The sequence below is a fragment of the Arvicanthis niloticus genome, chromosome 10 (assembly GCF_011762505.2).
Source record: "Arvicanthis niloticus isolate mArvNil1 chromosome 10, mArvNil1.pat.X, whole genome shotgun sequence".
Classification (NCBI taxonomy): Eukaryota; Metazoa; Chordata; class Mammalia; order Rodentia; family Muridae; genus Arvicanthis; species Arvicanthis niloticus.
Window position 1 is genome coordinate 40894313 of NC_047667.1, and position 130519 is coordinate 41024831.

At 43.7% G+C, this 130519-nt stretch overlaps 4 protein-coding genes across 8 annotated transcripts; 2 read left to right on the forward strand and 2 right to left on the reverse strand.

Annotated features, from left to right (window-relative positions):
• The first annotated feature begins 9389 nt into the window (after positions 1–9389).
• Rgs16 (regulator of G protein signaling 16) lies at positions 9390–13996 on the forward strand. The gene is made up of 5 exons (XM_034513541.2): positions 9390–9572; positions 9833–9943; positions 10618–10679; positions 10971–11137; positions 12213–13996. Exons 1-5 carry the CDS (start codon positions 9529–9531, stop codon positions 12432–12434), a joined length of 606 nt encoding a protein of 201 aa, XP_034369432.1. The 5' UTR covers positions 9390–9528; the 3' UTR covers positions 12435–13996.
• A 3304-nt stretch (positions 13997–17300) lies between these two features.
• Rnasel (ribonuclease L) lies at positions 17301–33325 on the forward strand. Of its 3 annotated transcripts, none has more exons than XM_076941356.1 (8): positions 17301–17395; positions 21335–21512; positions 22148–23734; positions 24439–24524; positions 26506–26711; positions 27459–27591; positions 30251–30384; positions 31530–33325. In XM_076941356.1, the coding sequence occupies exons 3-8, from the start codon at positions 22252–22254 to the stop codon at positions 31693–31695; spliced, it is 2208 nt and encodes a 735-aa protein (XP_076797471.1). In that variant the 5' UTR covers positions 17301–17395; positions 21335–21512; positions 22148–22251; the 3' UTR covers positions 31696–33325. The 3 variants fall into 3 exon arrangements, with proteins under 3 accessions (XP_076797471.1, XP_034369241.1, XP_076797469.1); XM_034513350.2 differs by lacking the exon at positions 17301–17395 and adding an exon at positions 19968–20559; XM_076941354.1 differs by lacking the exon at positions 17301–17395 and adding an exon at positions 19968–20139.
• A 12658-nt stretch (positions 33326–45983) lies between these two features.
• On the reverse strand, positions 45984–105732 carry Rgsl1 (regulator of G protein signaling like 1). Of its 3 annotated transcripts, none has more exons than XR_013112876.1 (22): positions 105633–105732; positions 103226–103308; positions 99948–100022; positions 97855–97984; positions 93511–93615; positions 92312–92473; positions 89960–90927; positions 87587–87649; positions 86693–86915; positions 82883–82990; positions 77233–77335; positions 72425–72618; positions 69465–69582; positions 68870–68984; positions 67088–67217; positions 64698–64872; positions 60605–60743; positions 60268–60392; positions 56441–56550; positions 51617–51712; positions 48001–48192; positions 45984–46279 (listed from the first exon to the last, which is right to left on the reverse strand). XR_013112876.1 is itself a non-coding variant. In XM_034513482.2 (21 exons), the coding sequence occupies exons 1-21, from the start codon at positions 105730–105732 to the stop codon at positions 48101–48103; spliced, it is 3414 nt and encodes a 1137-aa protein (XP_034369373.2). In that variant the 3' UTR covers positions 47974–48100. The 3 variants fall into 3 exon arrangements, 1 of the variants encoding a protein (XP_034369373.2); XR_013112877.1 differs by lacking the exon at positions 105633–105732 and adding an exon at positions 105026–105106; XM_034513482.2 differs by lacking the exon at positions 45984–46279 and having other exon boundaries at positions 47974–48192.
• A 5732-nt stretch (positions 105733–111464) lies between these two features.
• On the reverse strand, positions 111465–112818 carry LOC117716163 (transmembrane epididymal protein 1A-like). Its single transcript, XM_034513103.2, has one exon. The coding sequence runs from the start codon at positions 112550–112552 to the stop codon at positions 111770–111772; it is 783 nt and encodes a 260-aa protein (XP_034368994.1). The 5' UTR covers positions 112553–112818; the 3' UTR covers positions 111465–111769.
• Between the last annotated feature and the right edge of the window lie 17701 nt (positions 112819–130519).

The following is a 130519-nucleotide window of genomic DNA, read 5'->3' on the forward strand; positions in this document are numbered from 1 at the left end:
CCTTTCTTGTGCCCATGAATGAAGCAAGGAAGGGCTGACTATGGGTAGCCCTGGTGGAGTCCCTGTCCTCTGGCCTGTTTCTCCTCAAGTACAGTCTCATGAGAGGAAATGATCTGTAGAAGGTTTCTAAGCACTTAATTAATATACTATTAGGGGAAAGAGAGAAAGGTAGATTGCATTGCCGGGGGCAGTTCGGAAGGAAGTGTTTCTATTAGAGAGAGTTTCAAGCATGCAGAGAAGTAGAGAAATAATTATAAACGTCCATTACTTAGGCTCAACAACTCCCTCCCCCAGCATTTGCATATTGGTCCTTTTTTCCTTGAACGATATAGTAAAACAGATATAGACTTATACCAATGTATACATATACATAGACATAGAGCTGAAGCATTTGGAAAGAAGTAAGATATTATAAAATTCACCTCTGGGCTTGGGAGGTAGATCAGCTGATAAAATGCTTATTGTACAAGCTGGAGACTCAAGTTCGAATCCTACCAGGCATGGTCATACACATCTACACTCCCTTTGTTCCTACAAAGACACTGAAAGCCGAAATGGGGACCCCTGTGAACCTGTAGGGGTCACTAGCTTGGTGGACACAGTGGCAAATAACAAAGAGAGACTGCCTCAAACAAGGTGGCAATCGAGAAGCAACACCTGAGGTTGACCTCTGACCTCTATACATGCACCATGGCACATGCTCTTGAGTGTATTTCTACACACACACACACACACACACACACACACACGTGCACACGCACGCGCGCATCTTCTAAGAATGAAAGCATTCAAATTTGAGGTAGGATCTGGTCAGACAAATGGGAGTTTATTGGAAAAGCGAGGGTCACTCCAGGTAGGGACATGACTTTGTGCAAGAGCAAATAGGTGAATTACCTCAATGGGCACCTGGTGGGAGGGCAGCTGGAAAATGATCCTGGTGGGAGTGACTGATGGGCCAGATTGGGAAGGAATTGCTTGTCCTGATAATGGAGTTTCAGTGTGACCCTAGAGAGGATGGAAGAACCTGGAGACCTTGAAAAAGAGGTCAAAATGTGGGTGACAGAGTAGGTTTGGATGGAGAGATGGTGGGGGGAGAGGGGGCCGGGTGGGGAGGGTGAGTGATGGTGGTAGTGGAAGGGTGGGTGGGGTAGGAGAGGAACTGTAAATAAGACTCATCCCTTCCTGCTTTCTTCTCTTTCTTCTTCTCTCCCTCTTTCTTCCTCTTTCTTCTCCCTTTTTCCTTTCTTTCATCATTTTGAGATAGGCTCTCATGTCTCATGTAGCTCAGGCTGTCCCTGAACTCACTATACTGCCAAGAATGACCTCAAGCATCTCCTGTTCCCACCTTCAGACCACTGGGTTTACAAGCATGCCATATATATATGGGTTGTAAAGGCAGCCAAACAGAAGCACTGATGTCTTGATTAATGCCACAGATCCAGGGAAGTTGGATGTGGGAAGATACATATAAGACAAGGAATCGACTTTGGATAGTTACAGATGAAGACATCTACATTTCAGGTGGGAAGATGGGTCCTGAACTCTAGTAGAGACCAGCATAGGTGTGGGATTCATCAGCATATGGGCTGTGCTTGAAACAACAGCCATCGACTCTGGTAATGGCCAGAGTAGGAGCAGAGATGAGGGTCCAGGTCACAGTCCTGAGCTGTATCCATAAAGTACGCAGATGGGGAATAGAGGACCAGCCGTAGTGGGCAGGTCCTAAGGAGCATTCAACGAGCCCTTGCGTGTGAAATTCCAGACTCCCAAGTGAGGACTTCAAAGTGGTTGGACAAGTGAGGTATGTTTAGAGTGATGGATGTTCTAAGTGAGGAACAGGGCTGCCCCCAGGCCACACGCTCCTGGGAGTGACAGCATTAGTTCTCCGTATACTGCACTTAGGAAGCTGAAAGTGGTTTTCTTCAGCTCCCTCTGATCCCTTCTGAGAAGTGAAGACCAGCTATAAGTACATGTGAAAGAAAACATTGACTGCTGGAACCCTCCCGGACACAACTTTCTGGAACAGTAAGATACGGGGCTGAACAGTCTACAGAGTGGATAGCTGACTGAGACAATCCTGAAATTAGATGGCCTGGGATCAACCATAGCTTGGTCCTTCTGTCTGTTCCTCAATTAACCTCTCTGTGCCTTAGTTTCCCCGACCTGAAAACCACAATCCCTGTGCCTTCTTCAGAGGCTGGGGGAGGATTCAGTGGGACACTGTGAAGCAGTCATGGAGAACCCAGATGTAACACTCACTCACTAAATGTTCACAGTCACCATTGTTAATACTGTAGCCAGGCAGTTTAAGAAGCCTGGGGATTTGGATCCAGAAGGTTCCCTGGTGGCCTTGGAGCAGCTGAGCCAGCTGCATGCTGGTGGGTGGGGAGGAGAGGCTCAGTCACACAGCTCCCCGCGTGTTGCCCCTGCTCGGATGTGTGGAGCCCATTATAGAAGGCTCATTTCTTTCTCTGCAAAACATCATGGGCCCCCTGCCGTGCTCCTCCCTCTGTCCACCTGGGCCTGTTTCTGGGACAGCTGCTGTGTCAGGGGCGGATGGCCTGGGAGCTGGTGAAAGGCCCACCTGTTCCTGTTGCTCACTTCTGCCCCCCCGCCCCCCCCCCGCACCCCCTCTCCCGCGGCTGCCAGACCCAGCCTCCCAGCTGCTCACACATCAATCCACGTTTTTTCTCCTTCTGTTCAGGTGGTGTGGGCGCATCGAGAGAGGCACGTTTGCTTACAACTGGTCCCAGCATCATGGCTAGTACAGGGGCTGTGTGGAGCCTCTGCTTTCCTATGAAGCCTGTGTCGCCGTATGCCAGCCCTCCTTATTTCTCGTCCCACTTTCCCTGTCATGGAGGATGGCTCAAACATGGAGGGGGTGTTGTATAAGGGTCCCGAACTCTCAGGGCATGGCAGGGCCCTCTAGTGCCTCTGGCATTATGTCTGAAGATGCCATCGATATTCATATGCTGGTGTTTGCCGTTCTCCTGACCCAGCTGTGGCCTAGGAGTACTTTAGGATAAGGTGGAGACATAACCACGTGATCGGGTCACATCCAGAGCCTAGACTCAAGCTGCTCTGAGGTCAGCCTTGAGTAGTTATGGGTTTGGATCTTTTGGACACCTCTGGGGCCCAGTTTTGGCATCCCTGTAGCCTGGGTGTGTCACTATAGGCAGGTCTCTTACCCTTAACATCTCTCCATCTTTAGCAGGGTGTCTCTAAAGCATGGAGTTAAGTGGTGGGTAATGGAGGTCGCTAAGAACAGTAGTTTTCCTTATGCCAAGGGAAGTCTGGAGCACTGATAGACTGGTAGCGCCATGGAAATCTTCCTAGCAGGTTGCCTGGGATCCTGATATAGGCATCTTAGGAATGCACCCCACCCACCCCCAGGGGACATAAAGGAGGTGAGATGTTTGGAGAGTTTTATACTAGGGGACAGAGAGAATTTGTGCAGGTCCCAGGTGTGCTTCCTGTCTTGTTTTTAGCCCCAGCCTTGCTCTCTGCTCCTCCCCCTTCAGACTTGGCTCCTTTTGCCAAGTCCTTCATGAACCTCCAGAAGCTACAGTGGCTGCCCATGTTCAGGGCATGCATAGCACTGAGTTACACTGCATAATCTAGCTCTTCTGGGACCCATTTCCAGAAAATTGCCTGGAATGAATTCAGCAGAGAAGAACTTGAAACCCAAAGACCCTTGGGAGGCAGAGTTGACAGAGACTCTCCAAGGGTGTTAATGTCCTCTGTGTCTGTTGGACTTGTTCCTTTGTTTATTCATAGATTTGGTGTTTAGTGGATATGTATACTGTGTTGGATATTGTGCAGGGCATTAAGATTTCGGGTTTAAAGCATCCTTGTGGTTATCTTAGTCCTGCCTAAGCAAGCACCTATATCTCAAAGGCAGCTTCCGACCAAGAAGAGGACCTGAGTGTCCTTCAAACCACGGATGATGGTCTAACTTGCTCTGAGCTGGGACATAAACAGCTAGCTGATCATGGGAAGTTCCTCTGTGGGCATCTTTGAGTCCTGCCATCCTGAATTTGAGATTTGAACAGTACTCCCTCCTTATCTGTCCTGGATCTCCACTGTGCCACATGCACAGCTGTGGGCTGTTTGTCACACCCTGCTTGAAGTTCCTGTTGGTGGGTAGGTGACAGTCGGGTGGGGGATGGTTAGAACACCTTCTCTACTCCAGTTCCAGGGCGGCAGGTGTTAGGCTCCTGCCTGATGATGGAGCACAGTCTCACCCAGAACCTGCAGGACTGTGCAGCTCTGTGCCCAGTCTTGAGAGAACTGGAGATCTAACCCCTGCTTTTCAGTCGCTTGTAAATGGTAGGCCTCAGTCTTTCCTTCTTCCAAAGTCTTTTATGCTAAATGATTTCTAAGGGCCTTGGGAAATGCCTAGGGAAAATCTAGCGTTCATTGAAACTTGTTTCTGAGTGGTAGTGAACTGAAGAGAGGTGCTCTCGGAGCCTCGAGGAAAGGGATGGGGAGTCACTTCGAGGAAGAGGTAGACCTTTAGAAACCCCTTAGGTAATTCTCCAAGTTTGGAAATGGCAATATTAGGATTAAGTGGGTTCATGGATGCCACTCACTGACTTGATCTCCAGGGAATGCATCACTATGACGACAGGGCAGTGGGCAGGTGTGTTTACAGATGTGACCTGAGACACCATGGGGTAGAAAAGCATGGGGTGGGGGGTGTTAGGAAACTGAGGCACCAGAACATAAACAGCATGCTTGTTGCTTATGAGGATTCAGACCAACATGTCAGAACCCAGGAAGCATGAGCACAGAGAGCCAGGCTCCATCTAGCTGTGACCAGGGCCCTGGAGGACAAGGAGGAGCAAGGGCCTTCAGGACTCAATGGATCACTGTCCCTGAGACATAGGGAGTTCTGAAGCTCTGAAGCTCTGAAGCTCTGACTGCAGGACACTGGTCTCCTTCCCAAGTGGGAATCGGGATCTCTCAAGAGCAAAAGGGGGATGGAGAAGCATGGGCTGGGAAAGGTTGCAGGGGGCTGAAGACTCCAGAGAGTAACTGGAGGACAGCAGAGGAAGGGGCTTTCCATAGCCATTCAAAGGAACTGTAGACACAAGGGACCAGGAAGCAAAGAAGCAGAAAAGTCCAGAGGCAGTGACGACACCACAGCTAAGGGCAAGGACTGGAGAGTGGAAAATGTGAGTGGGGAGAGAGGAATGGAGCGAGCAAATGAGAGGGTGGGGCGAGAGAGGAGCCGGGAGACAGGACTGTGTGACGGAAGGGTGAGTTCAGCATCCTGCTATTTCCTCCAGGGATGAACCAAGTCTGAGCTGGAGAACACACAGAAAAGCCGACGAGGCAAATGCTCAGAAAAGTGCAAAGATCAAACCCCAAACCCCAGCATCCCAGCATTTGATTATAAAGTCTGTTCTCTCTCTCTCTCTCTCTCTCTCTCTCTCTCTCTCTCTCTCTCTCTGTGTGTGTGTGTGCCTCTCTGTCTGTCTGTCTGTATAGTCTCCACCTTAGTTTTTAGACACTCCCCAACTTAGTTTTTGAGTTAGGGTGTTTCACTGAACCTGTGTTTTAGCTAGACTGACCAGCAAGCTTCAGGGATCCACCTGGCTCTGTCAATCCCACCCCATCGTATCTCCCATGCCCCTCCCTTGCCAGCCTTGTGATTATAGACATGTGGCCACCACCTGGCTTTTTAGGTAGGCATTGGGGACCCAAACTCAAGTCCTCATATTTGAGCGGCAGGCACTTTACCCACCAAGCCATCTACCTGGCTCCTACTAAATTATAAGATCCCGAAAGAAAGGGGGGTCTAACAAGTGTGTTCCCAATGACTTGGGAACACAGTAAATTTTAAATGAATATTTATGGGGAGATTGATGGTTGAATTTGGAGGATCCAGAGCACAGGATTTGTATTTGTGTGTGCGTGTGCGTGTGCGTGTGTGTGTGTGTGTGTGTGTGTGTGTGTGTGGTGTTTTAATAGGTTACAGCCATTTACCACCAAACCATTTACATTAAACAAAGCTCCAGTCTGGACTTCTACTACCACAGAAAGGGTAATGTGGGCTACCACAGGGGCTAAAAGAGATGAAAGATAGCAAGGCAGAGACACTATGGGATATTTAATCCTGACCTCAGCTTTGCCCAGATTGCTGATCCCAGATAACCCAGGCCACAAAGCTGTTGTCCCCTCACCCTCCATTAAAGAGATGGCAGCTGTGCCGCTGGGCAAAAATGAGGTCAGGTTTTGTCAAAGGCAGTGTAATTCACAAGCATATTCAGCCGGCTAGATTCACTGCAACTGTGGAGTCAATCACATTTCTGAAATCGCAGATAGGAACTGACCTGCTGGGAAGAGAATTCAGGATACATTGTGAACTTCAAAAAGTTTCTGTCTGGAAACCGGAGAGGTAACCATGGCAACTGGGAGGCAAGTTGAACTCAGAGGAGGGCTCTTCATCCTCAGCAGGGAGCTGTGTGCGCTCAGATCTGCCTGTCTGTGGGGTTGTGTATCAATCCCTTTGTCTCCGCTTGCTTTGTCAAATAGAACATACTAGCCCAGGAATCTGGAGACAGCCCTGGCTTCAGCCTGGATGAACTTAATGAAGAACACCTTGGACACTGTTACTTTGTTGCTTGCAAAATGGAAATTTAAAACCTCCTTTAAAATCTCACAAGGATGCAGAATGGACAGGGAGGTTTGAGAGGGTCCTCTGCAGAAATCAGTATTGTTGTCACGTGGCTATGTCTGGGTTGATTCCAATATGGGCAAAAGTGCCAGTGAGACTAGAGTTTAATCCATCCGTGTCACATGGAGAAGGGCTGTGCCATGGGTAACACCCACATCTATGCCTGGCAGCCCTGTGATAAAAGTGTGTCTGTGGGTATGAGGAGCACCAGGCAAAGCAAAGCCTTCGCATCAGCTGAGCACCTCTCAGATCCGGAAGGTACTCCTGGTGGGCTGGATGGTTGCCTGCTGCATCTGGATGAAGACTTGAAGTGCACAGCTGCTCAACAAGGCATCCACCCACCGATTGCCTACCCACCACTGCCCAACACCAGTCTAGCCCTGGGGCTGTGAGGCAGGAAGCCCTCAAGAGCCAAGCTTGGCAAAATGGGCATGTGGATTTGGGTTTTGCTGCATCTGAGGTAGAAGTGTACCCTGGAATGTGCTGTGTCCTCTCTGCCTTGGTTCTTCGATGAGAACATGGGAGTTTGGGACCGGTTTCAAATGGTTCTTTAGAGCATATCAGGTTGACTAACTGGCTCACCCTTCATAGGGCCTGGCTCCGTGAGGGGAATCTACCTGAACAATTGTCCCAGATGTTTGGTTTCGGACTGGACTGGACAGGTACAAAGGACTGAGGTGCATATTTTACATATCAAAGCCAACCTGGCCTCCAGGTTCTCCCAGCATCCCTCAGTCCCTACCTGGCATACCTTGTCCCCAACCCTGAACTTTCCAGCCCAAGGGCTGGGCGCCCTTCCCCCCCTCCCCCAATGGCTCTTCCCTATATAGTCCAAGTATTGGTCTCTTCTTCTTTCTCTTCTTCCTCTTCTTTCTCCTCCTCTTCCTCCTCCTTCTCTCTGTGCATACACATTCTTAAGTGCGCTTTCTCTAGACAAGCATTCTACCACTTCGCTGCATCTCCAGCCTCCTCTCTCCCCTCCCTCTTTCCTTCCATCCCTAGACCTCCCTTTTTCCTTTCCTTCCTCCCCTCTTCCCCCCTCTCTTCCTTTTTTCCCTCTTTCCTTCCCTCCCTTCTTCCTTCCTCCCTTTCCCAACCTTTTACCTCACAGAGCAAAGAGCAGACCTTACAGCTAGAGAGGTCCCCTATGGGATGGAACTCTGTATTGAAAAAGTCACAAAACATTGTTTGCCTTGCTGTTGAAGAATCCCAGTCTACCTGTTAAGTGGAGCTGAAAAACAATACAGAATGCCAATTGCACGCCAAGTCTTGTTCCAAGCACCTTGTATATAGATGCGGGTCCTTTGGCATGCCACCCAGGTCCACCTTTTCTGGCTACCATCAGTGGTATGGTCTCTGGTAGAGGCTCTGGGAGTTGCTCTTGACAGAGTCATCACTTGGAGCCAGGTCAGGCATCTCAGCACAGCAGAGTCCAATAAACGGTTAATGCTAAGGCCTGCTCAGCTTTAGAATTAGACATTTGTAAAGGTCCAACACAACACCCTTAAAGACCCTCTGGGAGTGGGGTCTCTCCTGAAATGGGGAGACATCACTCCTCTCTGTGTACAGCATAACTGCTTTTCTTCCCTCCCACTTTGCTTCTGAGAACTCCCCTTAGCATGCACGATACCTCTACAGAAGGTTCCCTGGGGAAGTCCAGCCAACCGAAAACCTCTTTAGCCCTCCACCCCCACCCCTCCCAACACCTTGTGGAATAAGTATAGTGCTGTCTAACCCTAGACACAAAGAAATGGAAGCATTTGGAAAGATGAAGTCTCTAAGGCCTCTCATAATTATACAGGCGAGACATGATTTGAAACTCCATAAATATCTACCCTTCGCCTCGCCCGCTGCTTCTTAGTAGCAATCTCAAAGAGAACTGCCGAGGGCCAGCAGGGAAGACAAAGGCGGCTTTAAGGCAGGGCAAGGAGCTGAACTGCCAGATGCTTGGACTCAGGATCACTTACCAGATACAGAGCTGTATCTGTTGCTTTCCAGTGGGAGCAACATGGTAAATTCAAAGCTGAATTGAAGCGCCAAGACTTACCCTATCTATAACTATAGAGCGTAGAGCAATAAAGCTTTTTTTTTTTTTTTTTTTTTTTTTTTTTTTTTTTTTTTTTTTGCATGGTTGCAAAGATTTCTGCTATAATTATGTTAAGTAAATGTTTCCTCCCATGCCTGCTGATCTTGGCCAAGTCTCCCGTTTTCGGATCCTCTGATCTTTCATCTCAAAGTGGAGGTAATGACCGTGGGGGGTGAATAGCTCACTTGGCCCTCACCTTCGGAGCCCATGGCATGGTACCTGTTCTGACCTGAGAGAGTGAGGGATAATGGTGATGTACTTTTTCTTGAATGCACCCTGTGCGCCTGTCCTCCGTGAACTCTCCGCCCCTACAAAACCTCTCCTGTCACTTTTGAATTGTTTTCCTGCTTTTACTAGAGGTCGGCGGTTTTCTTTTCTTTTCCTGGCAAGCTGTGGGCGTATGTCTGGTCTTCGAGCTTTCCTCCTCTCCTGGCACCCCCAAGTCTCCGACTTCGGGGGTGGGGACAGGCCCGTGCACTCGAAAGGAGGCCCTGGGGGCTGCCAGTCGCGCCCCACCCCATCTGTGCTCCTTGCCACGCCTCCTCCCTCTCAACGCTCAGCCCCACTCTCTCATTGGTCGGCGACGCTCGGCCCCGCCCCGCCCCACGGGGATAAAAGCCTTAGCAGCCACAAGCCCGGCGCGTGCAGTTCCCCGACCCCCATCTCCGCGGTCAGGTCCTTGCAACAGCATCGCTTTTCCCTCTTCGCTCTCCGGTCCGCCACCATCCTCCCCAGGACGTGCTGCCCTGTGCCTGCAACCATGTGCCGCACCCTGGCCACTTTCCCCAACACCTGCCTGGAGAGGTAAGAGAATTTTTTATCAGTCAAGTCTCAAATCCACCAACCCTCAGCCTTGGGAACGCGGGGAAATGGGGACAGCGGGGCGGGACTGCAGTGCCATAAAGACCCCAAAGTATTAAGAGTGTCCTCAGGTTTCTTGGGACTGAACTTCGGGTGGTGGAGTTAGTTCTTGTGGGACACCCCCCCTCCCCGACCCCGCCTCAAACTTCTCTGTGCTGACAGAGCAAACAGAATCCTCACATGCTGACGTTTTTTTCTTTCAGAGCCAAAGAGTTCAAGACACGTCTGGGGATCTTTCTTCATAAATCAGAACTGAGCTCCGATACTGGGGGTATTAGCAAATTCGAGTGGGCCAGTAAGCATAGCAAAGAGAGGTAAGTCTCATTGTCTGTCCAGCCCAGGGGCTCTAGAGGGGAGGAGGCCTGAGGGGGAACACAGGAGCAGACAAGCTAGGTGGCTCTCAGCCTCTCTCTGAATATTTGAGTGGGACTTTACTGCTGGGCTGGGGCTTTGGAGCCCGAATAAGGAGGTGGCAGAGTCCAGGTTTTGCCAACCCCAGCAGATGCCCACGTGCAGGACATGAACTCCCGTTTATCTGAGGATATCATAACTCGAATACAAGGCTAGGACAGGGTCTGCATCTGTTTAGTGGGCACCTTGCTTAGAAGTCTATTTTTGTTGAACGCCAGGTGTTATGCTAGGCTTTGGGGTCTTTAGGTAGATAGATATCTTTAGGTAGATAGATAGGACTCTCCCAGCCTCCCGATTCATTGGAAAGGTGTGCAAACCAAAGTTGAGAGTCTTAGGAATAGAATCAATTTGGTTACAGAAGAGGGGGCGTTAGGGATACTGGCTGAGGTCTGAGGGGTTCCTGACAACGGTTGCTGGATGCCCAGGTGTCCCTTATATAACTCACAGCTTGGTTCACGGGAGTTGGAGGAGCTAGTTTTGACAGTCATCAACTTCAGCCTAGGATGTGTGCTATGCTTTTGTTGGTTTAAAAAAAATTAATTAAAAAAAAAAATCTCTGCTTCCCCCTCCCCCACAGAAGCTTCTCAGAGGATGTGTTGGGATGGAGAGACTCTTTTGATTTGCTGCTGAACAGTAAAAGTAAGTAGGACCCAGTTGTCTGTCTGTGAAAGGCACGTGTGTGCTCATGTGCTTGGAGCGTGTCCCAGAGAGGCTGAAAAAACACGGGGCTAAATAATAGTAGTAGCAATAATAACCCCAGTCCCCCAGAGTGCCAGCCTCTGTTTGGAACACAAAGGCAGAGCCTTGTTCAGGAAAAAAAAAAAAATTACATTCTAAAAATAGAGCCATTAACGCCAATTGCTGTCTTTTCGTCTTTTCTTCCCAGCTGTCCCCTAGTCTGACCTGTCTCCTTTCTCCCCTTACCACCAGATGGAGTGGCTGCCTTCCATGCCTTCCTAAAGACGGAGTTCAGTGAGGAGAACCTGGAGTTCTGGCTGGCCTGTGAGGAGTTCAAGAAGATCCGATCAGCCACCAAACTGGCCTCCAGGGCTCACCACATCTTTGATGAATACATTCGCAGTGAAGCCCCTAAAGAGGTCAGTGTCCCTGCACTGTGACTCCTCCAGACCCTGTCTGCCTCTTCCCAACTGAGAACTGGGGTCAGTGAGGGAAGGGTTAGGTTTGCAGTGCAGCAGTCTTCATGGTCAGAGAAGGCTTAGGGTGTCAGTGGCCGGACACTAACTTTGCAATGCAAGATATTTTTGTCTTCTACCCACATTTGTAAATTAGTTATTTTTTTTAAAAAACCTTGGCACATTAACTGGAGGAACAAAAGACTTTGAATAACCTGACTCTGACCTGTGTTCATCCTTTGAGAACTTTTGTTTGTTTTGTTTTTTTGTTTTTGCAATTCAGTCTTCCCTTCTGGAAGGATAGTCACCATATCAGTGACGCCACCTGGTGGACACACCTGAGCAATGCTGTGTGTTTATATCTTGTTTCTGGCTGCTTCTGTTTATTTCACATTACTCTGTAATGATTTAATAAGTATCACTTACATGCAAGGAAGTTTTTTTTTTTTTTTTAGAAGCAAAAAAAAAATTCTAATGGAACTATATTTCAAAGGGAGAACCGATTCAGGGATGTGAACGAAGCACACAGTGGGATTTAGGGGGTGGGTGAAAGCACACAAGGCCGAGAGTTGGAAGGATGGAGAGAGGGAAGGACATCCTGCCACAGAACAGGAGGACAGATGAGGTCATACACACATATGGCTGAAGGCCAGATGCGGTCATTCTAGTTTTTCTTTTGAATGACATGGAGAGGAAACTAAGGTGTTTCCAGACAGTGGGCTGCCACGCTGGTGATGCAATATTGGAGTTCTGGACGTATAGTATGGGGTGACCTGTGTCCTCAAAAAGAGCAGCAAGTGCTCTTAACCACTGAGCCATCTCTCCAGCCTCACTTGCCAGCCTTTCAGCTCTGGGGCCGTTTCGTGTCAGACCCAGGGGTTGGTCCGGTTGGTTCTCTGAGCTCTCGAGATTTAACATGAGGCTTATTACACAAAGACAGAAGCATAGTACTCCTCTGCTGGTTCCAGTCACTGCCAAGCCCACGCCCCGCCACGACACTCCACACCACTCACCTTTGTGGTTGCCCTGCTTCCCACAGGTGAACATAGATCACGAGACCCGAGAACTGACCAAGACAAACCTCCAGGCCGTCACTACCAGTTGCTTCGACGTGGCTCAGGGGAAGACCCGCACGTTGATGGAGAAGGACTCCTATCCGCGCTTCCTCAAGTCACCTGCTTACCGCGACCTGGCTGCCCAAGCCGCGGCCACCTCCACTTCTGCATCCAACAGCAGCCCAGCTGAGCCGTCACACACTTGAGCCTCTGCAGCAACTAAGAAGCCGGCAGGAAGAGAGGTGGAGTCGCCCATCCCTGAAGCAGCTGCCCTGTGTGGGAGGCAGGTCCTGCGCAGCAAGTGCGAGAGGATAGTGGAGGGACAGACGGACATCCCCGCAGCTTGAGTGTGAAGAACTTCCCTTTCCTCCAAACACTGTGGTGGGCCCAGTGTCGGAGAGACTCATTTCCAGGACCTGTGGCTGGGGACTGACAACGAGGCTGAGTGGGGTGCTCAGGAGAAGGGTGGCCCAGAACTTCCGTTCTTTCTACCAGGGCACACACAAAGAATGCTGGGGTGGTTGGGAACATTGAGAGCAGAAGCCAGAGAGCATAGCAACTATGTATGTGCCAGACTTTTGTCCCTTATTCCTAGACTGGGTTTAGAAAAGGCTATGTGTGTGGAACCTTCCTCTCCTGTCCTTGCCTTCCCAGGGACACCCAGGGCCCCGTAGCTTAGGCTTCTTAACATTGCTGTGCTCATTCTTGCAGTCTCACGGAAGTCAATGAGTCAGTAGGATTCTTGCCCCAGATGAGATTTCTATACCTCAGAAACTGGCCCTCGAGCCCCTTACCGGGTCAGTAATGAGCCCTGCAAAAGAAGCCATTTTGCTCATGTGACCCTAGGCTGGGTGCTCTCCGTGGCCCCCTGACCTCACATTTGCAGCAGGGGTCTGCTTGTGAATAGGGCTAACTGAGAAGCCTCACTGGACCCTGCGCTCCTTGGAAGGGGTCTAGGGATGGAGGGGGAGGAAGGAGGCTTCAAGTACTGGGGCCAGCACTCATCCAGCAACTGAGCAAGGGAGAGAAGTCACTGGAAAATCCATCTGTAGGAGGAGCCCAAAAGACTAACTGAAGTCAGATCAGTTCTCTTTATGGGTCTGAAAATGGGAAAAAGATGCCCCCCCCCCTCCTGGTGGAAGGGGAGCCTTGTGCCTCTTTCCTGTTGACATGAGATGAGATGCCCACTGTAGTTAGGGGAGAAGTCGGTCAGGGATCAAGAAAGCTCTGGAACAGAAGTTAGTGCAGCCAAGGGAGTATTGCCGCTGTGGGAGGTGCCTGGAAGGTTGGAGCTGGGGGAAACCAACCTGCCTATCACCTCTGAGTCTTACGAACAAACATTCCAAGGTGGGACGTCCAGCACCAGAGACCAAGATGGCTGTGGAGACCCAGGTTGCCAGCATTGTTCTCTCTGCACTTGAGTCTTCTCCGGGAGAAAATTCTTTTAAATATAATATATTGTTCTGTTGTGTTGTACTGATTGTCTCAGCTGCTATTGTTATTTATTGTGATTTGTTTGCCTGTACTGAAGAAACTCAGCGGGAGCTGCTGCCTGATCGCGCCTCCTCCCTACCAGACTCTACCTCTGCAAGCCTTGGGAACCACTGAGGGCTGTTGGGGAATTCCCCACTGTGTTAGTATTTATTTATTGTTAACAAAGGGAGCTGGGTTCTTTTATCAGCGGTGTACGCGATCCCTGTTTTTCTGTTTGAGCATGTTATATTCTTGTAAAAAAAAAATGAAAATAAAACTCAAAAATAATATCCCATTTCCAAGGACCATGTGGTTGATCTGAGGATCCAGGGGGAGTATGGGGAGCCTGTGGTGTCACAGAGCTCTGGCAATTCTTTGGGGTTGGGGTATGGGATGGGGTGGGTGGCTGAAGGGTTGAGCTGGCTTTGATAGGCTTTGCAGGGTAGTCCTCGAGGAGGAGCAGGGTGTCTCCTCTTCCCATTGCCTTCTGGGTCACCTCAGTCCTGAAATCCTACTCTTTGAGATTTTACTACCTGAAAAGAACCTGGCCCAGACACACAGTAGTGAATGCCTGCAATCCTAGCTTTTAGGAGTGAGGCAGGAGGATTTTGAGTTTGAGAATAACCTACATTACATAGTGAGGTCTTGATTCAAAAGAAAAGAATTGTACGTGGTGTTACAGATACCTGCTTATTCACACACAGGTCTGACATACTGACACACAGATCTGACACGCCAACACACAGGTCTGACATGCGGTTGGGTTTCAGTTCTTCCCTAAGTCCCCAGTGTGATCAGAGTTCAGGTACTTGGTTGTAGAGACCCTTAGAATTGTACCCTATACCTAGATCCAGGGTTCTCAGGTGATAACAGGAGGGGGTCTGACATTGAGGGCTTAAGTAAGAATATGGGAACAAACAGGCAGGTTTTGCCTGTCCAGACAACAGTTCCACAAGTTCCTGAAGGGAAGAGAGCATGTGTGCTGCAGCTGGTGCCAGAGGTCATCCGAGCTGTTACACTGTGGGGCGTTTGTCTTGTGTGAGACGAGTAAAGAGGACCATGACCAGGGACAGAAGGGAGGCAGGAGTGCCCAGATACAAAGAAACACTGTGGTGGGTGTGTTTGCCCTGCATTCATGCGTGCCTTGCCATGCATGTGGGGGTCAGAGGACAATTTACAGGAGTTCGTTCGTTCTTGGCTTCTACCTTTTGGGTTCTGGGGGTTGAACTCAGGTGGTCAGCCTTGGCAGCAGGTACCTTTTCCTGCTGATCCGGCTTGCTAGCCATGAGGCCCTGTGTCCCTATTTTTTCACTGCTGTAGATGTTTGTACACATAAAAACACGATGACTCCTTAATGTCACAAGGGTCATCACCTCCTTTTGCCAGACTAAAGACTCCCACGTTACCCATGTTCTTGTCCCCAGTTTTCTATATATTTTATCTGCGGCTTGGAGCATTCCAGAACCCCAGATGAAAATATAAGATGGGGTGGGGGATGGGCATCAGTTAAGCCAGTATGTCACGGAGAACACAAACCAAACATCAACCAAACCTAGGCCAGAACAGTGTTTACATAACACCTTATGTTCTGCTGCCCTCCTGTGGTCATAACTATGTATTGCCTTAGGCTTGTCCCACTTCTATATCTATGTTTAATTATGTGTACGGGAAGATGCTGCACATTCAAGGGGAGGGGTTTCAGCATTCGGTTAAACCTCCCAGGAAATACTCTCAGAAACTCACTCAGGGGCTTTTCTCTTTGCTAATATCCTACCCAATCAGGTGACAGCTGAGACTAACTGGCACAGTCACACGCTCAGACACTGACTTAGACTTTGAATAAAGCAAGAAAGTGTAGATTTATTTATTTATTTATTTATTTTTGCATCAAGCTCCTGTTTAAGGGAGAGTTCTCCTTTTAGCCATCCACAGGACAGCTCACAGGAAGCACCAGGCAATGTTTAGAGCTTTGCAACTGACTTTAATCTCATGTCTGCTTATCAGTAAATTTCTCAACTTCTCAGACTCTAGCTTTGTATTATAAAATGTGACTATAAATAGTATTGGCTTCAGAGAGCTTTTGTGATGACAGAAAATATGTGAAAAGTGTGTGTCAGACAGCTTGGTGACATGCTCAAAGCCAGCAAATACTTGTCGGTGGCAGACTCTGCTCTAAATACTTCACATATGTTAATTCCTGTAATCCTTGTAAGAATCCTATAACATTAAAGACATAGACGCCAGAAAGTTTAAGTGAATCACTTAAATGTAAAGAGGTTCCAGTCAGCTGGTGCTGCAGAGCAAGCCGGCCCAGACCATTCACACGTTGCAGATAGGAGAAGGTCAACGTCCTGGAACTCACTCTGTAGACCAGGCTGGCCTCGAACTCAGAAATCCGCCTGCCTCTGGCTCCCAAGTGCTGGGATTAGAGGCGTTCGCCACCACTGCCCAGTGAAGGTCAACATTCTATTGAATCAATGTTACCAGCATTGGCTTCTACCCAAGATCCTAGAAGGTTTTTGGTAAGCTACATGCATGCTTGGAAGTGAGCTCCAAGTCAAGCCCCGAAGTCTGATGTTCTTTTTGGTCAGACGAAGGATTGACAGTTTTTTTTTTTTTTTTTTTTTTTTAAAGATTTATTTATTTAATGAATGTGAGTACACTGTTGCTCCCTTTAGACACACCAGAAGAGGGCACTGCATCCATTACAGATGGTTGTGAGCCACCATGTGGTTGCTGGAAATTGAACTCAGAACCTCTGGAAGAGCAGTCAGTGCTGAGCCATCTCTCCAACCCAGGATTGACAGTTCTAACATCCCATGCTCATGTGCTGTGACAGTTAAAGAATTCCTGGGTTTTCTTCACAAGGGGGACTTGTACTTCCTGCCCTGGCCTTGATCCTGAGTTGAGTTTTCTAGTGGAATCTGATGGTTCCCTTCCTCTGTTACTCACTGGGTCTTATTCTTGTGTTCCTAATTTAGGATTTTATTATATGCACGTTTTCTATTATAAGTGGCCTCAAATTTTTAGAATTGGGGTTTGGAAATCATAAAAAAAAAATAGATAGAAAGTAACAAGCCAGTGCTCCAGCCTTCCATGTTACAAATCGGTTAGATCTACAACTACCCTGGGGTCTGATCTGGGTTGTTTACAGCTCTTCTCTGGAGAGAAGGTTCCAGGATGTGGGAAATGATACTTAGCTTTTCAAAATGACCCATTCAGACTAGTTGGCTTCTTTTGTAAGCAGAACTTATTCTCCAACATATCAACTGTGGCTCAACTCTAAATATGAGAGAACACACACACACACACACACACACACACACACACACGTGAACAAAACGGCCCTGGCAGCTCTCTGCTCAGCGGCTCTATAAATTAGTTCCCTCAGACACAAACAGCCACACAGATGTCAGCAACAATTGGAGTAGCCATCCCATGACCGAGGGGGGACAAGATTCAAACAAGAGGACTGAATGACGACCAAAATAGCTGAAGGTCGCCCTCTGCTGGCTAACCTGAGTGACTGCTGCTTTCTGGGACAGTCTAGCTCCCCTTTGTTTGGTCTCTGGTTCCTAGAAAACAATAGTGAAAGAGGCCATTTCTCTTGCTCCCAAACAGCATTCAGTTGCCCGTGGATGTTTGTTTCCTTGCACCTCAGATCATCCGAACAGCCCAAGCCTGTCAGGATCATGTATGTAATCCGGATTTTCTCTAAGGTACTCAGTGGTTTCTGGGCGGAGGTCTTCCTATTTGTAGGAAGAACTTCTTACACTGTTTTTGACAGGCAAGCTTCCTGGGCTTCCCCACAAGCTGCTCTGGGTGGGGCGGAGAGCCAGTATTCTCTAGGAATCTTTATCATTTTGTCTGCTCAGGACAAACTAACATCACCTGCTCTGGGCTGACACTGGCTACCTAATTCTAACAGTCTTCGGTAAAGAAAACATTTTTAGGCACTCCATTTAGCAAGCCTCGGCTGAATCATAAGCGATTTGTGGCACTCAGGTGGAAGTCAAGACCAGACCAGTTTGAGAGTGCCAGCTCAGAGCCGTGGTCAGACAGCTGGTTAGTTTTTGTCAGTTAGATACAAACTGGAAGTCACCTGCAAGAGGGAACCTTAACTGGGGGGTTCCCCTATCAGCTCAGCCTGTTAGCATGTTCGTGGGGGGCATTTTCTTGATTAATGATCAATGTGGGTCACCTCTGAGCAGGTGGTCTTATGTTATAGAAGGAAAACAAGCATGGGGAAAGTCAGTTAACACCTTCCTCCATGGTCTCTGCTTCAGTTCCTGGCTTGATTTCTGTTCTGGCTTCCCTTGATGCTGGAGTATATAACTTGCAAGCCAAATAGGCCCTTTCTCTCCAACGTGCTTTTAATCAGTGACTTACCACAGCAGCAGAGGGAACTGGGGCTGGCGTCTATAGCAGATACATGGAAATGGAGCATAGTGTCGGTGTGCTTGCTTGCCTATAGCTTGGCCTGTCCACTCAGCCACCTGAAACCGGCTGAAGCTTGGCTGCAGCTGTTGGCTGAGACTCAGCTCTCTCTTACAAGAGCCCGCTCATAAGCTTTCCGTAGTTACGAGTTAACTTTGGTTGTGGTTTATTACTTGAGGATGGAGGCACCCCAAGACCAAACAGAGTTTAACATCTTCCCACTTCCCAATTTTGGTGGCCATCTTGCTCAGAAAGGAATTCAAAGTCCTTACAAGGGTCCCTAAAGTCTGACATGACTTGCACACCCACTTCCCACTCCTCTTCCTCGATTGTACCAGAACCTGTTTGGCCTCAGGCCCTTTTTACCCACAGCCCCTACTGAGGCATCTGTGCAGTGTGCTTCCGAGCCTTCCTCTAGACTTTGCTCAAATGCCATCTTCTAAACAAAGACTACCCAACCTGTCATCCTATGGGAAGTCTCCATTCTGGTACTTAAGTGTGTGTGTGTGTGTGTGTGTGTGTGTGTGTGTGTGTGTGTAGGCCAGTGGATAACCTCAAGTGCCATTCTTTAGGCACTGGTCACCTCTCATTGGCTTAGAACCTACCAAGTAGACCAGGCTGACTGGTTGAAAGCCCCGAGGGTATGCCAGTCTCTGACTCCCCCAGCAATGGGATTACAATTTACCACCATGACCTGTCCTTTATGAGCTAGTTCTGGGGATTGTGCCTCCGAGTCTCCTTCCTTTTTTAGTGTGGGTTCTAAGATTGAATTCAGGCCCTGTGCTCACAGGGCAAGCACTTTGCTGGATGCTGGTGTCGCTGGAACTCCTGTTCCAGTACTCTAACACCCCCCGCCCCACGTCTACTCTTCCCTGTTGGGTTTTCATCATAAGACACAGTACAAGATGGAGTTGATTTTGTCTCCTGGCTGGCTTCAATGAAGGTAGGTGTGTCCTTCTCTGTGATGTAGCCCAGTTTCCAAAGCACAGCAAGCTGCTTGCCCACTTTATTCCCCTGGTTTTCTTAGCTGTAAAGTGGGGTGAAAAATGGTAGCTGTCACAAGGTTTGCTTCCCTGGGTTGGCATTTGTGAGGTGCTCAGAGCAGTTCCTGAAGTACACTCAAGAGCTATGCCAATGTTTTTGTTACTAGCATAATTGCTGCTGCCACCACCAGCCGCAGCAGCACCATAATCCTTGTTACTGTTATCTGTTGAGGTTCCAAAATAGCCCACATGAAGACAGGTCGGAAACAGCAGGATATAGCAGGGCACTAGAAGACAGCACCCATGAAGCCCATAGGAATAGGGACTGCCAGGGACCACTTCATACCTGGAAATCTAATTATATGCTTTTTTTTTTTTTTTTTTTTTTTTTTTTTTTTAGTGTACTTATGGGGCTAGATAGAGACTCAGCCAGACAAGCCTGGTGACCTGAGTTTGGGCTCTGGAAGGATGTAAGGGCCAAAGCAGAGAACTGATACCCAATGGTTGTCCTCTGACATCCATCAGCCTGCCCAAACACACACACAGCATGTACACACACACACACACACACACACACACACACACACACACACACACAGAGTATTCCTCCTCTGCATCAAGGAGCAAGCTCAGCACAGAGCTTCGGGATTGTGTCATAAGCTGGTGTATCCCAAGCACTGACAATCATCACTGGCAGCAGACTCTCTGTCTGCCTTTTTTTAAAAAATTGCGTGATGGTTGGAATATGCTTAGCCCAGGGAGTGGCACTATTAGGAGGTGAGGCTTTGTTGGAGTGGGTGTGTCACTGTGGGCGTGGGCTTAAGACCTTTACCCTAGCTGCCTGGAAGCCAGTATTCTACCACTTTACCCCTGGTTTCCCTAGCTGTAAAGTGGGGTGAAAAACACAAGATTTGCTTCCCTGGGTCTTTGTCTATGAAGACTCTCAGCTCTGCCTGCACCATGCCTGCCTGGATGCTGCCATGCTCCCACCTTGATAATGGACTGAACCTCTGAACCTGTAAGCCAGCCCCAATTAAAGACTTGCCTTGGTCGTGGTGTCTGTTCCCAGCAGTACAAACCCTAAGACAGGATGACTACATAGTGCTCATTTCCTTGTTTCCCTCCAAGAACACAGGGGGCTCGAGATAACAGAGAAGACACAGAGTGTTGGGTGAAGTTGGTTCTTATAACCTGAAAAGCGAGCGAAGTGATGCCTATCAAATCTGTCCTCAGGGGACAGCCCTTGTCTTCCTCCAGGGGTCAAAGATTGCTCAGGCTGTGCCTGGACTGACCCTGCACTCATGGCTTCTGTTCTTCCGCTTTCTCACTCTTTCTTGGCTCCGCCCTGATGGCTCAGCGACGTGCCTCAAGGAAATGCTTCCTCTAGGGGCTGGTCTTAAGGGGTTGTTGCTGCCAAAGGAATGCCTGCTGAGAAGAGGTGGGTAAGGTAGGCTGAAGGAGAGCTGGCAGAGGAGTCGTTTCTTGACTAATCTCTCCTGGGTGGGGGCGGGGATGAAGAGGTCTGGAGGACTGGGGAGCTGGGACTGCCGGCAGCTGGACAGCAGCCCTGTGCTCGTGAGCCCTTCCTCCTAAGATGCTGACAGGGTTCATACGCTGTTTATTTACGTCCTCTGCTTCTGGGGCAGCTCTGGAACGAGGAAGGAGAAAACGAAAGTGAACCGCAGACTTTGCTGCGGGGCTCCATTCTGGACTGGGCTTTTTCTTCCCAGCATCCCCTGATTGTCTTTCCTCCTCTGCTCCTTACTTTACACCAACCCACCTCACAGCCAGTGGCAGTTAGGGCCCATTACGCAAATGCTTTGGACAGCAACTTCGGTGCTTGATATTCAGTATATACTGCAGGTGTAGATCTCAAAGAAAGGGGTTTTGTACATTTTGTAGCAGATACAGCTAATTAGGTGTTCAGATTAACAAGGAGTGCCTGATGAGTGAACGGGTAAACCTGGAGCTACATGAGGCTCCTGGGCTAAATGATACTCCCTGTAGGATCCGTGGGTGAGTGGGTGTGGGGCGAGTATTTGCTCCACTCCCTAAGATACAGTCTGCAATGGCCCTGCTTACTGTTGTCCTCTGTGGAGGAAATAAAATTGTGAGTCAGCCGTTTAAGAACGTGCAAGCAGGAAGGAACAGTCCAAAGTCGCACACCCAGAAACTCAAAGCTGAGTTCATACTTCATATTTTTTCAACTGTAGTACTTCAATAAAAACGGGCAGGAGTACGGAAAGAAGGAACAGAAAGAACACTGAGTGTGGGGTGACCAGCCACACCTGGGATAAGGAACGGCAGATGGGCAAGACAAAGAAATCCACTTTTCTTCTTAAAGGAGCTTGCAAGCATTCCTCACTATCCCTGGAAGCTGCCACTTACTAGGTAAGTGCGTTCATAGAATATTGGAGAAAAAAAGGAGTTGGTTTTCATGACTAGTCATAAAATTTTAGGACGTCTATCATAAGAAACCTGTAATAGGGAAACTAGATAAAAATGAGCTAAATTTCCCACAACATCATTCAGAACCGTTTTAATTCTTAAAATATCATTTCAAACATTAAAATATTTAAGATTAGAAAATTGAAATAAGCACGTAATTGTGTCACTCAGCCTGAGCCCAGCCTGGAAAGAAATCTGTACACGTACTAACTATACCACAGTATGGCATTAACATGGATGGCAGAGCCAGCAAGGGCAAGACAGCTCTGCTAACTGCTGTCCAACTCAAACTGAAGGAAATCGGCCAGTTGCTGTGTTAAGAGGGAGCCGATACCAAGTGTGAGATCCTGTTGGGATACACATATGCTAAACATGTAGCGGTGGCTTTGGGGGTGTGGGTCTGTGGAGCAATCATTTCCTCATTTTAAATTTACCTCTATTCATAATCTAAATTTTGTACATCTTATACATCTAATAAATTATTAATTAAGCAAGTAAGTGTGTTTAGAAAGACTCCATAGCCAGGTGAGTTTTTTCCTGTCTGAAATGACAAAGGTCCCCTCTTCATTCATGCACAGACAGAGATGTCAGAAGACAGAACATATCAGCACAATTCCTACCCCAACACTTTCATTGAGTCCCAGAGAAACATACCTGTTCATTTCTCAAGGCATTGACTACCATGGAAACCACGAATCATAACACACCTGAGGATGGATCCGCATCAGCAGGTGGTCAGAGGACCGCTGGCAAAGATGGTCTTTTGTTACTCAATGCTGTTAAAAAGGGAGATGTTGATAGGGTCCAGCAACTGTTAGAACAAGGGGCTGATGTCAATGTCTGTGACGAGTATTGGGGCTGGACACCTTTGCACAATGCAGTGCAGATCGGCAGGGTAGATATTGTGAATCTCCTGCTTGGTCATGGTGCTGACCCTCGTCGGAGGAAGAAGAATGGGGCCACCCCCTTCATCATTGCTGGGATCCATGGAGATGTGCGCCTGCTCCAGATTCTCCTCTCTCAAGGTGCGGACATCAATGAGTGTGACGAGAATGGATTCACGGCTTTCATGGAAGCTGCCGAGCGTGGTAACGTGGAAGCCTTAAGATTCCTTTTTGCTAACGGAGCTGATGTGAATTTGAGACGGGAGACAACGGAGGACAAAAAGCGAATGAAGAAAGGAGGCGCCACAGCTCTCATGAGCGCTGCCGAGAAGGGGCACTTGGAAGTCGTGAAAATTCTCATCAGCGACATGAAGGCGGAAGTCGATGCTCGGGACAACATGGGCAGAAATGCCTTGATCCATGCTCTGCTAAACTTCAACTGTGAAAATGTAAGTAAACATGTGGAGGAGATTACTTCAATTCTGATTGAACATGGGGCTGATGTTAACGCGAGAGGCGATGGAGGGAAGACACCCCTGATCTCAGCAGTGGAGAGGAAGCACACAGGTTTGGTGCAGATGCTCCTGCGTCAGGAGGGAATAAACATCGATGACAGGGATAGCACGGGCAAGACAGCTCTGCTAATTGCTGTTGAACAACAACTGAAGGAAATCACCCAGTTGCTTCTTGAAAAGGGAGCCGATACCAAGTGTGGCGATCTTGTTGGGATAGCCAGGAGGAATTACGACCATTGCCTTCTAAAGCTTCTTTATAAATTTATTCATGACACCGACCCTCCTGCTGTGGACTGGTTACCTCACAGTTCACGTTGGGGGGAAGCCTTGAAAAGACTTCACGGGATGCCTCGACCCAGGATTGGCAAGCTCAAGATCTTCATGCATGAAGACTATAAAATTGCTAACACCTCCGAGGGGGCCGTCTACCTAGGGATCTATGACAATGGAGAGGTGGCTGTGAAGGTCTTCTATGAGAATAGCACACGTGGATGTAAGGAAGTCTCTTGTCTGCGGGACTGCCGTGGCCACAGTAACTTAGTGGCTTTCTATGGAAGAGAGTACTACAAGGGCTGTTTATATGTGTGTATGTCCCTGTGTGAGTGGACGCTGGAAGAGTTCCTGAAGGCACCCAGAGAGGAACCTGTGGAGAATGGGGAAGATAAGTTTGCCCACAGTGTCCTGTTGTCTATATTTGAGGGTGTTCAAAAACTACACTTGCATGGATACTCCCATGAGGACCTGCAACCACAAAACATCTTAATAGGTGAGCCCCTGTGGCAGTCTTGTATGTGTGACTGCGATAGAACATCACAGACTAAGAGATTTGTAATGTGTGCAGATTTATTTCTGGTAGCCATAGAGATTAGCAGAGGTCACCTCTCGCAGGCTAAATTCCTGACTTCAACACACCTTTAGCTCTTATTCCCAACTTCTATCCTTCCTTCATTCTTCTTTCTGGGGACTCAGTAGCTTCTTTAAGAAGGAAGAAGGTCCTGAAGGGGGCTGAAGAGTGGCTCAGAACATCTCTGACTCATGATGGTGGCCTAACTTAGAATAGCTTGGGGCTTGTAGGCTTAACTGAACGAAAGTCAAGGCCAAGACATCCTTAAACTCAGAACCTTGTTGGTTGGCTGTTAGTTAGCCATAGCATATAACCTGAACTATGGCCATCAGCCCCTTTTCAGTGCCCCAGGAGCTGTGGGAGTAGAGAGCCGGTTAAGTCACCCTCATATTTTCTTACTGTCTTTCCTATAAAAACAAAATGTGTGTCCTGCTCTTGACAGATGCCTATTTGATCAAATGAGGCTGGATATGAGCAAATAGCATTATTATTGCTCTTCAGAGAGGATAGATAGATTGTATAACATGTTACATATTTAAGTGATTTGACAATCACTCCTTTTTTTTTTTTTTTTTTTTTTTTTTTTTTTTTTTTTTTTTGCACCTCTCTCTGAAACTGTCCCTTAGATTCCGAGAAAGCTGTTCGGCTGGCAGATTTTGATCAGAGCATCCAATGGCCGGGAGAGTCACCAATAATCAAGAGAGACTTGGAGGTAATTTCTGTGTTCTTTCCTTTTCTCTGCTTCCTTGTTTGTTCATTACCTCACTTCCCATGACCAGATAGAGAACTTATTTTAACCCGGAAGAAATGACTTGCCAAGGCTTCCTCCACCTTGTCTGCTGTCCTCTTTCCCTTGCATACAGTGGCGAGAACTTTCATGGGGCAGAGAAGTAGGTATAATAACCAGGCTAGTGTGGAGTCACCTTTCACTGTGGCCCCTTTCTTTATCTCTAACTTTCCCTTCTCCCTCCACTAGCTGGATAAGTAACTAAACAGAGGATGCCTCTTCCAAGACTTCCAGGAGGCATATTTGAACCCCTCAAAGGTTCCCTCTGCAAACGGTTTTCTACCTAAGGACAAAGCAAATGAGATTTCCTCCCAACTCTATTCAAACTCACCCACTGAGCACCAAAGAAAATCTAGAGACCGAGGCTTCAGACAATTCCTGGGAGAGATGAGGTCAGCCTTCAGGCTTGAAGGAGATAGAGCTCAGCAGAAGTGTAAAGACTGTAACCGTAAAGTGCTCCTGAGAGGACACAGAGCTAGGTCCTGTGTATGGAAGCTTCCAGGCTTGTTCAGGAACAGCTGGGCCACTCTATCCTGGATAGTAACCAATGGACAATAGCTTTGGTTCTGGGTTTGGTTTGGTGGCTTCTAACTTGGTATCTAGTTCTTCCCCCTTGGTATCTAGTGTAGCTGCCTCTTGTGCTGATCACTGCCTATTTCTCTGCCCTAACGAAGCCTTGTTGGGGTCCACACTAGCCCCATGTTGGGGCGGCCAAAAAATGTCGAGGCTCGAGCAAAATGTTGAGGCCCGGGCTGACCCACGTTTGGGCGGCCACTGTATCCCGGCCCAAGCTGCTGCTCCGGTCCGAGGGTCGGGGTTCAGCAAGAGCGAGGGTGAGGGCAGACTCGAAGAATGGAGACCAGACAGGGTGTGATTCAATCCCGTTTATTCTTCAGTCTCTCTTCCTCTAAGTGTCTCCTTCTCTGTCTCCTCTGTCTGCTATGTCTGATTCTCTGATCTCAGTCTGATTCTGATCTGTTCTGTCTCTGCCTTTTATATGTCTCACTTCTAAGCCACGCCTCTAAGTTACACCTTTAATCATGCCCTTAGGTCTTGTCTCTAACTCTGATCTCTATACTTCTAAGTCATACTCTTAAGTCACACACCTTTAATCTCACATACCTTTAATCTCACGCACCTTTAATCTCAAGGTATCTAAACCAAGATTATCGGAGTGTGCTCAGCTGTTGTAGGTTATTGTAATCCAAATCTCATGTCAGGGTATATGGCTCAAGATGGCTGCAAAGCTGATAGCCGCTTTCTGCTAAAAGTCGGCCCCCAACAAAGCCTAGTTCCCTTGGCTAGTGCTGCGTTCCACCTCCATTATCTGCCACCTCACATAATGCTGGATCCAGTTCCTCGCTTGTCCCAAAGCTGTCCCCTTTGTTTAAAGCAGCCTCCCTTTCTTGACTGTATTCTATCAGAACATTCAAGATCCAGATAGAATCTTCTGCTGTCAACAAGTCTATCCCATTGACTCTGGACCAGGATTATCTTTCAGGAAGCCTAAGCTGTGTGGGTTTCATGTTGCCCTGACTAGATCTTTGTGCACAGAGCTTGGCCTTTCTCCCCCAGAATGTTACAGATTTGGAGTTCAGGGTGTTAACTATGACACCATGGGACCACAGGAATACAGCCCATGGGTTGCTTGAAATATTCCATCTTCCACTTCCACACTGCCTGTACTGACTACTTTTGTGTCACTCTGAGAAGAAGCTAAATGAGGAAGGGTTTGTTCAGATTATAGACTCAGAGGTTTCATCTCAGGCTGAAAATGAGGGCTTGATAGAGCAGACCTCTGTCCAATGAAGTTGACAATTGGGATATCCACTCTCGAATCTTCCAAGGTTACCCAAATAGAGAGGTAACACATTGACATTTTGGCTCGATCATGGCTTCTATGCAGGACCTTGGACGGCTGGTTCTCTATGTGGTAAAGAAAGGTGAGATCCCCTTTGAGACACTAAAGGCTCAGAATAATGAAGAGTTGCTTACAAAATCTCCAGATGAGGAGACTAAAGACCTCATTCACTGCCTGTTTTCTCCTGGAGAAAATGTGAAGAACTGTCTGAAGAACCTGCTTGGCCACCCTTTCTTTTGGACTTGGGAGGAGTAAGTAGAACTTGGATGTGTGTTATAGCAGTGGTCCTCAACCTTTCCCAATGCTGCCACCCTTGAATGTAGTTCCTCGTGGTGTGGTGAGCCTCAGCCATAAAATTATTTTCGTTGATACTTCATAACTGTAGATTTGCTGCTGTTATGAATTGCAGTGTAAACATCTGATATGCATGATACTGGATATGGGGTCCCTGTGGAGTCTTTCAACTCCAGAGGGGTCACAGCCCACAGGTTGAGAATCACTGTGCTACAGGCTTTTCTATGGCGAGGGAGATGTGATGTGGGCTACTGTCAGGGTTGGGAATCATCAGGCCCAGGCTTTTCTCTCACCTCAGCATTTTTGAAGGTGTGTCCTTGGGAGGGGTGACAACCTGTGGGTTTCTGTGTTTTTAAAAAATATTTATTTATTTATTTATTTATTTATTTATTTATTGTATATGAGTACACTGTAGCTGTCTTTAGATATACCAGAAGAGGGCATCAGATCTTATTACAGATGGTTGTGAGCCACCATGTGGTTGCTGGGAATTGAACTCAGGACTTCTGGAAGAGCAGTCAGTGCTCTTAACCACTGAAACATTGCTCCAGCCCCTGGGTTTCTGGTTTTAACTACTGAAGAATAAGTGGAAAGTAACAGGGAGGCCTCTCCCAATATGTAGACATTTTATTAAAAATCAAAGCATATCAGTTTTCTCCTTTTTGGAAAATATAGAATGAGCATGATAGTTCTATCATTCTCAGCCGCTATAGAACACTTCGGAATGTGGGAAATGAATCTGACATCAAGGTTCGAAAGAATGAAAGTGAGCTTCTCAGACTGCTGCAGCCTCAGACACTTGAGCCTCCCAGAAGCTTTGATCAGTGGACATCTAAGGTAGGAACACTTACCTGCTGTGGTCTAAGAAGAAGAATGTGTGTAATAGTATATGTTGCCTTTTCTAACTTGTTGTATATACCAGCCTGTTGCTCCCAGGAAGTGAATGAGGTAATTTTCTTCTCTCCAAATGAGCCCTCTTGACTCTTTTGGGTCTTTGCTTCTTCCTTCAGAGTTCAGGGCCCTGAAGACACTGTCATTCAGGTTCTGCCTTAGGATGGCCTTGACCCAGCCCATTCCCCATTCCCTGAAGTCTGGTCAAAAGTCCTATTGTGATAAGAACAACTGACTAAGTGAGCCTAAGCCAAGGAGGTTCTCCTCCACGAGGCCGTAGCCTAGGACAGACTGGACACCTCTGCTGTCTGTGAGCAGCCTCAGCTCTGGGAACTCACATTGTGTTGTGACAACATGTCATGAAGAAAAGATGACCTTTCAAATATTTCCTCTTCAGGACAAATTCAGCCAAATTTGAATTTAGGGGAGCTCTATAAAATAAATCACCATCGCAATCTAGTCTTTATTATAAAACATTCATTATTGTAGATTTACAAACATTTCTCAAATTTTATTATGGTTTAAGTTAGCATCAGGGTCTGGGAACCATAAAGCAGAATACTCACGTTCCCTGTGGGGCTGAGATATCTCCAGAGATGATGCAGTGTGGTGCATGGTGGGTGTCCCACAGACACAGTTAAAGCATCCTGGGAGAATCCATGATCTTCAGGTCTCTGAGATCAGCAGCTTCTCTATCTTAGGCCACTTATAATTGCTGGCTTAATATATGCTTTTTTACTGTTAGTCTGCAAGTTCCATTGGGGTCAGAGACAGCCACTGTCTTGCTAGTTCTTGGTATGGAGTATATGTGCCATGACTCTTTGCTGAATGCATGTGTATGAGACTTGTTGTGTGTAACGTTTGCCACCCTACCTTAACTACAATAACCAACTGAGTTACCAACTCCCACCCAGAGAATATTGGATCCACAGATGAAACACACACACACACACACACACACACACACACACACACACACACACAGAGTTGTTTAATTTCAACTTGCCTTTTTGGCACAATTGCTGGGCACTACCTATCTTCTGCCTGGAGAAGCATGCCCTTATCAATACTCTTAGCTCTGTACCTCTCCACCTGCCCTCAACTTTAGTTGCTCAGTTACATTTAGTCACTGCTCAACAGCCCGACTGCCCACATATAGAAGTGGCCTATGGCCACTCTGCCCAAGATCTCACATGGCTGCTTGGCTTTTCTCTCTTCAAGGCATGGTGAACTCCCCTTCTCTGTCCTGCATCTGTCACTTGCCTGTAGGGACCCAGAAGTCCCACCTATTCCTTCTGTTCAGCAATTGGCCCATGGCTTCTTTATTACTAGATCAAGGACCAATTGGGGAACAGGACCTTAGCATCAGAACTGCCCCTACAAGACTTTAGCTCAAACTTTGAATTTTTAGAAATGACAGAACTAGAAAAAAAAAGACATTTTTATATGAGTATATTGTCTTAGTTAGGGTTTTATTGCTGTGAAGATACACCATGACCAAAGCAACTCTTATAAAGGAAAACATTTAATTGTGGCTGGCTTACAGTTTCAGGGGTTTAGTACACTATCATCATGGCAGGAAGCATGGCAGTGTGCAGGCAGGTATGATGCTATAGAAGGAGCTGAGAGTTCTACATCTTGATCCTCAGGCAGCAGAAAGGGACTGGGTTTATTTCACACTGGACAGAGCTTGAGCATTTAAGATCTCAAAGTTCTACCTCCACAGTGACAAACTTTTTCTAACAAGGCCACACCTCCTCCAATAAGGCCACATCTGCTAACAATGCCACTCCTTATGGGCCAAGCATTCAAACACATGTGTCTATGAGGCCAAACCTATTCAAACCACCACATAGGTGATATACCTTGAACATATTGCCCTATGACCTTCTACCCTCCCTCACAGCCTCCTCCTTAATCCCTGTTGTCTAGAGATAGTTTTGCTTTAATTTTCATGTCAAATATACATACACGGTCTTATGTATCTAAGCAAAATCTCATATGACTTAATTTGCTTCTTATGACAATCTTCATTTTTTGTCAATTCTTATGCAAATGACATAACTTTTTTCTTTTTATGGTTGAAAAGATTCCATCATGTGCACAAACCACATTTTCTTTAACCATTTCGTGATTGAGATACACTTAGGTTGGCTCCATGTCCTGGCTACTGTGAGCAGTTCTTCAATATCCCCGTGACATGTTTACTGAGAGTCCTCTGGGTAAATACTCAGCAGAATTATAGCTGTCCTTATGGTAGGTGTAGTTTTAGATTTTTGAAGAATGTCAATATTGATTTTTATAGTGGTTAGACTAGTTAACATTCCCACAAAGGTTTTTAATAGGCACAATTTCTTGGAAACTTTGTAAGTACAGACAAAAGGGAAATTAGTAACTTATAATAATGCATTCAGATGCAGCACAACCGCACGGGGTTGTATAGCATGCTCTGTGTATCATATACTTTCATTTATTTTTGTCTGTTTGCTTTGTTCCTTGGTTGAGGGCATTTGTTCAAATTTGTATTTGGCCTGCTGTTATTAATATACCATCAGGATTTGTTTTATGTTGTCATCATATCTTGGACTAACATTTTGTTTTTTAGATCGACAAAGATGTTATGTGTCAAATGAATCATTTCTATAAAACCAGCCAAAACCCTTATCGGGATACTGTAGGTGATCTACTGAAGTTTATTCGAAATATAGGAGAACACATCAATGAGAAAAAAAATAGGAAGTAAGTGTTGTTTTCATTTATGTGAGTTATACGTGGGCCGAGAACAGTTAGAAAATCCACTTCTAAGTCTGTCAGTTTGGAAAGAAGAAAACTTACTTTGATTAAGAAAAGCAAGTTGGGGCCTTTAATTCCACAAGTCAGGAGGCAGAGGGAGGTAGATCTCTGAGAGGACAGCCTGGTCTACACAGTAAGCTGCAGACCATCCAGAACTGCACAGTAAAACCCTGTTGGTCTTATTGTCAATTACAGACATGCCTCCTTTTTAGCTTTGCTGAGTTCTATTGAACAGAAGCTTTCTTTGTTAATAAGCATAGAAGATAGGGTCACTGTGTAAAGCAAATGTAGGCTTACAAAAGTTGAGTATAGCCCCACATTAGTTAAATCATCTTTTGCTGTCAAAAAACATTAGCTGCAAACACATACACACACACACACTCACACACACTCATAAACATACTCACACCCCCATCCCTCCATACACTCACACATACACACTCACACACACTTATTTACACACACTCACACACACTCATATACACACTCACACCTTCATCCCTTCATACACTCACATACACATACACACACTCATATACACACTCATACCCCATCCCTCTACATACTTACACATACTCACACACACACTCACACACACACTCACACACACACTCACACACATACTCATACTCACAAACATACACATACATGCAAACCACTTTGCAGTTCAGAATGCTTTCTTTTTTATTATTATTTATTATTAGAGATTGTATATAAGGGATTGTGGTATAATTTTAACATTATTACCATTTTGTTTAATTTGTATATTTGTTAGAATTTAATATATAGCTTCTGTATTTACATAATTTCCATCCTTCCTTCTCCCTTCCAACTCTTCCTGTGTCCTCATCTAGTGGTAGGGCCTTGTGAGGTCCTCCCTGCTCCCTGTGTTGTTACCATTTTTATGAATGAGCAAACACGTTCAGAAAAATTAAGTTGCATACCTATTAAAGAGTCAGGGAGCATTTTATCATCAGATTCCAAAGTCCTTATTGTCCTTGCTAGACTCAAGTCCAGCGAGCTGCCAGGGCTTACTCTAAGGAGGGAGAGCTTCTGGGACATTAGGCTGACCCATTTGTGTTTCGTTTCAGAATGAAGGAGAAACTTGGAGACCATTCTCGATATTTTCAGGAGACATTTCCAGATCTTGTAATTTATATCTACAAGAAACTAAAGGAAACAGAATACAGAAAACACTTTCCTCAGGCTCCACCCCGCCTCAGTGTGCCAGAGGCAGCAGGACCAGGGGGAGTATAGAGCTGAGTCTTGCAAGTCCATGGGACCATTTTTTCAATCAGTATAGTTCTTGGCAAGTTGCATGTTCCTGGTCTCTTAAGCAGCCTGGTTGCTTGTGATCGATGAGTTAGATAACCAGTGTATCAGGTTCTGATACAGTAAGTTCTACACATTTGCAGGGTCACAAAAGCAGTATACCACAAAACTATGCTACTCCAGTTTAGTGGACGGAATTGGGAGAGCCTTTTGTTAAGATTTCATAAAAAAACAAAACAAAACAAAACATTAGTGTGTGTGTGTGTGTGTGTGTGTGTGAGAGAGAGAGAGAGAGAGAGAGAGAGAGAGAGAGAGAGAGAGAGAGAGAAAGACAGAAAGACAGAGACAGAGAGACACACAGAGAGAGACAGATGAGGGGGATGCAACTGTAGAGTTGGTTTTTTCTTTCTACCTTCACATGGGTTCCAGGGAACAAATTCATGCTGTGAGGCTTGTGTTGCAAGCATCTCCGCCCGCTGAGTCAGGCCCGCTAGCATGATTCCTGTTTTTAATTGCCTCAAAGAGATAGATGAGTGTCAAGACTCCTGTAGCTGTATGTTTTATATTTATCTTGTTTAATCCTTCCAGTGAGCTTACAGAACAGAATTTATTGTCTCCATTAAAGAACTGAGGCTCAGAGAATCTGAGTAACTTGCCCAGGATCACACAGTCTGTGCAAATCATTGTTAAAAATAAATAAATAAAATAAAAGACACGATGTTATTGTTGCCTCTCAAATGGGGGCTTCGTCCATTGTCTCTTCTGGATGAAATTTCAGAATAGGCTTATGTATGCCAAAAGGGCTCCAGAGAAGCTTCAGTATTTGCTGGGCACTGTATAAGCCTAGGTACTAGCTAAATGAATTCCATTCCTTCTGGAAGCATCTGTACAGGTGTCTCATGACTTCAAGGTAATAGCTCTCACTTGAAGCTGGGGGTGGGGGGGAGGGATGGCACTACTGTCATTGAGTAAGGAGGAACCAGTGATGCCAGCAAACATTCTGGGGATGCATGAAGCAGCTACCCACAGTGCCACACTAGGCAGACGACATATCAGTGATACTAAGGTGGAGAAAGACTGTCTGAAAAGAGTGGAACACTGCTGAGCTGGCTCTGGACCCAGGACTGTGGAATGCATTGAACACCCCCAAAAGAATGATGTGGGTTTAGTTTCTTGATGTTGTATCTGAAATGAAGCAACTCCTTCTGGTGTCCACTCAGGAGCCCTCATCTTCCCTCACTTCCTGTGCTCCATGGTGCAATGCTCTATTTGGGGTGCTCTCTCTAGCTCTCTGACACACTGTCACCTCAGTGCACGCTTCATTCTATTTAGTCCTTTTGTGCTGCAGCCCTCCTCCAGTCAAAGCCCTAGCCTTAGGGCCTTAGTATCTTTACTACTTAGTAAAAATGTTTGCTCTGTGGCAATGCTTGATAAATCTTCACTAAATAATCAATGGACCATTTTTGTATGTGGATGATGATGATGATAATGATAAATTGTATGGCACTTTAGAATTTACCCATTATATCTATATATTTTTAAATTTAATTTTGTTTTGAAAACAGAATGTCCATGTGTGAAGTATACTCAATAAAACTTTGAATTGTTTCATTAAGTTGGATTTTCTGTCAGTGACTTGTGATGGAGTAGATGAATCAGCAGTTCCTGGGAGCTTTAATATCTATGCTTTGATTGAGAGGGTTAGTCATAGAAGGAAAGGAGAGTTACTAAATACATAGGAGTAGACTAGCGATGGAGACTCCCCATCCGGCCCAGCTAGCCATTGCTGCCCTGTTACTTTGTTGTGTGAAACCATTTTACTTCAGAGTTTTCAGTTTTCAAGAAGTTATGTGGGTGAAATCTCTCAGCTCCACCTCTTGAATATGTTAGAGAAAAACTATCTTTTCAATCTTGTGTACTATATAAATGATACCCCACATAAGAACTATAAATGGAGAGATGGAAAGACACACATACCCAAAGCCATCTCCTGGCTCTGCTGAAAATGGAGTGGACTTCATTTTCATAAGAGACATATTATCCTTTACAACTACTTTTTATGCTTAAGGATAGAAATCTACTTTTGGAACAATAAAATTTAAAATGTTCTTTAGATAATTTAGTCATACATCTCTCCCAGAATGCCTCACACTGCCAATATCACAGAAAGAAATCTTTCCAAACAGTCAGTGTTTGGCTTAAGGATTTTTTGGAGATCATGGTTACACCATTTTCTCCTTCTCTTACCTCCTTCAAACTCCTGCATATACCCTTCCTTGCTCTTAAATTTGTGTCCTCTTTTTTCATTGATTGATATATTAATTATCAATATATATAAATTATATATCAAATATATCAATTAATGGTTAATTGATATATTTATCAATAAGTGAAAAAGAGGTCATGAATATATATGGCAATATGTATAGCAACATAATAGTCCTGAATACATAGATACACCCTGCCTAGTCTGCAAACGGTTACTTTATGTGTATGTTTTTAGGGCTGACCAGTTGGTATTAGATAACCCATGGGTGTGCTCTTCCCTGGGGAAGAGCATTTCTCCCGCTCTTGCCATTCCTTAGTTACTTGTAGTTACATAGTTACCTGAAGTTACCTGGTTCTTTGTGTAAGGAGACCTCCTGAGTTTTCCTCTTTTTAGCCCATCAGTGTCATTCTTGTTCAGCTCATGCTCAGGTGGTCATGTTGGTAACAGAAGAGGCACTCTAAAAATCCTTCCATTAAGCTAATATCACTCTAATACCAGAACCAGGTAAAAGAAACAACAAAAGAAGAAAGTGACACAGATATCTCCAATGAACGCAAACTCAAAAATGCTCAGTGAAATACTTGCAAACGGAAACACATCTTAAAGATTTTCTACCATTACTGACTTGGATTTATCCCTGTAATGCAGGGATGGTTCAATATATATAATTCAATAAATGTAATAAACCATATAAATGGACTTACTTAAAGACAAAAAAAATTCATATGGACATCTCAGTAGATGCAGAGAAAGTCTTTGACAAAATCCAACATGCCTGCGTGATAAAAGTCCCAGGGAATATAGGGAACCATGTGTAGCTACTACAGGGGACATATCTCAACATAATAAAAGCTATCTAGAGAAACCCGCATCCAGCAGCATTGTAAATGGAGAAAAGCTTAAAGCAGTCCCATTGAAGTAGGTTTGAGACAGGGCGCCCACTATCCTCATTCCTGCTGAATACTGTGCTCAAAGCACTATCTGGAACAGTTAGACAAGTGAAGAAAGTCAAGGGATACAGATAGGAGAAGGAGTCAGGTTATCCCCGTGTACAGAGGATGTAACATGACACATAAGAAAGACTATCAGAAAACGTCTAGAATGATAAACAAATCCAGCATACATTTTAAGGAAGGATGTGGTTATTAGCAAGTGTCTATAATCCCAGCAATTCTATGGCAAGGTGAAAGCAGGGACAGGAGAGTTTTCACAGGCTTGGATGCTGGCTAGCCCAGAGTGCACAGAAGTAAATAACACACCCTGTCAAGCAGTATAGAAGGTAAGGCTCTACACTCAGAGCCATCTCTTCAGCCTTGTTCTTTAAAAACTGTGAAAAGGACAGGTTGGGAAGATGACTCAGTGGGTCAATGTGTTTGTTGTGCACTCTTGAGGATTTAAGTTCAATTCTTAGAACTCATGAATAAGCCAGAAATGTAGGGCAAATGTCTGTGATCCCTACACTCTTACAAGGAGATGGGAGGTGGAGACAGGAGAAGCTGTCCCCAGAGGTTTGTGGGACAACTGATTTTCTATTCAAAGCTAAAAGTAAAACAAAGCCCTTGTCTGAAATGAGATGGAGGGTGAGGACTGACATTTGAAGTTGTCCCTGACCTCCACACCCATGTCATGGCGCGCGCGCACACACACACACACACACACACACACACACACACACACACACACACACTGCATTCTTTATTTCCATTCTATTCCATTTGGATAGACAAGAAAAGTTTTTCCATCCAGTTATCACCATTACAGATATTTTGTTGGACATGTAACACATTAGACACTGTGTTAAGCAAGGTGTGGTTGGCCTTGCCATGTAGAGGTGTCAGTACATGTTAAGAACACGTTAAGAATATATAGGCCACACAGTGTGGATGAGGGTGAAAGTAATAGAGCTACCACTTTTCATGTTTTCTAATGCCCAGAGCTTTTGTGTGTGATATACAAAGATGCCCATGGCTGTGCCAGAAGATGCTATCATTCCCATTATGTAGAAGAGACAACTGATGTTCTCAAAGGGTTGCTAGGATGCCATCCTTTGCAATGTCAAGATGGACATCCGAGCTGGTGAGGTCTTAGACAGTAGTCTTTCTGGAATGGAAAATGTGTAAATGTGGGACTGGTCACTGGTCATTGTCCAGATGTCGGAGGACTTTTCTCAGTTCCTCTCCTCAGCAGCTGTTTGGCGATTTTTTCGTGGGGAGACAGGAACACATGCCTATTATATAACTCAGATATATGACCATAGGAGAAAGCTCCTAAATTCCATAACTTTCTGAATTTTAAAGTCTTTTTCCTCTTAACTCAGAGGAAATAGCTGGATAACAGCAGCCTGGGTGTCAAGGATACCACTGCCTTTCTTAGTGTGTGCATGTGCACACACTCATATGAGTGTGGGTATCTGTATGCCATGGTGTGTGTGTATAGGTCAGAGGACAACGTAGGAGGGTGGTCCTTACCTTCTACGTTGTTTGACAGGGTATTTTGTTCACTTCTGTGTACCCAAGGCTAGCTGGTCCCCAAGCTTGTGGGAACTCTCCTTTCTCTGTCCCATCTTGCCACAGGAGTGCTGGGATCATAGGCACACGCTACTACCTTTGGCTTTACATAGGGCCTAGGAATTTGAACTTAGGTCCTCACACTTATGTGCAAGGTCTCTACACACCAAGCCATCTCTTCAGCCTAGGTATCACTATTCCAAATCACTGCTATGGACTGAATAAAGTATGAAGTCCCTAAATCAGATGGTGTTTGGAGATGAAGCATTTGGAAAGCAATTAGGGTTGGAAGAGGTCTCAGGGTGGGTTCCTTATGATAGGATTTTATGACCTAATTCATACAATGGAAAAGGCCTAATTCATACAAAGGACGTCTTTTACCTCTCCTTGCTAGAAGGACATACAGAATGAAGACAACTACTTGTATACCATAAGGAGAATGAAATGGCCAGCAAGTTCATCTTAGAGTTTCAACCTCTAAAACTGAAAGGACTATAGTCTGTTTCAGCCACCCGGTCTAAGGTGTTTTATTACAGCAGCCTAAACTGTGTAAATGTGGCAAATGTGGCCTCCTACCTCCTGGCTTCTCAGGTGGTAGGAACCCTTTAACCTTTTTACCAAAGTAACAAAGCCAGCACTTAGCACATAACACAGCCGCCCCGCATGTTTAAAACTTCCTCTTTTCTCTCACAGGAAATAAATGTTACAGGGAAAAAAAAAAATGGTGCAATGCCTCATCTGTACAAACCACGATTGCAGTTTCTGGTCACCTTATGGTCTGTATGCTCAGACTAAGAACATGAGATGCTCTGACAGGAGAGCGGAACAGGGTGGGAAGAAGAAACAAGGAACTGGGTTGTTTTGAGACTCTAGAAAACCATATGGGTTATATGCAAGCATTGTTTATTTTTACCTTAAAGCATCAAAAATAACACCATGGCTGTGTTAGCCATCATACTGGCTTTTAACATTGAAGCCACAAGTTCCAAGGGGGTTTGAAAGCTACAGTAGGAAGAGCACCAACCTACAAGAAATGTAGAGATTTTTCACTTTCCATTTCCTGGAAAAGCTCTCTTGTCTTTGAGTTTCAAGTGTGTGGTTTTTTTTTTTTTTTTCCCTCCTGGTGTATATTTTATAACATTGAGGCAATCAGTGTTTTGTTTGCCCTTTTAAACAGAGACCTAGTGATAATGACTAACCCCGCTGGAAGGTTTGCTTCTGGTATGTTTGGAGTTCAGTGGCTAGGCAGCCCAGAAAGTAGACATCATGAATCATTTACAGAACAGAGCTATCTGCCCTTTGTCCTCAAATACTAGACATACCACAGGGGGCAAATCAGGTCCTGCTCCCTGACCTCCTGGCTAGGTGTAGGGCAGGGATGGAGGTGGTAATAAAGATACAGCATAGAGATGTGCTGGTAAAGATATGGTTTTCTAGGTGGGAGTATTTACAGGAAGAAAATGTAATCAGAGTAGAAAGGGGCTGGGTAGTCAAGGAAGGTGAGAGTTGATATGGCAAGTAACTGAGCTGCAGCATAGGGAACTAATGAACTGAAAACCCGAAGAAAACAAGAGAATCAGACAGAGATTATCGGAGGGATCGAGGAGCAAGTTCAAAGTTCACACCTGACCTGTTCATGGGATACAAAGTATCTAAGAGAGGCCGGCAGCCGGGAGGAAAGGAAACAGGAAACCGGTGTGTTTGGGCTTCTATGTTGTGGGATGCAAATTTTTGGAGAACTGTGGGCAAGGAGCGGCATGACGTTTAAACTGTAGGAGAATCACGCTGGCTTCACTTGGAACAGACCGCAGCGGGCACGTGTGGAAACGGAAACGGCCCCTTGAGATGTTAATTGGTTCGTGTAGAGGGTTTGTTGCTGACTCTGGATGAGAGAAATGGCGACTGCAAGCAGTTATACTATGGGTGTATTTGGAAGGATGCGTCAGTAGGATTTGCTGGCGGAGGGAAGGTTGGCAGGAGTGTGGGACAGTTATTAGGCATTCTGGCCTGAGGGATGAGAGGAAGAGGATTGTGGTTAAACTTCATGGAAATGATGTTGCAAGAGTATGTGTAGAGGAAAGACTGGGACATCCGATGGGGAGATGCTAAAAGTGCTCTGGCTACTAGATGGTTAAGGGCAGAGGCCATTTGGGACATATCAAGAGTTCAGAGACAGGCTGACTGGGGATCCAAGAGTGAGTCAGCTAATGATGCCATCAAAAGCCTGTGCCAAGAAATGATTATTGATTATTGAGTAGTCAAATTGCCAGTGTAGAAGAAGAATGCCTTTGAGGCAGAAGTCCAGTTTGGACTGACTGGAGACCAGTATGGTGGAGGATGGAGGTAGGAGCCAGGTCCTTTATGGCCTTTGATACTGTGAAAGAGACTTTGGGTTTCATCTGGGAGCAACAAGGAAATTTCCAGGAAGATCTTTAGCATGGAAGTGAGAACACACACACTTGACTTTAGAAAGATCACAGGGAGGAAAGGAGAGGAGACAGGGGACAAAGCGTCATGGCTACTTTCCTTGAGCTCACAGTGTAGAAAGTATCTCACCCCTAAAAGGGTCACACATCTGGGTTTAACATAAAAATGTGTTTCCTTCAGTCTTCTGTGGCAGTATCATGTACAACCATCTCTTGGGCTTCACTTCTATGCTGGATCTGAAAAACATGATTTCCGACATGAAAAGGGCTGGCCTTCATGAAAGGAGAGCCTCAGACCTGAGCAGCACAGATCTGAGGATGAAAAAATACAGCCAAGGAGGGCTACAGCAGCAGATGGGAGAATGATGAGTGCTTAGCGGGGAGCTGTAAGGTGTGTCTGAACCATCCAGGATACAAACATGGTGGCATCATCCATAGACAACATAGTAGTGGCAGCTGGGATCTGATATTACCGTCACACATGCTCGCTAACAGGGATCCATAAACAATTCCCCGGAACTAAAGGCAAACTGGCACGCTAGACCAAGAGGCTCACGGCAGTACCACAATGCATGTTTTAGCCTATTCGGGACATTCATCATGATGACAGGTCTAGAGTCTTACCACGTTGCTTGGGGACCAAATCTAAAGGGCTACTGACCCCTCACCCTGTGTCAAGAAGCCTGTCTATCTTGAGTACCCATTAAATTCTCCTTTATTGTGTATTTGATGTTTATAGCGAGATAGCCATTGTGTATCAGCACTCTCAGGACAACACCCGGATGTACATCTTGGATATAGGTAGTCTTTCAGGCATCTATAGGGAGATAGGCACCAGGGTCCCCATGTGCTCATGAAGTGAAGAGGTATGCTAACTATGTGGGTATTTAAATTTATTATTTCCATCCCTCCAAGGACTTCAGTCCATCTTGCCAAGATGGGTTTGCTTTAGGGCCCATATCTGTTGTTTTACAAGCGTTCTTTCCACCAACCTTGCTACAGCGTTATATGGTAGGCAAGACTGCCCTGAATAATATTTTTGGGCACAGTTCTGGGCAACAAGCCTTATGAAATGGGTGCTCTGGTGATTTTTGCCTCTTTGCCTGAAAGCTTGAAATTGGCCAGCAGCTGTATCTGCATAAGTTATAGCCATTGCGGTCTAGAAAAGGGTCACAGTGCAACTGACTTTCATCATACGCATTCCAAATCATACATCGGCATGAGAGAGTAAATAGACTGTTTCCCTAAAAGTTCACCGAGAGGGAGGGCGTGGTGGCTCACACCTTTAACACAGCATTTGGGAAGCAGAGGCAGGCACATCTCTGATTTTGAGGCTGGCCTGATCTACATAGTGGGTTCTAGATACTCGGCGAGGCTCTGTCTAAAAAAAACAAAAACAAGACCACCAAATTCCCTCAGAGGACAACACACCAAACTAGTCCAGGCTGGAGCAACCCATTACCTCTAGCTCTGGGATGTGCTCCAGGATGTATTTGGCCACAAAAGGGTGCTTCCTGAGGAACTGCTAGCGAGCTGTCATGGTGAAGTAGCCATTGCTTTGTTTGGGGGAAGGGTGTACATGAAACTTGATCAAGGTAGAGGAGTTTTGGGTTGCCAAGATTCTTTCTTTTACCTGACTTAGGGATGGATCAACTACCTACTCTTGCATCTGAGAGATTGAAAACTTGCAGGATGGTCACCTAGGGACTTAGTAGGCAGTTTCCTCGGTAACAGGACCTCAAACAGGCTGCAGGTCTATATAGTCAATGAGCTGTTAAAGAATATATTGCATTGCTGTTAATACAGGTGCTGCTGTTTCGAGCAGGAGTCTGCAGTCCAGCAGGCTGAGGCTTGTGAGCTGGGCTCCCAAGCACCCCCTTATAGAAAGGCCAATTCACACCGTGATGGGTAATGTCATGGTTAGTAGTTTAGGGTTCGCCAAAACATGCTGTTCTTGAGGATGTGCCTGCTCTCAGTTCCCTTTCAGAGTTGTGACCAAGGACTTAGTGGTACCTTTGTCCTTATTTTGTCAGAGAACCCACCTCATACCATCACTGTTGGTAATCAGACACTGCATTGGCCTGAGCCAATGTACCTTTGTATTTGCAGATGCTTCTTGCTGAAGCTTCATTCTTAGTAGATAGACTAAGTATAGGTGTATGAATAATGAAAGCCTACTAATAACCCATGAGCCCCACAGAACCCTAACCATCCCTTACCACAGGGTAAAGGGGGAAGGGTTGTATTTTATCTTGCACCATGCCTGAGTCAAGTGGGTTTTACCCAACCATGCCTAGGGATTTCAGGTTGGTCTGAGTTCTGAGTTCCATTTATTGGAGTTAACGGCTCACCTTGTCATGTAGAGGTGAGTGATGTATCCCATGAGGTCCCCCATCAGTTAGCACGATATCATCGATATGACTGAAGGGAATGGGAGAAGGATGAGGTCTGATTCCAGCCATCATGGCGTCACAGATGATAGGACTCTGTAGACGTACCAAGGCATGCCTGGAATGTCCACTGCCTTCTCTCCCAGGTAAACACAAGCTAGTTTTGGCATGTCAGTAGTTAATCTTCAAATTCTGAGTATGTCATAAAATCTCAGCCTTCCTCAATTCTCTAATCTCTACCTGACAGCTTGCAGAACCTGTTTACTACTTGCCTCGAAGCCGTAGAGTTAACAGGTTCCCATTTCTCCCTCAATGTTGCCTTTACTACCTGGACTTTGAGTCCAACCCCACCTCACTCCCCTCCCTGACCCCAGAATTCTTCAACATCTTTTTCAAGAGATGAGCCACCCCCAGAGAGTTTTCCAGGATAAGGTTGGCACCAAATATGAAGTAGGGGTTCTTAGAAGCGCAACAATGCTTGCTTTTTTCTGATGACCTTCCCTGTGTTTTTGAGGAGCCAGTGAACAAAGATACTGGTCTCTGCTCATCGCTACAGCACTTATTTTGGAGGGACTCCTGTTCCATCTCCAGTCACAGAGGATGAGAGGATCTGTCCAAATAGCCAGCAGTGAGTGCCAGAGGGAAGAGAGAAGAAAAAGTTGTTCAGATTCAAGTTTTTTCCACGAAACTACCAAGACGTTGTTAGGTTTTCCTGTCCTTTTTTGGATGGTGTTCGCATGAAACAAATAATACACTAACCTGCTTTCTCCACGTCCTGACTGACTCATTTCTTTCCCATTTTGATTTGCTCATTTTTTTAAATCAGACTTTGTGACACCTTGCCCTCTGTCCTAAGCACATTTTCCCTCCCTCAGTCCAGTGAACAGCCCTGCATACAACTTAAAGATCTTCTTCAGCAGCTGGGCTAAGGAGGGCTAAGAGACATGTTATTTTCATACATGTACCTAATATATTTTAATCATATCCATCTCCCATCTCCCCTCCTTTATTCCCATCTCACTTCCTTCTGGAATCTTTCTTCCCAAACTCTCTCCTACTCTTGTGTATGTATTTTTAATAACCCAGTGAGTTTAGGTAGGGTTGCTTGCATTGTGTGGGTGTGGTTATACCCCTGGAGAGGACAGACCATTTAGAGGCAGTGTCATCTTATTTTTACCTTTTATAATTCCAGTTGTAAAAATGAGCTATACTGAATCCTTGAATATGAACGGCTCACTGCATACCTAGTTTCCAAGCAATGCTGTGGGCCTCCTCAGTACTGTTCAGCAGACTGTTTTCCGCTTGGTCCTCTTGATTGGCCATGCCTTTCTAATGCTTAAGCTAATTCAGTCTATAAGGGGCTATTTCCTTGGATCTCGAAGAGATTGTGTAGGTGTTATCTAATGTTCTAGTACAGTGGTTCTCAATCTTCCTAATGCTGTGACCTTTAAATACAGTTCCTCATGTTGTGGTGACCCCCAAACATAAAAATTATTTTGTTGCTACTTCATAACTGTAATCTTGCTACTGCCGTGAATTGTAATATAAATATCAGTTATGCAGGATATCTGACATGCGACCTCTGTGAAAGGGTTGTTTGCCCTCCAAAGGGATCGCAACCCACAGGTTGAGAACTGCTGCTCTAGTTACTGTAGCTATTCATTCTCTCAGGCTCATTTCCTATCAGAGGAGTGGCACCCCTCTATCATGTCGCAGAATCTCACCATGTAGACAGAAAACGGCTCAGCAGTGGCAGAGTCCCAGTCTCAATCCCAGTTGTGGGGGGAGGGGAGGCAGAGGGAGAAGGAGAAAGAAAGAGAGACAGAGACAGAGACAGCCCCTGTTTAGGAATATTAGTGAACCTTTACTCCTAGGTAGGAGAGTCTCTGTCGCCAGCCACTTCAATGGCAGGATGTCCCTCACTCCTCCAGGGATTGGGAGCACCCCTCTGCATGCTACTGATTGTGAAACGACTGGTTTTGTCTGTTTCCCCTTCCACTTCTGTCCTGCAGTCACACAAAATGATAGACTAAGCTTCCTCAGGCAGATTAGAAAGTGTGAGAGAGGGAGACGGATGCCTATCTTTTGCAAGTTGTAACTCAAATTTCTTTGTTCTTTTTCCAGCAGCCAAATTGTAACTAATGCCCTTTCCAGCAGCCATTGGGCATTGGTGTGCACCCAATTACTGTGCCCACAGTAATGGCCGCCCTGTGCAGTGGCATAATGCTACCCTTACTTTCCATGTTAGCTAAACAGTCCTCAGCAAGATGGCTGCCACTAACCCAGTGAAGCATAAGGAGAGAGAGACCGTGTTCTCAGTTTAGGATGACCCTAGGCTGTGGAGGAAAAGGACCGTTTACAAAGGCCCAAGGAAGAGCTGCAATGCTAACAATATTTGTACTGTCTCAAAATTTTAACATTTCACAATTTTGAATCTGGCTATCTATGAACATGGGATAATTTGCTATTTTGATTTTATAGTTTCCCCCAGTTTCAGCTCTAGTGTCAGGGATCCAATCTCTCAGGCCCATGCTATTTTTAAGGGTTGAGAGATCTATTATAGGCCATGAAATTTAATCTGAATATCAAACAAAAACCAAATTCTTTTAGTATGGCTAATTTTTTCATACAGTGTTTAGACATGCTTATGCTAAAAATTATTCATTGCTTATCTGAGAAGCATATTTATCTAGGTTTCTATGTTTTGTCACAGTGGTAAAACAGGGATGTTTTTGTTTGTTTGTTTGTTGTTTGTTTTTTTAAATCCTCGAATTCAGTTCATGCTCAGCACAGCTTAGGCAGTGTGTGCTGGGAGAAGCATCCTCAAACTCACGTCAGAAGAAAACAGAAAGAGGGAGTAGAAGGGACCAGGGAAAGATATACCTCCAAATCACCTACTCCCTCATCTAGGCCCACCTTTCACCACCTTCCAGTAATGGCGCCAAGTTATGCCATCAATAGATTGACCCATTCATTAGGTCAGAACCCTCAGGATCTCCTGGTGGCTGGGAAAGTCATCTCACGGATACAGAATTAGATGATGTAGTACTTACTCTCTAACGTTGCTCTGAATCCAGTCAGGTAGACAGGATTAACCCCCACGTGAACGGGGATCCAGGAAGAGGTGAGAGAGGCGGGGTCACCAGCCCCTGACACAGCCTGCAGACCAGCATTGATCTACTGTGTCGCTCAACAGCAAGCATTTTTTATACAGCCTTTGGACCAATGTGGAATTGACAGGAACTCTGGAGTAGCCAACTATCTTAATGTCACTGTGGGGAGGTGTAGCATGTAGTAAACAAACAAACAAACAAAAACAAAAAACAAAAAAAACCAACCAACCAACAAAACAAACAAAAGATTCACGCTAAATCCAGCAAGGCACTAGCATGGGCAATGGCGGTCTCACCAACCTCCATGGCCAGCTTTCTGCCAAGCCTCTCGCACTTCCCAGGCCATCCACCCCTGTAGCTAGCCTGCAGAAAGCCAGCTACCACTTGCTCAGATCCCCTTAGCCCCCTAAAATGATAACACTAGAGACTTGTAATATACCAGCCAGATTTATAATGGTAAATCACCAACCCCAAAATGAATGCAGGCAAAGAACACAAAATTCAATTGATATAAATACAAGCTGCACACCTAGATTGGGCAAACATACCCTACATTACTCTACTGCCCATCTATGTAATCCCTAGCTACTTGTGGCTTCCCCAGACCACGTGGGTCAAGCCCCATCTTTTTCTCCTTTCTCCATCTTCTTCCATTCTTTGTCTCATCTCTTTCTTCCTCCTCTTTCCCCTCTCTTAAACTTTCAGCTCTACTTTTCCTTGCCACGGCCCAATCACAGGCTTTAGCCTTATCTGACCAATTAAGATGTCACCTGTCCTCATGTGAGTACCAGCACCTCTCTTGAGGGAGCAGAAAATACAAACGGCAATCCACAACAGGGAGGTGCCAGGCTGCTAGCACCCGAAAGGACATCTGTAAAAATGGGAGAAGCAGCCACCGTCCTGTTCTGGGCCCATTCTGAGATTCCACTAGTTTGTTAGGATCCTTTATTTTGTATCATGCAATATGTCAGCAGACATGGGCACTCTATTAGAGTGGTATGGAAGCCTCCCTCACTGGGTCTCCCAGGTCCTACCACTGGGTCCACTAGGCCCCACCCAGGGGTTGTAGATCCCTCAAAACACTACACTAGGTGTTCTGTGCTTTTTAAAAATGAGAAGAGTTACTAGATATTGAATATAGGGCCTTGCGTATGCTAAGCAGGTACTCTGCCACTGAGCTACGCTCTTAGCCCTGTTTCCCCCCCCCCCCCACTAAATTGCTTATAACTATATGTATTTGTGTTGCACAGTATGATATTTCAACTCACATATATAATATGTGCCGTATTAGGTTATTGTCATATTAGGTTATTGTCACGTCTGTGATATTTATTACTTCTTTGTTGGGAACATCTAAAATCCTCTCTACTGTTTAACAGTGTACTGTTATCAGCCACAGTCATTATACTGTGTTGTAGATATCTGAACTTCTTTCTCTCCAGCTGCATGCCTGTACCTTCTGCTAACCATCTCGAGCTGCCCTGACTCCCAGCTTCTGCTAACCTATTATCTTATCACTTATTTGTGTGAGCTCAGCTACTTTATCTTCAACATATGAGTGAGAATATAAGATACTCTATAGGGCATATCCTTTATTCTGGCTAATAACCTGTAGGCCCAATTATTATATAGGGGTGAAGCTTGGCACCCCAAGGTCCTGTACACATAAGCCAATCCCTCTCCTTGAGGAAACATCTGGATCCAGTGGCAGTGGACGTGAGAGACAGATGTCCTCATACTTCTCATGTCACTCTCCAATGTGTGCACCTGCAAAGGCTTCTCTGAAGGTGGATCCTTCTGTCTCTCTTGACTTTCTTCTGTCTCTTTTGGTCACTCCTTAATCTAAATGGGCTGTATGAACTCCCTAAAGATAAAGAAAAATAAAAAAGTTCTCAAAGCACCAGGAATGATTGGAACATAAAAGATAGTCACAAAAGAAGATAGTCACTGCTATTCCCTCTTTGCTGTGGTCATCATGGCTGTAATTGATTATTGATTTTATTTTCTGGTCATAGGTCAGGAAATTCTAAGGCCAGGAAAATTAAAAACATGGTTTCACAGTTTATTTTCTCTATTGCATTCCCAGTGGCGTGACCAGTTCATTACTCGTGTGTTTGGCATGTATTTATGAGAGAACTATAAAGGTGCCACTGGGCCGAGTATTGTGAGTACAAAGAAAAACAAAAAGTGGCCTTTGCCTGACAAATTATACAGCACATGCCTGTAAGGGGCAAAGCTATAGAGTTTATCCTCTCTCTCTCTCTCTCTCTCTCTCTCTCTCTCTCTCTCTCTCTCTCTCAGGAAACCATCCTTTTTCCCCTTAAGTGAGACTTGTTGGCTGCCATGGTTCAGCCATGTCTTAATCCACCTAGAGAGGATTTAGTGTGTGGCCCCAAAGTGGGCCTTTCACCAGATTCTCATCAGTAACCTTGTGGGTATCCTCGTATCATCTCTGGTCTCAAGTGCTGGCCTCTTGCTCTTTTATGATTTCTTTCCGAAGACCTCAGTGCTAGTAACTAGGCTCTTCTTCATTCCTTTCTGGGATCTTACCTGCTTTTTAAGAATGATAATTCTGTTTTGTTGTTAGTATTCTTGTTATGAATTGAAGTCTTGTTCCTAAGCTTCGGTCCTGTGAGGCAAGGGAAGCTTCATTTCTTTCTTCTGAGCTTTCCTTGTGCTGAATGGCCTTAGATGGGCCATCCTGGGGTGGGGGTGGGGGGCCCTTAAAGCACCCTACCTGGGTTTTGCCTACCTCTGATATTCTCTGAGGACAAGCATGCCTACTGTCTATCTTTCACTACCTGCTGCAACTCCAGCCTCACCAGAGTTCTTTAGCCCTGAGGGTCATAGGTCCTGTTGTAACATTATAACGTGTTTTATCCTTTGGAAAAGTCTAGGATCAGTCCAGGACACATTTGTGCCCACTTGAAAGATTCTGTAGTGTGCTTTGTAGTTCTGTGTTCTGTAATCCACAGATACTTTGATTAGCTGTTCACTTCCTTCCAGTTGAGAGACTGTTCATAAAATCTTGTCATTTTACTCCGGACTTTTTTTTTCTAGACATAAAATGAGTCTGGTTACTCTAAAACGAAGGCTGCTGCTTAGGTGCTTTGGTGAAAATTAAAATGTTATGGAATCTATTAGTTGTCAAGTTTTGACCAAAACTCAGGGAAGAGCAACTGTCTTCATGCACGGAAAGTTGCAGGGATGTTTACTATAGGATGAGAATGTGACAAAGAACAGGAAGTGCTACATGAGAAAGTCACTTGCCTGCTCAGCCCAACAGTCAGGGTTTACTCAGACAATGAATGGGAGTGAGTCCCTGTGCAAATGAAGCTGAGAGTAATAGCACCTCACTTCCTGTGGTACTCAGTGACATGGCCATCCATCCATCCATCCATCCATCCATCCATCCATCATGAGATTTCTCAACAACCCAGAGCCAGGATTTGTACAATGCTATGGAATTGTAGAGTAATATCTTAAGCCCAGGTCAGGTGACCTAATCCATAAACTTGCAGGTCCCCAGTCTCATGGAGGGCACGGGGAAGACGGGCTGTCTCTCACACTTGGTCCACATCTTACCCGCTATGGTTTGGTCTTGCTTTGTCTGGGCTGCCCCATTCTCCTTCTTGATCTTCCCACATGGTGCGAGGATATTTCATTTCTGACCAAAAGGGTTCTGTCAGTACTGGGAGGTTGATAAGGAATCATCCACCTCTGTTTTGGTCTTGGTTTGATTACTTTTTCTCTTTTTTACTGTAGGATATTTTTGGTCTAAAAGAAGAGATGCGAGGGGAACAGGATGAGGCTGGGGAGATGGTTTAATTGGCAAAGTGCTTGCTGCACAAGCATGAGGACCTAAGTTTGGATTCTGAGCATCCATGTCAAAAGCCAGGTGTGACAGTCTGTAGCAGAATATTTCCCCCACTACAGTTTACAAGAAACTCAGTAATTTGGGAGGAGCTAATGTAGGCAGAGTGAGGAGTTGGGAAGAGAAGGAAGAGGAGGAGCTAGGAGGAGAAGGAAGACTGGAGGAGAGGGGAAGATGGCAGTGGATGTGTGCCTGTCTCTAGCACTAAGGTAGTTGTAATATCTAGGTTAGGTATTGGGTAATACCTCTAATTGTGTGGGCATCTTGTTAATTGAGCATTTCCAAATATATAAAGCCTTTGGATAATCTTTAAGCATTAGAGTCTCATTTCTACCAGTTACTGCGTGGATGGTGGGATGGTCTGGGCTCAGCCAAGCATTGTGGAGACAGTGTGGAAGATTGGCAGAACCATCTCCCACGCTGGTGTCTCGTGGGTGGCAGAGCTGGTGCTTCTGGCCTGCCTGAGCTGTGGTTGGTCTCAGGCCTTGCTAGTAGGGAATGTGGTGGCCACATAACAACAAGCCAGCTTGGGTGCCGCTGTTTAAATTTTATCAGTAACAACAGTGTGTGCCTGAAATCCCAGAGCTGGGAGGCAGAGACAGGACAATCCCTAAGACTCACTGCCCAGCCGGTTTAGCTGGACTAATGATCTTCAAGTTCAGTGAAAGAAGTCGTTTTTAAAAAGTAAGGTAGAAAGTGACTGAGGAAGGCACCCAGTGACCTCTAACCTCCACATGTACACCCACAAATGTGCATGTGCACCTGTGCACATGTGAAAATGTATACATATACCAGAGAGAGAGAGAGAGAGAGACAGACAGACAGACAGACAGATATAAACACACAGAGACATGTCATTTCATAAAATAACTAAAATTACATAAAATGCAAGCATGTTGCCATTTTCTCTAGATGTGAGAAGGAGCAGAATGAAAACACTTTGAAATGCCTCTCCTCAATGGAAGTGAGCCAAGACCCCCAACAGAGACATCCCCCTGACTGCTGGGTCTTCAGGTTACTGAGCTTCACTTGGTGCTACATGCAGGGCAGTGTCAGAACAGGGAGCTCGATTCTAAGTTGATCCTGTATCATGTATGTAGACAGAACATCTCCGGGCCAAGAATTTCTAGCTTGTGCCTACTTCAGGGTACAAGACCCCAAATGCAGAGAGGTGGCAAGTTGACCTGGCTGTGTAAGGTTGCCAGATGAAACTAAGCTGGATACAAACAAAGGAGTCAGAATGCACAGCACACTTCATATCCCGACAAAACTAAGACCCCTACCCTCTGTTCCTCCTGCACTCTTACAGGGATCAGCTGCTGAGGAGATCAGTTTTTGGCTTTTTATTATATTCTTATTCTATTTGCATCTATTTCTCAGCTACATTATTTTCTTGTCATTTGAGAAAAGATTTTTATTTAATGGATTATGCATTACATTTTTGAGTTGTGTCATACAGAAAAACCAAAAGCACAAGAATGAAACGATTGGTGCTGGGTGGGTGGGTGAGCTGGGGGTGGGTGGGTGAGGGAGGTGGGTGTGTGGAGAAGCAACCTCTCAGAGGTAAAGTGGGGGGATGGGCTGAAGAACTCTGGGAGAGGGGGCAGGGAAGGGGAGCAACATTTGGAATGTAAATAAGTAAAAATTAAAAAAAATAAAATAAAAAGAGTTCCACACCCTGTGATTAAGCATGAAATTATATGAGCCCATGGGGGTCATTCTTTTTCAAATAACCACACTATGGAATATAGTTTGGATGTACTTTGCTTTTCTGAATACTATGTGGTACCTTGTTATAATTGCATTGTAACATGAATATAACCTCCTAGACTCTGACTTTTTAGTTGCTTAAACAATACACTGATATTCTTGGAAGTGAAAAAATGTTTATGAATGAGTGAAATTAGACATATTTTTATTGAAAAAATTTAAAGATTCTTCTTGTTCTTCCTCTTCTTTTTGAGATAGGATCTCTCTATGTAGCTCTGGATGGTCTGGAATGCAGTATGTACACCAGGCTGGCTTTGATCTCACAGAGATCTGCCTGCCTCTGCTTCCCGAATGCTAGGATTAAATACATGCACTATCATGCCTAGTCCTATTTTATTATTCTTAACTGTGCATGTCCATGTGTATGCATGCAGTGTGAAAGTAGGAGCCTTCAGACACAAGAGGTGTCAGATCCTCTGCAGCTGGGGCTAGAGCAGTCGTGAGTTACCTGGTGTGGGTGCTAGGAATTGAACTAGGGTCCTCTGCAAGAGCAGTACAGGCTCTTAATCACCGAGCCATCTCTCTGATCCAGTAATATTTCTTATTTTATAGCTATAAGGATCTAAATGTAAAGGTATCTTCATTCTGTATAAATACATGGTTTTCATAAAAGTTAATGGCCACATACATGGTTTAAATCAATCGGTTTCTGTTGGATTTGAGATTTATTATTAGTATAGAAAAGGGTGCATTGCATTAGCTTCTACTTTTGCAGTAAGAAAACCTTTGCCGTAAAGTTGCCTGCTTTCACATTCCAGGGAAGGGGCTACCGGGCAAGTGAAGATGAACTCTGGTGCTGAAGGGATGTCCAGACTGGTTTGTGTGACTCATATTTCTTTTTCTTAGGGGAGCTTTCATTTAGATATAGATGCTGTATACAACGATAGTCATGTAGAGTCATGGAAGTAAAGATTGTACAACAGGAACACTAGAATCACAATCATCCTGACATTTCATTCCTTAGAGAAGCAGAAAAGCAGCAGCCTAACCTCTTCCCCAAACACAAGCTAAGAATTGGGGACACGTGGAAGGCCTATGGGGAGATGCTGCGTGGAAGCAAAGGCAGGTTGGATGCTTGGGAGTGAAGTTGACTCTTTGAAGAGGAAAATGGAGAAGAGAAAGCATATACTGTGCTCTTGATAAGGGAGGCAAGGACCAGGGGACTTGTTGCAGTTAGTAATGAGGAACTTAGTGGTGCTCAAAACAAGAAGCACATCCTGTGATGGAGATGCTGTTCAAATTGGCAGGTAGAGTCTGTGAAAGGAGAAAGCATTTTGTGTGATGCCTGAAATGAACAGAGACAGAGGGGCTTAAGCATCTTCTTCAAAAGTCTACAAAGGATGCAACAAGACATGATCACTCAGGTGAGAGCTGGAGGAGAGTCAGGAGAACGTCTTACACATTTCTGCTATTCACAAGCTGTACAGCCTTGAGCAATTCATTCCCACCAGAGGAGCTTAGTCTCTTAATAGTTAATAAGAGAATGGGCTAATTTGGACTCAGAACCACTCTCTAGTTGGCCAGGGAACTTTTGCAATCAGTGAATCTCCAACTCACAAGTTTGGAGTGAACTTGTCACTACATCCCGGGGGTGTTGAGGTCGAAACCATTCGACACCTCTGAGCAAGCTGAACCTTAAGACAGTATGGTCACCTGGGAAGGAAGAAGAAAGCACATGAAAATTCTATAACATTATCCAAAAAAAAAAAAAAAAAAAAAAAAACAATTTTTTTTTTCTCAAGTAAGGGCAAAAGTTGCTGTTTAACATCTGCAGGTCATAGAATGTCAGTGAGGGAACATTATTGATGGCCTGACCTTTGTATCTGCGATCAGGGGCTGACAATGGGAAGTAGAGCTCAGGACTTCTCAGTTCATGTGACTCTCCAGGCTTGGGGCCCTGACCCCATAATTCAGAATCTCCTGTTCCTCTCTTCCTTATGTTGCTACCAAGTAAGACTTTGGGGTTTATTTCTATGGAATCCTGTTCTAGGAAATACAGCAAAGGTGGGGGGGGGGGGCTCTTTGGCCACCACTAAGACATGTGGTCTCAGGAGAATTCTTTGTTGCCCTGCCTATCACTTCTTTTCTCATTTCCTACCTTGGTCTCCACTGTTTCCCACAGTTAATCTTTGTTGTCAATTTGACTGTGTATTTCTGTGAAGGTGTTTCCAAAGATGCTTAGTCCATGAGGAAAGACCCACGGGCTAGGGTCCTGGACTGAATAAAAATGAGGAAGTGAGTTTGAGAGTTAGTGTTCACCTGCCTCTGCTTCCTGTTGAGTGTGCAGTGTGACTAGCCTCCTGCACTTCTGCTGACACCCCCCTCAAGATGGGTTGTATGTCCTTGAAATGTAAGTGAAAACAAACCCTTCTTTTAAGTTGCTCGTTGCCAGGTATTCAGTTACAGATGTCTCAGCGGCTTTTCCTTTTGCTCTGATAGAATACTTAGACAAACTCAACTCAAGGGAGAAGGGGCTTAGACAAGAAGAGTAGGGGTCTATCATGGCAGGGGAAGGTAAGGTGGTGGGAGCTGGAACATCTGGTCAGGATGTATCCACAATTAGGAAACAGTGTGAGGTGAATGCTGTTGCCCAGCTCCACTTCTCCATTGGCACAGTCTAGGATCTCAGTCAGGGAATGGTGCCACCTCAGTGTGTAGGTATTCCCCTTCAATGAATGTAATCAGGACAATCCTCCACACACCAGCTGAGAGGCTTGTCTCTCAGGTGATACAGGATTCTGCCAAGTTGACAATTTATACTGATAATTACGCTCCACCCATTGTCAAATTGACACTCACACATACTACTTTTAAAAATTACATTCTTATTTATTACCGTGTGTGTGCGCATGCAGACATGCATGTGTATGTATGTATCTATGTATGTGTGTGTCACAGCACACTTGTAGAGGTCAAAGAACAGCTTGCTGAATGAAGTCAGTTCTCTTCTTCCACTATGTGGATTCCAGGGATCAAACTCAGGTTATCAGCCATATTTACCAACTGAGCCATCTCATTGGCCCTGAAAACATCACTCTTAAGCCATGACCTAGCCCTTGTTGTCATTGGCTGATGATCATCTTGTAGTATAAATGCATTTGTCTCAACATCAAAAGTCCTCATAGTCATTAAAATTTCCAAACTTTAAAAGTCCAAATTCTTAACTGTTGAGCTCTATAAAAAATACAAACAAACAAACAAACAACAACAAAAACAGGGGCCAGAGATATAAGCTTCCCAGTTAAGAGCATTCTTAACTGTGCTCTTGCAGAGGACCTGGTTCAGTTCCTAGCACCCACATGGTGGTTCACAACCATTTGTAACTCAAGTTCCAGAAGCTCTGACCCTGTTCTCTCCTCTTTGGGCAAAACATTCATTTGCGTAAAATAAATATAGTTTAAAAATCCCTCTAAAGTAAAAAAACAAACTACATACCTGCAAAATATAATAACATAGTAAATATTCCTTCTTCCAAACTGAAGAATCAGAGCTGGGCATGGTGCCCACACCTCTAGGGAGGCAGGAGGATCTCTGAGTTCAAGGCTAGCTTGGCCTACAGAGTGAGTTGCAGGATAGCCAGGCCCGGGGCTACAGACAGAAACCCTGCCTTGCAAAACCAAAGCATAAGCAAAACCAAGCAAAGCTGAAGAATTGGGGCATAGCAAGGAGTGACTAGAACAAAACCAGCCCAAAATCCAGCAGGGAAAACACTAAATCCTGGCATTCTATGTTTGGCATCTAGGGCTTGTGATAAATTTGACTGGGCTCCAAAGGGCTTAGGCAAACCCACCACTTCTGCTCTGCATCTGTAGGGCACATAACCTCCCTCTTGGGCCAGCTGTACTCTCCTAGACATCTCACAGTTCTGGCATCCAGTATCTTAGAGACTCAAATTAAATTCCACCTTCACATCCACACAGTGGTTTCTCCATGTCTCCTTATAGGAACTCTGACTGTAAAATACCTTGACTGGTCTTAGCTGTTTTCTAAAACAGAGGAATAAGACTACATGTTCCTCTCAATATTGCGTCTTCTATGTCTCCAAAATTATTGCCATATGGATGACACTGTCTGGTCCCCTTGGACCATGGTTGTATTGGCTTCTGCTCTCCTTTCAAACAAACCTGCACCCTCACAAGTTAGAGCTTTTGATGTGTGAGGCTCTGTCCTCAGGATACCTTTTCTACTGTCTCTGTGCACCTCTCCTTGGTCCCTCCAGTCTCTTCAACAACTGCAGCTGCTTTCTAAGCACCAATTGTAGGGGGTTGGTCTGGTGCTGCTTGTATTTAAATGCTGAATACTGGTTACTAAGATCTGGTTACCCTGGAGGAGCAGATCCTCACTGTACACCAAGTGATGCTATGTAAACCTTGCTCCTTAATTTAACTGGTCAAAGGTGGGACTTGAGGATTGAGTAGGAGGTCTCAGGAGAGACCAAAGGGAAGAAGAAAAGATGTGGAGATAGAGGAGGCTGCCATAAGGAGATGAACCATGAGCACATGGCCAGGGACAAAAAAAACAACAAGGGACATACGGCTGAGGGGTAAGTTAGAATAGCTCCAAATCTGCCCGATCTAGGCTTATAGCTTGTAAATAAAATACCTGGAGTGTGTGCCTTTTATACGGACCAGCTGGATTTTAATTGTTATTACACTAAACGTTCTTCCATCTTGAAACCTCCTCTGCCAGACAAACCAGTTCACTGTCTTTAAATCCAACTTCACTTATATTCCCAGGACAAGAATAGAATGAAGCCGAATTCTTAGTCAAAGTATCATGCAAATGACTCCTCGTCTAGTTCCTGACAGAGTCCTTGTTCCCTTCTGATGAAGTCTAATGAACTGGGTCTCCACTCTCCATCGCACCCCTGAATCACATTTGTGGAAGCTTTCCCTTATTGGCCCTTTTCCTTTCATGAGTTGCCAGCTTAGTCAGATGGGTTTTAGTCATGAGGGCACCCCCTCTTTACCTGAGTGCAGACCAGGCCTCCCCTTGTTCTCCTTTTCTCTTTCAGCACATCGCTTAGCTCCAACATTAAATTTCTGGTTGCCAAAATTTTCATGACTAAAAGCAACTTGGGAAGAAAAGGGTCTATTTTCATCTTATAGTTTACAAACCACCCTGAAAGGAATCCAGGGCAGGAATCTGGAGACAAAAATTGAAGCTGAGGCCATACAGGGATGGTGCTTCCTGGCTTTCTTCTCATGGCTTGCTTAGCCTGCATTCTTACACACCCAGGACCACCTGCCTAGGAGTGTCAGGTGTGGTAAGCACTTTGAAATCAATCATTAATCAAGAAAATGCCCTACAGATTTGACTACAGGCAACTTAATAGATCATTTTCTCAATTGAGGTTTTCTCTTCCCTGATGACTCTAACTTATGTCAAGTTGGGAAAAAATATAATCATATAATCAGCATGATGACCTTGTGCCAAGAACATACTACCTATGGATGTGTGTGTGTGTGTGTGTGTGTGTGTGTTACTTTTCTATTGCTGTGATAAAACACCATGACCAAGGCAACTTATAAAAGTGTTTAATTGGGATTATGGGTTCAGGGGGTTAGAGTCCATGATAGCAGAGTGAAGGAAGAGCTGAGAGCTCGTGTCTTGATCCACTACCATGACACAGAGGGCACACTGGGAATGGTGCGAGTCTTTTGAAGCCTCAAAGCCCGCTCCCTAGTGACATACCTCTTCCAGTAAGATCACACTTTCTCATTCTTCCCAAACAATTCTACCAACTGGAGACCAAGCACTCAAAAGTATGAGCTTATGGGGGCCAGTCTCATTCAAACCACTACCACCACTACACACACACACACACACACACATTTTATAAATATATATTTCCTATAAATTAATAATAACTATATCTCATTAATAATTATAGTACCAAAATATATAATACTTTTCATCTTAATTTCTACATTTCCCTTACATTTTCATGTATATATGTATATTTGTGTATATATGAAAATTTGTACATTTATCACTGTGTATCTCTATCTAGTTTTCAGTTATTTTCTCACTTTAACTAAATAGAATACATACTTCTTGAATGGTAAGGTTTCCATGGTATTAGTTGGATGGGAGCCTCTTGAACAGCAGCCAAAGAGGTTACCGCTGCCGAGTGCTAAGCATGTCCAACAGGATCCCAGGAGCCCCTGCTAGGTTTGTTCTGGATAGCACTCCTTGTTGCTAATATCATACACCTTAGCACTGGGACTCCTATTTCTCTGAGGGCCAAGTTAAGGTGACGATCATTACAATAGCCACCACCCTTGTGCCTGTAAGTTAGAGTTAGCTCTTCAGACCTCTGTTCTCTCTTTACATTTTGCTGGCTGGAGAAATGGGGCTGTGGACCCAGGGTGGACTTACCTCCACTCCATGGTGGGTACTTGTATACAGACTTGGGAGGATTCCTTCCATCCTCAAACTTCTTCCCAATGTACTCTACATAAGAGCGTGTTGCCTTCCAGTTACAAAACCTGTGGGAAGAATGGCTTCCAGTCACACAGAAGGGTTGGAATGACAACCATAAGGGCAGCTTGGGTGGGACCAGCCACCCAGACTGTGGGGTGTCCAACAGAAGGAGAGATATAGTATGCTGTAATTGCACTGAAAGCGTTGCCTGTTTAAGAACATTCTCCTTGTCTAAGCTTGGCTTCAGTGGAGGACTGACCTGAACATTATGTGGGAGATGCCCTTCTGGAACCACAGTCAATAGAGTCTGTGAAGAAGTACTATGCCCAGTATAGTTAGCTGTGCCCCCTTTGAATGTCAGGCTGTAAAACCTCTGTCTAGTCTCCTACTAAGTTACCCAGCATGTCTAGCTGGGTTTCCATGTGTCTCTTCCTGAGAGTCTTGCTCCCTTCCTTGATCCCAGCATGCTTTGCCCTGGAAGATAACTGGTCCCTCAACTTGTATACTTACTGTCATACTTACTGTTACTTGAGAAATGCTGCTTCCCCGAAGATCTCAAAACACTCAACACTTCCTCTTTGGCCCCTTCCTCCCAGGACTCCTTGGTTAGTAAGATTAGGTTCAATTGTCTGCACTTGAGCTCTCTCAGCTTGAGGCAAGCAGGTTCTTACCTGCTCCCATCTCCCTGCTCCCCAAGGGCCAGACTATTCTATTACAATTGCTTTGCTCCAATATGCAAAGATGCATTGTTTATGGGTTTGAGAGACATTTGTGTGTGTGTGTGCGCGCGCGCGTGCGTGCGCGTGCACGCGCACCACATGCATACAATGCTCACCAAGAGAGCAGAAGACATCACATCCCCTGTAGCTAGAGTTATAGGTGGTAGGTAGTTGGTTGTAAGCTGCCTAATGTGGAATTGATTTCAGGTCTTCTACAAATGTGCTTACCTACTGAACCATCTTTCCAGCCCCAAGGCCATTTTTTTTTTTTTTTTTTTTTTTAAAGAAAAAGGGAAACCTAGTAACCAGAGCCACAATATGATATAAGTATCCCCATTATGCTTTTCTGGAAATTTTTGGTCAACTAGGTTGTCCTTGTCATTCCTACAAGGGAAACCCAGAAGAAGGCTCTTGTAGAACTCCAGACTTGACAGTCAGCTCAGACATGTCAGGCCAGACTGTGAGGACAGCTCTCAGCAGGACAGGTTATGAGCCAGAGGCACTGTTGTGCTGGGAGCCAGTCTGGCCTGGAATGGGTTGAAGTGGGACACAGCATCGGACGTAGCTTTAAAGACTGATGGTCTCCAGATGTAGTTTTAAAGACTGATGATCTATGGCCTTCTAGCTCTCTAACTATACTGAATGCCTGCTGGTAATTTCTAGAAAATCCTAAAACCTGTCTTGCTTATTCTATGATTAAATACCGCTGGCTTCTTTTCTCTTTAACTCTGTGCTTTCTTAAACATTATAACTCTCTGTGCTTTCTTTAACTCTTTATGCTTAAATAAGCACTAGGGAAACAATTCTTTCTTACTGTTCTGTGCTTCATTAAACGCTGGGGAAGCTTAACTCTTTATTACTTGTGCTTTAATAAGCGCTGGTATTTGACAATTAACACACACTGTTTAGCAACAGGGAATTAAGTAAAAAGGTGGTAGTGCTCCTGTCTCTGGTGAGTCAGCCAGAAGCCTTTCTGGCTAAGCTGGTTAACTCTTTGTGAACCAGAGAGGAAGGAAAGAAAAAGAATTAAGATGCTTATACAGGCAAATATGTACAGACACATACATATTCAAACATTCATACACCCACACTCTGGCCAGGCCAAACCATCTGTGACAATGAGTATTTATGCATGCTTACATATATACATATACCTACACGCAAACATATAGACAGACAGACAAACACATTTGGATGGATGGAGGGATGGATGGATGGATGGATGGATGGAGGGATGGATGGATGGAGGGATGGATGGATGGATGGATGGAGGGAGGGATGCATGGATGGATGGATGGAGGAATGGATGGATGGAGGGATGGATGGATGGAGGGATGGATGGAGGAATGGAGGGATGGAGGGATGGATAGATGGATGGATGGATGGATGGATGGATGGAGGGATGGATGGAGGAATGGAGGGATGGAGGGATGGATGAAGGGATAGATGGATGGATGGATGGATGGATGGATGGATAGATGGATGGGTAGATGGATGGATGGAGTGATGCATGGATGGATGGAGGGAGGGATGGATAAATGGATGGAGGGATGGATAGATGGAGAGATGGATGGAGGGATGGATGGATGGAGGGAGGGATGGATGGATGGATGGAGGGATGGATAGAGGGATGGAGGGATGGAGGGATGGAGGGATGGAGGGATGGAGGGATGGAGGGATGGAGGGATGGAGGGATGGAGGGATGGAGGGATGGAGGGATGGAGGGATGGAGGGATAGGGCAAAGCTCCCCAAGCAAACCATTCAACCAACAACTTTCTTTTCTCTGGTCTTTTTAGACCTTCTTGCACAAAAAGTTCTTTAGAAAATTACCTCAGAGATAAAATATTAAAAAATCCTAAAAACTGAGAATGGGAGTTACAGGAAGATGTTGATGTTAAGTTCAAAGCAGTGTTTCATTATAATGTGCTCATTGTAAGTTCAGAGCAACAGTTTTTACATGGCCTTGCCTTGTCATAGTGCACACCTGTGACTTTATCTTTGGACCTAATGTTTTTCCTTGAACACAAATTTGTCCCAAGTCTATCACCCTTTTTAGTGTAATTATGAAAGCTCATTGTATTTCTTACTATGCAGCCTTTACTTACTATTCTGAGGAGTGGGCACATTCTATTCTTGATTCTAATTTTATTACATCTTTCTGGCATAGCAACTAAGACCATTCCTAAAACTTTCTTCCTAAAATTATTTGAACAAATCAGGAATTCTATAGAATTCTATAGAATCTATTTGTTTTTATAGCATCACTACAAGATAGTACACCTTTGTGGGTCTGCAGAAGTCTGCTCAAAAGGGTGGGCTAATACCTCATGATTGTTATATATTTAATAATAACAGGAAAAGCATATTAATAGCAGGAATCTTTCCTCAAATGTAATCTCCTCAGCCTTGCCTAAAGAAGCAAATCCCGTCATAGCTTATAGTCCATGGTGGAACCATCTCGGGAAGGTCACCTGGTAGTTTTTAGCGTCTCCTAGATGGCTCCTGGCATGGTTGTGTTTGGCTGGCAGGTAATTTAGGTTTTGAATTTTGGCCCTCATTGGCTTCTTGCCATGTTTTCATCTTAAGTTAGTTGCTACATTTGTCACTTGCCTTTTGGGAGAGAGACAAAATAGAACTGATAAAAACTGAGCACCTGACTTCTCTCCAAGTACCCGTGTCACAGTAGCGATTAGATCAGACAATGGGAAGTGCTCCAGCTCTCTCCCTCCACGAGGTTCTTTATCACAGACAGTTTCTGCCTTGACAGACTCTGTCTCTCAAGAGCTGCAGTCTACCTCATGCATAATGGGAAAGTTCGGGCTTAGGTACAACCTCATGCTCCTTCCTGATCCAAGAAAGCTCAAGAGGAGGAGAGGTTGGAGCCAGCATTCTGGTTTGGGTGGGTCTCACTCTTCTGTCCTCCTTTTAACTCAGTGCATGATGACAGAGTTGAGCCGGTAGACTAAGAGCAGCCATCTTAATTCCTCACAAAACTGCAAAGTATGGGACACATGAAGGCAGAAAACTGGCATGGTAGTCAGTGGGTAAGAGGACGTAAGTACCTTTTCCAGAAGTACATAATGACAGGGAAGATGGACATGATAGCCCCATGGAAGATGGTCCGGTCTAGGTGGCCTTCTGTAATGGCAGAGAAGATGATATCCTTCTGAGACTCGGAGATGTTCACCTACCCATAGGGTGGAAGCATGTCACTGTTGGAGGCTACAGGAAAGGAAAATGACTTCTAGTGACCCCTGACATCCCCTAAAATACTACCTCTCCAGAAGGCAGAGTTTCCTGTGGCTTTGCTAAGCAAAGGTCACTTTGTTGACCCAGAACTTATGAGGTGCCCAGTGACTCAGTTTTAGGGTTTTATAGGGGGAAAGGATCACCCCTTACCCTCAGCTTTGGAGGAAGATCAGAAACCAGGTAAAGCTTCAGAATAATATTAAGTTTAGACCGCATCAGGACGATGTCATTCTCATTGTATGCTCTGTTGATCTGTAACATGTGAGCTGAATTCACCAGGTCATTAAATCTACAAAAGAGGCATAGGGAAGAAATCAACAAGAGAAGACAGAAGCAGGCGCTGGATGTGGCGACTAAGTGAAACTTAGTTCTAGCAAGAAAAGGGCAGGGCCAGTTCTGAGCCAGATTGTGGCTTCATTCACTCAGTCTCTACTATTCCATTAGCAACAGCTGAGCACAGAGCACGCATCAGGTCCCACACTAGGTTCTCTGTCTAGTGCACTTCTTCACCACAATCTCCACCCCCACTCCTCCATCCCGTGGTCTTCTCCTAGTCCTGCAAAAGGTCTCACCTATGACTAATTCAAGAACTCCAGGGCGCTCCTGCTATTTGCCCTTCCACACTGGCTGGAGGCCAGCCCTGAGATGCAGGGGGACTCCCCTCATGTGGAGCACCTTAGGCAATGGCTTAGACAGATCCTCAGTGGTGATAGGGACCCACCTGAACGTTCTCAGAGGGAGAGTAACAATCTCGGTTTCATGCTTTTTATTGGTGTCTCTGGTTGCTCTGCAACAGTGGTTCTCAGCCTTCCTAACGCTGCGACCCTTTAGTACAGTTCCTCATGCTGTGGTGACCCCCAAACACAAAATCATTTTATTGCTATTTCATGTCTGTAATTTTGCTTCTGTAATGTAACATATTGTAATCTAAGTAGCTGATAGGCAGGGTATCTGACATATGACCCCTGTGAAGGTTTTGACGCACTGGTTAAGAACCACTGCTCTACAAAGAATAGTTTGCAGAGGGAAAGCAAGAAAGCAGAGATGATGCCATGACTTCCCTTAACAGTTGTTAAGGGAAGGACCTTATCTCATTAGCCCCACTCATCCTTCATAGGTCAGGCTGTCTCTTGGCTCCATGTTGGGAACTAGATTGGACTGGAGACTGTGGAGACAGCCTGATGGTGAGATGTGGACTTCTTACCCCTCGTGAAACCAGAGTCATGCCAGACAAGGTTAGCTATGGACTGGCACCAGGGTTTCAGGTGTGGGAGGGCATAGTCCAGGAACTGGCACTTGACATTTCTACTGTATGCATGTAGTCAAATGTCCCAGACATTGAGATGTGAAATGGTTTGTTCTCCATCCCAGCGTGTACCCTGTTAGAGGGAAATGAGATATTCTGAGCTCTCAGTAACTCTGTTGTCTGATGGTCTTTGCTGAGTTGTTTTGTGCTTCCACATTTGAGGAGTAGAAAAGAACTCTGACATTTACACAATTGCTGGCTTGGGTCAGCCTTTTCAGTTCTCCCAAGCCAAGCTTTTGAACTTTCCTCTCATTATCTCTTTATTTCTTCTTCATCACTGGCCCTCCCCCTCAAGACCCTGTTTGGAACTCTGATATGGCTGGTCCAGGCCAACTCTAGGACAAGATACCATGCTTGAGGACTCACAGATACTTAATTGCACTTCTGGTGCTCAGTTTCACCTAGCACCTGCCATCACAAGAGACTTTCCCACCTTTTATGTGTGCCTTATCTGCGGTCTTGTCTGGGGCTGATACAGATACATGCCTATAAAGACGGAGGCTGTGCTTGTTAAAGAGGATGAAAGGCCAAACCTGTTAAGTTAAGACTCCATCTTAGAGAACCTGACCTTAAGTTTGAACTCAGGTAAACTAACAAGCTGGTACCTAGGATTAGTTTCCAAGTCACCCCCAACAAAACCGGAGCCTAGCTCCAGTCTCTAGGCTAATTCCCAAACAAAGCCAGTGTCTCTGTGTTACACTCTCAACAAGACCACCATCTCCAGGTTATTCCCCCAACAAACCTGCACCCCCAGGTTACAAGCCTACTCCTGCCTAACGACCACCAATGCAGAGGGGAGCAGAAATTAAGTTTATGATATGACTCTCAGCACCAGCCAATTATGTTAAAGGCCATAGTAGCTTTCCAATTAGATGCTTGCACACTTACCCCAGATTGCTGCTTACTATAAAGCTTTGACCTGATAGACATTCGGGGCTCCCCGCCCCCAAACCATCCTGCGTGATGGTGGTGCACTGGAGGAATAGATTGAATAGAGTAAAGACCCTGCTGTGAGTTGCATCAGCTCCTGTCCATATTTTGGGGGTTCACTAACACTTCCTTGGCACTACACATTGAGGACTGAGCCAAGTCCCTCCATGGCGTGCAATGGGTTAAACTTTCCTGACATTCTGCATCCTGGACATTCTGCATTTCTGAAAATGACATTAACCAGTGTTCCCGGCATGGCGAACACAGACTGGTGGCCTATCTTTAGCTCACTCTTATACTTTTGCCAGTGGATATGTTTTCCAGGAGTTACTAATCCTTTTTTCCAAACATTTGTTACTCTAAGTTTTAACTCATTCATACAACAGAGCAGGCTCTAAAATCTAAAAAGAAAAGCACTACTTAGTGTTTCTATGAAAATAAACTAGAGCAGGGTATCGTGGCATAGACCTGGAATTACAATCTGGGGCTGAAGAAACTGGAGAAGCTTGAGCTCAGCCTAGACTCCATAGTCAGACCTAAGACAGAGAGAGAGAGAGAGAGAGAGAGAGAGACAGAGACAGAGACAGAGACAGAGACAGACAGAGACACAGAGACACAGAGACAGAGACACAGAGACAGAGAGAGACAGAGACACAGAGACAGAGACACAGAGACAGAGAGAGACAGAGACACAGAGAGAAGAGACTCTGAAATGTTATAACAAAGACAAGTACTATAGTTTAAAAAACAAAAGCAAAACCTGTTCAGTTAGGTATAGCAAAGGAAATTTAAATCATTGAAAGTGTGAGTATGAAAACTGGATTTGGCTAGGAGCATAACTCATTTCTTTAGCTTTGTCTTTGCATGGGTGTGGCCCTGGATGGGACCCCACCCATACACAATACATACCTGCCCCTACACAATACATACCTGCCCCTACACAATACATACCTGCCCCTACACAGTACATACCTGCCCCTACACAGTACATACCTGCCCCTACACAGTACATACCTGCCCCTACACAGTACATACCTGCCCCTACACAATACATACCTGCCCCTACAAAGTACACACATGAACAAACAAACAAATAAAATCCAGGAATCCTAAGTTGCTTTGGAGTGAGTTTTACATTTTCATTCCACTTTTACGGTTTTTGGTTGTAAGAAAGACCAGCCTTTAAAGGCCAAGCCATCTCCATAGTCCTTGCTCCACTTTTAAAAAATTGAAATTAGAGATGGCTGACAGTATTTGGAGCATAACTTAGAGTTTATACAAGAGAAATATGTAACCTTTCTATTGGTATGTTGACTTTACATCTGAGGTTTGGCAGGCAAATGAATATGTATTAGCACATCTGACTTAAAAATACTTAATCTAAACATACACTCCCACCCCCAACACCTCAATGACAGTCTGGTTTTAAGTGAAGAATTGTTGGTCCACAGGTGGTCCATGAGATAACTTCTTTCATATTTGTAAATAAAGGAAAAACTCCACTTACTGGCAATAGCCTAGAGATCTCCAAGACACTGAAAAGACCCTTAGGACCCAAAGAAGGGTGGAAACTGATAAGGTGACAGCTGCCCTGGAGATCATCATGGCCATCCTCTCTGGCAGAGCTAAATCACTGTGCTTCTCACATGTCAATCACTGTGGCTCTGATATGTCAAGCTAACTTTTGTTAGGAGGCGTGTGTGTGTGTGTGTGTGTGTGTGTGTGTGTGTGTGTAGGTCAGAGATCAATGTCTGATGACTTCCTCAGTCAGCTTCTGCCTTAGTTTTTGATGCAGTGTCTCACTGAGCCTGGAGCTCCCCTTGGGCTAGAATGCTTAGCCAGCAAGCCCCAGGAATCCTCTGGTCTCTGTCTTCTCAGTGTTTTTCCAGATGAACAGTTTCCTCCTTCCCCAGTCCCTGAGGATTTTAGGTCCTCATGCTTGGGAGGCATCTCCCCAGCTGGGAAGTTTTAAGTATGAAGGCCACAAGAGGAAAGATGAGAACTTACCTCTCCATTTCAGAAAAGAAGTATATATCATTAATGGCAAAGTTGATAATGATAATTCTGTGGCCAAATATCCGGCGTTTTACAAGGACCATGTCTCCATTTTCCTGTTCTGTGTTCCGGGCACTGGGGTATATTGGGGTATGACGTGCAGATGTGGCAGGTGATGTAGAGAAATCTAACAGAGAAACAACAAGAAGGAATTACAGTCTTGTTTGATCAAGATTCTCTCAGGTCCTAAACCTTCACCTTGGGCTTTCCCCACTATGGACCTGTGTTTTGTATCTAGTGAAAGTGTCACACCCTGTGTCTACTGCAGCCTCTTACTCAGATGTGCATAATTCTTCTCAGGTATGTGACAACACTCCTATCAAGAGATAGTGAACCAACTAATTAATTACAAGAACAATTGAGCATTGAAGGATGTTCTCATGGCACCTGCCAAATAGAAACAGTTGGGACTAGGACCATGCTAGTCCACACGGCTTCCTGCAGAGACCGTGAAAACTGACCTCGAAGACACAGTCTTCAGATGGGAATGTGGTGCTGAACAGCTGTCACTCAAGGTTTATCAGGGAGGAATCAAGGTTTATTATCTAGGAGGAAATTTGAAAAACAAACCTCAAAACTAAAGGGAAGGAGAACAGAAAGCTAACATAGAGAATGGAAGTTAAAAGCTCTCAGGGGGGACACTGAGATGGATGAGTGGGGGTTAGACATATTGGAGGGTTGCTTATACCAACAGCATAGTGGGAACTCTGGGTGGCCCCAGGCCATGGTGCCACAGGCAGATAGCTTGTGGTAGGGCACTTTAAGGTTAGTCACAGTTTGAGTTTTTAAAATACTTCATAGTCTATGTTGGTGAGACTGTGAAGAATCAGACCCTGATTTATAGCCTCAGTGAAAGTGTAAATTAGTGCAATAGTTCTGTGGAATCCAAATTGAACAGCAACAACTTGAAGGCATTTTTTCCCATAGAAACTTAGTACATCTGAGTGAATGTTAGGATAACTACAAGGTCCACATGAACTGTCACTGCCCATCATGTCACTCCTTCCTCATCACCTCAGGCATCATGTTGGAAGCTCCGAGATTGCACCGCCCACTTTCTTGGTTTAGGGTTCCATGCAGACCCTCTCCCCTCCCACTGTACTTACCCAATTTGCTCACTCCTGAAAACTCAACTTCAGGTCATTTTGAGGGAAGCATTCTTCCCGTACTAACTAGGGTCGTCTGCAAGTTCTATTGTAATCACTCATCACGCTTACATAGTAGCAACAATAGACTGGTTAACACTATTCTGTCACAAAGTATTGCTAAGCATAGTTCAAAGATGCTCAAGCTGTCACCTCTCTTAGCTTCATAACAACTCAGTGAGGTAAGACTAGTTATTATTCCCATTCTATGAATGAAGAAATGAAGGTACGAGTCATTCATTCAAGTAAGAGTGGTAGTCACGATCTATTATCTGTGACTTACAGTTTAACCTGTAGAAAACCTATAGAAAACCTGTAGATCATATGGGTAGAGCATCATTTGTATTTTTACCACTGAAGTCTCAGCACCTGGTGAAGTGCATACCTTAAAGGATTTTTGGCAATGGTCATACATAAATTAATGAAGCAGTTGAATAAATCTATATAGTGGACATTTTATGCCAGTCAAAAGCTTGGCAGATGGATGTGTACTAACAGAAAAGGTTGTTCAATCTAAAATACTAAGGAAAATGTCAAGTTATAAATAGAAGATATGGAGATTTTGTCTAGATCTATATAGACATAAATATGTGTGTATACATATATAATCAAGGCATTGGTGATGTTCCAAAGATTTTCATTTGTGTTCTACATGTTCTTGTAATTTTGTTGCCTCTTTATTAATAGCATATATTGATTATATAGCAGGAAAAATTAAAGATATTTTTAGAGACCACAGTAAACAACATAAAGAAACCATTTCATACATAAAAAGTGAGTCCTCTTTGGTAAGACAACCAGGCCACAGTGTATGGCCTCACACCCATAAATATATGAGCAGCAAAAATTGGCCATGACAAGTTGTAAAACACAAAATAAACACATGACGTTGGAATGGGGTAGAGAGGCAGAGAGTATATCTGAAAGGAATTAACAAGAAGCTAATGATCAAAATATATTATACACATGTATACAATTTTCAAAGAATTAATAAAAATATATATTTAAAATGTGAGGCTTTGGAGTGCCCTTGCTGTGTGTTTCCCACACTTGCTGGCTCTTTGAGGAGCACCTCTATCCAAGGAGGCCTCGGACGGCCTGGTCACCCAGGCTCACTGTGGCTGAGGCAGGCCCAGCACAAAGCAAGTAGCTAGAGCTCTCACGTGGGCTGCCCACTGTGTCAGAGAACTGACTCACTCTCTTTGTTGTTGAACATTTCCAGGTAGATGAAATCTGCTAACTCTTGGCGATTGTTGGCATCAGTTATGAATCTGCGGTAGCTGCAGAAACTCTTGATGAAGCTGATCATTTTGATCCATCCCTTTTTCTGGGGAAGGAAGAATGTATCCCTTAGTATGGCTACCGTTCACAAAGAACTGTCTGTGTGTGTGCCACAAACCTGATATTTGTTACGTTGGAAATCCTCACTTCTATAAAGGGATGCGTTTGAGCTCCTGTTTTAAGGGTGAGGGAACCCAAGTCAGTTTGCCTCAGACTAAGTAGTTGACAAGTAGTGGAGCTTGTGCTCAAACTCCTACCACACACTCTTCCAGCAGCAGCAAAGGTCAGCATTCAAAAAACGGGAAGGAACAGAGGACAAGTTGCCACCCACAAGGAGGAAATGATGGCTCGGCAGATCTTGAAGTGGTAAAGAAATAGAGGTGTGAACCCATTTCTAACCATTAAGAAGACTTTAAGGTATCCGTTCTCCCACTCTGGTCTCCTCCTTCATACAAGCAAACACATTCTGTTTCTGCATTCCTTTGATAGGTACTGGGCTCATTCCAGAAAATTCGATACATTGAGCCAAAAAGTATCTTTTTGCTGAAAGTGCTGAGGCCTTTACCCCAGTCCTTGGAGAGGGAAGGTCAGTGCAAACACAGCTTAGAGAGACAGAGGTGCAGTACTAAATTGCAGTGGATTTGGAGCTAGAAACTTTTAGGGTAGACACTACCTTCTCCATAGATGTGTAATTTGGGTCAATTTGTGTCTCATGTCAGACACAAACAGCAGCCTTCAGGGTTGTGGCGAGCCTTAGGTTGTATGTAACAGAGTGTGTAACCTACAGCAGGCAGTAACAACATTCTGGTTTCCTTTTACCTGACCTGGAAAAGCTGAAATTATAACAAAGCTCACAGATTCAACAAACACATTCTTTCAAGCATTCAACCATCCACATGCACTGCCAGATTTGGCTCATAAACAGAGAGAGTGGAGAGGGGGAGAACCAGCACATTTTCATGTCTACAGTATTGGGCCTAAGTCGTATTTTCAGATATATTTTAACCTCATCTTTATCTGATAGAACTGAGCTCAGTCTTTTCTATCTAAATGGCTCATGCCAAATATGAGGTTCCTTAAAGGAGTATGTTTGCTTTTTCAAATTGCATGGAAAGACTTCCCTGAGCACCATTCCTGTCTCTTCTCCCTTTCTCTCTTTTGACAGGAAAAAGGATAAGAGGGGCATTTGTGTTTGGGAGGAGCAATGGGCAAGCTCACTGCCAGCTGTTGGCATCATCTTTCTGGGATTTTCTGGTCTGTAGGACACATGTCCCAGGCCCACCCTTTGTCATACTGCAAGGTGAGGCTTACATTGCCAGTGACTGGATGTGTAGCCCTGCCTAATCAATCTAATCTTTGTTCGGAAGGATTGGCAAAACTATTTGGCCTGATGGCCAATCCACATGCTTAAAGTAAGCATGAGCTGCAGAGACACTGTAAGTGTCATCTCCAGAGATCTTGTGTCTCTCACTTAAGAGAGAGGCAGATCAGAAAGGGACTTCCCAGTATAGTTTTTCTGAGCCTCAGATTATCCTTTTCTAAAATGGGGCTTAAAACCCAACTCACACAGCCAAGAATAATTCTTTCTCTCAGTGATATATCAAATGGTCTAACAGGGACAATCTTTTGTACAGCTGACAGTGCCTGGACAATGGCTTCCTGCCTGTAATGTCTTCTCCTCTTTTCCTTCTCACTGACCTGAGAGTCATGTAGGTGTATTGTTGACTTTGAGGGCTTCCTAGGGAGAGTCTGTGTTTCAAGAAACTCCATCTCCATAGGACGTGGTGGGAACAAGTCTTGGTATTCCTTAAACCTACCAGAAAGGAGATAGAAAATATTAAAGAAGATAAAGCCATGGTGCATGAAACAGAACAAGCCCTGTTCCATGTCAGCTTTTGCAGGAGTTACAGATACTCAAAAGCTCTCTTCTTGCTATCTCAATTCTTATATAAAGCCAGCCCCTATCTGTCCTTCTCAATGCTGTATTCTTCCTCATTCTCTCTCTCTCTCTCTCTCTCTCTCTCTCTCTCTCTCTCTCTCTCTGTTGTGTATATGTGTGTATGTATATGTGCTCGTGTATATGTGTTTGTTTGAGTGTATGTATGTATATATGTTTGTATATGCGATGTGTGTATGTGTGTGTGTTGTGTGTGCTGAAAACACAAGCAGGCTGGAGATTTCAAAGTAAGTTTGGTGTTTCTTTTGGAGGATGGCTCTGGCAGTATACAAAGGAAGCTTTTCAAAGCTAGGAAGCAACTCCAGAAGGAGCCCCACCTCCTCTGAGCATGCTCACCACTTTTCTTCCATAGATTTCATGACGTAGCCCTGGAGCATCAGCAATGTGGTGGTGGTGATATGACGAGTGTTAACAATTTCTTTGATAAAAGGAGCATCACACTGCAGTATTTCTTCTAAAGAATGAGAGGGAGGGAGGGAGGGAGGGAGGGAGGGAGGGAGACAGGGAGAGAGAAGGAGAGTCATTTCTGTCTGTTGTTTGGTGGTTTCATGACAGAGGCTCATGACCCTCTGCTCTTATTCTGGCCTCACTAGGAACCAAGCCTTCTACAATTTGCAAATCTTCAAATAATATTTTGTGTGTTATGGGAAACTAATTTTGTAGACAAAACACTATCTTTCTTAGTTCCATTTCAAAGATGAAATCTTGAAAGAAAATAAAATGTTAAAATAAAATTTAAATTCGTTTCTCTAGCTGGGGTGAAGCTTCTCAGTTTAGTGAGAGGCTCAGGAGGAAAGGAACAAAACAAAATCTTTAGGTACAGAAGGAGAGCCTGAGGTAGGAAAACCGCTGTGGAGTACACCACAATGCTCCTTGTGTCCAGAGCCAGTAGGCTTGTTAATGAGACTTGAGAATCCATCCAGAAGCATCTGGGCGCTCCTTTCTCTCTGAGACCCCCAGAATGATGTATAGAACTCATCTTGAACCTAAGCAAATAAGTATTTCTTATATGTGCCAATGCATTATGATAAAAATATCTCTTATATTCTAAAAGACAGGAACTTTGTTTGGGTGGGTCTCACAGTCAGAGTTAATAATGTACCCAGAGGTCAGTTAAGGTTTAGGACAACTACTGCAGTATACCTAGGCTATTTAACCTGCCTTTAAGAGAACAATGTAACAACTGACCTTCCTTGCCTTAGATTTCCCATGTAATTAGTCTTTACAACTGGTGCAAATCTTAAATTATGTACTCTTCCACTCTCCTGTCTCGAGATGAATGTATGTGTGCATGTATGTTATGATAATCATTTGCTAAGGATAGAAAATAGGACCAAACCAGCTTTATAAAATGAATGTTCACAAAAAAATGTTGGAGCAATGTGTAGATATCGTTTGATAGCATTGGTTTGTTTGATATCTGGGTCAGTTTGAATCAGCTGGAATCAGTGACTTCATCCCTTATAAGACTCTTAAAGATTTCTGTAAAGTACCCCATTCCTTCTTCATATTGTTCTTTCTGGGCTGTTCAATCAGAGAGAGCAGACCCTTTGCCATGGACAAACACAGGAACACACAGACACAGGGACAGATTCACAAGACAGCATTCAGGCAGGCACAGGTTCAGACTCATACCACAGACACAAGATGATGGAAGGTTGCCAGGAGTCATCTCAGAGAGGCTAAGACTAGCTATTAGCCCTTCCTGTCATTATTAAATTAATATAACAATCCCTGGGTATTAACCCACCCTACTGGGCAGATTTTCTGCAGATCAGCAAAGATTCACTGTCTTGTATTGATGCTATATAGACAAATAGATGATTTCTTAATTCCTAATGATTCTGTAAGAATTCCTAAATTTATACTAATAATTATTGAGTCCTTTATAATAAGGGCTGTAATTAAAGTCCTCTCTGATATGAAAACTGCCATTAAAACGCTGCCAATCTTCACAGGTTATAAGTTAATTGCACTAGATGGACAATTTAGGAATACATTCCTTTAGGCCATAAAACTATTAACTATAGGTCGTATAAGGAACCAATGATTTATTGTAGTTGCAAGGACAGAAGATAAAATATTGACTGGGTTTATCTATACAAAAGTTCAATGTTAACTTAGACAATAAAAATTATAGTATAGACTGTCGATGAACCTGTAGAGCTAGCTGTGGGCCTTAGCTTCTGGCTGAAAACATAGGAAAAGTAGAAATTCAAATCTGGGCTTACTCTTGTTTAAGGCTCACCAAAGGGAAGTGCTTTATAACTACTTATAATTGCATTAATGTGATATCAGTGCAATGTGATTCTGAGTTTATTATTAATGCATTCGAATTGCACCTATAAACTGACATGCTGAGCAGGGCATTTCTGTACACCCTAGCACATGGTAGGCAGATGCAGGAAGTTTGAGAGTTTAAGGCCAGTCTGGGCTACATAGTTGAGTTTCAGGCCAGTCTGCAGTATGTGGCAAGACTCTTGTTTCAAAACAAACAAACAAACAAACAAACAAACTAACTAACAAATGAACTAGAGACTTGTTACTTTTGAACTCTTTCTACTTTTTACATTTTTATGCTTGTCTTGGATAAACAAAACAAAACCAAGCAAACAAACAAGTAAAAAACAGCAAACAAATGGGCCCCTTTCTGCCTACATAAACTCTGCTTGTTCCGCTGTGACAGACAGGGAACTGAGCTCTACAGCTTTAGAAGGGCATTGTGCTCTCACCTCCTTTTGCTAGAGTTATGAGCTAACCTTTACTTGCAATCTCCAGCTAAGATGTATTTCCACAGGCCAAGTTTACCACCACCTTAGGAAAACAAGACAACATTTATAAATGGTTGTCAGACCATCCCCAGCTCAACTCTTCTTCTGGAGATAGAGAGCACCACCTGTTTGCTTATAGCTTAGCCCGGGCTAGCCATTTTGATGATTAAGCAATTGGAATTTGCATTAAATAGAATAGGTGAGCTAACTTCAATCAGTTGTACTTTCTTTGTTTAGAAAATGCAGCTACTTACGCCTGCCTTACTGGAATTAAGGTTAGATTCTCAACAATAAAGGAAATTAATGAGCATGTATATGAAAGTATCTCACTTGTGGTTCCTTTCACCAATGTTATGGCTTTGGGCTTAAAATTGTTCTCTGCATTCATCCTTGGTGTCTCAATATTGCCCCCATGTGGCTATTCCCCTCTTCGGTTCTCGCTAGCGGTTTTGATGGAGTCAGGCTACTTCCCACACTTTTCCTCCCAAGAAACCAAAGGGAGAATCAAGAGAAAGAGAGACACACCAGGAGGGACCTTGCTATGGAGATAAGTCTTGGTTATATTTTCCAAAGCTGTTTTATAAGTCTTTTCATTGGTCTCCATCATGATCTTCTGTACGGCTATCAGGAACTGCAACGGGTTTTCAGACTTCCGGTCTTTGAGGAACTCTCTGAAGTACTCCAGGTGTGCATTATTTAGGAGGATTTCAGTTATGTTCCTGGAAAACAGAGCATTGGATTGTTGATAGAGGGGAAAAGATAGTGGCCTTGGAGACTGTTCTGAGTAGGGAATGGAGTGCAACATGAGTTACAATGTAGCTTCTGACCTGCCTGCCTCTGCCCCCGAAGTGCGAGGATTAAAGGCGGACCCTAGCACACCTGGCTGCTCCTTGAATGGAGTTAAAGCTAACATTTCACTCACGATCCCCCTTTCTCTCACAGTTTTTCTTGGGTAGGCTGTGTTCCCTCGGGGTTTTCATCTTCATTAGCAGGGTGCAACTGTATCTCTAGTTACCTTTCTACTTATAACTGCTCACATAACCAATGTCATCTTACCTCACAGTCACAGCTGTTATTCAAAGCTGCCTGCATGTAACCATCTTTTGACAAATGTATCCATCTCTTTATGGACGAATGCCTTTATGTTGAATAATAGCCATAGGTTGATAGACATTCTTTATCAGAATGACATAGTTTTTTTTTTCTATTCTCATTTTGAAAGGTTTTTTTTCTTCTTAAATCATGATGTTTAAAATCATGGTTTAAGAGATCTCAAGTGAGATAATCATGTAAGTTTCCACCTCATTTATCTACTATGGCAAATGTGGTGATTAATCTTGGTCGTTGAGTTGACTGGAACTGAGATTGACTAAAAGGTCACTTTTCTTGATCAGATTATTTGAAATGAAAAGGCCCATCCTAAATATAAGTTGTACTTTCCAGTGTCAGCCCAAGTAAAAGGGAAATGAAAGAAAAAAATTGTATTTGCCTACTTGATACACTCTCACAGACAAGTTCATCTATGCAGTTGCTGCTGCGCTTCTTCATCGATATTAGAATTAGCTTCTTCAGGTTCACAACTGAGGACTAGTGAGTGACTCTTCAGGAATCCTCCAGGTCTCCAACGCCAGACTGCAACTCCTGAGGCACACAGCCTCATGAACTGAGCAACTACTAGGTTCCCAACCTCTCCAGTGTGAGATGGCCATTGATGGACTACTCCAATAATATTGTATAAGGCAATCTTAAAAGTCTCCTTTTAATATGCACTCACTTTATCAACTTGGTTATTCTAGGGAAGCCCAGCTAATACAGAATATTAGTTCAACTTTTGGATATTAACTGACTCTTGTGTTCCTTAGATAATTTCCAGCTGTTGATGCTACATGATATTGTTGTTGTTACTGGATTTAATTTCCTATTTGTTAGAGATTTGTGTGTCTAGACTCAGAGGCAAGTAGTAGTCTGTGGTTTTTATGATACCTATGCTTAGGGAATCAGACTAATATTGATCTCATAGGATAAGTAAGAGTTTCTTCTGTTTCCCCAAAGAGCAATTATAATGTTGATACTATCTTTCTTTTATCTCCCAGAATTCCCCAGTGATTCTACCTATGATATCATATATGAAAAACTATATTAAAGATCTACCACTTTTTTTGTTTGAGACTGGGTCTAAATGTATAGCTCTAGCTGTACTGGAAATTACTTTATGAACTCCCAGAGATCTGCCTGCCTCTGCTTCCAAATGCTGGGATTAAAGATGTGCACCATTACACCTAGAAAATACTTTTTGATGATGCTTGAAGGAGACCCAGTTTTTAATCACTATTTTTTTATTTTGTTGTTGTTTCTATAAATTTATCCAAACTTTCAGGTTGTCTTCGAGTCAGCTTTTAGAAATCTGGGCGTTTCTAGAAGATTATTACGATAAGTTGTTGACTTTGATCCTTGTATTTCCTAACAATCTCAATGTCTGTACAGTTTTTTTTTTCAATCCTGGTTTTAAAACAAACTTTCAGTGGCACTTATTTGTTTTTGCATGTTTGTATGTTTGTGTTGTCTTTCTGTCCTGCTGTGTGTTTCATGCTATACTTACGGAGGTTAAAGGTAACTATTGGGAGTTGGCTCCTTCTACTGAGTGGGTCCTAGTCCTCCAGACTAGACAATGTCTGTTGAGCCATCTTCTAGTTCCCTGGCTTTCTTCTGGTTGAGCCTGATGATTCTGTCTAGTGTGCTTTCTTTCATCTGGTTGTTATGCTCTTCTACCCTAGATCTGAACTTGTTTGTTTTGTTATTGTTGTATCATTTGTTTCATCATTGATTTTCTCCAGCTGACTAATGACTGCTATCACAGATTCCTTCAATCCTTTAAAGGTACTTTCCTTTATTTGCTAAGTGGTTCCTTAGATGTTTTTGATAAGCCCCAATAGGAATCACCTCACAGCTGGCTTCTCTCTGCTGCCTGCCCCTTGTGCAGCCGGTGCTTGCCTGGCTTCGTTCTGTGTGACTATCACAGCAACGCTGGAGTGTGGCCTTCCTTCATGCTTCGCTTTCCACAGATGGTCGCTGTTGATGATCTTATTTGCTTTTGTTTTTCTTTGACTGACTCACGGGGGGTTGGGGGGCGATTCTAGAGCGGATTGCTCCTCACAGTGTGCTCACATGGTATCCCCTCTACTTTTTCTTAAATGTTTTTATTCTCTTACGTTTCTTTTAAAATTTATAATAAAAATGAGGCATTTAAAAAAAAAATCTCATATTGAAATAAGCCAGACCTAAAGACTATATAATGCAATGAACTTCTACACAGTTCAAATAGTGATTCAGAACAGAAGCTGTGGCTTCCTACTGCATCCCATGCCTTTCCTATTGGATATAATTTATCCACCAAAAAAACCCCAGTATTTTAAAAGATGTACACATTGTGCTTTTTATGTATGAGCTCTTTGTCTGCTTGTCTGTGTAACACATGTATGTCTGGTTGAGCAAAGGCCAGAATAAAGTATTGGAGCCCTGAATCTGGAGGTTGTGAGCATCATACTGGTGCTAGGAACTGAATTCAGGTCCTCTGAAAAAGCAATGACTTCTCTTAACCACTGACCCATCTCTCAAGGCCCCATTCTTTTCATTTTTAATTATAGTTTTAAGGTCTTATGGTAAGCCAAGAAAAATGGCTAACTGGGTCCACTCTTGTTCTATCTGGGACTCCAAACATGGTCTCTTCTATAAAGTGGAGCACCTACATGACTTTAGGACTCTTCTAGAGTCTAACTTTTCTTAATTCACCCTCAATTTTTTTTCTCTTTCTACTATACGCCCATAGGAATCAGACAAAACTTAATCATAACACTTAAAAGTCAACTTGTATTTTCCCAAGTTTATGTCTCAGATTAAGGGCAGGAACCATTGGGTATGATGGTGCAAGCCTTTAATCCCAGTGCTTGAGAGGCAGAGGCAGGACAGCCAGGGTTTCATAATGAGTCCCTGTCTTAAAAACAAAACAAAACAAAAGCAAACAACAAATAGAAAAACACAAGAACTGTCTTATTACTGTGATGTGTGTTGTATTATACCATTATTATCAACATCATTAGATAGCCAAGACATAGCATGTGGTCCATACTAACTACACTGAGTGAGAACTAGAGACATGATTAGAAGAATTGCATGTGTCATATCTCTGACCTTAGCTGTGATCTTAAGTCATGGGATGTATGACTTATATGATTTAGAAAAGAGTTTTTATTATTCATGTTCAACTAGGTTGCAAATATTTCTGTTGTCTGAGTGGAGAACAGTGACAAGTACAGACTAGAACCTAAAGAGGAATAGCTGACTGCATATCCCATATCAGGAAATGGTTTCCATTATCCAAGGGGAGGAAGATTTATTCAGAGGTAATTCTAAACAGAACAGAAGATTCACAACCTCTGGTGAATGCTACAGTATCAGAAGCATTCCTGTGGGCATGTTTTTTATATACAAAATATTTTTCTGGATATTTGACTGCCTTTATATACACTGCTATGTTTTCATAATCTAGAGATGAACTTTTCATGTAGCTAGCAATTACACAGAAATGGAGTGAAATGAATACATTGGCCCAAGAGAAAATTATAGCCAAGAAAGGAGGAAGCATACTTAAGCGGTAAAGCACTATAAGGTAGCCTGTAGTATTGACCGTGCTCTCTGGGGATGCAGGTTCAGAGCAGGAAATCACAGCAGATGTAATGCTCGGAGAACCTTTTATGTCTAAGTGGCATCTGTGCCTATGTGGAGATTCATAATGGGTCAAAGTGTTCAGACAAAGTGACTGCTGAGTGCTCAACCTGAAATAGGACACCCACATCAACCCTCTCCAAGGCTCAGGGAACATCTCAGAAGAGAAGGAAGAAAGAATGTAGGAGGTAGACAATCTGGAGTGCTATGAAATGCTGTCATTTGGATATGACATGGCTGTTGCACCTGTGCACCCATGACATTGGTAGTGCCCTACACAAGACCTACAAAAGACTGTCGCATCAATATAATATGCTATCATGGATGTCTCTCTCTCTCTCTCTCTCTCTCTCTGTCTCTCTCTCTCTCTCTCTCTCTGTGTGTGTGTGTGTGTGTGTAGAAATACAAAATTTAAAAGTTGTCTGTTACAGTTTAAGCTTGAAGAAGTTATTTTGTAATAAATGTTATACGGTACTTTATAAAAGAAATAACTTACCATGCAAAGTGTCTTGTTCATATACACATGATCTACAGAAAAATGTCTGAGAACCTCTACACAGAAATGAAGTCTATGCTTAGAGACACTGCTGTAGCCAGATCTGCCATCTTACCTTGGTCTCATGGAAGGCTTCCTTATGACAGACTTTTTGACAAAAGATATTTTCCTTTGTGTGTATGAGTATTTTGGTTGCCTGATAATTTCCACTGTAAAAGCTGAGAAAGACCACAAAGTTAGGTAACAATACTTTATAAAGAGATAATGAGAAGGCACATTTATCAGGCATCACTCAACTATTGTGTCGGGCCACCGGACACCTGAACACTGATATCAGGTCAAGGTATATTAACTACACACATTGGCCATCAGGCCTAGAGCTCACCACCTTCTTTAGAGACACTGGGCATCAAGCCAGAGGCCACCTTCCTTGAAGATGCTGGCCATTATGCCCATATCCCATCTTCCTGAGAGACTTCTGAGACCAAGTCCACCGTACTACTTACTGAAGTACACTAAGGTACACTAAGGCACAGTCATTGGACCTTACTGAGGATGAGATGCTACCTACCTTCCAATCTAATTCTTTCATCCAGCCAGGATGCATATGGTGTCGTGGCTTTGTTGACACGTTGGCTGTTTTCTTGGAAGCACTTCTACTTGCCACTTGAAGGTTTTACTTTGAAGTCATTGAACTTAAGACTGTTGACCTCATCTTAGAGTGGCTCTACTTGACTTTTTGTTTTAACTAAAACCATTTTCTTTCTAAGGATGTGGCTTCTGTTGCAATGGTATTCTGGCAATCCATACACAACTCAGAACATGTGCCTTGCTCTGTGATGTACTTTGGACCAATTATTTGAAGAAATGTACTTAAATGTTTTTGAAAAATAATAGACTCCATGGATCTCACCGTCATCAAAACTCTTTGAGGGTGTGGGATGTTGTTTAGTTGACAGAGTGCTTACCTAGCGTTCATAAAACCCTGGGTTCAATCCCTTGTACAATATGATGGCCCTTTCCTGTAATTCTAACATTTCCAAAGTGGAAGCAGAAGATCTGAAGTTCAACATCATTGTTGGTTATATAGTGAGTTTGAGACTAACCATGGCTACTTAAGAGTCTCTAATTTCATAGGAGAAAACCACTGACCACCAAGGGCAGACATAGAGTCATCTTACTGTTCAAAAGCAGAACATGACCTAGTTATATAGTCAATGGCTTCAGATGCACAGTGACTAGAATGTGCACATGCAGGGTGTTTTTTGTGTGATTTGAAGATATTTCTGTGATAGGTGGCATACAAAAATTATTTTAAAACAATAGATATGCACATTGGTTCTAAATAAATGCAACTGAATTGATTGAAAAATGAAATTTAAACTGTGGAAGACTTGATACAAAAGAGAAAGAAACCCCACCAAGCTGCATAAGCACCAATCTTTCCTAAGGCTAAACACTTAAACATTGTTGGATTAAAACAAAACACAGTTCAAAGTCACAAACTAGAAGAATTCAGTTAAAATATGGAGATGAGAAAACAATGTCAAGCATGGGAAGAACATACTGAAACAATTTTCACTGTTGAAGCCATAGTGAGCATAAAGAAAAGTTTGGGATTTGAAAAATAGAAAAATTTCCCATACTAAATTTTTCTTAAGATAACTGGCAATTTTGTAAATGAGAGAAGCTTAAGAAACTGGATATTCCTTCAATAAGTAAAACAAAGTGGAAGATTCCCTACTCTTTGGCTGTGGGCGTCACTTGTTCCTCAAGTTCCTACTTTGGTCCTCCCTGGACTAAAAGCCAAATAAACCCTTTCCCCTTATGAATGGTTTCTGTCAGGCATCTTATCACGACAGCTGAAAAGAAAACTTTCCACGTGTAGAAAGGTGATATCCAGTCAGCATTGTTGCCTGCATAATCAGAATGTCATCACGGACCCTCATCAAAAAGGGTGCTTATCAGAAGTAGGATTTCGATGGAGTTCTGGATGAGGTCCAGTTCAATGTGTCTACTGGACACACAGATCTATACAAAAGTCATTTCTCCAGCCCCTAAAATGTTTACTTGTAATGGGATTGTTTGGAAATCAACAAGCTAACCCTATCATTTCTTTGGTCTAAGGAATGCCATGAGAGTATGACTGGTCAGTTGAAATTACCTAGATAAAATCAGAACAAATACTATATCCTAAAATAATCACAGATACCAGCGAAACTCTTAAAGAAACTCTGTTTTGCCTGAGTGGATATACATGCACCAGGTGTATGCAGTGCCCAGGGGAGCCAGAAGAGGGTGTCAGATCCACAGGAACTAGAGTTCCTGTGGGGTTGTGAGGGGCCATGTGGTGCTGGGAATGAATCCAGCTCCTCTGCAGGAGCAGCAAGTGATCTTAACCCCTCAGCCATCTCTCCAGCCCTGGCTTCATATTTTTTTTTTTTTAAATAAAATGAAAATATAACTGAAAATTTAATTTTCCTTAAACTGAAACCTAAAACTAAATAAGGTATTTTGTATTGCTAGCAACTTAAACAGGATTTAATTTTTAAGACTTGAAAATTGAATTACGATAGTATTTTCTTTTTTAAACTCAAAACACTTTGTTTATTAGTATTTGTATATATACATATATATATACATATATACATATATACATACACATATGAACAATAATTAAATAATAAGATGTATTTGAAAAGTGTGGGGGGTAGGAAGAGTGGGAGGAAGAAGAGAAAGGGAAAAATTATGTAAATACAGTGCTCATATATGAAATTCTCAAAAACGAATCCAGTTTTTAAAAATGTTCAACAGATTAACTAGCATTTTACAATATAAAAATAAATATGACCTATAATTATGTTGAAGGACATTTTAACTCACTACAAACTTTGAAGTTTAATATGAAATCAATAAAAATTATTTTACCCAGCATACTAACAAAAACCACAATAATGTTTCATAATTCAAAGTATTTCTGAAAACAAGAAAATGGATTGTCAGAAGCTAAGTCAGCAGAGCCAGGGGGATAACTGTGTGTTATTTTTTTTTCTTTTTTCTTTTTTTTTTATTATTATCAAATCATAATTTTTACTTTTTAACACAGGAGTTATAAACACGAACATGCAGGATGTGGGGAAGGGGATATCTCTCTAGCCCTGGCTTCATATTCTTAACAATTAAACTATAAAATCATTAGGAATCAAATCAAGAACAAGGTAAATAAACGCTAGTACCAAAAGGAGGAATGAATGACAATGATCCAGAGTCCTACATCCTGGGCAGAGTAAGAATAATTTCCCTATAGGAGGCTTCCTTGCCCTGAGCTCAGAAGCCCAACCATGGTGAACAGAGGATCCTTAGGGAGAAGGGCCACTTAGGGAGAATTCAGAACTGAAGCAGAAAGAGAACAACAGCATAAAAGGCTGGCTGAGTCTAAGGAGTCCAAGTGGGCTGAGAAGGAATGTCCATATTAAAGGAAAGAAAGCAAGCTGGCATAGGCCAACAATCTACCTAAACCAGGAAGCTTAGGTAAAATGAAGTAATAATCTCCCTAGGTGTGAGCCTCCATGGGATATCAGAACCTGAGCAAACTGAGGATATTGTTATGGTTTTACTGCTGAGAACAGACACCATGACCAAAGCAACTCTTATGAGGACAACATCTAATTGGGGCTGGCTTAAAGGTTCAGAGGTTCAGTCCATTATCATCAAGGTAGGAACATGGCAGCATCCAAGCAGGCATGGTTCAGAAGGAGCTAAGAATTCTGCATCTTCATCTGAAGGCTGCTAGCAGAATACTGGCTTCCAGGAAGCTAGGAATAGGGTCTTAAAGCCCAACCACAATGACACACCTACTCTAATAAGGCCACACCTCCAAATAGTGCCACTCCCTGGGTCAAGCATATATAAACCATCACATTCATGTTAAGGGGTCATCATATGTGCTATAAGAAAGTCCAAGCAAGACGAGGAGAGAACCCATACAGGGAATAGACAAGGCCCCTAACAAGGATGAGGAACATATCCCCATGAAGTGATAGCCAGGTTGAGGGTGGTTGCCAGTGCCTTTGTGGCAGGAAGAGTGACTACATGTAGTGATGGCCCAACATAAATTATTAGATGTGGAGAAACAGACAGACCTCAGACTTTCTCAGAGGCCCTCATGAAAGACAACAACTGGTCTTAGGCTAGAGGCAGTGCCTTATAGGAGCCAAGGCAGTGGTTTCCAGGGACCCAATTCTTCACCATGGTCTGTGATTATCAGTCTGAAGGCAGTTGTGTATGAGATATCCAGTATTCTCTTTGACAATATTGTCAGATGTTTTTATCCCTGCAAGCAAACTCGATTGGCATAAGTCATCTGCTTATGCAAGGCCTCGGGGTCCCAGATATTGCTTTTGTCTTTCTTTCTCGTCTGTTTTATTCCTCATCCCTGTTCTCCCACTCAGTACCTCGTAGTTTGAGTCCCTTATTCCTGCTGATTCAGGTCAATTTAAGAGAGCAGGATGAGGAATGCTTTCCCTTAAAGGATCAGCCTGAATGTGTCCATGGGGTTCTAGCAAAAGGAAGGAGTTGCTAGTGCATGGAGGTCCTGGTGCCAAGCACTGAAGACCAGGAGAGGGAGGAAAGGCATGTGTGAAACAAAGGGATGGTGGTGAAGACAGATTACTCTCATGACTGGGTTATAAAAATAATCGAGTTTAAGACAACAGGAATAAGGTTTTTCATTATCAGAGAAGAAAAGGATAAATGTGGAAAAGGAGAAAACTAGAACAAGTCCAACACACGGGGATAATCGGGTAAAGGAACAATGTTCTTGCTACTCTTTGGTACTCCTTGGCCCAATGTTAGGATACATCGTCAAGTGAAGGAAGCAGCAATAACTGGAGAATTCATGACAATGTGGATCTCATATACATCAGGGATGAGAATCTAGGTCATTCTGTCCTGTCTGGTAGACTCCCCAAGCAGAGGTGCCAGCTGAGTGGGAGGGGATCCCAGCATGGTGAGCAGAGGAAGGAAAGAAGCCCTCCTCTCCATATACATTGCAGTGGTGTGATTTCCTTCCTAGAATAAGTTCTCCAAGATGCTAACCTGATCTCTGAAGATGTTGTTGCAAGATATGATGGAACCTCTAAGAAGCAAGTGGGCATAGTGGGGGATGCTTGCATCTTCCCTTTAGGACCAAAGCATTTATTGTCCCAGCAGTATGGACTACTGATAGCTCACTGCTCCCTCTGGTACCTGAACCAAGGGAAACTGAATGATCCAACAGAAAGTTGTATCTGCAACCCCTGCCCCAGAGGCAAACACATTTCATCTGGGTCCAGATGACAGTACAAAAGCCAGGTACCTCCCCTTTAGAGGGACAACTCTAAAAGGCCATTGTAACTTCTGAGTGTCCCCTGGTGTCTGGAGAGTTCTTCTGAGAAAGCCTGGATGCTTTCCTGACTTCAAGAATCCACCCTAACATTCTCCCACAAATCCCTGACTCTAAAAGGAAGCAATAGCAAAAATGTTTGACTTCATGAAACTTGGCAGAAGACAAAGCCACATTATTTAAAATGTCTATTAGATAATAAAAAAGAAATGAATTATCTTAATTGTTGCCATCCTCAATGATTTACAATTGCCTTTTATTTTCATTATTATCATCTCCTTGCAAACAAGGTATGGTTCCTCTTTTGGCTTAGGCCTCTGGAGTCCAGGAATTCTTAGATTTAGATAAGACACTTGCTTTACCTCTAATTGTAAATACTTGCCTGTTGGAGGTACCTTTTCACAGTATATTTTGTAGTCTTCACTCATTTTTTCTATGGCCAACTTTGGATTCTTAAAGGAGAGATCCTTAAAGGACATTTTACTTGTATCTGGGAAGGAAAAACAGGGACAGAGTTGAGCTGTCCATTCTAAGGTCAAATATCCAGGACTTCCTTGAAGACATTGCCTTTGAAATATTATTCGAACCAGACAAAAAATGCTAAAAGAACACAAATTTTCTAAGTTAAATGAGAACCAAGGAAACACAGACTTCCCTCCACTCTAGACTGGGATAGGTTTCCCCTTCTCTGCTAGTACAGAGATATGGTGTTGAAGGAACTATTGTTAATTCAATATAAGAAGTAACTTACTCATCCAAATGGCTTTTGATCCTTCTGAAACAATCGTCTCTTGAAAGTAGGAGATGCAAGTGAATATCAAAAATTCTGCTATTGCTTTAATTTTTTTTACATACGTGGCAAATGATATTAGGATTTTCTTTATTTGGGGCTTTGACTTTTTGTAGTTTCAGAACTAGCAGCTGACCAGGGTGTTGTAGGATGACAGGACATGGTCCAGTTTTGGATGATCCAAGGACATAAGATGCTTGGTACTGAACAGTCATCCAAGATCAACCTGATTTAATGGCTCATTGTTTCATGCCAATGAACGCTAATGACACAGACTTTGAGAAGAAGAAGAAGAAGAGAAAGAGGAAGAGGAAGAGGAGGAGGAAGAGGAAGAAGAAGAAGAAGAAGAAGAAGAAGAAGAAGAAGAAGAAGAACAACAACAACAACAACAACAACAACAACAACAACAACAACAAGAACAAGAACAAGAACAAAAAGAACAAGAACAAGAACAAGAACAAGAACAAGAACAAGAACAAGAAGAACAAGAACAAGAACAAGAACAAGAACAAGAACAAGAACAAGAACAAGAACAAGAACAAGAACAAGAACAAGAACAAGAACAAGAACAAGAACAAGAGAATAAGGCTTTTTGAGACAGGGTTTCTCTGTCCTGGAACTTACTCCATAGACTAGGCTGGCCTCGAACTCAGAGATCTGTCTGCCCTGCCTCCTGAGTTCTGGGATTGAAGGTGTGCACCACTACCACTTGGTTAGGATAAGGTGTTATTAAGGATTATTAAAAGAAAATAAAGCATTGAAAAAGAGTGAGCAGAACTTCTAAGAGTGAGAAAAGATCCTCAAGAATGGGGGAGTGTTGGACAGTAGAACCATGCCAGGAAGCTTGGTGGGTAGAGCAGGTTAAGACCCAGAGACTCAGTGGGCACACACTTGAGACTTAGGTGACTCCCTGCTCGCTGCCAGATTCCTGGCCTGGAACACTCATCACACTCTTCACATAAGAAAACATGACCTGTGGTCACATAGGTGCAGAACAGAGTTCTCCATACTAATGAGGAGGGCTTAGCCAATAAGCTTCACTTCCCAGACAACCCTCCCTGCAAAAGGTACTTAATCTCAGGTCCACCCTGAGAAGTGGGTATGGTTAGGTATGCATCCATTGTCTGCCATGAACAGTCAATAAAAAGTTTAGGACCATGGACTGTCTCTTTCATCTACCACCTACATGGGGAATGTGCAGAAGGCATTCGCCTACAGAGCTGCAGCTAAATCTCTTGTAGCAGGCCTCTCTGTGCTCCCAGCCTACCTCCACAAAGCTAAGGATAGTCACCGATAGGACAAGCAGAAGCTCCCCTCCTCCACCCCACCACCAGGCGCCCCCTGCCCCAGGCTAGACACTATCTCCAGCCTGTGGGGCCTGGACTCTGTTCTCTGCTCTTTTGCGACTCTCAGAAGTGCCTTGATGACCAAGAGTCAGAGAACCCTATGGCCCTGGCCTCATTGAAGTCCCAGGACCCCTGAACTGGTGTTCCCACATCTCAAACTGCCCTTTCCCCACCCCCTGAGCCGTGTCTATATGCTTCCCTACAGCCCAGCACCCTGCCCCAGTGGCAGTGTGGGGTAAGCACAAACTCCCCAAGACCCGCCTCCCCAAGAGGCAGGGCAGATGCAGACACACTAGAAAGAGGTCTTCAAGCATGGGAGAAACTATTAGGTTTTTTTTTTTTGTTTTGTTTTGTTTTGTTTTGTTTTTGTTTTTTTTTTGTCCAAAGCTTTTGTTGGGCAATAATAGAAACCAAATGAAGGCTGAGGTAGTTCCTATTGAGATTGTTAAGTTCTCTGGGCGATCGTAGCTTGAGCCAGTAGAAGGCCCACATGCTCTAAGCATATACATGCTCCTGCCCCAACCAGGGAGCTGGTTACACCTAGGCCACGGCCTCTCATTCAGTTAGAGATGGAGGGTTGAAGCCTTTCTTATCCATCACTGACTCTGGCTTTTTTAGGTATTGACCTTGGTTATCTGCTAGCTGTTGGTCACTTGGCCAAGTCCCAGCCGTCTCAAAAGTCCTATACCATCCTGGTATATGATCAGCTAGTTCTGAGATGAGCTCACAAAAAAGTCAAAGCCCCAAACAAGGATGGTCTTAACAAATTATTTGCTATGTTTATCAAAAACTTGAAGCAAGAGCAATTACTACCTCTGACTTTGAAGGTGTCTTGCTATTGATTATACTGAGATCTCTGGCTTCATTACAGCCTGTTGACCCTGGTTGTCTACTGGGCATTAGTTACTGGCTGGTGAGGCCAATGGTAATCTCTTTGTGTATAGAATGCTCTGGGGTCTCTTCTTGAGATGGGAACAGGTTCCTTAGAATCTACCCTTACAGCTTAGTCTGTTGCAATCAGATCCATTACAATCAGTGTGTTAAAATCATGGCTGTGTAATAAGCAACAGTGCCTGGCATCAGTCTCCCAATGAGAAAAGGTCTCTTGGAAGCTAGTCAGTCTGTCTCCCATCACTAGCCATTCACCCCTTATCAGGTCATTGGCCATCTCATACCCCACTGTAAGTGTCTTTGTCTCCCATCCTCAGTGCTTCTGGCTTCACTGTTTTAAGCCTCATATTCCCTTCTTTCCCTTTGCCATAGCATCCATTTCTGCTGTAGAGCATGTGCAAAGCTTGTAGCTTTTGATGTGAACCTTTCCCCTTACTGCCTGCTGTGGAGTGACTCATGCCTCAAAGATACCACTGATAATTGCAAATCCTTCATCTCTGGAGGTGGGGTTTCTTTTCTTTTTCTAGAAGCAGCCATATATTAATTCTAGTAACATGCGGTGAACCGGGGAATAGGTCATAGTCACAGTGTGGTGCAGCAGTAAGGCTACAACAGCAAGGGAAGTGGTACATTCTGGACAGCAGAAGCAGAAGCAGAAGGCAGCATCTCGTCCCATGGGTGTAGAGTTCTTGGGTTTAGAAGTGTATCTGCTTGTGTAGGGTTCATGTGGCCAGATCATGTAGTATGGCCACATGGGAGTCTGCAAGGAAACCTGAGGCAACATTAGAGACTGCTCCCTGGACCTGACCCTGGGGAACATCAGATGCATGATATGGAGTTCCCAGTGCTAACTGTGGTGATGCTTTGGTAGGCTGATGTTTTCCAAGCTCAGTGCCTGGGCTTCCAGAGCCAGTAGCGGTCAGTTTGCCTGGGTTCAGTTCCTGATGGTCATTTCCAGGGTGACCTTGGAGGGTGACATCATCTGAGCCTTGGTTATTGGTTATTTGAAGCTTATTTGATGTGTTATTTTAAAGAGCAAGTGAGGTCATCTTTGCAATGTACAGTACTGATTCATAATATATAATTGCTGATAAAAATAAGTTTTGTATTTTCTACTTCCCTAAATGTCATGATCTAAAGTAAAAAGGTGACTGACTGCCCTTACCTTGTAGGAACACTGGAGTCGTCAGTTCTACCTGGAGAGACCCTCCCTGCTGCAGGTTCTCCGTAGCCACTTTTTGCCACTGCATAGAATCTATTTCTTGCATGTTAGTCAAGGCCTGGCTTAGCACCAGAGATTCCTGAAGCCTCTTATAAAGAAGGATGTGTTCTTCTTTATTTATGGCTTCTCTTTTATGCCACCGCGATTTGATGAACCGTGTTTGAGTCTGGGAGAAGTTAGGAGTAGGAGAGACAATAATGGTTGCAGGAATCAGCCAGGAGCAAGAGATTTGTGGAAACTCAATCTTCCATGTATCCTGGTCACATAGACCTTGCCAGATAGTCTTTAGAGCTGTTGCTCCATTATATGCCATGCCCCTGCCCCCAATCTAAATCATTTTCTCTCATAATTCTACATGAATACAACTTCCTTAGAGTTAGATATGTATTGAGTCTTTTTCCTTGAGATATATATATTATTTGACAATATGATATATATATATATATATATATATATATATATATATATATATATATATATATAATATTTCTCTCCTTCCCACTTCTGTGTGTGTATATGTGTGTGTGCATGTATGTGTGCATGTGTGTGTGCAGAGGCCGGAAGAAGGCATTGGAAACTTTGAAGCTGGAACTACACACAGTTATGGGCCATCCAAAGTGAGTTTGGGGAACTTGAACTCTCTGGAAGTACAGCAAACACTCTAACCCTCTGAGCCAGTCCTCCAACCCTTGAGGATTATATTTTTAAGAGCACCAGGGATCATGTCCAGCTCCGGTTGTCCCAGGAAGAAGTCTTAATTTCATTTACTCTAAGCCTCTAAAGCAGAAGTATCTCCCCTTCCCTCCCGAATCTTCCACAACCCAAAGTCCCTCCTACTGTGAAAATGAGAAACCAGTAGTCCTCTTCTGTCAGGAATTCATCATACCAGGGGCTGAGCACCTGAAATCCAAGCACAGAGGGAACATTATGAGACAGGGGCCCCTCAGCTGGCTGCTTCCTTTCAGCTGTGGTCACCCCAATACAGTAGTGTAGACTGCAGAGGCTTCTCACAGTGGGAGACCTAGTGAGGCGGCAAACATCAACCACAACGTATAGTGGGTAGTCCTTCATTTTTTATAAAATATAGCAGCTTTCATAGCCTCTCTGTAGGCATCAGAAAATGCTAATACATATGTGTTGAAAGGGCTAAGTAACTCAGAGCCCCTGTGTCTTCCCAAAACTGTGTCTTCTATTCTCAAAATGGCTTTAACAACCAAGCAACTCTGCTCTCACACCTCTCACTGGAAGCCTCTCCCAATTTTAAGTGCTGTTTCACACATTAGGGCAAGCCAAATCTAATCTGAATTTATTTACCCACATTCTTTCTTTACTTGACAAATATTTCTATGTGCCTCCCATGTGCCAGGCATTGTATAAATTGCTGGTCCCAGACTTGTCCAAGGTGCTCAGCTCCCAGGACAAGGGCGAGCGGCATTTGCTTCATGTGGTGTGTGTGTAATAGACATGAAGATAAAAGTTCTCTGAGAAGAGAGAGGAGAAAACTGTTGTGTCTGATTGAGTTAGGAAAACCCAAGAGGAGTTTCTAAAGACAAGAAAATGTAGCTCTCTTGCTCTCACTCTGTCCTCTCATCCCTTCCCCCCTCTCTCCCCATTCCCCTATCCCCTCCCAGTCCATGTGGTCATGGCTGGCCTCTACTCCTCCACTTCTCTGCTCTCTGTGTCTGCCTTTCTCTGTCTCTACTACCCTCTCAACTCCCCTCCCTATGCCCTGAATAAACTCTATTCTATACAAAGAAAAAGAAAAACCAACCAAACAAACAAAAATCCTGAAAAGAAAAGAAAAAGAAAATGCAAACTCAAGTTTGCACCTTCCATGGTAAGCAGGAGTTTGCCAGAGGAAAGCCGAGGAGAGGGCACCCCAGGCAGTAGGAGGTGCCTAGGCAAAGGCATGGAGGGGAGAAAGGGGTTGTTGGAAGATAATGGGTAATGTCTGAAATATTTCTCTTCTGAAGACGACCCAGGGAGATGGAGGTATGGCAAGAGATGAAGCAGAGGCAATGGGTTAGCACTCTCTATGAGGGGATTCAATGACTGGCTCAGTGATGTAGGCCTTATTTTACAATGAGGTGCCAATGGTGTTTTTGAAAAAAACTAGTGAACTTCTTAAAGGAGTGTGGTGGTTTGAATACCCTTGGCCCAGGTAGTGGCACTATTAAGAGGTGTGGCCTTGTTAGAGGAAGTGTGTCACTGTAGGGGTGGGCTTTGAAAGACCTTCCTCCTAGCTGCCTGAGAGCTAGTTTTCTCCTGGCTGCAGTCAGATCAAGATGTAGAACTCTCAGGTCCTCCAACACCATGCCTGCCTGCATGCTGCCATACTTCCTGTCATGATAATAATGAACTACATCTCTGAAACCTGTAAGCCAACCCAGATTAAATGTTGTCCTTATAATAGTTGCCTTGGTCGTGGTGTTTCTTCACAGCGATTGAAACCCTAACTAAGACAAGAAGGATAGGGAAATGGTTCAGTGGTTACAAAGCTTGCTGCTGCAATCAAGAGGAGCAGCATCTGGATCTCAAAGGTCCACACAAATGACAGGAACATGTGGCAGGTGACCTGTAATTTCAGCCTTGGGATATGGAGATGGGGTACAGTGAAATAGCTGGCTATCGAGAGTAGTTCTTTCTGCGAGCTCTGGGTCTGGTCAAAGAATAAGTTCTGGGAGTGGGATCTTCTGGGCTAACTGTAAGTGAATAAAGCTCCTGAAAGCAAGCAGGCACCACGGTACATTTGTTCTCTCTAGCTCTCGACTGTGGATGTGAGGCTTTAAGTCCCTGCTTTGACTCTCCTGAAATAATGAACTGCAACCTAAAACTGCAAGCCAAATGAACACTGCCCTCCTATACTGCCGTCAGTCTAGGTATTTTATTACTGAAACAGAAATGTCATGGTTTGAATATGCTTGGCCCAGGGAATTGCACTATTTGGAGGTATGGCTTGTTGAAGTAGGTGTGTCACTGTGGGTGTGGGCTTTAACACCCTCATTCTAGCTGCCTGGAAGCCAGTCTTCCATTAGCAGCCTTTAGAGGAAGATGTAGAATTCTTAGCTCCTCCTGAACCATGCCTGCCTGGATGCTGCCATGTTTCTGCCTTGATGATAATAGACTGAACCTCTGAACTTGTAAGCCAGCCCCAATTAAATGTTGTCCCTATAATAGTTGCCTTGGTCATGTCTTTGAGACATGGCCTACCTTGCAGATCTCCCTCTGGGCTTTGGGGATCCAGGGGTTCACATCCCCAGATGGCAGAAGCTTCTTCAGGCCCTGAAGGGTCTGAGGTTTGAGTGGTAAAGGTGGCCCAATCTGCTCATTCAGATAGAGCTCACAGATTCTGTTACCGAGGACGTGACGAAAGAGTGCATTCCCGTTCTGTCTATTATTCATCAGAACACTGACGAAATGCTGCAAGTCCTGCCAAAGGTCCAGGAGTTGGACCTCCACCTTCAAATTCATCTTCTTCAGGTGATACCGGAAGGGACTCCCTGCACAGGCATCAGCACACAGGGCCCAGTGAGTGTAACCAAAGGAGAGGCTTCGCTTGAGAGACTTCTTGACTACCAATGGAGCAGCATGGTTAATAATGGGAGTGGACGATCTCAGGTGGTTAGAGAACGTTGTCTCAAGAAGGCCCTCCATGTGGAGTTGGATTTTGGATTTCTTCTTCACAATGGGTTTCTTGGCATTCTTCAAATCCTTGCTCAGGAAATGGATTATTGTCTCCTTTGAAGAATCTTCTTCCATAGAAGGCTTTTGTAAAACTACCCTTTCTGGAAGACTTAGTTCTTCTTGGGCCTTCGTGGAAACTTCTGGCTTGAAGTCTGTTTCCAGAGGCCATAAGATAGGATCATTCAAATGCCACATCTTTTTCTTGGTCTTCTTGCTTGAGTACTTCTTTTGGGAGCGGTGGGATTTCTTGATGCTCATATTTAGAGGAAGCCCTCCTGCATGCGTGCAGCAAACACTGTACAGCCGAGTCTCATATTCCTGCATCAGACCATGGCATGCTTCCTCGTTGGCCATTGTCATCTTGGCATGGGTGTAGAAGTTGGGGAGCCAGTAGCTCTGGATTTTGAATAGAGCCACTTTCTGCATGTGGCTTAGGATCTCCCTCCTGGTGGTAGACTGGTTGGGATGCCAGATGGAGAGGTTCAGGAGGGACTCTGAAGGAATAGAGAGAGATAAAGGGTGAGAACGTAGTATCGAAGGCCGAGATGGCACGAGGGGACTGGGAGGTTTTCTGAATGTCTTTGTGTATAGCACATTGCTAGTTCTGGGTGAAATCCTGGGGATAGGAACAGATAAAACACAGGCCTCTGATGTCTACTTAGACAGTAGCTGCTTTTCTCTCATTACTGTTTTCTTCCCTGTAGAGACAACACATTTTGTGGGATTTCTTGAACATATTTTAGAATGTATTGTAAACAAAAGCAAAAGATGCGAGAAAATGTGATAAAAACGAGATTATACACAAGTGAATGGGACTCATGATTCTAAAAAAATAACCGAAGCATTTGTAATGGATAATTCCAAGGAATCAAATCCTTCAAATAATAGCCAACCATTGCTAGACATGGATTTAATCTCATCAATTTTTTTAAAGGGCCTCATACAACCTGGGCTACTCTTACTATATAGCCAAGATGCCCTTAAATTCCTGAACCTTATGACTCTACCACCCAAGTGCTGAGATTACAGGCACATGCACCCACACCCACATAATGTCATCGATTCTTAATTATTGTTAGAAATGAGAAGAATAGCTCAAACAGTGTATCTTCTGGAATACAGTGGTATTGGGTTTAGTGTGCCTCTTCACTTTTTAATTACACTAACAAGGACAAACTCGATAGTGCAGAGAAAGAATTTAGACACTGACTTAGTAGACCAAACAGTAACTATTTTAAGCCCTGTAAACCACAAATAATTTCTGTTCAACTCTTTCAAAATCAAAAACATTCTTTGCTTGCAAAGGTTGCACGTACGGCCTTGGGCCCATCCGCTGCTTGCTCTAGAGAATCTCATTTACATCAAAACATAACAAAGTTATGCAGACTCAAAAGATACTGTAATTCCCCAGCTATCTTGCCCCATTTCTTTCTTTCTTTCTTTTTTTTTTTTTTTTTTTTTTTTTTTTTTGGTTTTTCGAGACAGGGTTTCTGTGTGTAGTCCTGGCTGTCTTGGAACTCACTCTGTAGACCAGGCTGGCCTCGAACTCAGAAATCCTCCTGCCTCTGCCTCCCAAGTGCTGGAATTAAAGGTGTGCACCACCACTGCCCGGTGCCCCATTTCTTATTCTCTCCTTCTAGCCAACCTGCGCTGGTCAACACTATCTCAGAAAAACATAAGTACCATCCTAAACATGGCTGGTGTCCTTCAACTTTTCTCTGTTTTATAGGTTATGATTTCCACTTGCATCCCTGACAGTGTGCTGATGGGGAAGGTAACAGCATGAAAAGCAAAAGATGGGGGGTTACCAGCTACCAGATGGAGTTGTTGGTTACATCCCACAAAAATTCCATTTCACATATGCGCTACAATTCTTACTGATGTCCACGTTGCAGAGAGTCACCACTCTGGAACCTTCCTGCAGGTGGGTGGCCTTGAGCACAAGCAGGAGGGAGAGGTAGTAGTCTTTCAAAAACTCGTCTGTCTCATCTATGCTCAGAATCTTCTCAGCAAGGATCCAGAAATCCAGCAACTCTTCACCTACAGGTCAGACAGGAGAGAGCTGCACGCTCATTTCGCCCCTTTGGTGGATGACATCTTGGTGCAGCTGCTTCTCCCAAGGCATTCTCTGCTGCACCAAACATCATCGATAGACAACTTCCAGTTAAGACTGCATCTCCAGAAAGTCCCCAGTGTGTGAGAATGGGAAGCATAGGGAGAGGGGACTTAATGGGAAAGGGTCCTTTGTGTCTTTCTTTGCTTTTGCTTTAAACAAAACACAAAATCATTTTAGGAGAGATTATGACAGAACAAACCATGGGATATTGTGTGTTGTAAAAAAAAAAAAAAAAAAAAAAAAAAAAAAAAAAGAAAAGAAAAGAAAAAAGAAAAGGAAAAGAAAAAGAAAAGAATCAAGTGGGGAGAAAGACCTTGGGGAAAAGAATATTTCCTAGATCATGAGTTCTGACCTGTCTGGCGATGGGCTCCAGCCCAAAGGTGCCAAAGACTATGTTCCCTATTTAATAACTCCAGCAACCCAAATAGTAAACTGAAATGCGTAGCCTGTCTCATTCTCCTTTGCTGCTCCCCAAGAGACCCTAGACTTCATCCTTAAAACTAGGACCTGTCACTGAATGAAACCTAATGTGCTGGGCTTGAGTGTCATCCTGGGCCAGCTGCTAGCCTCCCAGGACCCTAATACTACCGGAACCAATACATCAGGAAGTAGTGCTTCCCACCCTTACCATAGGCTTCACGTCCGCCTCCCTACCATAGAGGAAGCTTTAAGAATCAGGAGCTTATGGTGCATCTTTGCATTCTATCTGATTAGCACAGTGGCTGACACTTAGAGATGCTTAGTGCTTAGCAAATGCTGTCACATGAATCAATGAAAGGGACTTGGATTGTTTTTTACTGTAACTAATCTCATGGATCCTGGTTTCCCAAGGCTTGAACCCAAACTGCACCATTGAATATAGCCTAGATTTTCGATAGACACACACGACTGCCATCTGGGATTCAGATACCCTGAAAATATTGAGAGCTTTCAGATTTGGGGAACAATTTCAGAAACCCACCTGCACTGCCCTTGAGGTAGGAGCAGAACCGCCACATCCCTCTGACCCCAGCGATACATTTTTCCAGAAGCCACTGATCTGCCATTTCCCATCTCATCATCTTGGCTGCCAGGAAAAGTCAACAAGAGAGGGAGTGTAAATGCTTCCTCTCGCCCTTCTCTTAGTCTTGCATATAACCAGAGCCCCATTCATTCAAGACAAGTCAGTTAGATAAATGGGGAGGGGTGGGGGTCCTGACTCTGATGTTTTTCAAACTAGTCACTGGACCATCTGGTAACACATATCAGGGACATTGCAGGAGCTACATGCATGCATATAATCCACAGATCAAAAACACCTTCTCCCCTGCTATAGTTCACACCTGATAATGACACTGTCCTTAATATCTATTTGGATCTCTTTCCTATTTCTGTCCCTACTTCCCCCGTGGGGTGTAGTGTGTGTGTGTGTGTGTGTGTGTGTGTGTGTGTGTGTGTGTGTGTGTGAAAGGTAATTGAAGTGGTAGCTGAGTATAGCAGAGTGCTTGGTACAATATTTGGCTCCACAGATGCCCCTGAATGTAGCTTTTTTTGACTAGTAAGTCAGACGTTTCCAATTCAACCCCAAATAAAAATTTTGTCCTTTCATTCAACAAATATTGATTACATGGCTACTAAATGCCAGGCCTTATTCCAGATGCTTGGAGTATCAAACAAAAGTCCCTGCCCTGGAGGAATTTATTTTCCCATGAAAGGGATGTACCATAAATATATATGATGAGTACATTATTTAGTAAGACCAAAGGTAGTAAGAACTGCTAAAATATGGTAGAGCAAAGCAAAGCATGCTGGGAATTCTAGGTGAGTGGGATGGACAGGATTACAGGGGACTATTAGAATAGCCTTCACTGGAGATGAGATTTTCATGAGCTTTTGAAAAGCTGATGGGAAGAGACCTATGGCCGTCTTGGGATGAACACTCCAGGCTGAGGAACAGCTAGTGCAGAACAGTGCAGTGGGAAGGTATCTAACATGCTCGACGAGCTGCTGGCAGTCAGTGAGGCTGGAATAGAGTGACCAAGGACTGAGAGAAGAGATGTGGTCCAGGATAAAAGGAGAGACTGGTCTGTAAGCCACTAAGGATACAGGGGTACTGGGTTTGCACAGAGACGGGAACTATTGGTGTGTGGTGTGAGATGTTGTGTGTAGGAAGTGGTTGGGGGGAGACAGGCATCAAACAGATGTGTCCCTGTTCTGAATTACATTTCCCCATTTTTATTGTATTAAAATACATTTAACAAAAATTACTGTTTAACTATTTGAGAGTACATTCCATCACTTTAAATGTGTTTGTAATTTGCAACTAAAACCACCGCTTATCTTAAATGTTTTTCTTCGTGTAAAAATCAAAACTACAAACATTAAATAATAACTCCTCACTTCTCTGTCCCTCCAGCTCCTGCCAGTTACTAATGCACTTGTGAATTTTGACTCTTAACACTTCATATAAATGGAGCTTCTAGTATTTTTTCTTTTCTAATTACTTATTTCACATAGCATGGCCTCTTCCTCATGTGGTAGCATATGTATTGTATATTATGGATCTCAGTCCTCTATCAAACAATATAGCTTTCAAATATTTTCTTCTGGTCTATGTTGTTCCTTCCCCTGCCCCCCCCCCCCGTTGATAATGTCTTTTGAAGCCTAAATTTTAAGATTTTTTAAAAATGAAGTCCACTCTTCTGTTGTTAACTCTGCCACTGATGCCACAGCCAAGAAATCACTGCACCCCCAATGATGTGAAACCTGGTGCCTGTACTTTCTACTGGTTTTATAGTTTTAGATATCACATTTAGATCTCTGATTTTTGTTAGTTTTTATCTACTATGCTGTATAGAGGTCCAGCTTCCTTCTTATGCATGAAGACTTTCATTTGGTCCAGCATCTTATTTGTTTCTGGTGGTGGTTTGAATACGCTTGCCCCAGGGATTGGCACTACTAGGAGGTATGGCTTGTTGGAGTGGGTGTGGCCTTGTTGGAAGTGTGTCACTGTGGGGGTGGGCTTTGAGACTGTCCTGCTAGCTGCCAGGAAACAGTCTGCTCCTGGCTTCCTTTGAGTGAAGACAAAAAGAACTCTCAGCTCCTCCAGCACCATGCCTGCCTTGACACTGCCATGCTCCCATGATGATACTAGATTGTGTAAGCCAGCCCCAGTTTCTTATCCTTTATAAGAGTTGCTTTTGTCATGGTGTCTCTTCACAGCAATAAAACCTTAACTAAGATACTCCCCCAACCTGTGTGTGTGTGTGTGTGTGTGTGTGTGTGTGTGTGTGTGTGTGTGTATACACATGTGCTTGTGGAGGCCAGAAGACAATCTTCAGTGCCATTCATCTGGTGCCATCTTCCGTTCCTTTTTGAGACAGGATCTTCCTGGACTGAAACTTGTTTAGCAGGATAGACTGAGCAGAGTCTCTTGCCTCCACCTTCCCAGTGTGCTAGAATTACAAGCACTTGCCAGTGTGCCCAGATGTTTTCTGTGATTAAACTCAGGTGTGTGTGTGCACACACACACATGCTCCTACTCTGTTGTATGTTACATAGCTCCTGCCCAGGCAAAGAAAACATGTGTGTGTGTGTGTATGTGTATATACATAACACACACATATATATGTTATACACACACATATTGTGTGTGTGTGTGTGTGTGTGTGTATACATAACACACACATATATATGTTATACACACACATATTGTGTGTGTGTGCGTGTGTGTGTATACATAACACACACATATATATGTTATACACACACATATTGTGTGTGTGCGTGTGTGTGTGTGTTTCCACTCTGTTGAGTGTTACATGGCTCATGCACAGAAGGTTTCTCTCTAGCATGGTTTATTTGATGACTTTGAACACAACTATGTATTCTGAAGGGGTTTCCACATTGTTTGCATCTATAGTTTGTTTTTGTTTTTTTCCAGTGTGAGTCTTCACATACTTCATGAATTTCTGGGGAGAACTGAGGACATTTCCACATTCCTTACATTTCTAGTTCCTCTTCACGTTCAGGACACTCATCTGGTTTGTGTTCATTCTCAACTGGGACGTGAACCCTTAGGAACAGATGCACACTGAGCACATATCCGTGCGCCTTCCTTTACATGGTTTTACTCTGTCAGGGTGTTTTTCTTTTTTATGTTCACAAGAGGAACTAGAACACACCTGAACTTTTCTCCCCACTGGTTATTTCCATTATGTCCACATAATCTCTTCTCCATTTGATGTCTTAATTTCTCTTGAATTATTGCAATCATCTTTGGTATTCTGGTTTTCCTGTAATTTTTTTTTTCAATAACATCCAAGATCCTAAAGGCTTCCTGTATCACGTCTCAGTGGGGTCCTTTTGAGGATGCTCCAGGAAAGCTCATTCCTCCAGGGTAACATCAATAATAACATTTGAAGGTCACAGACTATTTCTCCAGGCCCAGAGTTGTCCTCACAACTGCTCCTGAGATCAGTATCCAAGAAACAGTAAAAAGCTAGCCACCTGGAGCCTCTATCAATATTCAGGATCGTGTTGTAAGCATGGTGGTACTAGAGGCTCCATCTATTCACTTTCAATCATGTATACCTTTCAATCATGTGCATCTGAAAGGATTATCATTATTATCAATTAAAGTTACATTTTAACAATGTCACACGTGTATAGACTGCACACTGATTACTCTCACCTCCATCCGCTTTTACTTCCCTCTCACCCCTGCCTGCTCCTCCCTGCTCTGTAGATCTCTTTCTTGAGTTTCTACTTGTTCTGTCTTGTAAGCCCCTGAGTCTAACCATGGCCATCTCTGTAACCACAAATTTAGAGCTATCCATTGAAGACTGGTGAATTCAGCAGTGGGAACACAAATAAAGACAACACCACCCCCCCCATTCCCATAACCTTTCAATATTTAATAGTTTAGTAATAAGGGGTAAGGACTTGAAAGCCCTTCTTCTATCCATAATTGATTATTGACAGATTCAGTATTGTGCAGGTCTAGAGCAAGTAGCCAAGGCTTCTGAGTCCATAATGGTAATAGTTGTGCCATACCTAAAGGTAACATTTCCCAACCTGTCCCTCTATCCTCCAGGTTTTTACTTCCTTCTCTAAAAGAGTTATAATTTTTAAAAGATAAGTTTTTATCATTTTCTATTATGTGTATGCATGTATCTGTGTGTGGGTATATGGAGGCAGTGATGTTGCCTCTTAATGTAACAGGTGTTGGGCTGTATCTGTGTCATCCCATAAAACTGAGAAGCATTGAGTCATTTCACAGTATGGCTTCCCATAGTTCGCCACATACTCTGGTGCCTGTGCTCACCTCCTTCTGGGGATTTAATGAAGCTCATGAGCTCCTGACAGAGGATGTAGTAGAAGCACAAGTTTGTTTTGCAGAAGAACGGTAACCGATATTTTTCCAACCAGGTCAATAATCCTTTGTACTTGGCAATCTAGAGTTCAAAGAAAATAACAGAAAGATAAGTGGAACTGAACCTTTAAGAAATGCAGCCCAGGAAGGGGCATCAAATCGTGCTCTGTTTGCATATCTGACTGGATGGGAAAGTGTGCTGATTCAAAGTGCCTATGAGGAGTGAAGACTTGAGCTGAGGTCTCAAAAATGAAAGTTGTTCAGTTTGAAATGAAATTCACATAACACACACACACACACACACACACACACAAACACAAAAAACTAAACTAAATAGCCAACATGTCCTCGGAAGGTTTTCCTTATTCCTAAGTGAATTTCTTAAGAAAACAGCTGGTTTTTAACCAAGAAGAAGAGGAGAAGGAAAAAAAGAAGAGAAAAGAAAAGAAAGAAGAGGATGAGGAGGATGAGGAAGAAGAGGCAGCAGCAGCAGGAGCAAAACTTGCTTGGTGATATCAGGTCCAACTCTTAAAGCAACAGGTGTTGGGTTGTATCTGTGTCATTCTATAAAACTGAGAAGCATTGAGTTAACTTGCTTCTTTTTCAAAATTATTTCTTATAAGACCCCAACCCATGTCAATTGCACATGTGAAAACCACGCAAAGAAGCTGAGGGTGATGGTGCATACTGCTAATGTCAGCTCCTAGCAGGAGAATTATGAGTTCTAGCCTAGCCTGGGCTACATAGCAAGTTCCTCTTTCAACTATGACAAATACACTTAGAAAAAACACACACACACCACCATTTAGAGGAAGGGGGTGGGGATCCTGAGAGAGAATCCATCAGAGAAAGAAAAAAAGTGAAGTTTTGAGCTATAGTAGAGAAACCAAATTTAGCAATTGAAGTAAGGTGGTGTAGTAATATTTTTTATATATAAGTCTTGGGGCAGATATGTGTGTATGTCTTTCATTCGAGGATGTAAACCATTAAGACAGATAGTGAAACGACCCACTGCCAAGACTTATTTAATTAATTATTTCAATAAGATGGCTTCTCTTAGGTCTCTAAAACTCAGAGAGAAACAAACTCTTGCTGTGGACAAGGCTCATCGTGATCTCTCCAGTAACACACACCATTAGCAGAGCACAGAAAGAAAATCTAGTGTCTACATAATGGAAAAGGAACAAAGAAAAGATTAATTGCCCTGGCCTGCAGGGGCTTCAACAGGATACCCTAAGAGAAAGGGGGAAGAGAATGGAAGGGACAGGAGATGCAAAGAACAGGACCAAGACAAATTTTCTGATCAAGGTCCATCGAGCTGTATTTTCTCAGGCAATTTATACAGGCAGGAAAGGGGATAACTTGTTTGGGGGAATTTCACAGAAGCTGAGCGTTCTGCCACAGTGGATATCTTGCAGCCCCGATGTTTTTGTCTGGCTCGGGGCACAGCAACCACTTTCCTTAGGGTGCAGTGACCATTGGCCATCTGCTTTCTCAGGAGTTGATAGCTGAGGAAAAACAAAACCTAGAACTATTCTTTTAAAACGGAGTAAGGTTAGCTCCCGGCAATTAATTTATAAGGAAAAGAAATAAGGTGCCAAAGGAAAGAGAAAGTCACGTTTTGAGAAGAGAGGCATCTGGCCTCGGTCTGTATCTGTAGTGCAGATCTGCTCTTAGCTATGGCCCGTTTCCTGCCTCACACTGTTGCCAAACAAGTCTCAGATTCTTTCTTGCTTAGGTGTGTGATCTCAGACCTCTCAGCAGAGTGGCCCAAGCATCTACTACCCAACAGTTATAATAGACCTGAGAAGTTTCTTAACTGCTCACTAGAACATAAAGGAAGACTTCAGCAGCAACTGCTTGTCCAGGGGCGGGTAAAACCGTGGACTGTCTCCCTGCCTTATTGGTACTTCTACTCACCCGACTTACACCTTCTTCCGCGATCATCCTCTAGTCGTCTTCTTCCTCCCCATCTCTAGATCCTTCAGATAAATTTCCCTCACCCTTTCCTCTGCCCTGAGCCCTTTGCCATTTAAGAATCTTACCAAGTCATAAGGTATTTCTGGCCACAAACTCCATTGTGATTTCTCAACATTATAAAATGGTGTTTGACCGAAGACCTGTAAAGAAAAATGTGGCAATTTGAATAAGAATATCCCCCATAAGTCCCATCCCAATTGATACATCTACTAAACACCCCCACATGAAAGGCTCAGGGAACACTGTGGAAGAGGGGTTGGAAAGATTATAAGAGCCAGAGAATCAGAGACTTTTCTGGGAGCCTGTGTCTACGTGTAACATCAGAAGTCATGTTTATAAAATCTCACCAACATGACTGCTTAAATGTGAGCTGAATCAAAGCAGACAACAATGGATATGCCAAACTGGACAGGGAAAAGTTCACGAGGCTTCAACCCACACAGAGAACTATGGGCACCCAAGTAACACTGGGAGTGAGAGAGGCAGTCACCCCTGGGGAAGAGCACACACCATGGTTGTCCAGTGCCAAATGGTCAGCCCTGAAAATATACATGCAAGTAATATTATATGGACTGAGCAGGTTATATTTAGGGATACATGTGATATATGAATACACATATGCAATAGCAATTAGAGAGGAAAAAGAAGAAGAAGCCATGAATTTGAAGGAGGCTGGGCAGAGATATATGAAAGTGTTTGAATGGAGGAAAGGAAGAAATATTATAATTAAAATACAATCTCAAAAAAATAAAGATGATATTCTCCATAGACTCAGGTGTATGAATACTTGATCTCCAGTTGGTGGCATTGTTTGGGTAGGTTTAGATGGGGTGGCCTTGTTGAAGGAGTATGCCATTGAATGTAGGCTTTGAGGTTTCAAAGCCACCTCTCTCCCTTGTACTCATCCCTCTCCTCTTCTTCTCCCTCCCTCCCTCCTGCCTTCCCTCCCTGCTCCTCTCTCCCCTTTTCTCTCTCTCATTTGTGGTTCAAGATGTGAGTCCTCAGCTTCTGCCCCAGGCATCATGCCTGCCCCTGCTCTGCTGCCTCTGCTCCACCATCATGAACTTGTATCCCTTTGGAACCATAAGCCAAAATAAACCTTTTCTTTCTTAAGTTGCCTCAGTCATGGTGTTTTGTCATAGCAATAGAAAAGGAACTAGTCCAGGATCATCTGACAGACCTTAGTGCTGCAGAATTATTAAGGGCTGATTACTCTGTCTAGGCAGATATAATCAGTCGACTATTCTGCAAGTGTGTCCTTTTCTGGACAGTAATTTGTCTGTAGAAGGAAAGAGGCAATTCTTGTCTAGTGGCTGTCTCACCACAACTGGAGTAACTCCAAAGATGCTCAATTTCTTCTTAGAATTCAATATAGGAAGCTGTCAGGAGCAGACAGGTCTCTAATCAAAATGAACATTAATACAGAAATGTTTGTCACGTCAATTCTGTGGATTTCTGATGTTTTGAAAACCAACTATTCATGTAAGGTAATCTGGACTGTTGTCTGTTAACTCCACTCAGCTATTTCTAAATAAAACATAGAAAACACCCTAACAATAAACTCCAAGCCATGAATTTGCTATAGTCCCTTAACTCACAGGCTGAACAGATGCTCCAATGTTTTGTAGTAGAGGGAGTGTCCAGGTGTTCAGAGGTCTCTATAAATTGGCTAAGTTTTAGAAGCTATGCTTTGTGCTTCCCACAATTATAGTTAACTCAGTCATTCTGGATTTCTGACGGGGTTGAAAACTTATAGCCTCATAGCCGATCCTGGCTATTTACCTTGAGAGAAAAGATTTGAGTGGATGGTCGTCAGCTGACATTCATCCTAAAGCCAGGTTCAGAACTAAATGTTTTAGTTAGGATAGATGACAGAGGTTCTGGTTAGTCAACAAAATGATGGACTGGGTATTAGGACTATCTTGTACCTCACTGATACAAATAGGCATAATTATGCTCTAATTGTATTTTGAGAGAAAAGTTTCATTTTAACAGGAAGGGTGATATGTAGGAGGAGCTAAGGTGGGATGAGTACTGAGAGGAAGAGAAGGAGTAAGGAGAGGAGGAGGAGAAGAAGGAGAGGAGAAGCTAGGTGATGAAAGAGAGAAAGAGGAGGGAGACAGGGAGGCAGATATTCATGTATCTCCACCAGTCAAAGATAGTTGATATATCTAGATTGGGTAGTGGGTTACACCTCTGATTGAGCAATACCAAACTTATAAAGCCTTTGATTAACATTTTAAAAATGTATAAGTGCAAAAAGGAAAAGGAGGCATGGGATAGGGGTTTTCTAAGGGAGGAATGGGGAAAGGGGATGACATCTGAAGTGTATCCAATAAAATATCCAATAAAAAATGAAAAAAAAGAAAAGAAAAGAAAAGGAACTAGTCCAGAAAGCAGATGAAGCCTTCATGCATATAGCAAGGTTATTTTGCAGCCATGGGGAAAGAGAGGCTCCCTGATTTTACAATTTAAAGTGGTATTTTCCACTTTATCAGCTTGCCCTGAACAAGAACATCAAGATGATTTAATTCCAAGATTTACTTTTTATTTGGATAGACCCTGTGTAGACCTGGGAGCCGTCTTGCTTGTGTGTAAATGCTAAGGCCCATGACAGTAGAATGAATTTACTAATGCATTGCAATACTTACCTTCTCATGGACTTAGGAGAGAGGAAATGAAGGTCTAAACCCATTTCTATTTATATCTAGCTGAACCCCTGGCTGGAAAGCCTTTTTTTCATTCTACTGTTTCTAGAACATTATTGTGAACTATGTAAATGGTATTAGTGAATTGGATAATTAACATGTCTTAAAATAACTCCGGAGGCCCAAGACAGTGGCTGAGACACAGTATGGTTCTAGAAACAAAATGCAGGTTTCGCATTCATGATTTGATTGGGAAGTTCCTGGAGACTTGAGAGTTGGTTCTTGTTCCTGTTTATTTGCTAAAATCAAATTTCAGGGCAGTCAAGGTGGCTCAATAGGTAAAGTTGCCATCCATCCACCTCATGACCTGAATTTGGTCCTTAGGTGTCATAGAGTAGATGGAAAGAACTGACTCTTACAAGTTTTATTTTGACCTCCACATATGCACTATGCCCCTCCCACATACGCATGATGCCCCCATGTACACACTATGCCCCTCCCACATAGTCACGATGCCCCTCCCACATACTATGCTCCTCCCACATACGCATGCTGCCCCTCCTACACACAAAATAACTGTAATAAAGAAATCTAAAGACAGAAAACGTTTTCAATTTGAAAAGGAAACTAACAAAACAAAACAGACACTTAAGTATGCTAATGGAACATTTGGAGTCAGGGCTGAGAATGCTTACCGGGAGAGAAAGAAATGTATTGAAAAAATCAGCAAATGTTTCATCCTCCAAAAGAATTATAAGGTTTGTAGAACAGATGATTTCTGCATATGGAGAAAAGAAAACAAAACAGCCCATCATGGGGTTGTATCTGGTGGAGAAAATGAAGCTGATGGACAGATGTGACATGCACAGCAACCTTTAGATCTGACCCCTGTGTCCCTCCTCCAGGGTACTCTCTTCATTGTCTCTTTCTTATCTACTCCTAGATGTGGGGAAACTCACCACCTTATACAACAGACTATTCTATAAATGAAGACATAAAAACCAAGAGGGTTTGTTGTGTTGTTGTTTTTCTTTGTTTTGTTTTCATGTGCACTGTCTTTATCTTCTGTTTGTGGACATTCTGCCCAGTGCACTGTTAACAGGATTCATTTAAATTCCCTTAGGCCAGACAGGACTCCAGCCTTTCAGAACCCCTCCCCTGCCCCCAGCCTTCTGCTCACCTCCATCTCCCTTGCTGGCCTGTTTTCTACCCACTTCTTCTCTTTGGCTGGACCTGCCCCATTAACCAAAGCAACCAGAAATGCTTCCCAGGGTGGTGCCTGGAAGAACTATGTTGCAAGCATGTAACATTAGTGTATCCTGAGTCAGGGTTGTCTGTAGGGTGTGTGTGTGTCTCACATGACACGATTATGTCCACTGTCTTAAATCTGTTGCCTTGCAAAAACAAGGGAAAGGAATTTATGTATATTCCGATAGAATTTCACTTGGTTGGTCTGAGCCCAGCGTTTCAGCTTCCTTGGATACTGACTTGGACTTGTGAGTCATTTGTTCCTCAGCTCAAGTATGATGATTGTTTTGTTCAAAGGAATCACAAGATATGACTGCTAAATATGGGCTGGTGAGATGGCTCAGTGGGTAACGACTCTTACCACCAAGCCTGATCACCTGAGTCAATGGGAGGAGAGAACTCACTCATGCAAGTTATCCTCTGACCAACACGTGTGTGTGTGTGTGTGTGTGTGTGTGTGTGTGTGTGTGTGTGTGTGTGTGCTACACACAGAATAAATGAAAGTTGTAAAATAACAAATACATGTTAAATGTCATACAGTCTAGCATGATGCTAGATGATCCCTTTAAGGTTGTTCCAGTTCACTGTCTAAGCTATTGCTTGCTTGCTTGCTTGATAGATTGATGATTGATTGACTTTTGAAGCAAGGTCTTGCGATCTAGCTCAGGCTGGCCTAGAATTTACTACATAGCCTAAATAATAATAATAATCAGCCAGCCAGGGGTGGTTCATGCCTTTAATCCCAGCACTTGGGAGGCAGAGGCAGGCAAATCTCTGAGTTTGAGGCCAGCCTGGTCTACAGAGTGAGTTGCAGGACAACCAGAGCTACACAGAGAAACCCTGGCTCAAAAACAAACAAACAAATGAGCAAACAGACAACAACAGCAACAACAACAATAACAACAGCAATGAAAAAATAAAACTCACAATAATTCTCCTGCCTCAGCTTCTCAAGCGTTCAGATTATGGGTATGAGCCACTATGCCAGGACTCCTCTATGCTCTGTAGAGGTCAAGTTTTCATGAATAGTGAAGTAATCATTTTATCAATAGCCCAGCCATTTTCTGTCACATCCAAGGTTTATAGTGAAAAAGAGCCAAAGAACAATCTAAATAACCCAGGCTAGGCCCTTGTTTTAGTATATATAGTTAAGCATCTGATGAGGAAAATTAATGTCATTGAAGTGCAATTTTGAAAACATAAGGAAACTGAGAGCCTAAGATGTAGCCCAGCTGTGACAGTCTTGCCTGTTACTCATGAAGTCCTGGGTTCAATCCCTGGCTTTGCATAAATCAGGCATGATGGTGGATGCCTGTAATCCCAACTCCTAGGTAGTAGAGGCAGAAGAAGCAGAAGTTCAAGGTCACCCTCATCTACATAGCAAGTTTGAGGTCAGCTAAGATTACACAAGATCCTAAATAAATAAATAAATAAATACTACAATTTAAAAACAAAATAGCTAAGCATGGTGCAACATGCCTTTAATCCTAGCACTAGGGAGACAGACACAGGAGGATCTCTAAGCCCAAGACCACCCTGGGCTATAGAGTAAGTTTCAGGACACCTAGAGCTATCTAGAGAAACCCTGTCTTAAAACAAACAAACAAACAAAAAAGCACACTGAGTATTGGCCTCTGACATCTTCCCTCATGACTGATGCCAGGCAATGTTTGTCTTTGAATAACAGAAATAGAAACCCAATCAAATATGGCTTGTCTTCTATCTCCAGGCACGACATCAAAGTCACAGGAGCTGTCCCTGAATGGCTTCTCAGCTGCTGTTAAGGTGGAGGGTGGGCAGTTAGCTGTATCTGCTCTGTCAAGGCCTTGGGTCCGCACACTGTCAGAGACTCACCCGCGTTGCTCATGTTGCCATGCTTTTCCTGACACGGATTGGTTAAGAACAGAATGTGAACACACAGTGAGGCCTCTGCAGTGTTCCATCCGGATTCCATTCCATTCTGGTGCAGACCTGAATGTGAAGGTAAGTCTCTCTGAGATCCCCCTGAACAAACTAGACTCGTGTACACATTGGAAACGTCTTTCCAAGTCTGTCTAACATCTCCTACGGTCAGCTGAGGAGTCACATCACTGAACTTGGCCTGTACCCTTCATAAAATGTATATATCCTGGCTATCCAGTCCATATAGACCAGTGGTTCTCAGTCTTTCTAATGCTGTGGCCCTTTAGTATGGTCCTCATGTCGTGGTGACCCCCAGCCATAAGATTATTTTTATTGCTAGTCCATAACTGTAAATTTTCTACTGTTATGAATCATAATACAAACATCCTATATGCAGGCTATCTGATATGCAACCCTTATGAAAGGGTCATTTGACTCCCCAAAGGAGTTATGACCCACAGGTTGAGAACCTGTGACTTAAACCATCTAGTTTCTGATGTTTTGAATTCTCATCTCTGAAAGCTCATCGGGTATTTAGTTTTTATCATCAATTCTTTGTTTCTCTGTCCTTTAAAATTATTGTTTTCTAACACTGTCTTATTCTGATAAGGATTGGATAGTAAGATGAAAGACCATAAGGCCTTTATACATCAGTGACTCAACCAAGAATGTCTCCCAAACTCCTGAGAACAGCATTGTTCAGTATCACACCTAAGAGACATTTCAAGAATGTTAAGGATCTGGTATTGTTGGGAGTTGGAGGCCAGCCTTGTCTACAGCTCCAGGATAGCTGAGGCTACATAGTAAGATCCTGTCTAAACTCCAGGGGAGGGACATCTGGCTTTCACATATCCTCAGGGACACAGGAAGACATATACAACTTTTTTAAAAAAAAGTTGAAAATATAAATTACTGTCTCCAGAAATTTGGGGCATTTTCTTGGAATACCAGATGTTACCAAAGAAACTGGGATCTCCTCTCATAGTCTCATTAATAAAAGAATTTAAGAACAGACACAGGAGGAAAATCAGTGACAATTTTATTAGTGTTTAAAAGAAAAAAAAATCACAGCTCAGGCAAGCAAGAAATCTCAGCATCTGCCTGGAGGAGGGGGATGAAGAGGAGGGGAGAAACCACAGCTTTTTGAGTTAGGCATGGTAGTTCAGCAAATGGGAGGTAGCTCCAGAGGGAGAATGAAAAAACCAAAGGGCCAAAGAAAGCATTCTTGGGCTTTGGCCAGCATCCAAAGGGACAGGAAAGAAGAAGAAAATAAAAAACAAAACAAAACAAAACAAACACAAACAAAACCCACAACTGTACTGTACACTGGTTCTCTGGGAAAGAAAAGTGCATTACCTCATTAAAGGGGAAGTTATTCCTCCTGTGGTTTTAGCACAGCTGAAGGGGAATCAGCCTTCCTGAGGGGTGGTCTCTGCTGGGTGACTGACAAGGGCATCGATGTTAACTGTCTGTTTGCTATAGCTTTGTTAGGACTCTCCCTGGGACCAGACATAGCTAGAACTGGATTCCTTTTGACCAGGAGTCAGTAGCTTTGCTTTAATGGTCTCAAGAAAGCCTAGATCAGGGCTATTGGAATAGTCTCCCTTCTGAAGAGAAAACACTAAAAATAATTTCTAAGAGTGGTTGAAATTAGGGGATGGATATAATCCATTTTCTCCATGAAGACCTGACTCTAAAGACACCAGAGGTTCTGCTGTCTAGGCTGTGGGTCAGTCCTACCCCTACGATCAGCCTCTAGGTAGAAATGCTTAAGAGAAAAGATCTCAAGGAATGTGGAACCAGAGCCCTCTTCTGGCAATCTTGGCGTCTAGCAAAGACCTTTCTACAGTTATTGCTTCAGGGTGCCTGCCTCGCCTGACTGGTTTCTACTCTGTTCTCATTTGTCATTGGCATATTTTTTTCTGGTAATTTTTTCTTTATAATCATAAAGGTTGGGATGAGACCCAGGAGTCTCTATTATTTACAAGTACCCTGGATAATTATTGTCATCAGGCAGATATAGGAAATATTTGGTTTAAAAGTTAAAAAGCTGAGTTTGTATCTGAACTCTGATATTTCCCAGATGTGATTTGTACCAGGTCCTATATGCCATAATTTCCCAAAAATCTGGGCATCTCCTTTACCCCAGTGCACACACTTATCCTGGAAATGACAGTAAGTCATAAGTAAGTATTAGGAAGAGAATTCATAACAAATGTTTGAAAAGATGTCAAAAGCCCTTTGCAGAAGGGAAAACTTATTTTTATTTAAAGTCTGAGTCAAGACTGCAAACTGGGTGGCAGATGGTCTTGATTCTGGTTCTCTTCTAGGATGGTTCATGTTAGCCTTTTGCTTATTCGTCTATCCATTCAACATATATTTACTAAGCACTCCATCTTACAGGAACTTTCCAACCTGTTTTGGATGCACCTCGCCCCCCATCCCCACCAAAGAACAGTCACAAAAACCTCTCATCATAGGTAAACCTCCACAATAATTTTATGGGACCATGCCATTATCCCACACCACACAGAAACTCCATGCTCAGTCACCACCCAAATTATACTTGTGTCGGATCGTTCTCATCTCTGCAGTGCATAATTGCTTCTTACTCTAATTACTTGATTTTGTCTTTGTCAGTTAGCTCCACCTTTCCATAGAAATCAGAGACAGTTTTCAACTATTGCATATTCTCCCAGCATGCCCCGCGACTGTGCCCCTATTGCTAGCACACTACCGTTGAGAAATTGCTACTGGTGTCAACCGTGGCGTCTCTTCTAGAACATGAAATGCTCTAGGTTGTGCCAGTGGTTTCTGGTCTAGGGTAGATGCCCTTGTCCAAACCTTCATTACCCGGTCTAAGAGAGGAAATGAAAGATTGCCTCTGACATCCATAGCATGATGGATTGTTTTTCCCCTTAAAAACTCAAATTATTTTTCACACAAGTTATAAGGGATTAACAGAGACTAAATGACCAAGAGGTTAACACGCATGCGTATAGGGACACTCACCCCTCTAAGTTCATCAGTTGGATTCTCTGCTTTTTTGTGTGTTCACATACCTATTATGAAACAGATCAACACCAAATTTCTGGATGTTTTCACATTTGCTTACGTGTTTTTCCTGACTTCCTCCTGTTTCTTCCCCTTTTAAAAATAGGTAAGTCAATACCAACAGGAGAGCAAGTATCTTTCCAGCTCACGTGAAGATGGTGCCCTCTTGTGGAAGATGAAAAACATTACGCCGTTCTCTTGAAACCTGTAATTAAGATTCACCAGTGCTGTGAAGAGATGCGTGCAGAAAGAGCCTTGTCAGGACCGGAGCGATGGCTCAGTGGTTAAGAACACTTAGTGTTCTTCCAAAGGACCCAAGTTCAGTTCCTAGCACTTTCGTCAGGTAGCTCACAACTCCAGGGGCGCTGATGCCTCTGGTCCCCTCAGGCACACACACACACACACACACACACAATTAAAAATAAAAAAAAAAAAAAATAAAATTTAAAAGAAAGGAAGATCCCTGTTATTCAAGTAGCAAGCCTACCTATTTATCTCACTACTCTATCAGGTTCCAACTAAAATTCTTTGTGGTTTTGACATGGATGACTTTACTTAGAAGTTTTGTGTTAAGAGACACAGCAGAATCTGGAAGCAGTAATCTGCTATAAGAGACGGGGTCGTCCATATCTGAACTTAAAAGTGCTCAATGTTGGACAAGTCTAAGCTGGGTTTTGGTGTCTCCCCCCTTTTAGCTAAAGATATCATCTTAGAACAGCTCTGAGACATGAGATATTAGAGGGTGTGTGAGTGTGTGGTGTGTGTGTGTGAGTGTGTGGTGTGTGTGATGAGACTGAATTACAATTACAATGAAAAGGGTTAATTTGAAATTAAAATAAAATCCAAAATGTTTTTGTGAAGTGCTAGAGTTTGAACCCGGGCTTTGCACATGCTGGGCAAGTGCTCTACCACTGAACTACACACTCAGCACTCCCCTTCCTTGTTAAATAGCTCCCTGTATAGCTCACATTGTTTGTGTTACACACTCAGCACTCCCCTTCCTTGTTAAATAGCTCCCTGTATAGCTCACATTGTTTGTGTTACACACTCAGCACCCCCCTTCCTCGTTAAATAGCTCCCTGTATAGCTCACATTGTTTTCGTTGTTGCTGCTTTGGGCCTAGGTTTGATTTAGCATGGGTTGCTCTTGATCTCCTGATTCTCTTTCTCTCACTTTCCCAAGTGCTAGGATTACAGGTGTGGACCACCATGCTGTGCAGTCCAGGCTGCCCTCCATTTCGGAATCATCTTGCCTCTGCCTCCCAAGTGCTGGAACTACAAGGACCTACCTTCATGTCTGGCTCCAAAATGCACTCTTCATTAAAAAAAAATGGGGGGGGGGGGTGATGTCTGAGTGGGAGAGAAATAAGAGTTGTGCTACACCAACAGGAAAATGTGTGGAAGAAAAGTGGGTTCTGACCCTAGCACCCCAACCTCAAGACACCCATGAAAGCGCTGGGCTCAAAGACCGAATGAAAACCTGAAAAGACACACATGGTGTGGAGGAGAAGCAAGAGGCTGGGATTGTGGCAGATAGGCAAAGGCAGAGCCCTCTTAGGAGACTCTAGTGCCCCAGGGGACCCAGGACTAGTTGGAAGCATGGAAGTGGAGCGTAAGGGAGCCAGAGGCATCCCTTCCTTCCATATCCAGGCCCTCTGTCCTTCATTCCAGAGGAACATTTTGGTTTAACCATCCTATGCAGAACGAGCCACTGTGGATTGTTGGCCATGAGCAGAGGTCTGAGCACATGCAAAGATGTGGCCGAATGCATCTAAGTGGTTCTGGAAATCACCTCTCCTCTTTAGCCGGGGTTCAGACTTTTCGTAAGCTCCCCCGCTTCCAAACCAGAGGATGAGGGTTCCTGACCACCAGATAATAACTTACTCCTGACACGCCTTGCCTTCTGAACAAGAAAATTAGCAAAATGGGTCAGAAGCAGAGGACATATCTACTTCTAGAAACTAAATCAATCGATCAATTACTAATCAATAATAAATAGAATGACCCTTTGGAGCCTTACTCCAAGCCCACTTTGTCCTAACTGGATATTTTATCCTCCATCTGGAGTGAAGAACATTCTTCCTACCAAGGCTCCCCGGCGGCTTAGCTGAACTGGAACTTTACTCCCTGGTACCCAGATATGGCATTAGGGAATGTAGCACTTAGTTGCTCTGGCCCTTTGGTAACATTTCTCATCAGAATCATTGTGAGACAGAATAAGCAAGCCAGTAGACTTTATTATCCATGGGAACCAGAGTGGCCTGGGGAAGCCAAGTCTACTGTCTGGAAACTTACTGAGATGAGTCCAGACAATGGGCTGAGAGGCTGAGGAGGAGAACATGATCATACTTGGGGAGGCCCCGTGGCCTTCTCCCGTGTGTAGGGGCTCACTGCATTCTACCAGACCCTGTAGAGGAAGGCGCAGTTCACAAGGGTTCCGACTTTCAGTCAGACAAATCACAAAGTGGTCAGAGGAACAAACCAGGAGCCGTCCTGAACTTCACATAGCCAAGAAATCAGCCTGGACTTGGAATAAGCATCACAGAAGTCAAGGACAAGAAAGGATGAGGGGATGGTTATTATGATGGCTGAATTACAATATGCTAAGTGTGATTTCTGGCTAATATTCTATACAATAGAGTAAAAAAAATAGTTCTCAAAAGTTCCAAAGGCAGGATTTACTAAATTCATTATGTTCTCATGGGAGGGATGTGAAGGGCACAGGGGAGGGGTACAAAGAGGTTCAGGCCAAGCAGGTGCTGCGGTTGGAGGTGAGGATTGGAGAGGCTTGCAGAGGGCTAAGAGAGGGAAGGTCATAGCTGTGTGATCTCATTCATTCAACATTCTTCTGCACTCTTCAGCAAATTAGATGAAAAGAAGCCAGAGCAGAGAGAAGCCCATCCCACCATAGTCTGCTGTCTATGGGGCACCTCTGAAGGACGACTGATCCTCTTGACAAGCTCCCATCTCATGGCTTGGCATCCAGATGTCCTTGGAACATGCAGGCAATAGGAAATCACTTGGGCATGTCCAGGTTCAGGTATCAACACCAAGGTAATGATACCACAAAATGGATAAACCGTGGGCCAAGATCATCAAGAAGGCACCGAAGGCCACATGCCAGCAGAAGAAAGTGGTGGCAAACGCCATGTCGTTCTTGTCGTCATCCAACCATTTATAGCCAGAGATTGGTTTGTATAGCATGAAGCCTATCTGCATCAGCCAGGAGCCTGTGACAACGTACAGAAAGGCCTTCAGCATCCAGATCAGCAGCACATTAGGAGCCCACAGCTCTATAGTCCCCACCAGGGTCAGCAGGAACATGGCCTGGATGAGCAGCATGTGAGTCTGCAGCTCCACTCCTTCTGTGTCCTGCATATGAGACACCATCAGGGGCAAGAACAGATACATGCTCAACGCTTGGGCGCCTTGCTCCAGAACAACACACCTCTTGGGCAGCAGGTTCTGGCTGACCACATCTGCACACCCACTCAGAAAGAAGGACATGTAGAGAGTGAGATGCTGCCACTGTTTGCGGTACATGAAGTCTCTGAGGTGATGCCTCTTGGTAATGAGTACCAACTGCCAATGGATGCTGTTCAACTCTTGGGCAACTAAAATGCAAGAACTCAGTATCTTCAGAAAGCCGATGTAATACATTTGCCGTAACCTTGCCCATCTTCCTTTGCTCCAAGGACGGAGTGGTGGATATTGGACAGGAGAGTTGCATATCACAGCCCTGGAGAGAAGTGCTGCATGATAAAGTCCATAGAGGAATAAGGACAGGCCAGGAAACAGATGACCCTCAAACCCTCCCATGGATCCCTAGGTAGATGTGATCAAAGGCAGAAGCAACAAAAAATGGCCATTCACCCAGGGCTCTAGAACATGGCAGGAACCTCCTAAAGCTTGCTTATAACTCCTACCCATCCCACTGCATCTACTTGCAGAAGGGAAATGGTTTTGGAGGAAACCCAAACGTAGGGTGGGGTGGGTGTCATGGTTTCCGTTCTGGTCTTCTGCTCTGGTTCATTGATAACCAGCTACCCATTGGCAAACCATGAAATCAGCATGTCTTCAACACAATGCTTGGCTATCAGCTGTTCTTACATCCCATAACTTGGGCCCCTTGTCTCTCTGCCCATCTGTTCTTGGTCCTTTTGCTACTTTCCTTACTTTCTTCCTGTCTTGGTCTATTCGGGATGCAAAATACTATTAATGATACCGATTATTAGACCTTGGGGCTTATAAACAGAAAATATTTAATTTCTAGAGGTTGGATGTTCAAAATGAAGATGCTTGAAGATTCAGTATCTGGGGAGACATGTTTTCCCACAAACAGGACTTTCTCACTGTGTTTGCACATCTTCTAAGCAGAAAGCTTGCTCTCTGGGCCTCTTCAACTGGGGTGCCTATACCATTTATAAAGGTTTTGCTCTTAAGACCTAATTACCTCCCCAGAGGCCATCATGGTTTACAGAGTGAGTTCCAGGACAGCCAGGGCTACACAGAGAAACCCTAAAGACAGAGAGAGAGAAAGAAGAGAGAGAGAGAGAGAGAGAGAGAGAGAGAGAGAGAGAGAGAGAGAGACAGAGAGAGAGAGGGAGAGAGAGAGAGAGAGAGAGAGAGAGAGAGAGAGAGAGAGAGAGAGAGAGAGAGAGAGAGAACCTATTTTATTTGGTAATCATTGCTGATATGAAGGAAAACCATAATTTTGTATTGATCTTCATGTTAACTTTCTTGTTGGATTGCCATTGTTCTAATTGTCAATGATTTAATATAATCATACCATCTTCACATTATCTTACTTCCTAATACCATCATCTTGTATTAATACATGGAATTTTTAAAAAAAAACGTTTTATTAGTCCAGATTAGTTGTAAATAGTAACAGGTTTCTCTTTTTTTCTTTTTTTTTTTTTTTTTTGTTTTTTTTTTTGTTTTTGTTTTTTTTGTTTTTCGAGACAGGGTTTCTCTGTGTAGTCCTGGCTGTCCTGGAACTTACTCTGTAGACCAGGCTGGCCTCGAACTCATAAATCCGGCTGCTTCTGCCTCCCAAGTGCTGGGATTAAAGGCGTGCGCCACCACCGCCCGGCAACAGGTTTCATTATAACATCTTCATACATGCACATAAGATTTCAATCATGTTAATTCCCATTACTCTCTTCTGGCCTCCTCTCACTTGAGTTAAGAATTGGAAGAGCAACCAGTGCCCTTAACCGCTGAGCCATCTCACCAGCCCCACAACACATGAATTTTAAAAGACACAAACTTCTGATCCTGACATCTCTAAACTCATAGAACGTAAAGAACTCAGAGAAAGCGTACAATACAATATAGTTCCTTGAGATTCCTTACTGAGGGCTGAGGCCGTTGTTCAGTGGACAGAATGCTTTCGTAGCACACATGAAACCCTTTAAGGCAGTAACAGTGAGTTTGCTGTGAAACATTTTCTCTTGTAAAGTAAAAACTTATTTAGAATTTGGTGGTCATGTTACCCTTCATGACAGCCAAGCAAATACAAGGGTTGTCTCAAAACATGTTTTCCTTTCCAAAGAACTCCCTAGTTGCTTCCTCTACTTTATCCTCGATTATATTCTTTGTTTGGGCATCAACAACTCTGTATTATTAAAATACCTCTCAATTCAAATATCCCCTTTTATTCCTACCTCTTCTGTAGCCAGATGAGCTTTGAGGAAGGAAAGCTAATTATGCCAGAGCCTGATTTGAACTCTTCAGTGGCCTTTTGAACTTAGCTGTGGCTTCACAGGCCAGATCCACACTTGAATAACCGTTTTCAAGGGCACCTGGTGATTTGGCCTGGTCTCATTTCCAGTTGCTTTCCATGTGTGTCTGAAGCTCTAGGTTGGTTTGTTTATTTCTGTCCCGGACTCATTCTGCATCTGGGAAGCTCTGCTTCCTTATCTGTCCTTCAAGGCTCAGCTTAAACTTGGCTTCCTCCCAGCTGGACAGGGCATTTCTCTGTGCAAACTGTAGATGTCTATAGCACTGCCTTTGTCTCACCGTTTCATACCTGTTTATTTCCTGGGAAATCCTTAGCATGTGTTTATCCTCTCGGGCTCTTTAGAATCCAGTGTCAGCCTGGAGGTTGTGAATGACGAATAAGTAAATTATCAGGTGTCATAAAACACCTCATAATGAAGTTATAAAGACAAGTCAAATACATGCACATGTAACTGAGGCAGAGAAGCCTGATAGCAGCAGTCCTGAAACACTGAGACTTAAACATTGAGACTCTGCTGACTTCCCTTGGCACTGCCTAAGCAAACGCTTTATTCAGGAGAAAAATTCTGTTCCATAGAAGTGAGTTCTTTTTGCAGAAGAGACAATTTGTCAAGCTGTTCTTTCATCTGCTGTAGTTCTTCCATGGGGCCAACCACTTATCTATGTTCCAGGGCAGTGTGGCGCTATTTCAGTCATCCCTACTGTTTTTGTTTGTTTGTTTGTTTGTTTTTGTTTTTGGATTTCTTTCATTTATTCAATACACATGTCTGCTAGGTCTTAGGGTCCTGTCAATGCTTAGGCAAGATGTGGAGCACCAAACAAGAGTCTTTGCTTCCATAAAGTACATGATCTTGTAAAAGGTACAACACTCAACAATCATTTACTTATTCTTCCATAATTTTTTTTTTTTTGGATATTTTACTTACATTTCAGATGCCATCCCCTTTCCCCATTTCCCCTCCCTAGAAAACCCCTATCCCATGCCCCCTTCTCCCTTTTGCCTTTATAAATTTTTTTAAAATGTTAATCAAAGGCTTTATAAGTTTGGTAATACTCAATCAGAAGTGTAACCCAATACTCAACCTAGATACATCAACTATCTTTGCTGGTGGAGACACGTAAACATCTGCCTCCATGCCCCCTCCTCTTTCTCTCTCTCATCACCTAGCTTCTCTCCTTCTTCTCCTCTCCTTACTCCTCCTCCTCTTCTCGGTACTCCTTCCCCCTTAGCTCCTCCTACATAACACCCTTCCTGTTAAAATAAAACTTTTCTCTCTAAATACAATTAGAGCATAATTATGCCTATTTGTATCAGTGAGGTACAAAATAGTCCTAATAACCCAGTCCATCATTTTGTTGACTAACCAGAACCTCTGTCATCTCTCCTAACACACTTAGTTCTGAACCTGGCTTTTTTCTTGGCTTTAGAATGAACATCAGCTGAAAACCATCCACTCAGATCTTTTCTCTCAAAGTGAATAGCCAGGATTGGCTATGAGACTATAGGTTTTCAACCCCATCAGAAATCCAGAATGACTGAGTTAACTGAAATTATAGGAAGCACAAAACATAGCTTCTAAAACTTAGCCAATTTATAGAGACTGCTGAACACCTGGACAGTCCCTATACTACAGAACATTGGAGCATTAAATCTTCAGCCCTCTGGCCCAGAATCACCCGACAGACCTTAGTGATGCAGAATTATTAAGGGCTGATTACTCTGTCTAGGCAGATACAATCAGTCGACTATTCTACAAGTGTGTCCCTCTCTGGACAGTAACTTGTCTGTAGATGGAAAGAGGCAATTCTTGCCTAGTGGCTGTCTCCCCACAGCTGGAGTAACTCCAAAGATGCTCAATTTCTTCTTAGAATCCAAGACAGGAAGCTGTCAGGAGCAAACAGGTCTCTAATCAAAATGAACATTAATACAGAAATGTTTGTAACGTCAATTGTAGACTTCTGATGCTTTGAAAACAAACTATCCATGTAAGGCTGAAGACCCCCATACTCGGGAGACCCTTCCTCAAGCCTCCGGATCGCGACCACCCAAAAATCACAAGAAACCATACCTGGATGCAATCAGCAGAGGTTTATTAGGGGAGGAGCCGGCAGTCAAAAACGACAAGCTCTTTAGCTCCAAGAGCAGGGTTTTTGGCCACGTGTGGTGGGTTAAAGGGTCTTTTATAGCATGGGGTGGGGGGAGGAAGGCATTTTCGCGCGCTTACACATGATTGGTTGTTTTACAAATTTTGAACATAGCACTGGGAAGACCAAGGGAGGGGTAACCAAGAACAGTAGAACATTTCAGAGAATCTAGCCCAAATGATAGCATCTTTATCTGTAGTCAGGAATGCCTTCCTGCCTTGGGCGAGGCTTGGGGAATGTAATCCAGCAAGTGTCCTTCACCTGGAACGTGAAGACCTGAAATCTTATTTTCAGTTCCGAATTCTGTAAGGCGAAAAATCTACACATATTTCATAAAATGGCCTTTATAATTTTTCACTCTACAAGGCAATCTGGGCTATTGTCTGTTAACTCCTCTCAGCTATTTCTAAGTAAAACATAGAAAACACACTAACAATAAACTCAAAGCCATGAATTTTCTATAGTCCCTTAACTCACAGGCTAACCATCTCAAATCAGTTTAAAAAGTTAAAGAAGGACTGGGTCTAAGCCTTGTATTCCCAAATGTGTTATACAGGCACAATGCCCATGAGAGTATCAATATTCATCTCACTTTTATATCAATAAGAAGCTTGTACCAATGAAAACCTTAAATTTGAAATCAAAGTAAATTTTGTACTATTTAAGAAATTATAACTTCATCTTGATAATAATTATACAGATTTCTACCAATAGGTTATGGCTATGTAATAAATCCTAGCTAATCCTCCCTGTTCCAACAAAACCACTACTTTTCCCTAGAAAGACAGTCCAATATTAACCACCTTAGTCCCCAAGCCCAGGGAATAGGGGCACTGACTCTTCATTAACTTCTTTAAGCTGATTATGGGCGTTGAGATATTAGAAGAGGGGTGGGGGGGGGGGGGAAGAGTAAATTGATAAGCCTCTGACGCTGTGTCTTCACTGCATCCAAATGGAATTCCAGGACATCGTAGGTCTGAGCAGGTCTGCCCAGTTTGCCTGATGAGTAGATACACCAAGGCTGTATATTCTGCAATATACAATTCTCACAAGTTTAGTTGCTAATTAATCAAATCGACCTGGTGGTGGCAGCGGAGGCAGCATTGGTGGCAGGCAGCGTTGGTGGCAGGCAGCGCTGGTGGTGGTGTTGGTAGCGTGCATTCCTCAATACCCACCCCAATGTTTGGAGTTCCCAAATGAAATGCACACACACGCAGCCTTACATTTTAATATGCCTTAAACAGCTCAGTGGCTGGGCCACTTCTTAAGCTCCACTTAGCTAACACCTCCCCTCCAATATTCGTGAGTTATTACTTACTAAAAATCGATATTCCATCTTTGCTGCCCTAGACCCAATCGGGGGCTACCAGGGGCTGCTCTTCTCCTGCTCTTACATGTTTGGTATGCTCAGGCCTGATTCTTACTCATTTCTCGCCATGGCGGTTCTCTCTCCTCCTCTTCTTCCTCCATTCCTTGCCTGGAAATCCTAAAAGTCCCGCCTCCGTCTCCTTGCCCAGCCATTGGCTGCCAGCAACTTTATTTACCAATCAAAACAAACTGGGGGTAGGGACCCTACCGGAAGAGGGGCAGGTAGAATCACAGACCTACTGAAGCCAAACCTGCATTTCACCAAGTTGTCTGGTTGACTCAGGCTCGTAATTAATTTGAAAAGTCTTGATTTAAATTTTATGGTGGTGGTGTAGTCAGAATACACAAGTGTGATTAATTCTGATGGGAGGAGTCCGGATAATCTTACAAAGCAGTTGACATGTGCTGTGACACTGGAGTTGAATAGATGGGCATCCGGTAAGGAAGTGTAGGAGATTTCTGGTGGTAAGAATTGTTGAGGGAGAGTGCAGGGGCAAGAGATCACATTGGCAGAATTGGACAAAATATTTTCAAGAGTTCCCACATTTCTCTATGGCATAGATAGCCCTGCCCAATAGGTAGGTCTCATATATCCTTGGCACCGACCAGTGTGATGAATCCCTCTGGGCCCTTGTCACCTGACTTCCTCACTAGTTGCTGATTAGTGCATGGATGAGAAGCCTCCCAGCTCCTCACCCTCAGTGACCCCTCAGGGATAAGGGGCTAATGTTTGCAATCAGCAAAGGGTACCGAGTCTCAGATCTCTTGCCAGGCCATCTGGTCCCTGGCAGCAACTCTGAAGATGTGGTAAGATGTGGGTACAGGCTCCACGTGGATTCCAGGCAGCCCAAATTGCCTATGGGAAGGAGGTTTCCTCCCATGAAGATCATAAGGGAAACTGGCTCTAGAGAAAGTGGAAAAGTAGTTAAAAGATATGAAAGGGAATTCTTGCCTGGGCTCACGTGCCTCTTCCAAACCCGGCAGCCTAGAGTTCTGGCATCGCCTAGGCAATTTTGGGACGGTCTTCCATTTTTCTCTTTTTCAGAGTGCTTGCATTCCCTTTGAATTCACTAATTCACTTATGAGTGTCAAAATTAAAACATTCTTCTTAGGGGCTTGGTTTCCATCTAGATCACACCGCACTGTTTGTACTGAGAAGTCCATACTGGTACCTCTGGGGGGAATGTCTGTTGGCTAATGATATGTTGTTGTCTATTGGCTAATGATATGTTGGTTATTTATTAGCCATCTAGTGAGCAAATATATCACTTTTCTTTATAAATATTAGAAAAAAACACCTACTATAGTGTTTGGAAACAGTATGTTCTGGCCAAGTGTTGTGATGTGTATTTTTGGGAGAGTCTGATATTTGTTAATAAAGAAACAATGGGAAGTTCCACAATAAAGTATATCATTAACAATTTTAACATTTCACAAAGCTAAACACTATAATTTTTTTTCATTTGTTTTACACAAATCAATGAGTTAATGCATTTTGGATGACTTTGGCTAGAAAGTTTCCACTGGCTTGGGAAATTTTTGTTGTTGTTCTTTTTTTTATTTTTTGTGTTTCAAGACAGGGTTTCTTTGTGTAGCCCTGGCTGTCCTGGAACTCACTCTCTAGACTGTCTCAGACTCGGAGATCCACTTGTCCCCGAAGTCTGAGTGCTGAGCCTAAAAGGTATGTGCCACCATTGCCCTTGGAGAATTTTTTTTTTTTTCAAAGCAAACATTTACTAATTTAACAAGACTTCTAGAGAAAACACACCCTCTGAGCTGTCTGATCTGGAGGAAGTAGTGATTAAGAGCCAGGTTATTTCTAGTTTTTCTCTCAGCTAGTCTTACTGACCTTTGTCCTCAGACTAGCAAGCATCAGTTTCAAGATGCCAGCGACACTTCTCAATACCACACTCTTACAACTTTATTTTACATATGTGTATCTGTCTTTCTGTAGATGCATTTTTCTCCGTATTCCTCATATATAGGATGGGGAAAAGCCTCATACAGAAGAAGCTCTTTAGCAAAATACCTCTGCAAGTTATCTGACAGAGTCTCCATTTTACACCTGCTCCTTTTACACCACCACCAAGGGAAATCACACAAGTGACCAGGTGAGGCCCTTCCCTGCCACAATATGCTGGGTTATCATAATACTGGATAAATGAAAATTATTTTGAATGAACTAGATTTAAAATTAGAATCTTGCATAGTATACCACAGTTGACAAGGAGCTCGTGTGGAGTCTGTCCAGTCTGATCTTCATAGCATATGTGAAGGATGCTCCCTCTCCAAAGCAGCTGAAGAGACTGAGTCTGAGCTCAAGTATCAGAGGCTTCCCTTATTTGGATTGTTCCATTTCATGATTGGGGAGTGTCTTTTCCATCACGAGTGTTATGCTAGCTCACCCTCCTTGTGGATTAGCTGTTACGGGGTGAATAACATATATAATAATTATATAATTGTATGGTCACAGACCGAAGTCTCCAGTACCACAGAAGATAATCTTACTTGGAAGAGATTGTTGCAGATATGATTGTCTAAGTGGAGGCCCTATTAGGGTAGGGCAGGGACTTGATCCAATATAACTGCTGTCCTTATTAAAGGAGAAGATTTAGACATACATCCAGAACACAGGGACCAGCACACAAACAATCCCAGTGATATTTCCATGGCCTTCAGTAAGGTGTGCCAGTACCCTGCTCACCCTGCTTGCTTAATTAGGCTCTAACTTCCTGTTGTTTAAGCCACTTGGTCTTTTGTATCTTAATCAGCACCCCTAGCAAACTCAGGGGTCGGAGCTGTGTAGTCAACCAGGAACCCATCGGCACTGAGGATGCACCGTCCTCTGTTTCTGCAAGCATCCCCTAAGTTTCACCAAACTAGCGTTGGACTTTTCATTGATATCTTGGTAGGGGTTGTGCACCGCCTAAGCATGAATTTGGAGAAACTCCAGATTCTCCCAGAGGCCTCCTTTGTTTGGTCCTCGGTTCCCCCTCTTTGATATTGCTGTTTCCAAGGATGACTCTGAACTTCTGATCCTCCTGCCTCCACCTCCACACTTCTGGAATTATTGGTGTGCACCACTGTGCTAGATTTTTTTTTTTTTTTTTTTTTTTTTTTTTTTTTTTGTGGTGCTGAGGATGGAACCAGGGCTTTGTGTATGCTGGGTAAGCAAAATACCAGCTGAGCTATATCCAAAGCCGCTCATTTCATTTTCTACCTTGAACTAGCAGAGAGCAGCTTCCTTGTCTTGTGTGAACACATGGGTTTGTTTAGTCTTTCTCATGCTGACAGGCCCATACTTCCAAATCCAGCTTTTATATAGGAATCGTGTTCCCATTCACTGAGACTGGACCTCCTATCCACCAGCATTAAATGTCCACAGGTGGGTCCATTCCCACCTGGTTTGCCCCAGAATCAACCCAGAAGATTGACATCCAATTATCAGTAGTATTTAATATTTTATCCCAGGAGAATTGGGGTTTTGATTTTGACTAAAAAACAAATCTGCCCACCATCTTTTTTTTTTTTTTTTTTTTTTTTAGTCCAGCTTGTGTTTTCCTGAAGGACGCGGGAGGTGGCAGGTTAGATTGATCAGCATAGGTCCTTAGAATGGGAATGAAAGGGGTCCTTGTTTTCTAGGGAGGATGGAATGTTTGGGTTAGGATAGGTTTCACATTTATATGGGCCTCTTCTTCCTTCTCAGGGCAGGGTCTGTGGGTGAATCAAAGTCTGGAGAGAGCTGCTTGGTGGGGGGGTGAAGTTCCTCCCCCATGTCCATCACTGACCTTCAGTACTCAGGGAGTCACAGAGAACTGACGCATGGCAACTGAGTCCCAGGTCACCTAAAAGGGAGTTCTGCACCTCCTCTCTGGGGAGGAGAGACAAAGGAAACCAAGAACAGGGTGTCCAAGCTACATGAACCAGTGTTCGAGACAGCCTAACTATATCAGTTCAATTCTGTCATCTGTTCGTGACCTCCTCATTCTTGTTAATATCATTTCGACCAGAACTAGTCTGCTGATGTGACTTCTCACAAAAGGGGAAGGTGTGTGTGTGCTCCTGTTACTTCAAAGGCTTGAGTGCAGTCCACTTTTATCAACATAGAAAATGATGCACGGTGACTTTGAGAGCTGACCTTTCTGCCAGTCCTCTGAGAATAAAAATGTACAGGTACCTGCTTCTTAGTGTTCATAAAACCAACTTAACTGTCCCCAGATTGCTCAGGAGACTAGAAGAGACAGAGTAAAGGATAAAGGTCTTCCTATTCTTTTTCCTCAATCTTCAATCCAGCTTCAAGGTGAGCACTGTAAAAATGTATTTGGAAATCTTTGCCACCATTTTTTAACAGATTTTTTATTTTGCATGTTTGTGTCTAAGTGTGTGTCTGTGCACCGTGTCCATGCAGGCAGGGGCTCTCCCATGGAGACCGGAAGAGGACACCAGCTTCCCTGGAACTGGAATTACAGGCAATTTCGTATTGCATGATGTGGGTGCTGGGACCCAACCCTGGGTCCTCTCAAGGAGCAGCGAGTTCTCTTACTGCTAAGCCATCTCTCCGGTCCATGCTAGTAATTTTATTCAGTGCTCCCTGCATGCCTGGCAAGTGCTGTAGCTCTATGCTGTCATCTTTAATAAGGTATGTTGAATCTACTTTAATTTGTTTCTTCTGTCCCACTCACTTGTCCTATTACATTATACGAGATGGACACTGGAAACTAGCAGTACGCAAAGCAGGATGGGAAGGGGCGGGGGCTCTGTGATTATCTACAGATCCCAAAGGTAGGAACATTTAGATTTTGTTCTGCTTGTCAGTTTACTCTTTCGTCAGTATACTATCTAACTCTTCCTGTGGCCAATTTCAGTTTTATTCTTCAATTATATGCATCTTAAAATCTTCCATAGTCTTATAAATGAATCAGCTGAGTGAACTGGTTAACAGTGTGTCTAAAGAGGGAGTGGACCGGTTGTAAGTCATGTGGTTGTTTTATGCCTACAACTTGAGAACACTAAGTTTGTAAGGGTGACTTTTACTCTTTTTGGACATTCTGTATATTCTGGATACTTTCCTATGAATGACCTATCAGAATACAGTAGCATATAATGAGATTTTTCTCTAAAACACCCTAATTGCAAATGTACAAGTACAAATTTAAGGCACCTTTCCATTCTTTCTTTCTGTGTGTACTCCATCTTTTATCTAACACTGCCCTGTGCCTTCTCTATCATGCTGACAGTGTGGGTAGACTGCAAGGTTCAACTTCCAGCTGTTTCTCATCACATAAACCTGGAAAGTAGCACAGGTGATCTGAATGTGATAGTTGCCATCTATTTAAAGAGTTATTTATTGTATGTATATGAGTACACTGTTGCTGCAGACACACCAGAAGAGGGCATCGGACCCCATCACAAGCCACCATGTGGTTGCTGGGAATTGAACTCAGGACCTCTGGAACAGTAGTCAGCGCACTTAACAGCTGAGTCCTCTCCAGCCTCCACCATCTATTTCAAATGAATGCTAATTCTTCTTAGTCGCTAGGACTATCATGAGAACTGAAGACAGAGATGTTTACAAAGATTCAATCAAGATGTTGTGTGCCTTCGTGGGCTGTGCTCCTACAGATGGATCCAGTCCAGCTGCACTGCCCCCAGTGTGCACTGTGAACGAGGGCATGACGTTTAAAATTAAAAGGACTGGGCAGTGGGTATAAAGGTGGCTCCGTGGTTAAGAGTGCTTGCTGCTCTTGCAGAGGACCTGAGATCAACTACCAGCACTCATGTTGGGCAGCTCACAACTACCTGTAACTTGTATATTTTGTGTATGTGGATTAGTATAGTGCGGCGGGAGATATTAGAAATGGTGGCAGCTGGCTTAGCTGCCGCCGTCCAAGTTCCCGCTCCAATGCTCAACACCCAGAACTCCAGAGTCTCACCACCCAGCTCTCAAAGTTCCCACTGGCGGGTCACTACCATGTGCTTCAAACCCCCACGGCCTTTGAGGGGCATATCACATAAACCCAGGCTTTGCCGCCGTACCTTTCTCTCTCAAACTTGGTAGGGTCTCCGCGAGAAGAAAAACACCACATAGAGTTTAGGAACAATGGTAAATCAATCTCTGGGCTCAACAACTAAAACCTAATCTTGTAGGCCTATTAAACCTAACCCTCTGGTGGCGGATCCTCGCGAATCCACCATGATACCAGGAAACTCTACCACTCCATCTCGTCCATGTGCTCACCCCTGTCCAAAAGGACCCTCCCTCTCTCCTCGTCCTCTCTTCCCCTCTCCAGTCTGGAAGTCCCTCCTACTCACCCAGTGATTGGCTCCTTTATTCCCAGGGGACTGGATAACAAGAAGTCAGGTGAGTACGTGACTGACTCCTTGTCTGCAACCCCTCCCAGGAGAGCAGAAATTAACATCAAAATGCAGGTAGCACAGAGCCATCCACTACACTACCGTCGTGATGGCTACAAAAGTCTGAGTCCAACAACTGCCGCTGCTATTTAGCAATGTATCTCTTCTCTGCTTTGCATTTAAACAAACGTCCGAAACGACAGAGCATTCTAACCTTGTGTGGGGCATGAAACATTCCCTTTGCCCGATACTGTCTCGTGCATTATGAAATGTTCAATATCTCTAGCCCATGTTCATGTAACAGCAGTAACATTTCCAATCATTATGAAACTGAAAATGTATCTTGCAGCTTTCAAAGAGTTCCCAAGGAGAATGCTACCATCAAAGTGTTGAGAGGCAGTTCCCCTTGGAGCCTGTTAATTTCATTTTTAACACACACATTATATAGTAATATAAGTTATTATATTAATAATTAAGTTTACATCATTATTTTGAAATAAAATTACATTTACATATAATTGCAAATATAAGCTTCACCTGTCAAAGAATGTTTGTCATCCTGTGTCTGGCTTATTTTACTTAATATAATAATCTCCAGTTCTATTCATTTTTCCTACAAACGCTACCATTTCACTTTTCTTGTTATCACATTTTTATTTACTTGTTTTGTGTATATGTGGGTTATGTACATGTGGAGGTCAGAAGACAACTTGAGGGAGTGGGTTCTTTCCTCTCTCCAGATAGTGTGTAGTGTTTTCATTAGGTGATTATCTCCTTTGCTGTTCAGGAACATTATTTTTTATTTTATTCTGTCTGTCGGTCTGTCTGTCTGTCTTCAAGACAGCGTTTCTCTATGTAGCCCTAGCTATCCTGGAACTCTCTCTTTAGACCAGGCTGGCCTCAAACTCAGAGATCCTTCTGTCTCAGCTTTCTGAGTACATGGTGTATACCAACATGACCAGCTGGGGCTTGCTACCTGTCAGCTAACTCCAGGGAGAGACCTTACCTCAAAGGGATGAAAATGAATAGTAGATCAGGAGAGATGATATCTCTCTCTCCACAACAGCAACAGGTCCTCTCCACTCAGGAATCGTATACAGGATTGACTGTGAGATGGTCAGTTCCATGAGCGGGGAGAGAGTACGCTAGAGACAGAGGTTTGATATTTAATTGCTCTTTAATAATGCACAGCAAATAATATATTATCACCAATGCCAAAGCTATTGTAACAACGAGGTATTGCCACATTTCCTATGCATTGACACTATCAATGTCAGCACAATAAACACAAATAATAAGTTTTTAATTACCCAAAAAATAAGCATAGCAATCATTATTCATGAGTTATACGACCTGAGTCCTTATGACTGTAGTTTCTAGCAGCTCAGGTCCAGAGGGTGCTTGACCACGTAGATAAGGGCATTCTGAGGCTTCTAGCAGCTCAGGTACGGAGAGTGAGCACGAAGTTGGAGGCTTCGGTCTCTCGGCTGTCTCTTAGATAATCGGGTGCAGAGTGCTCAGCCTCTCAGCCGCTGCTTTGATGATCCATGCTGCAGAGTGCTTGGTCTCTCGGCTGCAGAAGAGGCCTGAAAGGAGGATCACACTAGGTAACCATGGCTACCAGTGTGATATAGTGCTTTGGCCAAGGGCTCCTCTTTTATGCTTGAATTGGGGTTACTTCTGGTGTACACGGCAGATAACCAGATGTGTCTGGTTATCTGTGGGCTATGACTTCATTGCAGGTGGACTTTTAGTTATCATCATACTTTAAAACATGTCCAAACTTGTTTTCTGGACTTGTCTAGACTTGTTTTCTTTCCTATTACAATATGGAGTCAGCTCTGTTAAAAACCGGCTCCTTACACTGAGCCAAGAAGCAAGACCCTGGCTCCAAACACACACACACACACACACACGTACACACGTACACACACACACACACACACACACACACACACACACACGTACGCATACTCAAATCTAAATGCCATAAAGCAAAGATAGAAGAGATCAGGGAAGGTACTACTCTTGTTCACAGAACATTCCCTGGACTTCTGAGGCAGTGCATATAACGAATACTTCACCTGCCACATTAGCTTAGATGTTTTCCTAAAAGGTGGTGCCCATCTGATGTCCTGTATGGAACTACCCAAGTCCCCCTAAATGGGTGCAGCTGTGCTTTCCTCTACCTGGTGGAGACTTGAGCCTCCATTAGGACACACCACAGCCCCTCTCCCTGAGGGACTATGAGCTATTTGTGTAATTCCTATTGTCTTTCCCGAACATGTGGTTCTTGAGAGCTGATACAGTGTCTTCCTCTTTGTGTACTACCTGTAGCATTTAGTAGGGGGCGTTAGATCAAGTTTCTTGCTCACAGCAGATGTCTGGCCCTTGTTTGCTGAGTGCGGCACACAGAGGCATTGCAAAAGATGAGATCCCTGGTATTCTGGTACCACAGCCCCCTGTTTGCAGCTCAGATGGATGAGATCTAAGGGTTTGCTGTCATCAAAAGCAAACGCTGGCCTATTGCCAGAGGGCATCTACCCCAGCCTGGCTTCTGCTTCAAAGTTTCCCCAAGTCCCAGCCGCAGTCCTCTTGATCTTTCTTTGTTTGCTCATTAAAGTTAATTTGGGACATGAGAGGATCAGAGAATGAATATTTCATTAAGGCCAAGTCTTCCTAATTCAACAACCTTAGACAAAACAGGTAAAAATAGGGCAAAAGTTGTAAGCTACATACACAGGCTGGACCTAGGCCTCCCCACACACATATAGCAGATGTACGGCTTGGTCTTCATGTGGGTCCTGAACAACTGAAGAGGGATTATCCCAAAAGCTGTTGCCTGTACGTGGGATGTGTTCTTCTAGCTGTACTGCCTTGTCTAGACTCAGTGGGAGAGGAAGCTCCTAGCCTCGAAGAAACTTGAAGTGCAAGGGTTGGGGGGATACTGAAGGAGGCCCCCAACCTGCTCAGAGGAGAAGGGGAGAGGGGGATGTGGGGAGGAGTGTGGGAGGGAGTGACTGGGAGAGGGACAATGAGCAGGATATAATGTAAGTAAGTAAAAACTAAACCAAACTAAAAAATATGTTGCAAGCACAGGCCAGTCAATCTAGCACCTGGTTGAATCTCAGGCCCCCTGTTCACAGGCTGCCTCTTTAATGGACTTGGGGACGCTAAGGACACAGAGGGATGTCCTCGTGTCTTCACAGAGGCGCTATCAGTTTTCATGGAGCTCTGCAGTGGTCCTTCTTGGGAAGTTTGTTTGAAATGGTCATGTCATACATCCTTGGCTTGGGTTAATCCGCTTCATGCTGGTGTTAGCCACCACTTCTGAAACTCTTGCTGTCTGCAAAGGGTTTTGCTGGGTTTTGTTTTTTGTTTGTTTGTTTGTTTGTGTTTTACAGAGTTTCTCTGATAAAAGTGGGATTCCAGCAAATGGGTAGACAGACTCTCACCATCTCACTCCATTGCCTCTCGGGTGTCTAAAAAATATTTCAGTCTTTCTTAGTAATAGGAAAGACATTAACTAGTAATGGTTGTATTTTGTGCTGTTGCTCCAATTTAGGTGACACTGAGGCATACATTTTTATTCAATTTCATTGTTTAAAATCTTTGTAAAATTATGTGTGTGTGAGAGAGAGGAGGGAAGGGGGAGGAGGAAGAAAAGGAGGAGAAGGATATTGGGTGTCCTGCTCTATCACCCTCCAACTTATTCCTTGAGACAGAGTCTCTTATTGAATCTGGAGCTAGGCTAGTAGCCTACAAGCCCCAGAAATCCCTCCCCTAATTCCAGACGTCCTTGCTTTATCACAGGGCTGCTGGGTATTTGAACTCACATTTGCATATCAAGCGCTTGTGTCTACTGAATCATTTCTGACGTCCCTAAAATCTGCAGCTATGTGAGGAACAAAATAATAGAGACTGTCACATAAATTACTGATGTTCTGAAAAGCTAAGGACATCTCTATCTATATGACATGTCATGTAATCTTGAGTGACATAAAGTTTTACACAGATGAGGAAACATGATGAGCATAAAGATGGGGTTGGAGAGATAGCTCAGTGGTTAAGGGCACTGGTTGCTCTTCTAGAGGACCCTGCACGCACATGGTGGCTCATAACTGTTTTTACCTCCCATCCCAGGGGATCTGGCAGCCTCCCACAGACATACAAGCAGGCAAAACATCGATGGACATCAAATAAATCTTAAAGCTTGGGAGGCAGAGGCAAGCGGATTTCTGAGTTCGAGGCCAGCCTGGTCTACAGAGTGAGTTCCAGGACAGCCAGGGCAACACAGAGAAACCCTGTCAAGAAAAAAAACAAAATAAATAAATAAATAAATAAATAAATAAATAAATAAATCTTAAACTGATAAGTTTAAGATAGGATAGGAGTCTCACTATGTAACTCTGGCTGTCTTGGAACAGCTATGTAGATCTGATAAGGCTGGCCTCAAACTCACAGAAGTTGGCCTGTCTCTGTCTTCCCAGATATATATATATCTCTCAAAAATGAAGAAATAACACCAGTATAAAAAGAACAGAAAAAGAGATAGTGCAATTTATTTTTAAAGTGAAAGGTATTCCTCTAGATCTAGTGAGACGCCTCAGTGGGTACAGGTGTTTGCTGCTGAACATGACCATCTGAGTTTGATCCCCAGGACCCATGTGGTGGAAGGAGAGAACCAACTCCCACAAGTTGTCCTCTGACCTCTATATGTGATCTGTAGCATGTGCATACAAACACACAGACATACACTCAGACATACATACAGACAGACACACATTAAAAAATTGTAAAGTAATTTTAAAAAGAAATTCTTCTAGATAGTTTTGTGTTAAAGAGAAAATACAAACAGAAATGGAAAAGCTACTTCTCTCTAAAAACAGATAATACTCGATATATCAAAAACTACATGCCTACAGATATATATATATATTGTTGGCAAGTTCTTTATAATAAAGTAAAACAAAAACAACAGCAAGAAATAACCTGGTTAATTCTGATGAAGCCAGAATGGAGTCAGAAGAACCAGTACCATAGTCCCTAGGATTGGAGTGAGGGGTGGTAGAGCACATAGCTCCGTTTCATAAGTCCATTCTCGAGAGTTCTTCCACTCCTTATACAGAGTGTCACTATCCAGCACAGAACATGATGTTCACATGAACATTTGATTGGCCCTAAAGTAACAGAATTTTATATTTATTTTACATCTAAATTAATATAATTTGTGGAAGTCAGCAGGCAACTTTCTAGAGTTACTTCTTGCCTTTCTCCGTGGGTCCCAGGGATTGAACTCCAGCTATCACGTTTGTATAGCCAGTGGTCTATACACTGAGTCATCTCGCCAGCTCTAAATAAATGTTTTTGGTTAGCATGCACAGTAACAGGTTTCATGTGACATTTTTATGTATAAGTATCATTATACCTTGTTCTAATTCAGCCTCACACATTTTATTTTAATTAATTACTTTTAATGTAAATAGTCACAGTTAGTGTCTACGCGTATTGGATAGTACAACTGTTGAACACCAGAAGCTGACCTGACTGTTTCTCATCACTGTTGTTACTGTATCATCAAATTACCAGAGTCATTTTCTCTCCCCACCCCCAGCCCTCTGGTTTATAATTCAACCAAGCATTGCATTCTAGGGAGAACTGTGATGTCACAATGTGCTAAAAGTTAAATGTTTCGCTTTCCCCTGAAAAGGAGATTATACTTGTATTTCTCAAATACAGGAGGGACTAGTTTTAAGTCAACTTGAGACAAGCTGGAGTCATCAGAGAGAGAAAGAGAGAGAGAGAGAGAGAGAGAGAGAGAGAGAGAGAGAGAGAGCCTCAGTTGAGAAGATGCCTCTGTAGGATCTGGTTGTAGGGCATTTTCTCAATTAGTGATTCATGGGGGAGGGCTCAGTCCACTGTGGGTGGTGCCATTCCTGGGTTGGTGGTCCTGGGTTCTATAAGAAAACAGGCTGAACAAGCCATGGGGAGTGAGCCAGTAAGCAGCACTCCTCCATGGCTTCTGCGTCAACTCGTGCCTCCAGGTTCCTGCACTATTTGTTCTGTCCTGTGATGTGGAAGCGTAAGCTGAGTAAACCCTTTTCTCCCCGAGTTGCTTTGGTCATGGAGTTTCATCACAGTGATAGTAACTCTGAGTAGTAAGACAAGGCACCT

Bases quoted from the DNA above. Each gene is read 5' to 3' on its own strand.
- LOC117716163 (XM_034513103.2), bottom strand. From the start codon at position 112,552: ATGGGAGGGTTTGAGGGTCATCTGTTTCCTGGCCTGTCCTTATTCCTC.
- Rnasel (XM_076941356.1), top strand. From the start codon at position 22,252: ATGGAAACCACGAATCATAACACACCTGAGGATGGATCCGCATCAGCA. The intron at 23,735-24,438 runs GTGAGCCCCTGT...ACTGTCCCTTAG, and splicing joins ACCACAAAACATCTTAATAG to ATTCCGAGAAAGCTGTTCGG. The intron at 26,712-27,458 runs GTAAGTAGAACT...TATCATTCTCAG, and splicing joins TTCTTTTGGACTTGGGAGGA to CCGCTATAGAACACTTCGGA.
- Rgs16 (XM_034513541.2), top strand. From the start codon at position 9,529: ATGTGCCGCACCCTGGCCACTTTCCCCAACACCTGCCTGGAGAG. The intron at 9,944-10,617 runs GTAAGTCTCATT...CCTCCCCCACAG, and splicing joins AGTAAGCATAGCAAAGAGAG to AAGCTTCTCAGAGGATGTGT. The intron at 11,138-12,212 runs GTCAGTGTCCCT...TGCTTCCCACAG, and splicing joins GCAGTGAAGCCCCTAAAGAG to GTGAACATAGATCACGAGAC.
- Rgsl1 (XM_034513482.2), bottom strand. From the start codon at position 105,732: ATGGAATCCGGATGGAACACTGCAGAGGCCTCACTGTGTGTTCACATT. The intron at 87,650-89,959 runs GTAGGCCATGTC...CTTGGATTTCAG, and splicing joins CCCAGAGGGAGATCTGCAAG to GTGCTCAGCCCCTGGTATGA. The intron at 72,619-77,232 runs GTAAGATGGCAG...TCTGTTTTCCAG, and splicing joins AAGCCTTCCATGAGACCAAG to GAACATAACTGAAATCCTCC.